Source organism: Lycium barbarum, chromosome 12 (assembly GCF_019175385.1).
Source record: "Lycium barbarum isolate Lr01 chromosome 12, ASM1917538v2, whole genome shotgun sequence".
NCBI classification, from domain to species: Eukaryota; Viridiplantae; Streptophyta; class Magnoliopsida; order Solanales; family Solanaceae; genus Lycium; species Lycium barbarum.
This window is the reverse complement of record NC_083348.1, coordinates 82,791,364-82,935,542: the sequence shown is the minus strand read 5'-3', so window position 1 is coordinate 82,935,542 and position 144,179 is coordinate 82,791,364. Positions and strand designations below refer to the sequence as shown.

The 144,179-nt window shown below is 35.5% G+C and overlaps 9 protein-coding genes, 3 long non-coding RNA genes and 1 other non-coding gene across 21 annotated transcripts; 6 read left to right on the top strand and 7 right to left on the bottom strand.

Moving 5' to 3' along the window:
* Positions 1-11,659: 11,659 nt before the first annotated feature.
* Positions 11,660-15,741, bottom strand: LOC132624924 (glutamate receptor 2.9-like). Its single transcript, XM_060339690.1, has 5 exons — positions 15,446-15,741; positions 13,508-14,808; positions 13,059-13,371; positions 12,483-12,874; positions 11,660-12,378 (listed from the first exon to the last, which is right to left on the bottom strand). The coding sequence occupies exons 1-5, from the start codon at positions 15,708-15,710 to the stop codon at positions 11,818-11,820; spliced, it is 2,832 nt and encodes a 943-aa protein (XP_060195673.1). The 5' UTR covers positions 15,711-15,741; the 3' UTR covers positions 11,660-11,817.
* A 3,459-nt stretch (positions 15,742-19,200) lies between these two features.
* Positions 19,201-29,165, top strand: LOC132621640 (GTPase ERA-like, chloroplastic). The gene is made up of 9 exons (XM_060335976.1): positions 19,201-19,592; positions 20,490-20,635; positions 22,109-22,249; positions 22,325-22,438; positions 22,881-23,006; positions 24,309-24,407; positions 24,527-24,628; positions 28,137-28,217; positions 28,455-29,165. Exons 1-9 carry the CDS (start codon positions 19,244-19,246, stop codon positions 28,539-28,541), a joined length of 1,245 nt encoding a protein of 414 aa, XP_060191959.1. The 5' UTR covers positions 19,201-19,243; the 3' UTR covers positions 28,542-29,165.
* A 445-nt stretch (positions 29,166-29,610) lies between these two features.
* On the top strand, positions 29,611-43,444 carry LOC132623654 (sodium/calcium exchanger NCL1-like). 7 transcript variants are annotated; one of them, XM_060338438.1, is made up of 11 exons: positions 29,612-29,672; positions 32,558-32,675; positions 32,750-32,882; positions 33,680-33,877; positions 33,984-34,165; positions 34,424-34,569; positions 34,657-34,909; positions 34,981-35,132; positions 35,288-35,549; positions 35,646-35,951; positions 36,390-36,789. In XM_060338438.1, exons 2-11 carry the CDS (start codon positions 32,619-32,621, stop codon positions 36,636-36,638), a joined length of 1,938 nt encoding a protein of 645 aa, XP_060194421.1. In that variant the 5' UTR covers positions 29,612-29,672; positions 32,558-32,618; the 3' UTR covers positions 36,639-36,789. The 7 variants fall into 7 exon arrangements, with proteins under 7 accessions (XP_060194416.1, XP_060194421.1, XP_060194419.1 ...); XM_060338436.1 differs by lacking the exon at positions 29,612-29,672 and adding an exon at positions 29,957-30,368; XM_060338439.1 differs by lacking the exon at positions 29,612-29,672 and adding an exon at positions 32,184-32,369.
* Positions 43,445-45,475: 2,031 nt separating this feature from the next.
* LOC132623234 (uncharacterized) lies at positions 45,476-48,122 on the bottom strand. Its single transcript, XR_009576160.1, has 3 exons — positions 47,727-48,122; positions 46,890-46,940; positions 45,476-45,956 (listed from the first exon to the last, which is right to left on the bottom strand). It is a non-coding gene; the product is annotated as an uncharacterized LOC132623234 (long non-coding RNA).
* Positions 48,123-49,038: 916 nt separating this feature from the next.
* Positions 49,039-52,029, bottom strand: LOC132624548 (uncharacterized). The gene is made up of 6 exons (XM_060339312.1): positions 51,972-52,029; positions 50,946-51,065; positions 50,237-50,839; positions 50,040-50,138; positions 49,787-49,953; positions 49,039-49,596 (listed from the first exon to the last, which is right to left on the bottom strand). The coding sequence occupies exons 1-6, from the start codon at positions 52,027-52,029 to the stop codon at positions 49,039-49,041; spliced, it is 1,605 nt and encodes a 534-aa protein (XP_060195295.1).
* A 44-nt stretch (positions 52,030-52,073) lies between these two features.
* On the bottom strand, positions 52,074-52,586 carry LOC132624547 (vicilin-like seed storage protein At2g18540). The gene has a single exon (XM_060339311.1). The coding sequence runs from the start codon at positions 52,584-52,586 to the stop codon at positions 52,074-52,076; it is 513 nt and encodes a 170-aa protein (XP_060195294.1).
* Positions 52,587-61,271: 8,685 nt separating this feature from the next.
* Positions 61,272-65,776, top strand: LOC132622660 (sodium/calcium exchanger NCL-like). Its single transcript, XM_060337310.1, has 9 exons — positions 61,272-61,970; positions 62,678-62,875; positions 62,981-63,162; positions 63,421-63,566; positions 63,654-63,912; positions 63,984-64,135; positions 64,299-64,557; positions 64,654-64,959; positions 65,358-65,776. The coding sequence occupies exons 1-9, from the start codon at positions 61,595-61,597 to the stop codon at positions 65,604-65,606; spliced, it is 2,127 nt and encodes a 708-aa protein (XP_060193293.1). The 5' UTR covers positions 61,272-61,594; the 3' UTR covers positions 65,607-65,776.
* LOC132622661 (uncharacterized) lies at positions 64,130-67,530 on the bottom strand. Its single transcript, XR_009575963.1, has 3 exons — positions 67,095-67,530; positions 65,844-65,915; positions 64,130-64,345 (listed from the first exon to the last, which is right to left on the bottom strand). It is a non-coding gene; the product is annotated as an uncharacterized LOC132622661 (long non-coding RNA).
* A 2,004-nt stretch (positions 67,531-69,534) lies between these two features.
* Positions 69,535-69,608, top strand: TRNAI-UAU (transfer RNA isoleucine (anticodon UAU)). Its single transcript has one exon. It is a non-coding gene; the product is annotated as a tRNA-Ile (tRNA).
* Positions 69,609-77,129: 7,521 nt separating this feature from the next.
* On the top strand, positions 77,130-83,205 carry LOC132623197 (protein IQ-DOMAIN 9-like). Of its 3 annotated transcripts, XM_060337927.1 has the most exons (7): positions 77,132-77,420; positions 77,581-77,640; positions 78,786-78,878; positions 79,279-79,446; positions 80,965-81,192; positions 82,353-82,466; positions 82,552-83,205. In XM_060337927.1, the coding sequence occupies exons 3-7, from the start codon at positions 78,804-78,806 to the stop codon at positions 82,891-82,893; spliced, it is 927 nt and encodes a 308-aa protein (XP_060193910.1). In that variant the 5' UTR covers positions 77,132-77,420; positions 77,581-77,640; positions 78,786-78,803; the 3' UTR covers positions 82,894-83,205. The 3 variants fall into 3 exon arrangements, with proteins under 3 accessions (XP_060193908.1, XP_060193910.1, XP_060193909.1); XM_060337925.1 differs by lacking the exon at positions 77,581-77,640 and having other exon boundaries at positions 77,130-77,420; XM_060337926.1 differs by lacking the exon at positions 77,132-77,420 and having other exon boundaries at positions 77,428-77,640.
* Positions 83,206-88,727: 5,522 nt separating this feature from the next.
* LOC132622698 (transcription factor TCP4-like) lies at positions 88,728-90,918 on the top strand. The gene has a single exon (XM_060337350.1). It carries the CDS (start codon positions 88,949-88,951, stop codon positions 90,011-90,013), a length of 1,065 nt encoding a protein of 354 aa, XP_060193333.1. The 5' UTR covers positions 88,728-88,948; the 3' UTR covers positions 90,014-90,918.
* Positions 90,919-93,857: 2,939 nt separating this feature from the next.
* On the bottom strand, positions 93,858-98,222 carry LOC132621555 (pyruvate decarboxylase 1). Its single transcript, XM_060335875.1, has 7 exons — positions 97,536-98,222; positions 96,731-96,894; positions 96,072-96,633; positions 95,543-95,631; positions 95,261-95,378; positions 94,316-94,504; positions 93,858-94,236 (listed from the first exon to the last, which is right to left on the bottom strand). Exons 1-7 carry the CDS (start codon positions 98,004-98,006, stop codon positions 94,066-94,068), a joined length of 1,764 nt encoding a protein of 587 aa, XP_060191858.1. The 5' UTR covers positions 98,007-98,222; the 3' UTR covers positions 93,858-94,065.
* Positions 98,223-107,592: 9,370 nt separating this feature from the next.
* LOC132623119 (uncharacterized) lies at positions 107,593-130,490 on the bottom strand. Its single transcript, XR_009576102.1, has 3 exons — positions 130,356-130,490; positions 129,522-129,592; positions 107,593-107,948 (listed from the first exon to the last, which is right to left on the bottom strand). It is a non-coding gene; the product is annotated as an uncharacterized LOC132623119 (long non-coding RNA).
* Positions 130,491-144,179: the final 13,689 nt, after the last annotated feature.

Genomic DNA, 144,179 nt, shown 5'->3' with positions numbered 1-144,179 from the left:
CATATCCATGCATGAGTCTTCTATCTCACAACAATAACAACCTCTGATACCCCCACACTATTGCGAAGCATGAGATATCCTAATTGTTATCCTAATCAATATTAGATTTTTACCTATTGGATAGAACACGTTACTCTATATGTTCCAAACTAGCATTTGCCGAATAGTAAAGAACAGTAAAGTAAAAACATAATCATTTCACGTGAAAACCACCTGGCTCACAAGGTGAAAAAACTACGACCTATATCTTTGTAGGATTTTTTTCAAACTCCACTACAACTGAGAGTCAGTGCAAATTCTAGTTACAAACTCTGTAACTTAGGAACTAACCTCTATTCCTATCTCACTAATCTGTCTAGACTAGTAAGCATCCTTCAAGTTATACAACTTGAAGTTGAATTTGACTAACTGTTTATACCTATGATTCATGCTTCTATGAAAGCGGATAAAGATACAACTCGATAAACAACCTAATACACAAATCTCACTACTAGAATAATGCAAATTACATGGGGATTTTTCTGGGGATTATACAGAAAAATCCGCAGCTGATTTAGCTTCATGGGGATTTTCCGGCAAAAAAAAAATCCGATAGAAAAATCTTTGTGGATAATTGTTACATGCATATTTTATTTCCCCAGGTAAATTACATCGGAATTTTTAGTCCCCGTGTAATTTACATGCAGATATTTTCGCAAGAAATTTTCGGTAAAAAATTGTGAAAAGGGGAATTTTCGTGGGTAATTCCTCATGAAAATCTGTAAGAACTTTCAGGCAAAAACAAAATTGTACTTGAAGTAATTTTCATTTATTCATGAGTGACTCCAATTTTCCAAATTTCTCATCACAATCCACATGATCGACCTATTATTACTATATTCATATTCATATTCATATTTCAACTCAAATTTACTTTAGCAATTAATGAACTATTACTATTAGTACTAATTATTATCATTATCATTATCAACACAACACAGTTGAAAATTAACAATTACTTCTACCAACTAGTTATTAGTTAACAATTAAATTGAATATTCCAAATGTAGAATTCAGACCCACACAAGCTCTACACCAGGTCCTTTTCGGCATATAAACTGGTCAATCAATTGCTCTGTAGTCTACTGGAGTTATTTCCATTAAGCCACTAACATCATTTTCTCTAAGGTTTTTCCATTCACTATTTATTTCTAATACTTTTCTTAAGGTATCTTTTAAACAAGTTTCATTTTTATTTATTTATTTATAAAAAAGACTTTATTATATGATATGAGTTTGGTCAATTGACCTACACATGATTATACTAATATAAAAAAATATTCTAAAACTATTGAGAGAATAAATCTCCCTTTAAGCAAAACTATCTAAAGGCTACATTGTGGATACTTTTTTGTGTAACAAGTTTCATTTGTATGCCTTGAATAACATATTAAAATTTTCTTTTATATGAGAAATGCCTTAATTAAATATATTCTATCTTGTTAAGTAATTGCTACTATCGTTTCCAATTCTAACAATTATGAATACAAGATCAAGTCGTTGTGATAATGTTTACGGTTAAAAATTAGTTATATCATTTTAATAATAAGTGAATTTTTTTTTTCTTGATTTGAAAATTAAACATAAAATGTTCAATTATACGCAATTTAGTATATTTTCTAATTATATTAGCCAAAAAATGCTAGATGTGATTGTTTCTTAGCTTTATTAAATCATTTTATATCAATCATATAAAATTATTAATTATTAAAAAATTATGACAATTATTTGTTTATTTAATTACTCCCTTCTTCCCAATTTACATGGCTATAAATCATTCATTAAGGATAAATGAGAAGTTTAAAACTAAGTAATTTCTAAATATAGAAATGTGACAGTAATTTCTAAAATATAGAAATGTGACAATTTTTTGAAACAGAAAAACAAAAATAAAAGTGTAACATATAAAATGAGACCGAAAAAGTAGTACTGAATGTCCAAAAAAATATTAGTACCAACTTTACCACGCCTAATGACATGTAATAGTCTATCCAAACAAATTCACATAATTGAGTTTTATGTGGAATCGACATTTTAACTAAATTTAGAATTAATCAATAAATATAAAATATAAAAAATCAATATTGAAGGACGTTGTTTGAATATTAACCTTTATTATTTGGAGGTTAATTCTAAATAATTAATTTGCATACAATCATTAATTTTTGTAACTTGTAAGAAATATAATTCTTGATATCTCAAATAAATAAGTTCCAACTAAATTCACTGTATAAAATCCCCAAATAATTTTCTAGATAATATAATTCTCATGTAAATTCCCAAGAAATAATTCCCAGCTAAATAAGCAGCAACAAAATCCCCAAGTAATTCTCTAGGTAATAAAATCCTCAGCTAAATCTCCAAGAAATAATCCCCAGCTAAATTCACAACAACAAAATCTCCAAATAATTCCCTAGGTAATAACATCCCCAGATAAATCTTCAGCTAAATTTGCAGGAACAAAATCCCTTTCCAAGGTGATAAAATCCTCAGGTAAATCCCCAAGAAATAATCTCCAGCTAAATTCGCAGTTATAAAATCTCCAAATGATACAATCCCTAGATAAATCCCCAAGAAATAATCCCCAGGTAAATCCTCAAGTACCATTACCTGGTGATTTTCCTACGAGTTCACAAAGGAAATAATTTTTAATATTTTTGATTGTTTACCTGCGGAATTACCTATGAAAATGATACCCGAGGATTACTTTTCCAAATAAATTCCTGTAATAATTTGGCGCTAAATGACGCCAAACTTACTTGCTAATTTACTTGGAGAAATCGTATTCACAGGTAAATATTCTATAAATGAGAAATTTTTAGATGTTCACATGAAAATATGCAGGAATTACCTGCAGAAACAATTCCTAGGTAAAATTCCCATGTAATTCGAGTTTTTCTAGTAGCTAGACTCAAGAACTGTAAAACATAAATTCTGTAGAACAACGTCTTCAATCTTCTTGAAGTATTAGGCGACACTTCTGGAATCAGAACACTCAATATTCCATCGACTGTATTAGCTCAATATTCCGATTTCTCTCTTTTAAATGGGCAAACCTTTTGTTGGTAAGACTTGGATATATATATATATATATATATATATATATATATATATATAGCATTGAGTAAGCAGCAAGTCGGCAAAACCCAAGCCCTACGTGAATCGGCCCGTTAGTTGTAATAGGGTTTGAGTTAACTTAGTATTAACTTAGTATTCTTGCCTTTCATGTGGTTTCACTATCCTTGTAAGAGTCTGAAGTATCTCGACAATTATGGCAAGCAATCCTGAAAATTTTGACCTCCAAGTCTTTACCATAAAACACAAATCCTACTCCAGTAGGACTGTGATCTGAAACATGTTCTTGAACCTGATTCTTTCTTCTCTGAATCTTCACTCTGTCTGAGATGGAACATATCCATACACTTGTTTCAGTCATCTTTGTTCTCAAGAGTCTCTGATCTATCTTTTTCTAGTTCATCCACTTATCTATGAGATAGAGCATGTTTTTGGACTTGGTTCAATCAACTCCATATTCATCAGGACAAGCTTAATCACACATTGTAACACCTCGTACTCTCATACTAAACCATATCGGTAACATCCCGTAAGTTCGAGTTAGGTCCTAATCGATAATATTGGTATTATAATGAAATGTTAGTTATATGAATCCCTTCGAGATGATTCGGGCGATAGATAGTCGTTTTGAAGTCAAACCAAAAAGTGCAATCCTTAAAGCCTTCTAAATCTGTCTAAATCTGAGACAATCTTCATTCATGGTCGGTTTTCGAGAACATGTGTTTGTAATTTGAGAAAACTTCCTTCATGAAAGTTGTAGATAATTGAAATATTTTTCCAACGGTATATTCTGGATATTAAACGGACATCCTTACAAAGAGTTATAGCCATTTTACTGAAGGATGACAGAGTTTTCACCGGAAATTTCACCCAATGTACGCCCAAGAAGTATTGGACGTACTTTCATGTACGGGCCCCACATTCTAAGACGTACATTGCCCTTTTTGGCAGAAACTCGTTTAGAATGGGTATGTTCTTATTTTGTTCCCATTTTTCATTCTCCCAAACCCTAAGGACGAAATTCTTCTCTCCTAAACTCAAGATACTCTAAGGTAAGCCATTCTAAGTCATTCCAAGTTAATTCTAACATGTACCCATGATTACTAATCAAGAATTCATCATTCCTAACCTAGGATTTTCAAGAAAACCCACGTAAAGATCAAGATTCTAGCTTTTGGAGTTCTTCTTCAAAATTCAAGTCTTTAATTCAAGTTTTGGAGCGATTAAGGTATGTAAAACTTCTATCGAGTCCGGAGCCTAAAGGGCATAAAAATATACGGTATAAACTAAAAGGGAGTTGCCTTTTAATTATATACCAAAATGGGTATAACCTGGAGGAGTCCACGTTATACCCCAATTTTTTTTTGCATTGTTAGAAAATCACAGCAAAAAAAATAAAAATTAATGGTATAACGTGGACTGATCCACGTTATACAAATACTTTTGTATAACATGGATCAGTCCACGTTATACCATTAATATATATTTTTCTGCCCAACGTTTTACAAAATAGGAGTCCAGAACCTAAATGCCCAAAAAAAAATCATTTTTTCCATACTTTGACCAATGATTAGTCGTGTGTCAAGACTCCGAAATGTCAATATTTTATATAGAACCTGATATTTTTTTTTCTACGTACAATAATGTAGGCCCAATACATCAAGGATACCCAACCCCGTAGGCCGTGACTAGTGCCCGATCTGGGCACCCGAACCCATCTATCAAATATTATCTCAAATTCTATCAACTCATTCTAGTATATGGCGGAAGCCGACAAGACTTTATTTCAAATTTAGGTAATTTCCAGAAAAATTTCGGCAGAGTTTCCTCTGTTTTACAGACTATCCAAAATAACCCTGTACACAGCAAACACCAACAAAGGCCACACAGGGCTAGCAAAGCAACGTATAAACATATGCGGACCGACCGCCTCGGCGTATGGGATCGCCCAAACAACATATACACCTATCCATACAGAAAGACCCTAACCCACAAACATGTCCACAGACCTCTAAACAGACCGACAGAATCATATGACGGGACAGGGCCCCGCCGTACCCATGAACGAATATATACAAATGCACTAATAAATATATATACCAAAAGTATAAGCTCCGGAAAGAGAGGAGCACACCGAATAGCAGAAAGGGTGACCTAAACAGGTGGATCACCAGGCTGTGCGTTCGTACCTGCGGGCATGAAACGCAGCCCCCGGAGAAGGGGATCAGTACGAAATATGTACTGAGTATGCAAAGCAGAAGGTACAGAAATAAATCTGAACAATAATCGAATCAGATATATAGAAAATAATACATATAAAAAAAAATATCAAAATGTTTATTTCCAAAGTATAAATTATGCATAGGGCACAGGAAAATGTGGTCGCCCGCCTGTCGATGGCGCCACAACACAGCATAACACCAGAAAGTTTCAAATCTCCGAATCCCCGTCACACATCACAACACAGCATAACGCCAAACACAGCATAACGCCAAACATAAGTGGAACCCGGCCCTCGAGCGAGGAGCACGGTGAACCATAATCACAGCATAACACCGGAATGTATCACAAAGCGCACGACAACAGAACCGGCCCGGGAACCGGTGAACGATATCACAGTAGGCACGAGCGGAGTAGTGAGGAATCATATGCATAAAATCATTATTATAAATCTGAAGGATAAGTAAAATAGTCATATTCGAAATCGGAATAATAATTATCACTTTTTGTTTCAAAGTTGTCGAATTTCAAAAAGGGCGTCGCGGGACCCACGGACGAGTATAGACCAGAACTGAGCCCGCCTATGAAAAACATACTCATTTTATATCATACAAACTCCTACGAAAATTTCAAAGCAATCCGAGCTTTTCTGAGGAAATTATGGGCGTTTGAAGTTTTGGAATCGCTAAAGAATGAACTTTAAAACAAAAATCAGCTTTCATGTAATCTTTACAAATTATGGATTCCAAGAACATAAGGATCAATGTTTTGCCATGACAAGGCAAGGATGTCAAAGAACAAATGTGATTCATAAACATGCTCGGATTGTGAGAATAGAGTTTCCTCGAGGCTTATATCATAGCCTATTTTAACTAAGGCATGCCGAAGAAGGAAGAATACTTTACATACCTCAAACGCTCTTCAATACGATCCAAACTCAAGCTAAATCCAACCTATGATTCGGGCTGCCCACGATCTATAAACAAGCCATAAAATGCCAAACATTAGCTAAAGACTCTTTGGGCATTAAATTCCAATTTCGCCCTTAATTCTACAGAAATTTGGGCAGCATTTCCCTTGTAAATAGGCTACCCCGAGAATTTAACTCGGCCGTATCAATCAACAACAACAACAACAACCAACCTAACAACATTAATAATCAATCCGAAAGGTAATACAACAATAATAGCTCTCTTTTCCATCATTCATCAACTTTCATAAATTCAATTCGACGACTTACCTTCAAGCCAAAATCGACGCTTATACGCTCACATACTAACCCGAACCCATACCAAAAACATTTCAAGACATTCTAAGCAATTTATACAAATTTTCCAACAATCCATAAATTTTCCCAAGCTACCCGAAACAGCCCCTAACCGAGACAGCCCCCCTAACTTTTTCTTCATTTCCAAATCATGGTTCGTATCTACAATTTACATTCTAACAATGCTATTTTCATCAATACACAATTTACATTAAATGTACAACAACTTCCAAATCAGTCCGCAATATTTACAACATCAATTTGAGTCAATAAACTTTCATTTCCAACATAGAATTCATGGCGACGACGGCTAAACAATAAGCGATACTAATTCAATTCTTGGCACATAAGGTGACCCATTTTCGGCTAACACTACACATATACATATATGGATGATTCTCAATTGTTCTTCACCTTACAATGATCATAATCAACTAACTAGGCATTAATTCATAATTTCAATCACAACACAACAACACCCATTTACACGGCTCAAGCTCCACATACACAACTCACCTCCAACATTTCATATTTCATGATTTTCCTCCATTATAACATACTACAAGATACAAACAACCTTTATAACACAAAAGCAAGATCAACTCTTACCTATCCTCTTCAATTCCACAAAATGCTAGGGTTTCCAATGGATGAAAAATAATGGGTTGATCGCTCCAACGACACTTCCACGTTACTTAGGAACCTCAATATAGTGGGTTTACATCAACGGAAAAATTTTGGAAGACAAGAAATGGGAGTTGATTTTCTCCCTTGTTGGCCGAGAGCCTCAAGGGGGTTTTTCAGCTTTGCCCTTTTTTTTTCAAGTGTGGGGAATGAAGTAAATGAAGTGGAAAGAAAATGTGGTCATCTTTTAATACTTAGGTGAATTGTACACTTGCCCCTTGGCCCACACTAATGTGTTGTCCCAATTAAAATTGAACACCATTTGTGTGGGCCAACCATGGAAATTGTGGATGATTTTTATCTTCCAATTTTTCTCACTTTTGGTCCCGAATTTTCCTAATTGTTTCATACCAATAAATTCATGCACAACTTATATCTCAAAATAAAATCGAAGGTTAAGAATCCCGACTTTGTATTCCAAAATAATTTTGTCCTTAGCTTATCATAAATAAATCCGGATTATTCCACTGTACAAAAATACGGGTTCTAACATTCAGATAGTCATTTTAGGGGTTGAAAAGGTGCCCGAAGTAAGTTTTGTTTGAAAAAACTTAATGTTTTTCCCATACTTTGATCAACGATAAGTCGTGTGTCAAGACTCCGAAACGGTAATATTTTATATAGAACCTGATATTTTTTCTGCATACAATAATGTAGGCTCAATACATCAAGGATATGTAGATGTTCGGATAGTCATTTTAGGGGTTGAAAAGGTACCCGAAGTAAGTTTTGTTTGGAAACTTTAGGGTGTTTTATTTTTTAAGATTTTGATTTAAGCGTGTTATTTTTTAATCAAGACATAACTTTATTTTGAATATAAATATAATTCTGAAAAATATAGGGAGAAAAACTAGTTGTAAAATGGTCAAACTTTAGATGGTCATAACTTTGTGCTCGGACGTCCAACTTACGCGATTTTGTTTTGATTTTGGGTATTTTTCCGAGATCTATGCGGACAAACAAGCCGGTTTGGCTGGGCCGATTTTTTGAAAAACACATTTATCCCATTCAATTTCAATTTTCCCCCAAATTACCGTGAAATTTTCAGTTTTATTTACTGATAATATGATGATACGCAATAGATTTCAACGTAAAAATCCCGGGGTAATGTAGTTGTGAATGTCAATTTCACTTTTGTGGTTTCAGTTTTTAAAAAGAAAGCTGACTAATTTTCTTGACATATAAAGTTGACTAAAATAACCTTACAGTCAAACACTAAGTTTTTTTTCAAAAAAACTTACTTCGGACACCTTTTCAACACCTTTTTATTTATGTTCGCATATATAACACATATTTAATTATTGCATGTGTTAAAATATTTATTTTCAAAAAATTATCTATATGCTTTAAAAATTAAAAAAATCAATAATTTTTTTTATTAAAAACACAGCCGAATATGATTTAAATATAGGCAACGTCTTACAAACTATTTTGTGAAACGTTGGGGAGAAAAATATATATTAATGGTATAACGTGGACTGATCCACGTTACACAAATAATTTTGTATAACGTTGATCAGTCCACGTTATACCATTAATTTTTTTTTTGCTGTGATTTTCTGACAATGCAAAAATAAAAATAAAATTTAGGGTATAACGTGGACTCCTCCACGTTATACCCGTTTTGGTATATAATTAAAAGGCAGCTCCCTTTTGGTTTATACCGTGTATTTTTATGCCCTTTAGGCTCCGGACTCAACTTCTATATACGTGTGGGAATCTCTACGTTCCATGAAGTTCAAATCCTAGGGCATTAAACCCAACATATTGGTAGCCCGTATATATGTATTTATGAACATGAATTTTGTATCTATATTCGTTATTGTATTCCTAATCTTCCATTATGGTTATTAGGAACCCTAGCTTAATCCATGAATCATGAATTCTTCCTCATGTGTTCTCATTATGTTTATATGAAGCTTCATGATTTTATCTAGCAAGTTACAAGCATGTTTTCAAGTTAATTATATAAGCATATATGATTATGATTATGATTATGATTATGATTATGATTATTCATGAATTAAGAACATGTTTGCAAGACTATGACAAGTATCTCATGAAACCATGATCTCATAAGCTATCATGATAATTCACATGTTTTGGGATTTGCTTAGTTAACCGAGAAGGCTCAGTAAAGCCCGAAACTACGTAGCCACCGTAAGATAAGGGTTGTCAGCAAGGAGGCAACACCTTCATTATGCAGTTTGGATCCTTACATGCTTATTATTATTTAAATCTCATATCCCTAGCAAGGTGTGAGTGTTCTGCTAGTAGGACGCAAGTACCAGATTATGTTGTCGATTATACTATAGCATTCCCCACATTACAAGCAGTTATATATACATGTATTTTCATTATTTTACTGTTTTCAAACTTTACTCATGCTCATGTCCAGGTTATATTCTGTTTCAGTTCATGTCCTATACCTATATTGTGCCATGTTCTTCATTTCAACAGGTTTTACATACTAGTACTATTCACCATGTACTAACGTCCCTTTTTGCTCGAGGGCAGTGCAGATACCGATTTTAAGAAGCATACACCTGCGCAGTAGTATCACCTCAGTTATCAGCTTATTGGTGAGCCCCAACTCTCTCGGGGTTCAACATGGAGTCTGCACTAGTATTCAGTTTATGGTAGTCCAGGGCCATGTCCTGGCAGTTAGTATTCAGATATGTTTTAGAGGTTTCATAGACAGATGTTAGTACACGGAGTCAATTGTGCTTTTATGTTTGCAGACTATTACGTTTTCATGATATGTCATGCTATGAGATTACTTCAAGACTTTATTCCGCAATTATGTTTTCATGATTCATTTAAATTGCATCATATAGATTATGTTGTTTTGATGCCCATGTTAACAAGCAAGCTATGAGGTTCGCTCGGACACATGGAAGCAAGGCCCAAGTGCCGTGTTATGCCCAGACCATGGTTCAGGGCGTGACACACATCCTGCTTTCCCCTGTTTTTACTGCATGTGGATCATTATGTTCTCAGACACTTCTCTCCCCTGTCCTTTGTATTTACACACCTCTGCGTATCTGAACTCCGAAGAACACATCTCATTCAACTCATTCACTGCGTATCTATATATGTCTTTGATCTATTCATTGCACTTATCTCTGTGTTGGAACACATTTGCAGACCCAGTTCATGTGTTCATGTGTTTTGTTTGTCTACAATTAGCAGATCATGTCCCCAGACCTAGTTCACCCACCTTGTTCAATAGCTTTGTCTATCATTTTTCGGTGTCTAGTCCATTCTCACTCGATTTACTCAACAGTCTCTAAAGCTGATTTACAATCTTTGTTCATTTATTTTGTCAATCATCAAAACTTGTATGCTTATGTCAACACTAATGTCATCAACATGTTTTTTTTTTTTTTTTTTTTTTTTTTTGCGTCAAAATATCATCCATTACATTCATTCCTAGTGTCTTTAAATTTGATTATGGAGTAATGCTTTATGTCACCTGACGGAACAAAAGTCAAAAGGGTTTCATTAACTGGACCGACCAATACGGACTTGATCCAAACTAGGCCATACCCTCAAGGGAGACAGAATGCCTTGGTTTTTCCCAGCGGCTCAATAGCAAAGCACATAAAACAATTGCTTTTGTTTAAATCCAACCTATACTTATAGTATTGATAGACCTTCATTGGTACCACTACATTATAAGTTAATGGCAGTTGCATTAGTGCCAAATTTTGGATAATTTTGTCAACAAAGTGCAACGTCTGATACACATTACGTATCCTCCTGTTGAGTCCAATCATTTTTGTCATGCTGGATAGGCTCCAAATGCGACTAATAGCTTATACAACCATGACTATGCCTCAACCCTAAGTTATTCGGGGTTACTGGTTAGCTATATATGTCCTCACAATCCATGTTGCTTCATTTAGACCTGTCTCATTTCAATGACAAAGAGATTGAAAGAATGAAAACAACAACAATCTAACTTGCATATATTTTATTGCAAAATCAACCGATACCACTAGACATACTGTTCGTCATAGTTTTCTCGAGCTACCAATAACTTCTATGGTCTACGAAATTGTGATTTGGACAATGATCTCTCAGGATTGGGGAAGACTTCTCAGAATGAATCAAAGATTACAAAGACTTCTCTGTTTGTCTGTGCTGTCAATGGTTTCAGAGATTGGACATCAATGTGATATAAGATTAGTAAGGTAATTAAGGCTTAGGCCCCCTTGCTTGTACTCTTCTCTTGAGTTCGCTTTTATTTTTTAATAAAAAACTAGCCCTAGGCACCACCCTTGCGGATTGCTTAAAAAAGGACTCTCGTTCAGTGCGTAAATGTTTGTAGTACAAGAAGTAGATAACCTTCCACCACTGCATAAAGTTAGCTTTCTGCTACTCTATTCTACAATTTATTATTATATCGAAACCTTTACATTGGATTGGTTCAGAGGAATCAATGGTTACCTACAAAAGTTAATGTAGAAAAGTGAAAACCTACACAGGCTACTATGTTTTGACATTTTGTTACTCTGAAAAATCCGACTTCACCCTGACCTTGAATTCCCCATTTCAATAGCAAGTTGAGTATCCTGGGAAGATCCATCAAAAATTTGTGAAGCATCTGAAGGACTCACCAAGTGCCACTTTCGTGAATGCCCCCTCGCGTCTACCCCGAGCCCTGCTGCCCGAGCAGATGATACTCTCCTTACTGATACTGAAGGCTTGTCATTTTGGTTATACCGTATAATTCCAGCTGTCTTTGTCCTGAAGCTTTGATCAGTTGATGGATGAACTATCTTGTCACGATATGTTCCACTCAGTTGCGGGGATTTTCTAAATAAATTATATACATAAAACAGCAAACAGACAGTAGATGTTGCACCAGAAACTAGATATAAGAGCCAGAAGCTCCCAAGGGTGAGGCTTTCTGTTTCATTAGCTGTCCCAAGGGTGAGGCTTTCTGTTTCATCAGCTGGATCAACATTGTCACAATTCCTTGATAAAGCAAACCAATGTTCTTCCAAGCGCTTAAGCGTACCATCTTGTGTAAGAGTCAGTATGGCTTCAGATACATCACGAGCTAGCGGAGAGCCTTTCTGGAATACCTATTAGCATTAGCCAAGTTATGCAAATGAGTCGAGATCCAAAGTATAGATTATGTAAAAGTAGCAAATGGCGTAGTTATTTTAAAGTTGTATTGTGTACTTACAAAGGCTAGTCCACCAAATCTGTAATTAGGACCAGCTACAACATACTGGTTGCAGTGCTCTCTAAGGAACACCTTCTGATATGGGATTTCAAGAAAGGCTGCTTTGATGTTTCCACTTTCAAGTTCCGTTGGATAATCTTCCTGGTTGCTAATATTCTTGATATTTTGAAGCTCCAGGACTTGCCTCAAATAATCCTTAACAAAGGATTCACCATCACATCCAACGGTTGCGTTTGTTCTCTTTATCCATTTTATATCTTTCACACTTGGTTCCAGTCTTGAAACAGTCAGCATTGAAGTCAGAGAAGCTGTATAACTCGAGGTCAACACGAAGACCAGGAAAAACCAAACTATGACTACAATCTTTGTGTAATTGCTCTTGATATTCTCCCCTGATTATCAGCCAAAGTAAGAAGTGTTAGTAGCTTCCTGCAAGTTTTACTGTTTAAACAAAGCTAATAAGCTTAATACATTATAACCTTATCGAAGAAACCAACATTTCACCGACACTTCATTTAGCCTTACAAATTACAAGTTGTTTGATTTCAAATCATTATGATGGATAGCAATACTTACGGTGAGCAAAAAACAGTGAAGAGAATGTAAACCACATTGCAGTTCCGAGTTGATCTTTCCACCGGCCTCTAAATTCAGGATTGGACTGATGCTCCATGAACCAAACTACAATCATTGTGTAAACTAAGACAGCACCTGTTGCTATCCACATGTTTGCAGTGAAAGGCTTCAAGAACATCAATGCCTTCTCGGATCTATCAAACTTCACTGGAACCACCATGCTCAACCCTGACTCTGCAAATGGCTGTGTGAATTCCACATATTTTGTTCTTTCAGCTAATATTGTCATGTCTCCAACGATGGCATCATAGCTCTGACAGAAGGATAAATATCAAAACATGAAAAAATTACACGAGTCCAAAGCAAAGCCTCAAGTACTAAATGGTAGAAAAGTAGGTGACAAGAAGAAAAACTGACGATGTTGAGGATATCAGAGAGAGAACGCTTACCCCATTAATCACTTGCTGAACCAAATCAGGATATGAGCCATTATATGGTTCAAATTCATAAGGTAGTGAATAATTTTGCTCCAAAATTTTAAGTACTTCTTTGAAAAGATCAATACAGAAACCACTATACTTCTTTTCATTTGTCTCAGCCACAGTTTCAACCTTCACAAATTTCTCAAAAGATGTTCTTCCCGGAACACCAATAATCAATGGTTTTGAATCAGTAGGCATCGCCCACCCTTTTGGGACACGTTTCAATTCTCCCGGCCATTTTACCATACTAGACTTCATGGTACGGGAACCATTAATCCCTATTCTCTCCCCATTTTCAGCTTCAAGAACTTCCGAGAATCCAAACTTTGATGACCAAAATCCAAGTCCTTTATACCTGTTCCCATCGACATTTACAATCCTAAATGTTGGAGGGTGTGGCAGCGCTCCATTGACAAAACTAACATGGCCACTCAAACCTGTGAAATTGCTGGAAAGAATTCTGTTTTTCAGCAACACTGAGTCATTGAAACTCTTTGGACCCAAAGTGTTCACAGCCTTAGTAAAAGCTGCGATACTGTCATATGCTTTTAGAGCATGAATTCCAGGCTCCGAGTGATCTTCCGTAGGATAATCAGACTGGAAAATCTTTTGGAATTGACCTTTAAAATCTTGAAAAGACTTAGTTTCTTCTGCATAGTGATTTTTGATTCCTAAAGCTCCTTGGATAGATGAAATAAAGGATGTGTCAGCAGAATCCAAGAGATCAGCAAGAGAATCAGCAAGTATCCAAGCTGAATCTCTTCCCATAAGTCCAATCTCCTTGGCTTGTTTAAACAGATGAATGGCAGTGGATATTGATGCACGAAGAACGATAAACACCCTTGATTGTTTCCTTAGTAACTTGACAACCTCTCGTCGAACAACCTCCCTTGGATCAGATAGAGAAGATAATTGTGGAAGAATTAGTTGATGCTCTATTTCTGTACCATGATTTCTAAGTGTTTCAGTTAAAACTGCAAGCATACTCGAATCATACATGTCATCTTCATAAATTACTATGACTTTCCTCCATTGGTAGGAACTAACTATTCTAGCTGTACAATTTATTTGGTCCAAGCTGCTTGAAGTCATTTGCACCAAGAAAGGCCATTTAAGCTGCACAAATTCTGGTGTGTAGGAAGCTATAACAGAAGAGATAACTGGAACATGACGCCTTTTCCCAATATCAGCAACTAAAGCTGTTTCTTCCCAAGTTTGCATGCCACTAACTATCATTTTTACATGGTTTTGTTCAACAAGCTCTTCAGCTGCACCACAGTTGTAATAACAATTATGAAATGAGTTTAAGTTCTATGCACTAACAGTTCAAAAAATATTTATAAATCATCTAAATCTCTATGGCAAACATTAATTAGTAACATGTTAAAAATCAAAGTATAAGCAAAAGCAATCGTGCTATAAAAATCTGTATTGTTCTATACAGCGAATGGTATGAAGTAGAAAACCCCACATTACCTGTTAATCTCCGTGCATCTTTATACGATGTATGGTTTCCCTATTAAATCCGCATAAGTATACGGATTTTATAACTGAAACCAAATGTTGCATAACTAATACAAGTATAAATTGTAACTAATACAGGTATAAATTATACAAGAATCAATGTATTATTTTAAACATGATAGAAGGCGGAATAAGTACTAATACGTGTATTAGCAATAGCACTAGAGTATCTAACGACAAAATGCCTTTATGATAGGTAATCCCTAAAAACAATCATTGTACTATTTATTCACCATATAACAATAATCCATGCATTATTTATTCTCCGAACCATATTTAGACCGTCAGTATATAAACTTAAATTCTTATGGAAATTATGCCTTAGACTTGATAGAGATACAGCAAGTTGATAAATGTCAAAAGAAAAGCCAATTATCAAACCTGTGAAAAAGACCTGAATTGTATCCTTGCTGGTGTTCCTAAAATGAACTGTTATAAGCTGCTTGTTCTTTCTTTTGTCATGGTTATAATTCTTTACTGCTATATCTATGGCAGTTTTCTGTTCCTTCCCAATACGGGAATTTATGTCAATAATTGCACCTATTTCTATTGTTTCATTTGCAGTTGCTTTGACAGTTACAAAGGAGATAAAAAGAAAGGCCTCGAGGATGAAGATTATCATGGGGAAGGGCTTAAAATTACTCATGTTTTTTTCTACTTAGCTAAAAAGATATCTTGCTGTGATAAATTAACCACTATATATAAGTATATTTTCTGTACTTGTCAAACGGTTTTTTCAGTTTACATGATGCAGTTGCCTTGACAATGTCTTTGGTCTGAATTGAAAAGTAGGAAGGATGGTCATATACTCGTATACTTTGGCACCCCGTTAACCGAACCGTGTGGACTTGTACAAGGATGAGAAATAGATTCATATATCAGTCTTGGGAATTTTTGTCAAAACTTCGCAAAAGAATAATGCAGTTTGAAATGTATAAGGCCTAGAATGTTGAAATGTATAAGGCCTAGAATGCTGAGGGCGGCTCAATGCACTAGGTGGTTTAAAGTCAAAATATATTAAAAGGCCTTTAAACTTTTTTCTTAAAATTTATAGAATAATGGGTAAAGTTTAGAAAATTATAACTAATGACCTTGAAAATGAGTGATCTTGAACTTTTGAATCCTTTTTGCTCTATACGTTTAACAAGTTTTACCCCATGAAAAGTTTATCTCTAAATATTCTTTGAATGATCTGATAATATAAATTCTCATACACTGATGTAAGGATGTAAATAACTTAAACTCAAACGGAAAATGCATAACACTTTATGCGCTTTATAACTTAAGAAATGCGCTTTATTTATTAATGATACTAATAAGTTTCTGATGTAAAGTATACTTTTAAGAGGTATATATAGTTGTAGAGACAATATAATCATGCTTTTACAAAACTAGTCTTTGGTAACGTGCGTTGCACGTTTATCCCAAAAACATTATGGTATAAAATTTGTATCGCAAATTGTAATTTCAATTCGTACACATATTTTTGAACTTTTTTTTTAGCTTTAAATTAAATATCAAAACATACAAAAAAGGTAATAACTTTTAGTTTGAAGCTAGAAAATATTGTTAACTTGATATTACCTTAGTGATATAGTACTTTAATTTAAACATAACTACACACTCGAACTTATATAAATATACATGCATATAACAAAAATATTTACCTCGTAAAAATTACTAACATTTACGCATGAAAAATAAAAACGAAATTAACACATAAATTTAATCCGATCATGATCGCCCCAACGTTGTCATAAGTCTTATGAATCTTCCATTGACTACACATGAATATTAGAAAGAATAAATAATAAATATATATATACTAGTGCTAATTGACAAAATAATTTCTCGGTGAAAGCATAAACTTAACTGTAGTGCAAGTCATTTAAATGAATTAGAGGTCAGAAAACAAAAGCATAATGCAAGAATTTAAATTTAATAATACAAATGATGTTACCTATTTTTCATGCATGCCTAATGTTTACCAGTGATGTTTGCTATGACATTAACTCATGATAAGTTCACTTCGGCTTTCTTCGAGATCTATGGCAATCCAAAACTCAAGAGAGGTACCACATGTAGCATTTTAAATTTGTCCTGGTGGACAACGTTAGACAAGTTCAAAGGCTTATGATCAAATATCAGGCACAAGCACAAATTAAAAGAATATGAAAATAGTATAGCAATAGAAAACTTATTAAAAAAACCGAAAAGGTCCATATATGCCCGCGGACTATGCGAAATTGCACGCATTTACCCGTCATTTAAAGGTCAGTCCGCCCATTCCCCTAACGTTACTTTTTGCGACACCCATGCCCTTGAGTTAACGAAACCTGACAAAAATATTGGAGGTCAAATTTGTGCAGTTCCACATAGTATAGGGTCATATTTGATCCACTGAAATTCCTAAATATTATGGCACAAAAGCAACAATATGGCACAAAATATCACTGCATTCCAAAACATAAAAAATATTTGCAATTACAATTCATGCATCCATCATTACATTACATCTAAATTATATAACTAAAAGATCAAATGCAATTACAACCATCTTTTAAAGATTGTTTTCACAAACAAGAGCAGTACCATTTTACCTTTTCAAAAGATTTGTTTTACTAATGATAATATCTTCTTCTTTTTTCAATTAGTTGGTGACCTGGATAGTTCTTTCTAGATATTTTTCGTCTTCCCAGTCCCAATATCTATACGATAATGCATGCAACAACTGCCGCACAAAACATAAACATAAAAAAACTTCATTACAGATCCGCCACAAAAAAATCACAAGGAAAAAGAGATAACTTACAGTAGACTTATGACACCTGAAAAAACGTCTTCTGCAGTGCTGAAATTTTGATAGCAATAATAGAGAGAGTATTATATTTTAGGGATTTATATGGTCTTACATAAAATTTAATGTGGTCTGGCCCTTTCGCGAATTCAACGCATAACATAAATTTAGTAGAATTATTTGGAGTCCATGATGTGAGATGGAGTGATGAACCCTTCCATAACTATTTGAAGAACTCGAAGCTTCCGACATTTCATAAACAAGTGAAAGAATAAGAGAGTAAAGTGTGGATTGCACGATAAATGTGGAGTTTCAAAATGCAGTACCAAAAAATCATTAGCTAGCATAAAGTGCACTACAAAAAAAATCTAAGAACTATTGGTACAATAAGAAGTTGTTGCATGCATTATCGTGTAGATATTGGGACTGGGAAGACAAAAAATATCTAGAAAGAATTATCCAGGTCATCAACAAATTGACAAAAAAAAAAGATATTATCATTACTAAAAAAAAAAAATCTTTTGAAAGGTAAAATGGTGCTCTTGTTTGTGAAAATAATCTTTAAAAGATGACTGTAATTGCATTTGATCTTTTACTTGTATAATTTAGATGTAATGTAATGGTGGATGCATGAATTGTAATTGCAAATATTTTTTATGTTTTGGAATGAAGTGATATCTTGTGCCATATTGTTGCTTTTGTGCCATAATATTTAAGAATTTCAGTGAATCAAATATGTCCCTATACTATGCGGAACTGCATAAATTTGCTCTCCAATATTTTTGTCAGGTTTCCGTAAACTCAAAGGGCATGGATGACGCAAAACGTAACGTTAGGGATATGGACGAACTGACCTTTAAACGACGGATAAATGCATGCAATTTCGCATAGTCCGCGGGCATATATGAATCTTTTCCGTTAAAAAAATGAAGAACAGTCATAGTGATTTATGCTTTTCCGTTTGGTGTTGGCTTTTGCATTTTTATAAAATGGTATAGTCCTCTTAGTATGGGAAGAGAACTTGCTCCTCTTTTAAAAGTGGCAAGGGAAGGAGTGTGCATTAAAATGTAACGGGTGTTAATTCTGAAACTGAGGCTGTAAATTGAGGTCTAGCAGAGAGTTTACTGAAGTACTTTAATGCTTTTATAATAGAAAAATGAACTGTTGAGTTTCTATTATTATACCTGTTTGCCAAATTAAGAGGTGCAAATTTGAATACAATAAGAGAAGTGTACCAACATTAAAGCATACAGTACAGCATCAGAAGGCACATATAAAAAATCGGAGAGAGAAAAGAAATGAGAAAAAGGTAGAAAGAAATATAAGGGCGGTTAAATAAATTAGTAGTAGGAGTAGAGGGGTTCAGTTTCAGTATCCAAAAAATGAGAGCGCTATGTTGGAACGTTTGTGTATTCACAGCAAGAAACACCAGTTGTCCTCTTATCCATTCATACTGTAACTCTTCCTTTCCCGGCGGCGATAATGGGCGTGTCCGGCTACGCGTCAGCACTAGAAACAGCAAGTCCGAGCTTTTTCTAGGCGAGGAAGAAGTTGAAAAGGCCTCTGGGACTATGAGAATGAGGAGGTCTAAAGGTGTTGTGGAAGAAGAAAATGAGGATTCGTCCACGTTGCTATCTCTAAGTATGAAACCAGACAGAACCATGGCTTTACTAGATGATTATGAAATGGAGGAGCTTGATTTTGTTCCCCAAAATCCTAATCATCGCAGTGGTTGGCTTGCTTTTCTCCTTTCTTCTTTTTTTATCATCCAGTTATACTATTCTTTCTACTAGTGTATTTGCCACTTTTCGCTTCAGGATACTACTCAGACTATGTGAATTTGAACGGGAACAGCATTTTAGATTACTCCCTCATGTCCATTTTACTTGTCGTCCTTGCGAAAAATAGTTGTCATTTTAGAAAACCAAGAAATGATTAATTACTCCCTCTGTCAAGTATGTTACTTTCCTTTCTGCCCTCTCCAAAAAAGAGTGTCTCTGTCTTTATTTAACAAGTTGTCAATGCAAATATGTTACATGCCAAGTTTGAAACCACAAGATTCAAAGGATATTTTAGTAAACTGCACACATAGTTAACTTTAGCACCGCAAGATTCAAAAGCCTCTTTTTTATTCCTTAAACTTTGTGTCCGGTCAAACTAAGACACTTAAATTGGGACGGGACGGAGGGAGTAATAGTTTTGCACCTTTACCTTGACTCAACAACTGTGGAGAGAGGTTAATGTTGTGAAAAAGAGATAGTAGTATTAAATTGAGATCAAATAATAAATAAGGATATATTAGTCAAATTACCTTTTTAGTTAATGTTTTCTTTAAGGGTGTGAAAAAAAAAAACATGACAAGTCAAATGGACCGGAGGTAGTACTACTCTATATCCAGGAATGTTTCTCACTATTCCCTTCCCTGGATTCAAAATAAATGATTTTTGACCAATATTTTAAAGTATATCTTCGTTTTATCATCTTCGAAATTAGGAGAATTGCAATGTTAAAGTGCTTTCTCATGTATTTACCGTCTTAATAGGAAAAGTGTATTGAAAAGTGTATGTGTGTGTAAATGTATGTGAAGAAATTGGAAAAATTTAAGGAGAAAGTGTGTGTAAAATGTAGGATATGTGGCTGTGCTTGGGAAGCCGAATGTTGGGAAAAGTACACTTTCCAATCAAATGGTTGGGCAGAAACTGTCGATTGTTACTGATAAACCTCAAACTACTCGTCATCGAGTTCTTGGTATATGTTCTGGTCCAGAGCATCAGGTTTGGAATGACTACCACTATGTTTCTGCTGAGCTGCAACATGTCTGAGTTTATTTTATGTCCACATTACTTCTTGGCTGACTCATTGATGTGAAAATATGGCTTACACATTGCTTTGTAGCTGCGGAGCTTCTTTTCTGAGGGAACTTCTTCTCTTATGCAGCAAGATATCTTAACTTTGTTTTCGAAATGCTAGTGTTAAGTAATGATTGCAACATAAATTTGTTTTTTGTATTGCAATGGAAATTTGTCTTTTTAGTTGTTCCTAGTTTTCTCAAAAAGATTTAAGAGTGATGGCTTGTTCACCTTATCTATCAACTGAGCTGTAAGTCTCCTTTGGATACTTTTTCTTTTTAGATCATTAGAGTAATTTCATTAATAAAGCAGCAGCCAGAAGGTGCTGTCAGCTGTCACCCTAAAGCTGAACTGACCCCCCTTTTTTTAAATCTGGAAGGAATCAATCAATCTAGAGTATCATCTACGCAGGATTCGTCCTACACTGAAAATGAAAATTTTGAAGATATTTGAACTCATCAAAAGATATATGATCCTATTTGCCATTATCGACAATGTCCAAAGTGTATACAGTGGAGGTTATCCAAACTAGTCTCTGTGCCTTCTCTATAATTTCTCCCTGCCAGCTATATGTTGTTTCTTTTGAGCTTCCAGGCATAATCCACACTCCATAAATGTTCAAAAACATACTCCATAGTTTCCACAGCTGGTTACAGTGTAGGAAAAGTTGATTTGCAGTCTGTGTTCATAAAAAACAAAGGTGATTCTGCCTCGGTTGATGACTTGCGGAAACAACATCTCTTACATAACCTAAATCCTCTTCTATGAAGGTTGTCCTTTTGATAATTATTATTCAAAAATATCAGCGATGAGCCCCACAAGTATATTCAGAATTATTTATGATTTGATACTTTTGTTTTGGCCATTGAACTGAAAAAAAAAAAGGAAAAGAACTGTGTCACAAGGAATACTTTCTAACAGAGTGCTTGGATATTGATAATTTTATGCAGAATGTATTGTCTAGCGAACCCATCTTTTAGTGCCTAACAGTATTTGTTTGAGCACAAAGTTATTGAGTACTCAATCTTCCAGCTCCTTTACGTTACTTTTGCTTGTAAGTGTAAGACGGGTGGCTAGCAGGTGTTTCTTTTTGGTAGAAATTTTTGTTTATTTAAATTTTACTATTGTCAGAAATCGGAAGAGTTCTCATTTTTGACCTTCTGTTTCTGCGTCACTCTGCCTGTGCATCTGTAATCCATTGTTGCGTTAATCATTGTTACTTGAGCATGCTTGGTTGTTTCATGCAGTCTGCAGCTTATCTTATGTTATCAATATGCAGTCCTTTTTCAGTCATTGCAATTTGCATCCTCTATCTGTTCCATAGACTTCAATTTTTTCTGCACATTTGTATTGCATTGTCTTGAGACTCATGAGCTTTGACTGGGTGTTCCTGTGCAGATGATTCTTTATGATACTCCCGGTGTCATAGAAAAGAAAATGCACAAGTTAGATTCAATGATGATGAAGAATGTCCGGAGTGCAGCTATTAATGCAGACTGTGTGCTTGTTGTTGTAGACGCTTGTAAGGTTCCTGGAAAGGTATGGTTCTCTATTGTAAAGAGCAATCTGGAAAATATGTTATTTTTCTAACTTTTTCTAGAGTTGCTGTTTCAGATAGATGAAGTGCTGGAAGAGGGCGTTGGAGACCTAAAGTACAAAGTACCGACATTGTTAGTCTTGAATAAGAAGGACCTGATCAAACCTGGTGAAATTGCAAAGAGACTTGAGGTAAGATATCTGTTGATTGTGAGATGATTTATTGCGTAGTTCTTGAAAAGACCCTCTACTTAATCTAGTCAGACAAAGTATAAGCTATTTCAGTCAACTTATGCAATTGCTCTGTAGAATCCATCAACTACTTGGCAGTGGCTATTGTCATTGGAATTGGACAAAAGAAATTGTTGTTTGATTTCCTTATCCGAAAGAAAAGAAGTTTTGCATTGTGTACCCGTTTTACATTAGTAATGTATTGGTGTTGAGGTGCTAGAGGTGGATGTATTCTTAGCTATAAGGTCACATAAAACATTGATCTAAGCTAGATGACAAAATTATGAATTTGAGACACATGGGAGGAGTTGTTGAACTTATTTAAATTGGATATTTTATTTCGAATCTAGACCAATTAGTCAAGTAGTTTAGACATTCTGATGTTATGTTTTCTTCCTTTCAGTGGTACGAGAAATTTACGGACGTTGATGAGGTCATACCCGTAAGTGCAAAGTATGGTCATGGAGTAGAAGATGTCAAAGACTGGATATTATCTAAACTTCCTCTTGGGCCTGCTTATTATCCAAAGGTGTAAATGTACTCTGTTTTGATGTTCGATTACCTCTTCTTATCGACTTCTTTCTTGAACATGAAGAAAAATTTCATGACTTTGGAGTCATCTTCAACTTTGATCTGTATGATTTTGGTGGCATTTAAGCTTGTTGAGATCTGTTGGTGTCAACCACTCAATCTGGACATTAGACAAATGACATCTATTTTTCACTAGATAACTGCTTTTCAAAATGAGGGTAGATTGCATCCCTAAGCTCTCCGTGCAACTATGTCACCAATACTTCAAGTAGCTTCTATATGTAACTTTGTTTTCATCTGGTGTTTTTATCTATTTCTATTTACCTCTCTGCCTTCAACTTAAAACTATGATATGTATGCAGTCTGCAAGTGGTGGCCGATTTCTAAAATGAAGTGCGTCTTGGTTTCAAAATCAACATTGATGCAACATAAATTACACCTTAAATTAATGTAATCAATGTGCATTTTCAAGTCTGTTGTCTATAACCACATCAAGGTGAATCATGTCTTTGAATAGGTTGAGGGTAGCATGAGGGAATCAGACTAGGGTAGCAGGGGGAGAAAGGATTATCTTATTCAGTTTGTAATGAAACCTGCACTAGTTGCGATAAAGTAGAAAAGAAGTTGATTGGTGTAATGTCTCCCAAAAAAAAAAAAAAAAAAAAAAAAAAAGAAGAAGAAGAAGAAGAAAAAGAAGAAAGAAATGATTGGTCTATACATTCTAGATGAATCTTCTCTTTGGAGTCTGGGATGTCAGAATGGTGTAGCACGAACATTGAGAAAGTTCGAGGATATATGTATGTCAAGCCAGCAGTTTCTAGTATATACTTAATATTGATCTTCGTCCGTATTAGTGGTCGTTGTCTTGGATTTGATTTTCCATAAAATATTCTCTCTCTGCATCTCTCTTCTTTTTCTATATTTTCCTTAGAGATATGGAAGGTGTGGAGCTTTTCTTTGTTGCCAGGGTAGGGTGGGGAGTTCAAGGTCTTTAACCTGGGAATAAGGTTACCTTTCTTCTTCATATGCATGATATTCACAAGTAACTGCATAGTTTTCGTTTTCCCATTATCTTGCACTCACAACGTTATATTAAGATGAGATTGCACGCACAACGTTATATTAAAATGAGATTGCTTGATGCATTAAAGTCCTGTAGCAATTTTAATCTTTATCCATGTGTAGCCTATAATATAATGTATAGTAGTGGTTAAGGTTCAAGGTATTGTTTCCTTATCAAAAAAAAAAAGTGTATTGTAGTTGCCAAGGTCAATTAACAAGCCCATCATCTTGCTTTCAGGACATTGCTAGCGAGCATCCTGAAAGATTTTTTGTGGCTGAAATTGTCAGAGAGAAGATATTTCTGCAATACCGAAATGAAGTTCCTTATGCATGCCAGGTAAAATTGTGTTTGAAAACTTCAAGTTGATTGGTGAATGCATTTTTTCTACCTTTCCTCTCTGTAGGAATTTACTTCATCATTTTCCAGTTTCTCTAAATAGGCCATACACTCTGCAGGTTAATGTAGTTAGTTACAAGACTAGACCAAATGCAAAAGACTTCATTCAAGTCGAAGTTATAGTGGAGAAAAACACTCAAAAGATCATCCTTATTGGGAAGGTAATAATCACCAGTTAGTTTTTGTGTCATCTGTGTTTGTTATTTGAGATATGCTTTATAACAAAAAAGATCGTCCTTTTTCTATAAGTTATATTAGATTCATCCTTCTTTTATAATGGCAGTTGGCATTGCAACTTTTATTACGACTGCTACCTTGGATAATACGATATAAATAAGCAGTGTCACACCCTCACCCTGTCCTCGGCCCTCCCCCCTGCCTATATCTATCAATATAGACTACAATTTAATCTTGAGTTTTCACTTATATATAGTATTGAGTTATATAGTGTCCCAAAAAGGTATAAAAGGTCATCCAAAAGGTTTATAAAGGTCTTATACTACTTAACCCATTGTCTTAATGTTTTAGATTAGACACCTAGTTCTTTCACATATTTAATAGAGCTAATTAAGTTTTGGCCCTTTTCCACACTTGTAAGTCCAGATTAAAGTCCAGGTATTAACCCCAACAAAAACTTATATTGCGGGAGAGTGTTTAGACATATAATGTCTTATATCGGGTATTAAAGGGCATTTAAAGGGGGTCATACAAGTCTAGGAGAACTCTATCGGTTGTCTTACCTTAAGGTTTTGAGTTAGATGCTCAAATTCTTTCACATATATATTCATAGATACAACAACAACATACCCAGTTGAATCCCACAGTGTGGGGTCTGGGGAGGGTTAAATGTATGCAGACCTTACCCCCACCTTGGTAGGGAGGCTGTTTCTGAAAGACCCTCGGCTCAAAAGAAAACAAGAAAACAAGGGGAGAAAAGTCAGATGCCGACAGGCAAATCAAAACAATGCGAAAATGAGAAAAAACAAGGGCAAAGAAGTCATGATAAAACAGCATAGAGAGACAAGACCCAACACATAAAAGCAGGAAACATAGGGCAATAAAAAGTAGAGCAAAGCTACGCCTACTAGTGCGACAGAAAAGCGAGACTACCTACTAGCCTTCTACCCTAATCTGAGCCCTCCACAACCTCTTATCTAAGGTCATGTCCTCGGTAATCTGAAATAGTGCCAAGTCCTGCCTAATCACCTCTCCTCAATATTTCTTTGGCCTGCCTCTTCCTCTCCTAAAACCGTCCAAAGCCAACCTCTCACACCTCCGCACTGGGGCATCTATGCCTCTTCTCTTCACATGTCCAAACCATCTCAACCTCGCTTCCCGCATCTTATCCTCCACCGATGCCACTCCCACCTTGTCCCTGATGTCCTCATTCCCGATCCTATCTCTCCTAGTGTGCCCACACATCCACCACAGCATTTTCATTTTCGCGACTTTCATCTTCTGCACGTGAGAGTTCTTGACTGACCAACACTCTGCCCTGTACAACAGAGTCGGTCTAACCACCACTTTGTAGAACTTGCCCTTAAGTTTTTGTGGCACTTTGTTGTCACACAGCACTCCGGAAGCGAGCCTCCATTTCAACCATCCTGCACCAATACGATGTGTGACATCATCGTCAATATCCCCATTTTCTTGTAAAATAGACCCAAGATACTTGAAACTTCCTTTCTTTTGAATGACCTGGGTACCAAGCTTCACTTCCACGTCAGCCTCCTGAGGTACACCACTGAACCTGCACTCCAAGTACTCTGTTTTGGTCCTACTCAACTTGAATCCTTTAGACTCTAACGTTTGTCTCCAATCCTCTAGCTTAGAGTTGACTCCGCTGCAGTCTCGTCTATCAAGACTATGTCATCCGCGAACAACATACACCATGGCACCTCACCTTGAATTTGTCGCGTCAATCCATCCATCACCAAGGCAAATAGAAATGGGCTAAGGGCTGATTCCTGATGCAAACCCATCAGAACTGGGAAGTGCTCCGAGTCTCCTCCTATAGTTCTCACTCTGGTCTTGGCTCCATGATACATGTCCTTGATTGCTCTAATGTACGTCACAGGTACATCTTTAGCCTCCATGCATCTCCACAGAACCTCTTTTGGCACTTTATCGTAAGCTTTCTCTAGGTCGATGAATACCATGTGCAAGTCCCTTTTCCGTTCCCTATACTGCTCCACCAATCTCCTAACAATATGAATGGCTTCAGTAGTAGAACGCCCCGGCATGAATCCGAACTGGTTCTCTGAAATAGACACGTCTCTCCTCACCCTCATCTCTACCACCCTTTCCCACACTTTCATAGTGTGGCTTAGCAGCTTGATACCTCTATAGTTGTTACAGCTTTGAATGTCGCCCTTGTTCTTGTACAAAGGGATCATTGTACTCCACCTTCATTCTTCGGGCATCTTCACCGTCTTGAAAATGACATTAAACAACCCAGTCAGCCACTCCAAGCCTGCGCTTCCTGCACTCTTCTGGATACTTGTGTACCTGCGCAGACCTGACCGGAAACCTACTGGGGGAGGATTTCTTGGTGCAGGGTAGAGGAGGAAGAGAAAGGAAAAAAAGAGAAGAGAGGAGAGGAAGCTCTAGCTGGCCGGAAAACGTACTGCCGGTGGTCGTCGGTGTCAGCGACAGAGGAGAGGACGGATAGAGTTGGGGGGGGTGGGGGGAGCAGATCTTACCTTTGGAGAGGGTGAGTAGAGGAGAGAGAGAAAACAAAGAAGATAAATATTTATGGGGTCAAACCTGAAAGACTAGCTAAAGGAAACATAGAGATCTAGGAGAAGCTGCTTTTAGATAGTGAACACCAAGATATATATTCATAGATATATACCTACAAATATACATGTGTATGACACATCTTTGTCTTGTTAAATCTGTTAAAGGCGACAGGTTACTAGGTTGATATTGTCTACAAGTTTCCATGACTCCCGGTATTAAGATACTCCCTCTATCCCAAACACTTTGTCCTCTTTGCTATCTTGTGTTATCCCAAAATTCCATCCACTTTTCAAAATAAAGACAACAATGGTGGCCTACACTTTTCTCCCATTTTAAGATATATTCGCTGCAAATGAAGAAAAGAAGTGAGAGAAAACAGCTCTTTCTATAGATAAAACAAACTTGCGATGAGTCTGTTTCTCACCTATCAATGTTGGGGCTCATCTTAAGTAATCATGTCAACTCATCTTAAGTAAAGAGTGCAATGTCTCGTTTGGGAGTGAAAAATCCTAAAATGGGCAAAAAGGAGTTATGAGGGAAAAATTTAATTTATAAACCCTCTGCATGTATCCAGATTTCCTTGTTTTCCATTTGAGAAATTTTAATAGCTGTGCCACTAATTCCTTTCATTAGGAGGTCTCACATTGTTTTATATTCATAATCTCTGATCTTGACCATTTCAGACATAGTTCACACTCTAGATGCTAAAGCAATCAGTACCCGCTGCAGGTTCCTTCTCTTATTCACTTTTGCCAAGGAGTCCTAGCTCAAGTGGCATGGAAAAGACCTGAGCATTTAGGTCCTGGGTTAGACCACCTAATTATGATCTGACATGACCAATAACCGAGCTCTTTAGGTCCTTGATTAGTCTTTCCCTTAACAAGCAATATATATTCTTGTGTTACATGGCTCTTGATTTGTTTTCAGGAAGGGAAGGCTTTAAAGCTTCTTGCCACAGCTGCAAGGCTTGACATAGAAGATTTCTTACAAAAGAAAATTTTTCTGGAGGTAATTATATTGTCATGATAATCTGTCTTTACAATGGATTGGCAGATTGCAGAGGATATTTGGGTACTCTTACATCGTGGTACTTCGAACTAACGTGCTACACTCTTATATTGTGATACTTCAAACTAATGTGCTGCAGCTGCTTCATCGTACTTCTTGCTGACACAATTTTGCCTAGGTACAACTTTTGAGATAGCTGGAAAAGCTGATTCTCAGGTTAATTTCTTGTTGAAACAGGTTGAGGTGAAGGTGAAAGAGAACTGGAGGCAAAATGAAGGTCTCCTGAAGGACTATGGATACGGGGGCCAAATTAAAGCTTTGTGATTTCAAAATTCTGCTTTGAACTACTATGCAAAGAATGTGAATGATGATCAGTAGATCTTGATGCTCCATGATGAACTAGCTATAATTTCTGTAAATGTTTCCCAAAGTACAACAGGCTAAGTAGGCAAACGGGATCTTGTGAAAATTCTTGATATCAGGATCAGATATCACAAATATCCTTGCGGAGAGGTCATGCTGTGAATGCATCAGATCTTATCTCAGCACTGCCAATCTGATTTCTAGTTAAATGTAGTTGTTGCTTGAGGATGCTGTTGAAGGGAGGAAGAATCTGACAGAAGATGCCCACTCAGCAAGTTAACCTTGGGCGTATGTCGTCTTCTGTCTTTACTGCTCAAATGTTTAACTAATATTGCAATGTTGGTGTTCGAGAGTAACATAATTGCTGATGTGAATGGGAAAAAGTTATAGAGTGTGTGGATTGCTTCATTTCCAGGCGGGAACTGATTGACATCACTGCAAAACATGTTTTTGTGCACAAAATGTTTTGTAAATTTTATTTTGCAGCAGAGATTTTTGTAGGAAATAGCCTTCAGCTGTCACAGGAATGATATATTGTTTTGACATTTCCAAAATTTTATACAGATGTATTTAGTTTTTGGTGTCGATGACGTATTCAAATGTTTATGCAACTGTATTTGGTTTCTCTGCGCTCGACTCTTGAGAGCCACTTTGAGTAGAGGCAAGAGTTTGGTGAAGTAGGTGTTCCGAAGTCAGGAATTTAAGGGTATTCACCATTTAATATATATTTATGAATTAAAAGTAATTTTGACCTAACTGATCACCTATCAGTCTATGTCTACAGTGGTTACTGCCTAAAGGAAGAAAACAATCATGCAAAGGGAAAGGGTAATCGAACAAGTTCTCGATGATTGTTCTTTCTGGAGTCAAAGTCCAGTCTCTATCATAATTAACAAATAAGAATCTCCAATCTCACATGCAAGATTGTTATGTTCCTTCTTTATCTTATGCTGTTGAAATCAAAGTGTTAAAGATTCCATAATCCACAGCTGACCGGTGCACGAAGGTATTTTAGTATTACGTTAAAAGAAATACATTCACTAGTTTGACTTTTTTCTGCAGGAGTGCATGCAGCAAGCTCCAATTCTGATGGTAACATCACTGACCAGCATTTAGTGTTAAGAGTAAAGTCCGACGTTTACTTCTTCCCAATTAAGTATGTTTTTTACAAAAAAAATCTAAAGAAAGACAGAAGTGGTATCAGTGAACACATATACCATAAGATATTTTAAGTTTTAGGCAGAAAAAGTAAAAAGCTTTTCTTCTGTAGCTATATGCATAAGCTATGGCATCTCCAGCTAGTAATCCCAAGCAAATTATCTGGATTTCAATAGAGTAGTATTTATTCCTAGATATTTCTAACTTACTATAGTAGTACTGATGATGACGTGAAAACCCAGCATTTACATTTATCTTTTTTCTTCTTTTTTTGACATTTTCCTTATTTTTTTATTACATTTTTTTGCTCCTACTAAACTATGGATTAATTAAAGGCTCATACAATAAATAGCACTCAAAGCTCAGATGAACTTTGCTTAGTCAGAGTCGGCCCACGATCGTTGCTTCCCTTTATGATACGTTTGAAACGTACAGATTCAAAACACTACTAACAGAGTACTCCTACTAATAACCATAAATGGGTGTTTAAAGTTTCAATTTTTTATTTTTTTTTTAGCTATGATTACAAATCATTATTACATCTCTTTAAAAGAGCCTTATCAATGACAAACAACACACATTTAATCACGACTTCTCTGTCAACTGATTGGGTCATTCTTTTAAGCCCAGGTGAGTTCCTTTGAACTCTTTGTTTCTGTTTTATTTCCAGCACATTCTATTGTTACTTTTTATACATGGCTGTGATTTTTTTGTAGATTGGAAATAGGAAAGTAATGGGTTTAAATGTTGATGCAATATTCCCCTATTTTATTTTTGGTGATTTTATGATACTATTGTTTTTTGTGGATTATTATAATTTCTATTTTTGTTATTCTCTTCTTTTTTCTATTTTGATCTCTAATGGGTATGAATTTTCTTGAATCGAAAACAGGTTTTTCCAAGTACTAAAGTTTTTTATAACAATTGTTTTCTATTTCTTTTAAAAAATTAGTACTTCTCATTCCTCCATTTTGTATTTTCATATGTAGTGTAAGCATGTATTTGATGCTTAGCTATTATTAACTGTTAACATTGAAAAAACATATCAACAATACTAGTGAAGATGTTATTTTACAATTAACTTTATAAATAAATTAACATCTTTTTAATGTAAAGAAATTAATAAATGATAGATTTCTCTCCTTTTTCGACGATATCGTGTGTTGAATCCATAAGAAAATATTTTTTTTAAAATGAGCATTTTTTAAAATTTTATGAAATTTTAGTATAGTTTTGATGATTTTGAGGATGGAAAAGAGTGATTTTAAAGTGAGTTGTTGGTTATAAAGAATGTGATGTGCCGCGAAAGAAGAAGAAGAAGAAGAAAAGGTAAATACTCTTTCTTAAAAGAATGGGCGAGGAAGCAAAAAAGAATGAAGAAGAGAAAAGAAAAGGAGAGAGAAAGGTGAAAGGAAGGAAAAAAATTAGGCAAAAATTAATCAGAAGATTTCGTTAGTGTGCTTTTCTCCCCTTTCCTTATTATTTTATAGTAGTAGGTTGTTGATGTATTTTCCTTTTTCAAGATTTTTAAAAAGCGAAAGAATTAAAATGTAACGCTTGAAACCTAGAGAAAGGAAGTTCGATAGATACTTAATATAATTAGATGAACAAAGGAAAATTATGTTTAAAATTTATACTCATATCAAAAAAATTGAGATTAAACCCGTAAAACAAAATGAACAAAGGAAAACCATGTTTAAACGATGTTCCACCATTATAAAGTATAATATTATAAAAAATCCCAGTATTTCTATAAGACTAAAATGCGTAATTGTTTAAAAAAAAAAAGAGTAAAATTAAGTGACAATAATAAAATGCTTTAGAACATAGAATCTAATCCATTTGCATTTGAGGACTAAAGGAGATTTAAAATTTGTACTATTTGGATATTAAAACAATATGTCATAATTATAGTTATAGGTGAAATAAGAGGATTTATCTCCATTTTCAGCTGGATCACCAAACTTGAAGCTTTGAGCTCTCCTAAAATTTTCTTTATTAAGTGGTGCTAATTAAAAAATTTGTTTCCTAGTTATTCTTTGTCAAACTAAATAACTGAAAAATAATGGGTACATAATATAATTAGTTGGATGAACTTTACACCCCCATAACAATCAATAGTCGTATCGAGTTGTGTAGATTAAACTTGCACAACTGTGAATATTAGAATTCCTCGACATGCAAGAGAAAAGGTTAATCGAACAAATTTTACAAGTTTTTTTTAAAGTTTAATTCTGGTGTCTAGTATCTAATTGAAAATTATCTTAAGTCTCTTCAAACTTCATTTTATGGTGTTTAAATTCCAAGAGTTGAAGAATAGGATTCCATAAGCCAATGCCATTGGATATTGACACATGCTTTATCAAACATCAGAATAAGACACTCAATCATATAGATGCCTGATTCAAAATGACAAGCTTGTTAAATAAGGATTAAAGAACCTATTTCCTGATCAACTAAAAACAAGGGAGAATTAGAATTCTTTCTTTATTGATATCTAGCTCTTACAAAACTCTCACTAAAAGAAAATCTTTTGTGCAGAATTTTCACTATTAAAAGCACCATTGTGCGCGCAAGACCGTCCATAAAAAAAATACCCTAATCTTTTGTGCAGCACTTTCACTATTAAAAGTACCCTCTGTCATTTTGGAAAAACTTCGTCATTATTGCAAAATTTCACCTATAAAAGTACCCATGTCTTAATGTGGAATTGATTTATTATATCCCCAAAACTCGTATAGTAGATTTATAACTTTTATTTGGTACTGATGTCAAGTCTTTCACAATGCTTAATCACATTTATTTTTCTACTTGGACAGGCGCAGGGCAGGCTTCTAAGGTTAAATTCTTCCAATAAGAACCAATTATTGAATATCTCAGATGGAGTTGATCCACTTATTAGCAATCAAGAATATGCACATTCTTCTGGAAAAATATGTGAGCAGGTTTATGGTGTTTTTCCATGTGCAAACAGCATTAGTGGTTACATTTTCTTGATAGGAGTGTACCAGTACTTGCTGATTACAGGGGAAAGACTTGTCTCAAGAGGAAGCAAGGCTCTCTTCAATATTCTTGGCCCTGGCACTTTTGGCGCCACTATTTTTCCAATCTTGAAGACTTTGCCCAGGATTGTCATGGTCATTGGTTAGTCATAATAACTTAACTGCTTAAGATATTAATAAACCTGGAATATAACTTGTTAAGATCAAGGGCTTACTATCATGCCAAAAGCTATAAGTAATAGCAATGGCGTAACTTTATTTGTTAACCAAGTCCATCAAGAAAGAGTCATAGACAGGATGTTGGGGTTATCTTATATAACTTTTGACTTAGTGGTCTAGTATCAAGCTTAGCATAGAGTTTAGCTTTCTTTCTCATGAACAAACTTTGACTTCGTACTTCTCTCGCCTCCTATTTGCATGAAAATACAATAGATGAATAGTCATTCATTATAAAATTATTTATTTGAATATCTTATTTCCTATCAGAATAAGTATAGATCAAATCAGCTATTTATTAAGACACAGAGGTATTCCACATAGAGTTCGTTAGTTCCCTCCCCTTCAAAGAGAGGAAAAGCTGTTAAAGTCGTTGACCATTAATTCAGTTTAAGGACAAATGGCCAGTGAATACAACAAAATTGAGTTGTTAATTTGCAAGATAAAGAATATTCTACAGTCAGGGCATCTTTAGTTCCCCTTATGCGAATCTTAACCAGTACAAGTCTAACTAAGAGTCATCTGTTATGCCAATGCTATGAGGCCAGCTTCCTCTGAGTAAGCCAATGCTATAAAAGAGGGTTAAAAAAAGCAACCCCTTCACATACGAAACCGAAAATCATTTGGAGAATCGTTTTTACATGGTAGACACGGTGAAGGTAAGATGTAAATAGAATGTAACATGAACAAAATGGACTGATTTTAATATTACTTTCTTTGTAGCATCTGGAGTTTCTGCTAGAAAAGAGAAAGCTCAGAATCAAATCTCTTCTGGAATTAGCACTACTGTTGGAGCCACAGTCTTCAATCTTACTTTAATGTGGGGAATATGTTTGATAAATGGCACTAAAGATATGACAAAAGAACCAGGTCTCCAACCTGCGGAATCTTCACCTTTCAAAAGATTGAAGGGCTTAAGTGGTATTTCATCCTTTCACATTCTTGAATTTAAGTTGCTGATATTTGTATTCATATAGTACTGTATATTTTATTGAATACTATGCTGAAATATCTGTATACATGACAGATACAGGCGTTACAATTGACAAGGAAACCAGTTACACTGCTGGAATCATGCTCATTTCCTTGATCCCATTTGTACTAGTTCAGCCAGTCACTGCTTTCAACTCATTCTTTGGAAGGCGTATTCTGATTTTCATCACACTTATAGTATCACTCATGCTTTTGCTCTCATACTTCCTTTATCAGGTAACTAAAATTTCCAATTTACAACACAAAGAATGTTTTGTACGCAGGTTTAGATTTGGTGTTAGTTACTATGTATATCTAGTTTTATTTCTTTTACCACACACTATATATATGGTTTGAGTTGGAGGGAAGGTCACACCTATTGCATAATGTTGGATCCACCTATGTCGTATTGAACAAATTTTGTACTCATGATTGTTCCTAGTTGAATGCCTTGGATTTGTGTACCGTTTCTTAGTTTCTGAATTTATTCATCAGATTTTGAACCCTTGGATGCAAAAGAGAAGTTTAGAATACTCCAAATATGAGAATTTGCTAGCAGGATTTCTGCATCATGTACAGAGGCATGCAAGAGGGAAGCTCATTAATGAAGAAGGGCAACCTGATATTGATGCCATTAAAAGGTAATGATACATCTTAGTCTTAGAATGAAAGATAGTCTCTTAGGAATGAAGCGAATAAGACTAATTAGTAACCTTTTTGGTTTTCAGATTTTTCCATGAGACTGATAGAGATGCTAACAAATGCCTAACACTTGCTGAATTGGAGAAACTTATACTTGAAATGGAATCAGGGAAGGTTCAGGTGGACAAAGATTTTGCTATTTCTAAGATATTGAATTCTTTTGACCAAAACAACGACAAAATAATCGAGGAGGAAGAGTTTGTTGAAGGATGCAAAAGATGGATCGAAGAAGCAAAGCAGATAGCTCAAAGTGATGAGTCAAATTTTAAAATACGCAAGGCAAGTGAACTCTTACTTAAAGTTAGTTCCAATTCATATTGAGTAATTCAAATACTTGTTGACTTCAACAGGTTGTTGAAAAATATACTAAGAAGCAAAAGGATGAAATTGTTGAAATTGAGCATATAATGGCAAGAATTTTGAAGCATGTTCAAACTCAAGCATTAGAAGCTGAACACCTTGTCAAAGACGATGGAAGCCCCAATGTTGAACGTATTAAAGAGTAAGTACGTTACTCCTATTAATTTAACAGTATATCATGTTAAATTATACTGATAGTGTAAGAATTCTTTATAGTATCAACATATATAAGTCAATCCAAGCATAAAAGGTTTTAAACCTTTCTATTTCTGATCGTCTTTGGTTACATCATGGCAGGATTTTCCATCAGTATGACTTTGACAGGAACAACGTCATGACAAAACCTGAATTAGAAGAACTAATAGGTTCAGTAAAATTTGGAGAAGTTGAAATCAATCGCGATGACTCCGTTAAGAAAGTGTTGAGGGACTTTGATAGAGATGGTAATGACAGGATCGACGAACATGAATTTGTCCATGGGATGACAAAATGGCTCAATGAGGCCATTAGCGCCACCAAATGCCCGGACAAGAAAAGGGCCATTGATGAATATGACACGGTAAATTAGCTAGCATTGCTCTCTCTAAAAATTTAAAGGCAAATGCTTATCACATTTGACATAACTCAGCACTGTATGTGTGGCTTTGTTTTGTAGATTAAGTGGAGTGAAGTTGACAAAATAGTTTATGAGGTGGAAAAAGATGGAGAAATCAACTATAAGTTGTTGACACGGGCGTTTAACAAATCTATGCTTCAAGTTTTGTTGGGGATTGCAATACTGACATTGTGTGCAAAACCTCTAGTGATTAGTATTAAAGATTTATCAGATGATATGGGAATGCCTTCTTTCCTTATCCCTTTTGTAATGGTACCTCTTGCTCTAAATGCAAGAATGGCAATTGCAGCAATATTTCCAGCAAGTCAGAAGAGTTTAAAAACTGCTTCTTTGACATTCTCAGAGGTTTAACTCTCTCTCTCTCTCTCTCTCTCTCTCTCTCTCTCTCTCTCTCTCTCTCTCTCTCTCTCTCTCTCAAGTACACACACACAAAATGATCAGTTCAAACATTTACTTCCTCTGTCCCAATTTTTGTGACATGCTTTCCTTTTTAGTTAGTGTAAAGAAGAATATCTTTTTATATTTAGTATCAATTTTAACTTCAAACTTCTTATTTTATCCTTATTGAAATGATTTATAACCGCTGAAAATTTTATAACTTATTTTAGATCCTATTTCAAAAATCTTTCTTTTTCTTTTAAATTTTATGCCAATCAAACACCTTTACATAAATCGAGACGGAGGGAGTACCTGTTAAAAGAATAAACGTGGTGACCTTTCTAGGAATTTTACAAACCTCCAAAAATAAAAATTGAAGTTTGATTTTTCTATTGTTACTCACAGATATATGGAGGAGTGATCATGAACAACATTATGGGCATGGCAACACTTTTGGCAGTGGTGTGTATGAGGGACCTAAGGTGGGATTATTCAGCTGAAGTGCTAATAATTTTGGTGGTTTGCTCTATAATTGGCCTTCTTGCATTTTTCCGCACCACATATCCACTTTGGACTTGTCTCTTAGCATTTTCTCTATACCCTTTTTCTGTGGTGCTCTTTTACCTTCTTGAATGTGTATTTGATTGGGCCTAATGATAATCATAATATCACCACACACAACCCTAACCCAAACCCATTCTCTCTGCTCAAAAAGAAAAAGGAAAATAAATCTTTTTTCTTTTCATGAAAACTTGTAAAAGCTTTTGAATTAAAAAGAAGAAATAATCATATATCACTTCCATGATTTTTTCTCTCATTTGGTGCATTTGATTAGATTTATGAGTTGTCATGATTGAAGCTAGATAAGACTTGGGGCTAGAGGGTTAGAGAGAGAATAAGAGGTGTTTGGCTACAACAGTCCAAAAGATACTCAATATGGTGTTGTATTTTTTGTTTTGGGTTAAACCGGTAATAATTTTCCTTAAAAGACCTCACACCACTTCCTTACATCTTATATGTAACTTTTTTTTTCAATTAGCAATGCAAAACTTTATTTGCACACCATAGGAGGCATCAAAAGTAACCCCGCCTATGACAATAATATCCAAATGAGTAAGTACGAGGGCTTTTTTACAAGACACCATATGTATTAGCACCACAAGTGTCACGACCCGACTTGGGGCCGCGACGAGCACCTGGTGCTAGCCCACCCGGGCACCCTCTTAACTTACTCTTATACTTACATCTAGGTGAGTCATATAATTAGACATACATTTCCTTTCATTCATCAACTAGTCCCATTGGACAACAACGCTTTTATATCATCATAGGCGTTTATGCCGCATCAATGTACATGGGCCCACATGGCCGACAAAACGATATACAAAATATAGGCCAACAGGGCCAGACGTATCTAATCATATACACGTGACTACGAGCCTCTAAGAATAGTATGACATATCACATGAGCGGTACAGGACCCCGCTATGCCCATAATTATATACACAAAAGAATGAGTACCCAAAAGCTAAGGCTCCGAAGGAAATGGAGCTCTGCTATGTAATCTCTAAATAAGCAATTATGGATAAAGTCTGTCTCCCTATGCACCTGCGGGTATGACGCAACATCCACAAACAAAAGGACGTCAGTACGAAGAATGTACTGAGTATGTAAAGCATGATCAACATCGATATAGGAGCATAATAACAACATATGAAGTAGCATAGGAGGGGAGACAATAATATCATCATCATTTCACTTACTTGCATTTCATAGGAACTTTCCATTTTCATACGTACTCGTATACATACATCATCATCCGTATTCCATAATAGTACTCGTACCATATTTGTGCTCGTATTCGTATTCATATACATAGTCTTATCACATTCATATTCATATTATATACATAGTCATATCGTATACATAACATTTACATAACATACCCGACCTCATAGGATCGGTGTTTCATACATACTTGGCCAACCAAGGCTCAAGGTTACTTATACCTGGCCCTACCAAGGCTTCAGGGTTATCCGTACCATCTGCAGTGTGCGCGCGTTTCGTAATCGTATACATACTCTATACATATATATATACATAAACATATACTCTACCCGGCACCATAGGATCAGGGTTTCATTATAGCCCTTCATAGGCACACATACATATAATAGCCCGTAGGCACCTTTAGCATCATTATTATTTTCATCATTACTATCATCATTCTTACCGCTACGTCTATATCATAGGCTTACTCGTCATGCGAGGAACGTGGTACAATCGTAGTACATATCAAGAATCGTGAGCTTACGAGCTCGGAATATCAATCATTGAAGATATCATACTCATATAGAGGAGTTAGGAATTTGGCCAAAGAACCATGCCTTATGAAAGAAGGGTTAGCCTTACATACCTTTTCGTCGAATTACTCTACACTTGTGCGTGCTCCTCCGATGCTCACGTGTCTACCTTCATTAAGGTTATACTATCATTAGGATCGATACTAGCACACATGGCTAAAGCTAGAGAAAATCGGACAACATTTCTTTTATTTATACGACATTCGTCCATATCGTAATTCAACTCTCATATGTCAACAATGCATCCTCAATATCATAACAATAGCCATTAATCATCCACATTATCTAGATTTCTCAATTTGCTTCTAATTCACCCATATTCATGGTCATAACACCCAACTTCGTCCATTCGTCTAAAGTGTCTAGTTCATGATCTTAACACCATTTATAACACATTCATATCACAACACAACAACATTCATGATTCAATTCAAACTATTCCTCAAATGTCACTATTCATCATTCATGACCTACTTTACCATATTTTCTACAATCCATGCATTTCAACTCTCCAATATCTTAAACATCATACAAATATCATGAATCTTACCTTAGATGTTGTAGGAACAAACTTTAGTTGATAATACTCCACTTTGAGCAAAACCCTAGTTTATCTCCATTTGGATTTCTTGACCTTGGATGATCTTTGATAGTTTTCTTACTCTTGATTCACTTGTTTTTATGTTGTTGATCCTCAAATATCCTTGAAAACTTATATAATAAATGTATAGAGAAGGGGTGTAATGTAGAAATGAAATAAAATGAATCTTGGTCCCCTTATTTAATGATTTGCAAATCTGTGTTGAAGTGAACAGTGGTCGTCCACCATGGTTTACGGCCCGTATTGCAGTTTACGGACCGTCCCTCGTGATCGTCTTTAACCATTTCAGAACCAAAAACTTTAGAATGCAACCATGGTGATTTACGACCATGGTTTACGGGCCGTAAATCACTTTACGGTCTGTATTCCAGGTCGTATTATACCATTTCCTCGACTGGCATAAAGTTAAAGTTCTTGCATGCCATTTACGACTTCCAGTTTACGGACCGTATACCATTTTACGGTCCGTATTTACACTTTACGACCACTGGGAAGTTTTGCAAACCTGCAACTTTTCACACTTCTATACTTTTCATTCTAATCCTCCATGTCCATGCACATGCATTACTCATCTCATTTTAGCCAACTTCCTCGTCTTACATCGGATACCTTTGAAATCTCGCCTAAGGTCACCAAACGTCGTTTCTTACTCATGGAACAACATGCACTCGCACTCATCACTAGTTCATTCGCTTGCGTACCAACGGCAAATTTTCCGAGGTGTAACAACAAGATGAGGGTTTTGTTGGAAAATATTATACCCAAAACACAGAAATTATATGAAGAAGAACACAAAGGTGAAGTTTGACAATATGAATAATAACACGGGATTGGAGGTTTGAAACACGTGCGAAACGCTTTCCTAAAAATGATATTTACTCCCTCTCCTCTGTGAGATTGCTATGGGATTGTACGCAAATAGTTTTAGTAGATATGACAAGCCTTCTGAAAATTTGCACTGAGCAAACAGTGAAAAAATCCGTCTTAGGAAAGCAAGAACTTTTCTAGTTTACAAGTGCAGGATTTTTGTAGAAGAAAAATGAAGAAAGAAAAAGTTACATTTGATTAAAAATAGTTGACTTTAAATAGAATTGATGGTAACCAAAGAATGAAAGGACACACCTTTTCTTTCAAAATGCTTTGGTATAAATTTATATTTAAATAAAATCCCAACAATCCCCCACTTATTTAAATATAAATCAAGACTTAAAAGTCAAATAATATTTATGCGTAGAGTAATGTATCTTTTGATTTGAACATTACCTTAGTATAACATCACAAGATGAAATCGAAATCCCATGTAGCATATAGCTTTGAATATGTTATTCCTTGTGATAAAATAGGTGACACTATGCACATAAATATTTCATTCTTGCTTTCCACTCAACATACTTAGCACTTTTATGGCCATGTACTATCCAAAATTCATGAACATTTATGAGAGTAACTCCATCTCTCAATTGAAGCGGCACCATTTCTATGTTCATATAGGAGAAGTTCTTTCATTGTCTTTGTCACATTTGAGACACTTGTTCCTTGAACTGAATCTCATTAAGAGTATAAGAACTCAACCTTCTAATTTGTGACAACAAGTACTAGTATATCTCTTACTTAAATATTAAAACATCCATGTATCAATAACTTGTTGTTATCCTTTGAAACCATAACTATTCATTTCATAGTGCTAGGTCGGGTTGCCATTATTGGTGGACCTAATTAACTCGAGGTTGGTTTTCACCAACTTCCTTATAAAAGTTTTAGCAATTTGATTACCGAAATTAACTTCTTCTTTTTTTAACTCCACAAATATGAGAGAAATAATTCCTTCTTGAATTAGCTTGCTCCCTTCTTGAATTAGTTTGCTCACATAATCATTGGTAAGCTCAAGTGCATTCGTGTTTTAATGATTGTCAAACTGATTCAGAACCAAATAGAGACGTGGTCTGTGATCTGCTCTCTGTGCATCTTGCACGGTAAGCAGAGACAATTGTAAAGTTGAGCTACTCACTTCACACAAGTATAGCAGTTGAGCCGGCCTATGCTTTAAGTCAAATATTGAATGAGTGGTCTCTATCCATCCTGCATGTTTTCCACTATATATACAACATGTTGCATATTATGCATCACTTGGAAAACCTAAAAAACACCCAAAAGGTGCAGCCGTCGCAAGACTCTCCAATTGTTCAACAAAGCCAAACACAAACTGAAGGACCTGATTCCAACACTGAAGATGCTTTAGTCTCCTATTTTATTTTAAGCTTTGTTGCATCTGCTTTTACTTGTAAACCTACTCTTCTCTTATAAGAAGCTGTTGTAGGTATTTCAAATTCTTAGTAGTTGTTAGGCAGTTTACCTTTCAATCTATTAAGTGGTACCCTTAGCTAGTTTAGTCTAAGGCGTATTAGTTGGGTTTGGCTAGAGATAGTCAACCTTAAGCTCCTTGGCTAGAGTTAGTCAAGTGGAAGTGTTTGCAATCGGTGTATTGCAAAGGTTGAGGGACTATGGGAGTTAGTTCCTAGGTTGCTACTATCGTAAGGGTTGAGGGATTATGGGAGTTAGTTCCTAGCTTACGATAGGTTTTAATCTAAAGTTGCTCGTGTAGTGGAGTTGAAATCCTACTGGGTAGGTCGTGGTTTTTTAGTCCTTGAGCAAAGAGTTTTCCATAGTAAAAGCAATGTCTTCTTTACTTATTGCATTGCATAAGAGAACTTGTACTCAACCAGGTCCCTCCATACATTATTTGGTGGACGCATAGCCTACATCATTCATGTTGAAGATTTATCTAATTGATTTCACATAATATATTTATATGCTCGATTTAAAGTGGCTTGACTGTCATAAAGTTGAGCTCACACTTTGCAAAATCAATGGATTTAAAAAAAAAAGTCCCTCAACCACTCAACTCCTTTCTTTGCTCTACTACTGCAAGTCTATTTCTTGATTTTAAAAGTTTTCACCTCCTCCCAAGGTAAACGCCCATCATGTGATAAATTTATTCTCACATACTCGATATTCAATTTACACTGATATATCCTTATAAAATAGTATGAAACTTAGAGTTTCTCAAATCTTTAATTTTTTAAACAAACCAAGAACTAGACTACTAGCCCTTCCAACACGCTTGCTTACACAAGTTAAGCTACGATTCTTCTATCATTGTTAGTTAACTTGATCTAGGATCAAATAGCATATTGACCTCTTTTATATTTAAGTGACCAAATTTATTTAGCACTTTAATTTCTCAATGTAATGAGATTAACTCAATCCATTACCCCCACTATTTTGTTTAATCTTGATACCCAACATAGTATCAATTTGTCTAAGATTCTTTATTTAGAATATGAAAATAGAAAACCTTGTCGTTTCTATTCTGCCATATAAACCTCTTTATTTTTATTATATCGTAGAAATCTCTCTATTTCTATTATGTCTTCGTATCATTGCTTGCTAAACATATCCACAAATTAACTAGCATAAAATAATACTTTTCATAAAAAGTCACAACTTGAAAAAACACAATTTTTAAATAACAACTTTTCATGAAAAAGCACAACATTTTCCCTTTGAAAGTACAAAAATAGTTGTCTAATGTAGATTTTTAATCATAAGCAAACACCCCCACATTTTGACTATTTCATGCACATATGAAACTTAAAGCTGACAAGAGACATTAAATTCATGAAAGGCCATTAACCGTTAAACAATACTCCCTCCATTCCATAATAAGTGGTGTTTTAGGCTTTTCATTTTATTTCAAAATAAGTGGTGTTTTAGGATTTCAAGAAGAAATTGATCTTATTCTTCCAAACTTACACTTATTTATAATCAAGAATCATTAAGTAGCTTTTCTTTTTCTAGGCATTAATTAGGGGTAAGTTAGTAAAAACACTCATAATTTTCTAGGAGTGAGCAATTTCTTAAGGGTGTGCATAAGCTAAAAGCACCACTTATTATGGAACAGAGGGAGTATTAAAATGTAAATACCATATATTCTCATGATCTCATAAAGATATAAATCAAATTTCAAGTACTGATATGATAATTATATTGTCAAGATAAACTGTCTTTACAGTGGATTGGCAGATTGCAGAGGATATTTGGGTACTCTTACATCGTGGTACTTCGAACTAACGTGTTGCACTCTTATATTGTGATACTTCAAACTAATGTGCTATAACTGCTTCATCGTACTTCTTGCTGACACAATTTTGCCTAGGTACAACTTTTGAGATACTTAGCTGGAAAAGCTGATTCTCATGTTAATTTCTTGTTGAAACAGGTTGAGGTGAAGGTGAAAGAGCACCGACGGCAAAATGAAGGTCTCCTGAAGGACTGTGTATACGGGGGCCAAATTAAAGCTTTGTGATTTCAAAACTCTGCTTTGAACTACTATGCATGGAATGTGAATAATAATCAGTAGATCTTGATGCTCCATGATGAACTAGATATAATTTCTGTAAATGTTTCCCAAAGTACAACAGGCTAAGTAGGCAAATGGGATCTTGTGAAAATTCTTGATATCAGGATGAGATAACACAAATATCCTTGCGGATAGGTCATGATGTGAATGCATCAGATCTCATCTCAGCACTTTCAATCTTTTTTTTTTAATAAGTTCATCCATCATATATTTATTCATAAAACATACACAGAGGAGGACTTAATGCCAATACTTCCTGTAAATTATGTGCTTTACATGATAGAAGCATGGAGGGGGTTTCCCTCCTCTAATCCGGTCATCTGACCAACAAAGGATTCTTCAAGTAGAATCCTTAGAAGCTCAAAAACCTTAGCCAATTCCTTTCTTATTAGTCCTGATCCTGAAGTTAACCAGTCCAGCTTTCTCCATAGAGTAGTTTCCCCTAGCGGAGGTAGGGAGTTGAGAAGAATGTACAAAAATTAGTGAAGAGTCTTTGATGGCCCCAAACTTAGCCAAGGAATCTCCCATGGTGTTAGCCTCTCTATAGCAGTGGATCACCTTAGCTTTGAAAGTCTTTACTTTATCCTGAATCTCGGCAATCCAGTGTTAAAGCTTCCAGGTTTGTTTGCTTGTACTATTAATCATATCCACCACTATTTTGGAGTCCATCTCAAGAATAAGCGGCTGAATATTGTTCTGTTGACACCATTTCAACCCACAATTAGCTGTTTGAGTTTCAGCCATATTGTTAGAGCAGAAATTCATAGAGGCAGTGAAGGCCATAATCAGATTCCCATGATGATCTCTGAGGATGCCCCTTCCACCTGCTTTGTTGGCTCTTCTCATTGAGCTACCGTCGGTATTAAGCTTGAAAAACATCAGCGGCGGTTTCATCCAGCAAACAGGGGTATATTGCAATTTGGGTTTATATCCATCCACTAGAATGCATAGTTCCCTCCAGCCCGCCTCCAGAGGGACAAAGCTAAATTCTTTACTTAGAGCAATCTTAAGATTAAATCTAATCTCATATATCACTCTAGTGAAAGAAGTTTTGACCTTTTCAAACCTGATTTTGCATCTTTTCTTCCACATCTCCCAGCAGGTAAGAGGAGGGATAAGCTTGTAAATAAGTTTGAGTGCCTGATTATCGGTTTGGATACTCCACCAGCTCCACATCAGTTCCTTCAGGTGCCTATAATCATGATGAGGGATTCCAAAAGAGTTTTCCAGGAAATTCCAAATCTGTTTGGCACTAACACTTTCCACAAAAAGGTGGTCGGCATTTTCTTGGCAAAGGATGGGGCAGCAAGTGCAGTTAGGCTCCTGCTGATTTTGTTGTGATCCAGTGCTGGTGTTGCCTTTCTTTTATTTCACAGTGTTATTATCGAGAGGAAGTCTCTTAGAGAAAATTCTCCAGTTAAAAAAAGAAATCTTAAAAGGCAGGTGTTTATGCCAAACTGCATTGAAGGTGTCATTCTTTTCTTTCTTGTATCTAGTTGTTTCCCTGGCTATAGCACAACTAAAAGAACCATCATGAGTTAAAATCCAAAAACATTGATCAGGCTTACCTCTATCAAATATCTGGATCTGATTAATATATTGATGCAGATTTTGAGGTACCATCTTCTACAATCTCTCGTTGTTCCATATGTTCTCTATGATAAGCTCCTTAACTTGAGTATTTCCAACAACAAATGTCTCTGTTAACGTACATGGATAATGGGCCAAGACTAGTCCAATTATCCCACCAAAACAAAACATTCCCTTTATTAATTTGCCACAGCATGTGAGGTTCTGAGTCTTGCTTGATCAGCATGAGTTCCTTCCAGATCTGTGATTGTCCTGATGTCCACTTTCTTACTACCAAGTTAACTCTTTTACAATATTTAGCATTCATGAACTTAGTCCACAAGTTTGTCTTCTGTTCTAAGTCTTCACCACCTTTTTATAGCGAAGGATGTCTGAATATCAACTAGGCTCTTGAAACCAGCACCACATTCATCCATTGGATAACAAAGATATTTCCAGGCTGCCCAATGATGTTTCTTCTTACCCTCTTTGTCACGACCCAACCCCGTAGGCCGTGACTGGCGCCCTACTTGGGCACCCTGACATACCTATCCATATCTGATCACATCCAAATAGCATATACGGCCATAAACACTATATGTCGTCTCAAACTATGTCAAACTGTATCGGACACATTTCAGCGCAAACATATACATATACTTATATCGAAAAGCCGGCAAGGCTATTAAATGTATCAAAAGCCGACAAGGCTAACAGATGGCGCAACGACCCAAAACATATACAAAGTGCACGCCGACAAGGCTGCCATAACGAACAGGGTCATACAAACACATCTGTACAGAAGTAGGCACACACACCCACAAATACGTCTACAGACCTCTAAATAGACCAAACGGATCATATGGCGAAACAGGGCCCCGCCGTACCCCTGAACAAATATATACATATGCATCAAACAAGTATATATACCAAAATGTAGGCTCCGGAATAAGAGGAGCACTCCAAACAGCAGAAGAGGGTGTCCTAAACTGGTGGATCACCAAACTGTGCGTCTGTACCTGCGGGCATGAAACGCAGCCCCCCGAAGAAAGGGAGTCAATACGAAATATGTACTGAGTATGCAAAGCAGAAAATACATAAACAAATCTGAGGCATAAACGAAATAGTAGTACAGAACATAAGTATAAATCCAACATATCAAAATTAGTTTACTTTCAAAAATATGTAAGTCATGCGTAGGGTACAGAAGAATATGGTCGCCCGCCCGTCGATGGCGCCATAACACAGCATAACACCAGAATGTTTCAAATCTTCGTATCCCCGTCACATATCACATCACAACATAACGCCATACACAGCATAACACCAAATATATGTGGAACTCGACCCTCTTTTGCGAGTAGCTCGGTGAACCATAAACACAGCATAACTCCGGAGTATATTAAAGCGCGCACGATAACAGAACCGGCCCGGGAACCGGCGAAAGATATAACAAAACGCACGAGCAGAGTCATGAGTAACCATATGCATAAAATCATTATCATAGACTCAAATATAAGTAAATGACCATACTTGAAATTCGAAATGATAATCATACCAAATTCTTTCAAAAGTCGTCCGAATTACATAAAGGAAAGTCGCGGGACCCACGGACGGGCATTTACCCTAGTCGGGCCCGCCTATGGAAAACATACATATCATATGTCATATAGACTCCTACAAAAATATTGAGGTAATCCGAGCATTTATGTGCAAGATATGGCATTCAAAAGTTATGGAATTCTCTAAACAAACTTTTTGTGCAACATTTGGAAAACGATTATTTCGAAGACATAATGGTTCATATTCTTATCAAATCATACATAAGAGTGCCAAGAATTATATAAGGATCATATCATGCTCGGATTTCGAATTTGGAATTCCCTTAAGGCTCTAATCTAGCCTATGTAAAACTAATGGCATGCCAAAAGAAGGAAGGTTGCTTTACATACCTTATTCGCTCCTTACGCCTCTCCAAATTCAAATCCCGTTTCGTCCAAAATCTACATTTGGTCACATTTACCAAATATTAATCATAAGGTTTAAAAGTTCAATCTTAACCAATACTTGTCTACAGAAATTTGGGCAGCATCTCCCCTATACATACAACATCCCCGAGATTTAACTCGGCTCAATTATCAACAACCATACCAACAACAATACCAATAATCATCAACAGTCGATTTGAAACGCATTCTAACATAAATTGCCTTCTTTTCTAAATAGTGCAACAACTTTCAATCCAACTTTGCACTTTCAAATCAATATTGATATTTTCATGTTTATATACCAATTTAAGATCATTCAAACATAGGCCAAGAATATTCCAAGCCATATATCCAATATTCAACCATTCCATATTCCACCCAAAATTCTTACGTATGCAACAAAACCATCACAACACATTTTCTACTTACAAATTCGTAACCAACAACAACAATCCACACTTTAACAACTTCATTTACATTATAAGGATCGCAACAACACAACTAACATATTAAACAAAATTAATCCATTTCCATTCTACTTCCATACACCACACGGCCACACCCTATATTTTCAACTTCCACCAAATTCATTCAGCTTTATATCATATATTTACAACAAGAAAAACAGCCCACAACAATTCTAACAACTCAACAACTTCTCTAAATCCATTTCAACCCGCGATTTCGTATAACATCAATTTTTTTTTGCATTTTCTTACTTCCAATTTTGTCCAAGCCAATTTTAATAACTCCATTACAACACTATTAACACGATTACACCATAAAACAAGAAAATCGTACCTTAATTTTCTCGAAGGAATTTCTACTCTTAATTGCTCTAATTTCACAATTTCTTCTTCAAGCATAACAACGTTGCCAGAAATATAATTCTGTTGGTGTGAACAAATTTGTTGATGCATAAATTTTCCTTTGAGAAATAAATTACTATCTAACAATCGTGACTTACTGATGTTGCCTCTTCTACGTTTGAGTGTGCTAGTAGCTACCCAAGGTGCGAAATTGTTGAAGCATATATGTAAAACAATAGGAGAATCCTCTCCTTAAAAGTGAACAAACGTGAAATAGAGTGATATTGAGTTCTGGCAGTAGAACAACACCAAGGTAATGTTGTTGTACTTTGGTTTTTGGTCTAATAAGACTTTTGTTATATCTATAGCAAATGGGGCAATAACCGGATCATGGTATGATTTGTGGGCTTTGCCACTTTAACGGCTCATATTAGATTAACACCATTTATTATGGGTCCCCACAATACAATACATATTATAATATATTCCTATCCAAAATATGACACCAAGAAAAAGAAGTCCTATCCGTGTAATGGCAACAATTACTCCTTGGTCACGTGGACATGCTGTCCACCTACACTTTTCCATTATGCTGCCTCATGCAATGTAATATATATTTTCTTATTCATTTGTTGTCTCCAAGGTGATGACTAAGATGGGCATGCAATGTAATATATATTTTTCTTATTCATTTGCTGCCTCCAAGATGATGACTAAGATGGGCCTTATTTATATGAATGTCAAATCACTTGCTGCATTATTAACAAGGCCACGTTGATCATGTCCACCAATCACTTGTCTCATTATTTTAATTAATACCATAATTAATTTTTTACTCTCCCACTTTATCCCAATGTTAAATAATCATCCACATAATTAACTTCGTGATATCAATTCACTTAAATAGTAATTATTTTTAATACACGACATATACTCATTATTATAATCATGTAGTATAACATAGTTCATAGCCTCCTTTGCCACACATAAAATATTATTTTCAATCATCGTCACACACTTTTTCGTCCTAAATAATTTTGGGACTTCATCCTTGTACACACCGAGCACTTGATTTTCATCCTTGGATATGATCGAATTCTCCGGGCTCGGGTAAATTTGCTCATGCTGGACGATTTAAATATTTTTATTTTATTTTTTTGTTCAGAAAAAAAATGCGGGATATTATAGCTTGGACCGTATTTTATTCAAATAAATTTTGAACCTCGACGAAATTTAATTTTCTTCGATTTGTTTATCTTCTAATATTTACAACCTGTCTGTACCATCACTCTAACCACCTAATGTCATTTAACTCGCACGCTTTCCAACGTATGAAAACACGACATGTAACACTCTTTTTCGCCCCAGAAGATATCTTGTAAATATTTCTCTATTTGAGTCAAAACATATTTAGGAGGAGATATAGCAGCAAGTAGGTGCATAGTCTGTGACTGTAGGAGTTGTTGGATAATGACAGCTTTCCCTCCAAATGACAATAGATTTCCTTGCCAAGCCCCAGCTTTCTTTAAAATCTTGGTGGTCATCTCTGTGAAATAACATATCTTTTTCCTTCCTGTAAAAATAGGGCAACCTAAGTAAGTAAAAGGAAAATTTTTATGATAGAAACCAGTAACTTTTTTAATCTTTTTCCTAATCTCCCTATCAGTATGAGTAGCTGTGATGAAGCAGCTTTTTTTTTTTGCATTGATCTTCCGTCCTGAGATCTGTTCATATCTTCTCAGCTGCCTCATAACCCTTCTCAGAGACTTTTCCTTCCATGAGGTAAAAGTAACCACATCATCTGCGTATGCAATATGGTTTATTTGTGGTCCCTTTGCTTCCATGGTGAAACCAGTGATTTCCTGTTGTCAAAAAGATTATTAAGCATTCTAGACAGAATTTCAGCAGAGATTACAAAGAGAGAAGGTGATAAGGGGTCTCCCTGTTTGAGTCCCCTAGACGAGTGAAAAAATCCCTTTCTATCTCTATTTATCAGAACAGAATACCATGCATTTTCAACAAGTCTTCTGATAATGAAGGTATCATTAAAACCCATTTTCTCAAGAACCACATATAGAAAAGCCAGGACACTCTGTCATAGGCTTTCTCCATGTCAAGCTTTATGATCATGTTCTCCTTTTTCTTGTTCTTGCTCATATTATGAACAATTTCCTGAGTAAGGATAACATTCTCTGTGATTAATCTACCACTAATGAAACCTGTTGATTTTCATAGATGAGGCTAGGGAGATAAATATTCAGCCTTGAAGCAACTATTTTTGAAAGGATCTTATTAGAGAAATTACTAAGGCTAATTGGTCTCATTTGGGAGAAACTATCAGGAGCCTCTACTTTAGGGATTAAAATGAGACAGGAATGAGTGTAAAACCTAGTCAGCTTCTTCCCTGCAAAGAAAGAGTGAACAAAGTTAGTAACATCCTGTTTAATAATATGCCAACATTTCTAGTAGAAAAAACCATTATAACCATCAGGTCCTGGGCACTTTCAGGGCTAAGATCTCTAATTACTACCAATATCTCCTCTTCTTCAGGCATTCTGGTGAGCATTTCGTTGTCCTCATGATTGATGATACTATGGAGTTGATTAAGATCACCAAAATCATATCCATTCTGTTGACTGTCATTGCTAAAGAGATTACTGTAAAACCGGACAGCAGCATTTCCTATGTCATTGGGATCTTCTATCCAATATCCATTTTCATCCTGGATTCTATGGATATAATTTCTTCTTCTCTTTTGTTTGATAACACTAAAAAAATATTTAGAGCAAGAGTCCTCTTCTTCTTTCCATTGAAGATTTGCCTTTTGTTGTAAAATGCTACTTTGAAGCCCTAAATATCTGGTGTATTCAGCAGCCATCTTATTCAAATCTTGCATGTTCTTCTCACTCGGGTCAGCATCCATGATGTTTTCTTTGTCTTCCACAATCTTTTCATAGAATTTGACCTTTTCATAAATATCCCCTATGGAAGTTTTGGAACAGTGGCTAAGTTCCCTGGAAAGATCTTTTAGTTTCTCTTGGAGTACTCTCATAGCATTTCCCAGATAACACATATTCCAAACTTGCTCAATGAGTTCCTCAAATCCTGGTTGTTCAACCCAAAAATTCAGGAATTTGAAGTAGGAGATATAGGGTTGATCTGAGTAGCTAGTCTTGATAAGGAGAGCCTTATGGTTAGATCCTTTCCTAGCCTAAAGTTTGCCCCATAATCTCAGCCCAATTCTCATTGATAATAAGTCTATCTAGCCTCTTATAAACCCTCTTATTTGCCTCCCTTCCATTAGTCCATGTGTAGATGTTTCCACTAAAACCTGCATAAAAAAATATTACAGTCATCCATACATTCTATAAAATCAATGTTGTGCTTAACTTTGTGAGGTGTGCCCCCTTTCTTTTCCCCTGGAGCAGTGATACAATTAAAGTCTCCGGTGACAGCCCATGGGCCTTTCACCAGGGAGCTAATATCCTTGAGATTTTTTCATAGTCTTTTCCTCCATCTAGCCTTATTCTTTGCATAGACTGCTATAAAACAACAACTAGTGTCAGTAGGAAGAAATTTCATATTAAGTGAGATTTGTTGCTTATGGTTAGACAAAATAGTAGCGTCTAAGAGTCATTCCAAAAGCACCATATTTTCCCATTTTTATTAGCAATGGCATTGGTGAAGCCTAGTTTTCTTTTGTAGAAATTCAACTTGTCAGCTTGAACCAAAGGCTCCTGGATAGTAATCAGATGAACTTTGTTCAAGTTGACAAGTTTAGTAAGTCTTTCAAAGATTTTTTGGATTTGACACCCCTAATGTTCCAGTTTATGACGTTAAACATAATAAAATTATTGGGGGTAGGATACTGTTCTTCCATCCTTCACTCTGCTGGCAAAGTGAGCTCGGGTAGTTTGTAGCTTCTTTTTCTTTATTTTGTTTTTGCCCCTTGGTGATAGTCCCTCTTTTTCAGTGATTTCATCCATCTACTTGCTCATTGCCTCTTTTGATACATACTGGTGAGATGTAAAAGTCTCAATGAGTTTTGAGGCTGTTTCGTCCTCTTGTCTTTCCAATTCCGAGCTAGAGTCTCCTTGTTTCTGCCCCCCGTTGTCTCCTCCTTCATTATGTTTATCCTTATCAATGTTTAGCATTATGGTTATTTTCCCTTCAGTAGGTTGTTGTTGTCCCTGTTTGAACTTATCCTTTCTTCCCATGTCTCATTCCATCTGTGTACTTTCTTCCTCTTTGCTTGGTTCTTTGTTCTGTTGCCGATCCTCATAACTATATCCCATGCTATCTTGCTTAGTCAGGCTGTTGCCAGAGATCGATCTCTTGTTTATTTCATATTTTTTTGCTTCTTCCGCTTTGCTCTCCTCATCTGGCTGGCCGTGCCCTTGTATTCCCTCATTATCCTGTTCTTGGAAGCTTCTTTCAGTTTGTTCTGTTCTGGCCAGGCTGTTGTCATTTCTCTTTTCTCATTCTGCTTTTCCATAGGTTCTTTGAAGCTAATAATATTTTTTATCTTCAAGTTTCTAGCTTCTTTCCTTTTCTTGTTCTTTTTCTTTTTCTTTTCCTGATCCTTTCTCTTTGCCTCAGTAGCAGCTTTCTTCTTGCTTTTTGTTTCTTTTTTTTCCTCTGTAGCCTTAGCTTTCCCAGTTTGTCCCTTGATGTTGTTATTTTCAGCAATCATAGGAACACTACTGGAAGCCTCTTCATGTACCACAGATATGTCCCCCTCATGATTTTCTTGGTGAATATTATCAGTAGTTGATTTCTCATGGTTGGAGATGTCCTCGTCAAGGTTCCGATCTTCCTCTTGTTGATTAGCTTTGGCTGCCCTTTCCTTCATTTTTAGCTTTTCCCATACTCGGCATTGCACTATGTTGTGTCCCAAAATCTTACAGTGTTTGCAAAATTTAGGGACTCTTTCATATTCGATTTTTTGGTAAAATCCCTTAAGGGAGTGTTGGGGCTTTCTAGTCCAATCCAAATCTGATTTAGTTGAGGTTTGGTTAAATCGACCCGACTCTAACCTTTGCCAAGCTTGGCCTTGCCCTATGCTCAGTGGCATTATCGAGTGAAAGATGAACCCCTACAGGTCTAAGAATCTGTTTGACATAATTCCATGAGTGACAATGGAATGGAAGATTGGGCAGCAGGACCCAGACCGGCACCACCGGAGAATCTTCGTGAGGAGAAATATCTGGTGTCCATTTCTGGAACCACATAACCATTTCGTCAACCTCCATAGATCGTTTGAACCATACACTTTGGAGGTCTTCCTCATTAAATACATCTATGAATACAGTACAATAATCATAAGCCCCAATTCTCACTTCTCCATTGACCTTAATTTTTTCATCGAAAACGGATCTTACTCTTTCAATTTGAGGTCGAGTTCGAAGGAACTTACCTATAATAGTGTATTTACACTCTTCAGCCATAAACCCATAGAAATCAGCAGCTTGGAAGACCACCGCCGGACCACCATTGTGCGAGATGACTTTGGTTTTCACGGTCGGGTCACCCATTTTTTTTCCAGTGGGTTTTGATTTTGGAGGGGCAATTAGTGCAGAAGCATAGCCTTTTGGGGTAATTGCTTCCCCTTGTATATTCGCAGGTGGTGTTGGAGCATTATTCTCCCCTAGAATGATGTTTAGTTAAATGTAGTTGTCGCTTGAGGATGTTGTTGAAGGGAGGAAGAATCTGACAGAAGATGCCCACTCAGCAAGTTAACCTTTGGGCGTATGTCGTCTTATGTCTTTATTGCTCAAATGTTTAACTAATATTGCAATGTTGGTGTTCTAGAGTAACATAATTGTTGATGTGAATGGGAAAAAGGTATAGAGAGTGTGGATTGCTTCATTTACAGGCGGGAACTGATTGACATCACTGCAAAACATGTTTTTGTGCACAAAATGTTTTGTAAATTTTATTTTGCAGCAGAGATTTTTGTAGGAACTAGCCTTTAGCTGTTACAGGAATGATATATTGTTTTGACATTTCCAAAATTTTATACAGATGTATTTGGTTTATGGTGTCGATGACGTATTCAAATGTTTATGCAACTGTATTTGGTTATTCTCTGCGCTCGACTCTTGAGAGCCACTTTGAGTAGAGGCAAGAGTTTGGTGAAGTAGGTGTTCCGAAGTCAGGAATTTAAGGGTATTCACCATTTAATATATATTTATGAACTAAAGTAATTTTGACCTAATTGATCACCTATCAGTCTATATCTACACTGGTTACTGCCTAAAGGAAGAAAACAATCAGTCAAAATGTATCTCGACAATCTTGACAAGCAAAGGGAAAGGTAATTGAACAGGTTCTCGATGGTTGTTCTTTCTGGAGTCAAAGTCGAGTCTCTTTATCATAATTGACAAATAAGAATCTCCAATTTCACATGCAAGACTGTTATGTTCCTTCTTTATCTTATGTTGTTGAAATCAAAGTGTTAAAGATTCCATAATCCACAGCTGACCGGTGCACGAGGGTCTTTTAGGATTACGTTAGTGTTGAGAGGAGAAAGCAAAGTAGATCCTGCGCTAAGAAAGGGGAGTGCACGTTGGTCATCTTATCTCTTGCGATGGGATAGAATTTGGACTATTTTCAGAAGATCAAGATCCCGCTGATGTGGCGCAACTAGAAAGTAGGAATTATATTTTTCCTTTTTCTCAAAATTTTTCCTTTTTCCATTATTAAAATGTTTAAAGAAAAAAAAGCTTTATTTTGGCCCCGAAACGTCGCTTTGCTTTAATCATCTTATTAGGTTTCCTCTGTTCCTCTTTCCCCATAACAGGAAGAAAACCGTCTCCTATTTTACTGCAGTGAATACTATTCAACTCGGATGAATTCCACAACCCAAGTCATAACGCTGGTGGGAGAATCTGTTCGCAGGTTTTCAACTCTAACAATTCTCATCAGCCGCATAGAAAATCAGGCCAATTACTCTGTCTTCTCCTTCTTTAGGGTCTGCTAATCTCATGTCTGCCATCGCTTACTTTGCAAAATTGCATAAACTTCAACACCCTCCAATTCCAGCAACGAAAACACAATATTTATTCAATTCAGCAAGGTATAACAATTCTTCCATTTGTATACCGGGTTTAATTTGGATTTGAGGCTCTAGCCTTTTGATAAAGGCTACACTACTTTCATTCCAATTTAATATTCACTTACTTAAATTTGTGTGCGTGTTCAAGGACGGTCTGTCTGTCACCCACAAAGACAGTACAGAATAAGAAAACCACACACGATATTCAGGCAAGTATTTTACCAAACTCCTAATCTTAAATAAACTTTAATCTTCGCTGGAATTGTTTTTTTTTGGTTTGTGTGTTACAAAATATGTTTTTAAATGTAACTATTATAGGGAAGAAAGATCAGCAAGCCGGGCAGGTAAATAATTACGAAAACACAATGCAACAAGCTGCCTTTAATACTATTCGAGAACATATTGATAATGTTTACGCCATCATCTAGACTCCAATGACCACAACCAATTGTAAATAATCTTTAATCGTCGCTGGACAAGGCCTAATTGACTTTAAATGAGATTTTATATAAAATCGGTAGTAGACTTTACTGTTACAGTAAAATTCATTAACCATACGTGAAATTGACTGTAGCAACAGCGTACAAAACTCCTTCACCTAACCAAAATTTTTGGTTGTTGCGTCCAAGAAAAATTATGAATTCATAATTTGCTTCAATTTATCTTTACTCTATATTTTGATGATGTTTTATCTTTATTTGTACTAAGGTTTAGACTTTAAGTTAATTATAGTAATATTCTTAGCGTCCTTCTTCACAGCTATCAGAATGTCGTTGAAGGCATTTAGTAAAAAAGAGGGTATAAAGGGCCTGATCCTCAGTTGGCATTTACTCTTGAAAAGGAAATCTTGGATACACTTAGTGCATTTAATTTCTCTGAATAATGATCATTTAGTACTCTATGAGTTTTCGTCTATGAACAAAGGACTTCTCTTTATTTTTATTAGATTTCAGCTTATCATAATGAAGTTCATTTTCCGGATATCATAGAAAGGTAAAAGGTTTTCCTGGTATCATTGTTATGTGACACTTCGAAATTGGTGTTGCTAGAGAAGTATAAACCACTGTCTGTATACCAGGCATTAATACTTTTAGATACTATTGGACAACATCAACATCATCTGCATATCTAAATAATTTTAGTCTCAATGTGCTAACCTATGTTGTTAATCCACGTGTAATTTTAATGATTCAATCTTTTAGTTATACATATTTTGATACCTTAAAACTTAATTAATATTTTTATTTATGATTTCTTAATGAAGTAGCAGTTGGATCTTAAATATTAACACCTTAACTTGGTCCAAATGCATACAAGTTTTCTTAAGACTACTAAATTGTGAAATTCATGAAATTCACCATCGGATGAGAAGCATGTGTGATAGTCTACATTATAGCTGTTTCTATCCCAAATGAGATTTGATTTCCTGCTTGTAGTAGGTAATAACAACATATCAATATGTGAGGGCCGATGGTTACTAAGGACATGTAAATTTTGCAGGTGACACTGAAGCTTATGCTCATGTTTATTCTAATGTAAGGATCGTAATTGAAGATGCGCATTGAGTTATCACAAATTTGTTTATGGTACAGATTTTAGTTGACAAAGAAAGTGCTGTTGGAGTGTACATTTGAGGCTCTATTCAATGAGATGTCGTTGAAATACTGGAGCGAATATATATTTGTAGCTTCATTGTATAGGGTAAGAGATTTTCTCCGGAGCATGTTGATGTCACTGTGAGAAATAGAGATATATCCTCTTAAGTAAAAAATGGCTCATGTTGTGCATGTAAGAATTTTTTAAATCCATTTTTTAGTCTTTATCATAGAGTAGAATCTCTCTTTCAGCCTTACCTATCCTTTGTAAATTTGTGCAATCTTAATTTATTTTTTTATTTTTTAAAATCTATTACTGTAGTGTATTCATGGGTTAAATAGTATACACGTATATAAATAGCTTTGATTTTAATCATTTCTTCTCCTTAGTATAAAGTGGTGGAGTCCTTTCATTTAGATTAAGCTAGAGAAGATATGGGTCACTTTCACTTTCACTTTTACTTTCAGGTGCTTAAATTGGAATATAATGTATAGCGACTAACTGCTTTTGTTTTATCAAAATTTAAAACATCAATTATTTAGTCACATTTTGGTTTCTTCTATAATCGCGCGAAGCGCAAGTAATTTCTCTAGTATATCTATAAAGCAGGGAAAAATAATGCCAAGTTGGCACCCCTCTAAAGCTAGGATTCATAATTATCTTTTTTCTCATTTTTTTTATATTCTTTCCTAATTTTCTGTGTTAAAAAATCTATAGAAAAAGGCAGGCAATACATATTCATTTCTTTCGTTATTACCTTAATTATCTTCCGTCATTATTACTACTAATTAATTTCTTCCCTTTAAACCTTGCTAATTTTTTCAAAACCCATTACCCATCTACATGTTGGTAACCGGTTACTCATCAATATAAAGCAGGGATAAATAATGCTGACTTGGCACCCCTCTAAAGCCAGGATTCATAATTATTATTTTTCTCATTTTTTTGACATTCTTTCCTAATTTTCTGTGTTAAAATATCTGTAGAAAAAGGCAGACAATACGTATTCGTTTCTCTCATTATTACCTTAATTATCTTCTGTAATTATTACTACTAATTAATTCCTTCCTTTTAAACCTTGCTAATTTTTTCAAAACCACCTACATGTTTGTAACCGGTTATTCATTTGTTACGACAATTGAATTGAAATTAAAAGGGGTATTGTTGAAATCTTTTCGATCTAAATTTTCAGTTACACTTCCATTCTAATTCCCTTTTTCGATTCAAGAATGTGGCATAAATTTTCAGTTACAAAATAGCTCCTCATCTTACCAGATGAATGGTTTTCCACTGCTAAGCATTAGATCAGTGCAGATTCATACATATAAGAAATATTGATGTGGAGCCAGAAAGTGGTACAAATAAAATGACGAAGCAAGAGAACCAAAGGGCGTCAGTAGAGTGAGTTGCAATATTACATAGAAGTTTGCAAAATTGTACGTCCTTATCTTATTGAATTGTTTGTTTCTTCTCTCACTTTTTGTTACCCATCTTGATCCATATAATTTCATTTTCTTATGCCAAATTGGTCAGAACTTAGTTGATTATTATTGTCAGTATTTCATAGTATTAGAAGGTTTGGTCTCAGTTTTTGAGAAATTGTGTCAATACTGTTAATTATATATGGCCTAGAAAGATTTAGTTGATTGAGGAGAAAAAAAATCAAACCATTAAATTGTCTTATTTTTTGGTATGAGATGAGATTTAGTTCCAGTAGATATGAGAGAGGAAGCGTTAGATAATTCAATTTTTTACTTACTTAAGTGTGTTCTAATTCTCTTTTCTTATCGTATCCAGTAGAATTTTAATTTGTTTGCAAATCTCTGTTTGGACATGATTTCTTTTAATGTATTTCGTGAACTATATTTGTGATCAATAATTACAGGTATTTGAATTATGACAAGAATAAAAACATTTCAAGATATCTTGATTTGTGAACCTCTTTGATAGTTCGACCCTTATCCCCGCATTGAGGATCTAGAAAAGCTTCCTGCTGGTGTGACTATTGCTGGTATTAAGGATGTGCACTCCTCCCTTAACAACGGTTTCGAGTCCTGAGTATGGCAAAATCCTTAGTAGGGAGCACTTTCCCATAATCTATTTTTAAAAAATATATATGTATATACAATGTTATTTATATATTTCTTATATATTGAACCCACTTGGTAAAAATCCTAGGTCTGCCACTGCGTAGCACGAATCCAAATATAATCAGGGTCTACTGCGGATACAGGACACCGGATATGAAAACAAAAGAAAAGACTATTGCTGGTGTGCTTTAAAATTTCAACTCCAATTTTATTGTCTATAGAAATCTTTCGTCGGTAAAGAAAATTTTTAAGTTCATTTATATAAAATTTTATCTTCTCAATTTTACAATTAATAATAATTTTAATATTTTAATTTGTATAGTAATTAGTAGTTGTGCGGTGATATTTGCAATTCTTAACTTTAATTTTACCTTTTCGTCTCTCTATACTCCTCAAAGTATTCTTAATTAGATAAAAAAAATTACATAAAATTTAGATATTATATTTCATTCTCTTTTCTTTGGTAGGAACAAATTAAATGCTTTTAAGCTGCATGCATGTACATCTATATCTTCATTTTACTCATCTATGATAACAAAGTGTTTTTTTTTTTTTTTTTTGGTTGGGGTATACTGTATTTATAATTTTGGAAAAGGGCCAAATATACCCATGTATTATCGAAAAAGGGTCAAATATACTCCTCCTTATACTTTGGATTCAAATATACTCCTACTGTTATACTTTGAGCATAAATATATTCCTCCACCGTTAAAGTTGACAAAGGTGAAACCCAATCCCACATATCATTAATATTTTAATGACATGAATACCATGTGACATGCCACTTCACTGAACAAAACCAATTTTACACCCCCCTTCCCTTCCATGTCATCTTTACCATAAGCACCACTGCTACACCACCATTATGCCCACCACCTTACTTTATTTGGTGGTTTCAATAAGAAGATTCAACTTTTGAAAACCCAAAACCCCCAAATCGAATTTCCAAACCAAAATTCTCACGAAAAGATTCAAAACCCATCTCTAAAATCCTTCAATCTTCAATACCCAAGTTATAGATTTTGTTAAATTTGAATATATTCTTCAACATTTCTTCTTTTTCCCACCATTTCCCTCTGTTTTTTCTTCTTTTTGGTCATCATCATGATAGGTGTCTTGCTAGAACCATCAATGTTCCTGTTTCTTATTTTAAGAATCTGTTCTTTTCCACGTGATTTGGTATTTCAAGATATATCCTCTTAATTATTTCATCCATATTAGTCATTGTATAGAGTTCTTGAATTCAAAAAAAAAAAAAAAAAGTAGACTTTATTGCTTGTTCTTAAAAATTCCCTTTTGATTGCTGTCCATTTTACTTCTTTGGTGATTTCAATAGGAATTATTTAGTTTGTCTAGCTTTCTGTTCACTGATATTTTTGCTTTTTCCCCTTCTAATTGATGAAGACGTGGTTGATTTGTTTCTCTGTGTTAACCAAGTGCTTTGTGACTTGAAGCTTTCCGTTTTCGTAGTTAATAATATTGCTGTACCGGATAAATCAGTGGTGGGCATGATGCTGGTGTAGCAGTGGTGCTAATGGTGAAAGATGATATGGAAGGAGGGGGGTGGGAGTAAAATTGGATTTGTTTAGTGATGCGGCGTGTCATATGGTACTATTTTCATTAAAATATTAATGTCATGCGGGATTAGGTCCCATTTTAGTCAACGTTAACAGTGGAGGGGTATATTTGTACTCAAAGTGTAAGGGTATAATTGGACCCAAAGTATAACGAGGGATATATTTGACCCTTTTTTAATAGTACTGGGGTATATTTGATCCTTTTCCGTTATAATTTTTATATTTGTAAGATAAAACAATTTCGCACAGTGAAATTTACTAGTACATTAATAAAAAGACAAATACACTCACTAGTTTGACTTTTTTCTGTAGGAGTGCTGCAAACTCCAATTCCGATGGTAACATCACTAACCAGCATTTAGTGTTGAGAGTAAAGTCCGACTTTTGCTCCTTCCCCATTAAGTATGTTTTTCAAAAAGAATCTAAAGAAAGACAGGTTTATAGCTTAGTGGTATCAGTGAGCACATATACTATAAGATATTTTAAATTTAACAGCAGAAAAAGTAAAAAGCTTTTCTTCCGTAGCTATATGCATAAGGTATGGCATCTCCAGCTAGCAATCCCAAAAAATTATCTGGATTTCAACAGAGTAGTATTTATTCTTAGATATTTCTAAGTTACTATAGTAGTACTGATGATGACGTGAAAAACTAAATAGTGATGATAGGTGAAATAAGAGGATTTATCTCCATTTTCTGTTGGCTCACCAAACTTGAAGCTTTGAGCTCTCCTAAAATTTTCTTTATTAAGTGGTGCTAATTATAAAATCTTTTAGAGTAACTTGTTTCCTAGCAATTTTTTGTCAAACTAAATAACTGAAAAATAATGTGTACGTAATATGATTAGTTGAATGAAATTTACACCCTGCAACAATCAACAGTCACATCGAGTTGTGTAGATTAAACTTGCACAACTGTGACGATTAGGATTCCTCGACATGCAAAAGAAAAGATTAATCGAACAAATTCTACAATTTACAAAAAAAAAAAAAAAAAAAAAAAAATCTGGTTTCTAGTATCTAATTGAAAATTATCTTAAGTCTCTTCAAACTTCATTTTATGGTGTTTAAATTCCAAGAGTTGAAGAATAGGATTCCATAAGCCAATGCCATTGGATATTGACACATGCTTTATCAAACATCAGAATAAGACACTCAATCATATAGATGCCTGATTCAAAATGACAAGCTTGTTAAATAAGGATTAAAGAACCTATTTCCTGATCAACTAAAAACAAGGGAGAATTCTTTCTTTATTGATATCTAGCTATTACAAAACTCTCACTAAAAGGAAATCTTTTGTGCAGAATTTTCACTATTAAAAGCACCCTTGTGTGCGCGCAAGACCGTCCATATAAAAAATACCGTAATCTTTTGTGCAGCACTTTCACTATTAAAAGTACCCTTTGTCTTTTTGGAAAAACTTTATCATCATTGCAAAGTTTCACCTATAAAAGGAAAAGTACCCTTGTCTTAGTGTGGAATTGATTTATTATATCCCCAAAACTCGTATAGTAGATTTATAACTTGTATTTGGTACTGATGTCAAGCCTTTCACAATGCTTTATCACATTTATTTTTCTACTTGGACAGGCGCAGGGCAGGGTTCTAACCCTAAATTCTTCCAATAATAACCAATTATTGAATATCTCAGATAGAATTCATCCACTTATTAGCAATCATGAATATGCACATTCTTCTGGCAAAATATGTGAGCAGGTGTATGGTTTTTTTCCATGTGCAAACAGCATCAGTGGCTACATTTTCTTGATAGGAGCATACCAGTACTTGCTGATTATAGGGGAAGGACTTGTCTCAAGAGGAAGCAATACTCTCTTCAATATTCTTGGCCCTGGCACTTTTGGCGCCACTATTTTACCAATCTTGAAGACATTGCCCAGGATTGTCATGGTCATTGGTTAGTCCTAATAACTTAACTGCTTAAGATATTAATAAACCTGGACTATTAGCTTGTTAAGATTAAGGGCTTACTCTCGTGACAAAAGCTATAACTAATAGCAAGGGCACAAGGCAGGATGTTGGGGTTACCCAATATTACTTTTGACTTAGTGGTCTAGTTTGACAGGCCCTATAGTATCAAGCTTAGCATAGAGTTTAGCTTGCTTTCTCATGAATAAACTTTGACATAGTACTTCTCTCGCCGCCTATTTGCATGAAAATACAATAGATGAATAGTCATTCATTATAAAATTATTTATTTATCTTATTTCCTATCAGAATAAGTATTCAAAACAGCTATCAATTAAGACACAGAGGTATTCCACACAAAATTCGTTTGTTCCCTCCCCTTCAAAGACAGGAAAAGCTTTTACGTCGTTGACCATTAACTCAGTCTAAGGACAAATGGCCAGTGAATCAACATAATTGAGTTGTTAATTTGCAAGATAACTAAGAGTCATCTGTTAGGCCATGTCATTAGGGCGGCTTCCTCTGAGTAATCCAATGCTAAAAAAGAGGGTTAAGAAAAAGCAAAACCTTCACGTCCGAAACTGAAAAATCATCAGTTGGAGAATCGTTTTTACGTGGTAGACACAGTGAACGTAAGATGGAAATAGAATGCAACATGAACAAAATAGACTGATTTTAATGTTACTTTCTTTGTAGCATCTGGAGTTTCAGTGAGTAAAGAGAAAGCTCAGAATCAAATCTCTTCTGGAATTAGCACTACAGTTGGAGCCACAGTCTTCAATCTTACTTTAATGTGGGGAATATGTTTGATATATGGCACTAAAGATATGACCAAAAAACCAGCTCTCCAACCTGCCGAATCTTCACCTTTCAAAAGATTGAAGGGCTTGAGTGGTATTCATCCTTTCACATTCTTGAATTTAAGTTGCTGATATTTTTATTCATATAGTACTGTATATTTTATTGAATACTATGCTGAAATATCTGTATACGTTACAGATAGAAGCGTTACAATTGACGAGAAAACCCGTTACACTGCTAGAATCATGCTCATTTCCTTGATCCCATTTGTACTAGTTCAGCCAGTCACTGCTTTCAACTCATTCTTTGGAAGGCGTATTCTGATTTTCATCACACTTATAGTATCACTCATGCTTTTGCTCTCATACTTCCTTTATCAGGTAACTAAAATTTCCAATTTACAACACAAAGAATGTTTTGTACGCAGGTTTAGATTTGGTGTTAGTTACTATGTATATCTAGTTTTATTTCTTTTACCACACACTATATATATGGTTTGAGTTGGAGGGAAGGTCACACCTATTGCATAATGTTGGATCCACCTATGTCGTATTGAACAAATTTTGTACTCATGATTGTTCCTAGTTGAATGCCATGGATTTGTGTACCGCTTCTTAGTTTCTGAATTTATTCATCAGATTTTGAACCCTTGGATGCAAATGAGAAGTTTAGAATACTCCAAATATGAGAATTTGCTAGCAGGATTTCTGCATCATGTACAGAGACATGCAAAAGGGAAACTCATTAATGAACAAGGGGATCCTGATATTGACGTCCTTAAAAGGTAATGTTACATCTTAGTCTGAGAACAAAAGATAGTCTCTTAGGAATGAAGCGAATAAGACTAAATAGTAACCTTTTTGGTTTTCAGATTATTCCATGAGACTGATAGAGATGCTAACAAATGCCTAACACTTGCTGAATTGGAGAATCTTATACTTGAAATGGAATCAGGGAAGGTTCAGATGGACAAAGATTATGCTATTTCTAAGATATTGAATTCTTTTGACCAAAACAACGATAAAAAAATCCAGGAGGAAGAGTTTGTTGATGGATGCAAAAGATGGATCGAAGAAGCAAAGCAGATAGCTCAAAGTGATGAGTCAAATTCTAGGAAAACTTTACGCAAGGCAAGTGAACTCTTACTTAAATTTGGTCCCAATTCATATTGAGCAATTCAAATACTTGTTGAATTCAACAGGTTCTTAAGAAACATACTAAGAAGCAAAAGGATGAAATTGCTGAAATTGAGCGTATAATGGCAAGAATTTTGAAGCATGTTCAAACTCAAGCATTAGAACCTGAACACCTTGTCAAAGATGATGGAAGCCCCAATGTTGAACGTATTAAAGAGTAAGTATGTTACTCTTATTAATTTAATAATACATCATGTTAAATTATACTGATAGAGTGATAGTGTAAGAATTCTTTATACTATCAACATATATAAGTCAATCCAAAGAATAAAAGGTTTAAACCTTTCTATTTCTGATCGTCTTTGGTTACATTGTGGCAGGATCTTCCATCAGTATGCCTTTGATGGGAATAACGTCATAACAAAACCTGAATTAGAAAAGCTAATAGGTTCAGTAAACTTTGGAGAAGAAATCAATCGTGATGACTCTGTTAAGAAAGTGTTGAGGGACTTTGATAGAGATGGTAATGACATGATCGACGAACATGAATTTGTCCATGGGATGACAAAATGGCTCAATGAAGCCATTAATGCCACTGAATGCCCCGACAAAAAAAGGGCCATTGATGAATATGACAGGGTAAAATAGCTAATACTAACCTCTTCAAATATTTAAACACAAATGCTTATTACAGTTGACAAATCTCAGCACTATATGTGTGGCTTTGTTTTGTAGATTAAGTGGAAGGAAGTTGAAAAAATAGTTTATGAGGAGGAAAAAGATGGAGGAATCAACGATAAGTTGTTCACATGGGCATTTAACAAATCTGTGCTTCAAGTTTTGTTGGGAATTGCAATACTGACATTGTCTGCAAAACCTCTAATGATTAGTACTAATGATTTATCAGATGATATGGGGATGCCTTCTTTCCTGATCCCTTTTGTAATGGTACCTCTTGCTCTAAATGCAAGAATGGCAATTGCAGCAATATTTCCAGCAAGTCAGAAGAGTTCAAAAACTGCTTCTTTGACATTCTCAGAGGTTAACTCTCTCTCTCACTCTCACACACACTCAATGATCAGTTCAAACATCTGCTTCCTGTCCCAATTTATGTGACACACTTTCTTTTTTAATTACTATAAAAAAGAATGACATCTTTTTATATTTAGTAACAATTTAACTTCAAACTTCTCATTTATCCTTAATGAAATGATTTATAGTCACTGAAATTTCTATGACTTATTTTAGATCATAAATTTCAAATTTTTTTTTTTTCTCTTAAATTCCGTACCCAATCAAATACCTTTACATAAATTGGGATGGAGTGAGTACCTGTTAAAAGAATAAATGTGTTGAACTTTAAAGTAATTTTACAACCCTCCTAAAATAAAATAAAAATTGAAGTTTGATTGTTCTAAATGTCTGGTTGTTACTGACAGATATATGGAGGAGTGATCATGAACAACATTATGGGCATGGCAGCACTTTTGGTAATAGTGTGTATAAAGGACCTAAGATGGAATTATTCAGCTGAAGTGCTAATAGTTTTGGTGGTTTGCTCTGTAATTGGCCTTCTTGCATTTTTCCGCACCACATATCCACTTTGGACTTGTCTCGTAGCATTTTCTCTATATCCTTTCTCAGTGGTGCTGTTTTACCTTCCTGAACGTGTATTTGGTTGGGCCTAATGATAATCATAATACCCTAACCCAAACAGTGGCGGAGGCAGGATTTCAGTTCAGGGGGTTCAAAAAATAAAATAAGCACGCTTGTGTTGGTAAATGAGCGGGTCGGATCAGCAATAACTTAAATACATAAAGTATGCTTAACGAAGCACATAGCAATAGAAAGTCAAAAAGCAACTAACTTGCATGAGAGAACCTTAATAGTCCAATAATATATAAAATTTGGAATATAAGTAATACCTTGCAGACTTTTATCTAAATCACGCAGTAAGGCATACTTCCTCCGTAAATGGTTCGGGAGAGCTTCTATATCTGAGACAATGTCATCAATGTAGCAAATTGTTAGAAATCAAAGTAGAACTACACATAGGAACTAATTCCTATATAATAAATCAAGCATCACTCTTGCACAGACAATACTAAAAATCATGCTCGAAGCAAGAATAGTGTTGTCAAAGGCCTGCTTGAGGCGTACATAAACCTCGAAGCTGGGTGAAGGCACCTCCGCTCATGATGAAGAAAAATATCACAATAAAATCCCACAATATAGGTAATAAACTAAGCAAAAGCTAATAAAGTAAGAAGTTTCCATTAAGAAAGGCAACTTGAAAGAAATAAACAATTCTGTAGACAATTTTACTCATTTAGTTCCTTCTTCCTAGAATAAATTGCTCTTCCTAAAATAAGTAATTTAAACACAACAAGACATTTTCAACTATCATATCTCCAAATACAAAAAATATGAGACAGTCTTTAATAAGATTTGGAGGGTGGACGTGATAGATTTGATTATCTGCTCATACTAAATGCATATTATGGACTAACTTTCTTTTATTAGCAATCATATATATATTGAGAGACAAAAGTACTGATAATGTGGAGACTCCAAAATATGAAGTACTACTTAATACTGACCAACTTGAGGAGGAAGTGAGAAGCTTTAGTAGGCGTTTGAGCATCTTTGATTTAAGTTATAAAAAAAAATATTTGAAGTTAAGAAAAGGTATTTGTAAGTTAATTTATGTCCTAATTTGTCTTTTTGCTGCGATTAGTGAGAACACTGAGATATATTCATTTATATTAAAATTACAACTGAAAAATTGCATCTGAAAGTTGACTATCATATCTCCAAGATTCCATGTGTATAATCTAAAAAGCAAGAGAGAAAATTTTGCAACTGACCAATTCTTAGTCACTCCGGACAAATTTGAAGCAATCGAGCTAAAATTTATAGCAAATATACAAAATAACAACAACAACATACCCAGTATTTTATTCTCGCAATAAAGCAAATATATTTTTTTCCCCTCCCATTTTTGGAGGATTTATAGTGTTTCTACACTTCCCCTCCAGTGTGACTCGAACCCAGGACCTACCGGTCGTGGGTGGAGGTGCTTAACCACTGAGTCATCCCTCACTTGTCATGAAGCAAATATATAGAATTTTAGAAAAGATAAAAAAAATGGAGAAAGGAGGGATCTAAGAACTTACCGAAGAAGCCATGAACGGAGACCAGAGAGCAGTGGCGGAGGCAAACAAATCAGCAAAAAAAAACTGAGCAAAAAAAAAAAAAAAAAAAAGAAAGGTGTTAGGTGAGGTGACAGAAGAGAAGAGAAAGAAAACATTTGGTTTGTTCAATATTTATCGTTTTGTCCATTTATTTTAAGTAATATAACGTTACTAAACTACGTCGTTTTGTTTAATGAAACAGCTGAAATAAAATGTTCAGGAAAATATTGCAAGCGCGGCTGCTGGGGTTCGAACCCGCGTGTAACGGGCAACTCTGAACCCCCTACGCCACTGAGCTGCGCCTTTCATTTGTTTTGAGGGGGTTCAATATTAAATATATACACATAAAATAAAAATTTGGCCTTATATAAACAGTGTAATTTTTTGACTGAGGGGGTTCGGATGAACACCCTGGGATATACGTAGATCCGCCCCTGAACCCAAACCCAAACCCATTCTCTCAGCTCACAAAGAAAAAGGAAAATGGATCTTTTTTCTTTTTTCATTTAGACTTGTAAAAGCTTTTGAATTAACAATAGGAAGTTGACATGTTATGTCATTTCCATGAATTTACCCCTCATTTGGTTTTGGTGTATGATTTTGTTTGAAAATAGTAAGACCTAGGGCTAGAGAGATGATAGAGAGAAGGGACCAACAAGAGGAACCGTCCCAATGAGAAAGCAATAATATCCAAATGAACAAGTGAGAGGGCCTTCTTACAAGACACCATATGTCTTAACAACACAAAATAAGGGGTTTGCTTCTTGTTAGACTTAATCAAACATCTCATAGACACTTGATGCAACTATGCAGCACCTATAGAATTTCCAACTAATAATCCTGAATACAAGACATTTGAACAACAAATAATGAACGGAAAATATCGCAATATTTGTATTCATATAAGAAATCCTGTAATTTACAAACTCTTCTTTACTATATTATCTTGATCTATCGCTCTGTTAGCTGGGCAAGAAGACATTGCAACTTGTAATTTGAGGCCTATCACTAGAGAATATGAAGAAAGTATTATAGTAGTCTATTTGCACGTGCCATTTAAGGCGCAACGAACTTTTAAAAACTGCGCGTCCGTAGCCAAATAAGAGATACATGTTAAGTTTCACCAATCAAATACCAACGAGATTACGAAAACAACCATCACATTAACAGAGCAAGAAACGCTAGATGTAATTATTCCAGAAGCCTTCATATTTCTTTCTGATTTATTTATGATACATAACAATGCTCTGTTGGTTAACTTAATCATCCTTTTTGCCTTTATATTCTACAGAAAAGGGCTAAATATACCCTATGAGAAAAGGTTTAAATATACCCTTCGTTATACTTTCGGTTCAAATATACCCTTGTCGTTATACTATTGATTCAAATATACCCTTGTACTATGATAAAAGGTTCAAATATACCCTTCCTCCATTAAGATTGTTCAAGGTGGACATATCCAATCCTACATGGCACTGACATTTGATGAGGTGGATGCCACGTGACATGCCACCTCAGCGCCGCTAACTCATTTTACCCATCTCCTCTATTTCTTTTCCCTCCACCACCATTAATTGTGGCTTTACCTTTTAAGTGTTAGTGCTTAGCTGAACTCGACACATAAAATGAAACTACTGACAGAGCAATTATTAATCAAGAAAAAAGATTTTTTTTGAGAAGATCCAAATTTTCTCCGGTAAGTAACATCTGAAAGTCACATATGTGTACTCCAAGTGGCTTTTCAAAAGAGTGTTAAATTAATTTAGTACCTAACTAATCTAGAGCATGAAATTTTAGAAAGATGGTTGTTTAATTGATTAAGGCCGAATCTACAGTGTATGTAAGTGTAGAGATTTGTCCTTCTTGTCCAATTCCACCATTAAATTAAGGACAAAAGTTCTGTTTTAATGCATTGACGATAGTTAATTTAGTGGTGGAGGGGAAAGAAATAGGGGAGATGGTTAAAATGAGTTAGCAGCGCTAAGGTGGCATACCACGTGGTATCCACCTCATCAAATGTCAGTGACACGTAGGATTGGATGTCCACTTTGGACAATCTTAACTGATTGGGTGTCCACCTTGGACAATCTTAACTAAGGAAGGATATATTTGAACCTTTTCTCATAGTACAGGGGTATATTTAAACCAATAGTATAACGGCAAGGGTATATTTGGATCGAAAATATAACGAGGGGTATATTTAAACTTTTTCTCATAGTACGGGGTTATATTTGGCCCTTTTCCTTATATTATAGCCTATATGTTCCATCTGTCCGCTTGGTTTTAATAATAATTGTGACCTATTAGTCTATGACAAGTGAAAAACTAAGCAAAAGTACAATCAATATTGCCCAAGCAGAGGTTTCATAATCGCCCAAGAACGGCTTACGTAGTAAATAGAAAAGTCTACTACAAGGAACATGGTCCCGTAGCTCAGTTGGTTAGAGCGTTGGTCTTATGAGCCGAAGGTCGCGGGTTCGAGCCCCGCCGGGACCATTTTCTTTTTTCTGTTCACATTTTGTAGGTCCCATCTTTGAGGTCCATTTTCTTTTTTCTGTTCACATTTTGTAGGTCCCATCTTTGAGGTCTAGGTTTAGGCCCATCTTTGCATAGCTTATGGCCCGTGTTTGGTTAAAGGTTTTGCAAATAATATTGGGAAAGCTATATAAATGACAAAGTTCTGGGCTTAACTCAAGCCACATAGCAAATGTTTCAATATTTACATTTAGTAGCAAGTACCCAGCTGCCAAACGGTTGTATACATTTTTTTCACTGTATTCGTTTTTTTATTTTCGCTGTACCATTTTCTTTTTTCTGTTCACATTTTGTAGGTCCCATCTTTGAGGTCTAGGTTTAGGCCCATCTTTGCATAGCTTATGGCCCGTGTTTGGTTAAAGGTTTTGCAAATAATATTGGGAAAACTATATAAATGACAAAGTTCTGGGCTTAACTCAAGCCACATAGCATATGTTTCAATATTTACATTTAGTAGCAAGTACCCAGCTGCCAAACGGTTGTATACATTTTTTTCACTGTATTCGTTTTTTTATTTTCGCTGTATTCATGAATATAACAAAAAAAAAAAATCCTTTTCTGTTCACATTTTGTAGGTCCCATCTTTGATGTCTAGGTTTAGGCCCATCTTTGTATAGCTCATGGCCCGTGTTTGGTTAAAGGTTTTGCAAATAATATTGGGAAAACTATATAAATGACAAAGTTCTGGGCTTAACTCAAGCCACATAGCAAATGTTTCAATATTTACATTTAGTAGCAAGTACCCAGCTGCCAAACGGTTGTATACATTTTTTTCACTGTATTCGCTTTTTATTTTCGCTGTATTCATGAATACAACAAAAAAAAAAAAACTCCTGTTTTTTCACTGTATTCATGAAAATGACACTCTGTATTCATAACTTGGCTTGCTGTATTCATAAATACAGCGAGTAAAAAGTGAATACATAAAAACATATATACACCAAAAAATTAACAAACACCATATTTTTCGGTATGTATACAACAAACACAGGCGTATACAACATAGATATACTAAAAAAAATTAACATAAACAGGCGAAAAACATTGTATACAACATATGTACACCAAAAAAATAACGAATAAACTCAAATATTGAAGATAAAAAATAAAATTGATTGTATTCATTTGTATACAGGCGTAAATTCACTCTATTCATTTGTATACAAAAATATTTCTTCGAAAAATGCAAAAAAATATTGTATACAGTGTATGTATACACAGATCTGAAAAAAGAACTTCCGATCAGATCTATGTACACCTTCTTCTCCTTCAACTTCTTTTCTCCGTCATCATCACCATCACCTTCAGATCTAAAAAATTCCGATCAGATCTGAAAATTTCGACTAGTTTCTAGGCACCGCCTGTCACCAACAGCGACAACGCCGCCGGTCACCAACAACACCGCCACACCACACCACATCTGTCACCAAACCACTGCCATCACCAACAACAACACCGCCGTCACTTGCCGGAGAAAAATGGAGAGGAGGACGAACTAGACGTTAGAGAGAGAGACAGTGATCGTGGTGAAGAGGCACGACATTTCTCCGGCAGTGGAGCAGTAGGGAAAAGAGAGGGAAGAGAGATAGGATGGTTGGGTTGGAAGTGAATAGTGTGATGGGTATTCTATTTTGCGTGTGTATATATATATAGTTACTAAATGTCATTAATACACAAATGTTTGTTACGAGAAGTAATTAAGTTAAACTATAGCTACTAAATGTCAATACCCACTATATATTTGTTATGTCACGTAGTTATCCCAATAATATTTTAGAAAGGGCAAAGGTGCAAATATATCCCTCAATTTTTGCAATTTAGAGTAGATATACTCCAGTTAAAAAAGTAGTGTATATATATACACCCTTGCCATTACAAAATGATGAAAATATACCCCTGCCCTCACACAAATAGTGCAAATATACCCTTTTCGCTAATGAATTTTTTTTTAAAATCATTTAGTTTATTTTTTAATTAAAAAAAATATCACATGGCTTTTTTAAAAAAAATAATCATCATAGTGATGGGAATTTATTAAACATAAAAAGGAGTCTGTATAGAAGAGCTACTCCAAAATAGGAGAGCAGGAAAATAAAGCAAACAAAAGCAAAATAAAGTTCAGAAAACTAAGCTAACATCAGGAAAATCAAATGCAAATTGATCTACAAGTCCTGGTGCCTTGACTTTCTTCCATCTATCACACCTCCAAGCTCTCATCATGTAGTATGGAACAAAGTTCAATTGAATTTCATTCAGGCCTACAGAACAGTTGTCAATTCACATTTCTAAAGCCACATGATAATTTTTTCTGGTGGGTCGGGTCTGGTTTGTTTTAAAAAATGGGTAGGCTTATTTTTTTTTTAAAGCCACAGAGATATTTTTTTAAACGAACCAGACCTGACCCGCCATTTTTTTTAACCTTTGCTCTAAATCGCAACAGGATTCTTGAAGTTGTATTTGAAATTTTCATGGCCAAACAATGTTTTTCAAATAAAGTGAAAAAAAAATTCGGAAAAAAGTGAAATTCTCACAACCAAAAGGGTAATACGTATTAGGCCCCTTACACTGCTACTATTTCTTTCTGGGCAATTTGCATGATTGCCCTTCATACGGATTGGTCTTTAATTTTTGCCCCTCAATTCGCTGGTCTTTAATTTTTGTCATTCGCTTAAAAAGGTGGCCGAAAATATCTCCAGGTTCTGGGTTTGAAACCCAGCAGAGTAAAAAATAATAATAATTTCGCAAGGCATGAAGTTACATAGAACCTATGCCGGAGACAACAGACTTTAGCTTATAAGACAAACTTTTAATTATGTCTTAAGGCAAAGTCTGCCGCATAAGACAGACCTTTTGCAAAAGCCTTGTCTTGCTAATTTTTTTTTTAATTGAGCGAGAGTTTGAATCTAAAATTTTGAGGTATTTTCGGTCACCTTTTTAAGCAAAAAAAAAAAATTAATGACTAGCCCAAATGTAGGCCAATCCGCGCAAAAAAATTCTTCTTTCTTACAGTTTCAGCTAGGCAAGCAATGGTCCACATACTGATTTCTATTAGGGCCTAGGGCACCTAACACCAATATTTTCCTTTTCCTCTATAACTTTTTGTACCTTACAATTACATTATTGCAAAACTCAATCATAATGATCACCTTAAAATATTCAGCAACTAATGTGCTTGGTTGATGATTAATTGATTGTGGTCATGCTATGGATTAGGTTATACACTTTAATGAAAATTGGGACCACCATAGTACATGCAAAGGAACATAACACACATCTGCGTTTTCCACAGATATTGTCCTATGTATTTGAGGGCCAAATATACCCTGTACTATTGAAAAAGGGCAAATATATCCCTTTTTATATTTTTGGTTCAAATATATCTTTACCGTTATACTATTGGTTTAAATAAATCCCTCCTCTGTTAAAATTGTCCACCTTGGACATTCTATCCTACGTGACAATAATAGTGACGAGGTGGATGTCACATGCCATTGCCACCTCATCACTCCTAACTCATTTTAGAGCCCGTTTAGATTGGCTTATAAGTTGCTTATAAGCTGTTTTCAGCTTTTTTGAGTGTTTGGTTAGCCAGCTTAAAGTCATTTTGTGCTTAAAATAAGCTCAAAAAAATAATTGGCCCATTTGACTTAACTTATCTAAAGCAGCTTATAAGCCAAAAAAAAATAAGTTGAGCTACCCTAATTTTTTGTTTTTTTAGCTTATAAGCTACAAACAACTCATAAGCTGTTTAAAATAAGCCCATCCAAACAGGCTCTTACTCCTCCCCTCTGCCACCACTAAAATTTACACCCCTCCACCACCATTGCCACTATTACCAATTAATTGTGGAATTGAACTGGTGGAATTGGTAAACCTTTTTTGCATTACCGCTAATTGTTTTGAGTTGGGCTGTCTTATTGAGTTTTTGGCATATGTAAGTTTCAACAATTATTTTAGGTGAAAAAAATTAGCGGTTGATATTGTTCGTGATTATACTGGTTCTGAGGATGGCTTGAAATCTCTTGGCAAGTACTCTAACGTTGTGCTTCGCTCTCCGTCTCGCCTTCTTGGTGAAAAAATGGTAGCAGTATGTTCTAAATTTTGTGTGGTTACTTCAACTAAAGTTTCACATTATACAGGTGCTACAGACAAGAAAAGCTAAACAAATTACTCACTTTTGTTCAGAATTATACGTGACACTTTAACTTGTTGGGATCAGAGATACAATTGAAGGATAATATGACGGTAATGGTGGTAACGGTGGTGGGAGGGATGGAAATTCTAGTGGTGGAAGAGGGGAGGAGTAACATGGGTTAGGGGTGATGAGGTGACAATGACTTGTGGCATCCACCTCATCAATATCATTGCCACGTAGGATAGAATGTCCAAGGTGGACAACTTTAATGGAGGAGGGGTATATTTGAACCAATAGTATAACGGCAAGGGTATATTTGGACCCAAAATATAACGAGGGGTATATTTGATCCTGCTCCAATAGTTCAAGGGTATATTTGACCCTTTTCCAATAGTTCAAGGGTACATTTGGCCCTTTTCCTTTTTACTTTAATAAAGAATTTCCATCTTCACTTTAAAAAATGTAGTAAAGGAGGGATAAGAAAATACTAGTTGATCACACTAGACCAGATTCAATAGAGGATTCTTAATTCTTAAGTTGGCATAATATTTCTTTGGATATTCTCAAATCTCAATCATTGTGCCATGAAAAAGTGGGTAGACAAACAAGAAAAACAATAACCTTGTTGTGAACTTGAAGTTCCCACATCGCTCGCACACGGAATTGTGTGCGTGCTTATAAGCAGGGCCTGAAGCCTTTACTTGTAGACGCGTTTTAAATCCGTGAGGGGCTCCAAAGCGAACAATATCTACAAGCTGTTTATAACACGTTATCAGCACGATGCTCGCGATGGGAGGGTGTGTTGTGAACATGAAGTTCCCACATCGCTCGCACACGGGATTGTGTGCGTGCTTATAAGTAGGGCCTGAAGCCTTTACTTGTAGACGCGTTTTGAAAACCGTGAGGGGCCTGAAGTTCCCAAAGCGGACAGTTTCTACAAGTGAGCTATGGTGCCTGGTGGGCCTTCCCTTGAAAGACGCGATTAAAAGTGTGCGGAGCTTGAAGTCTCCAAAGCGGACAATGTCTACAAGTAGTTGGCCTGAAGCCTGGTGGCCCGCCTTCCCTTGATAGACGCGTTTTAAAGCCGTGAGGTGCGCCAAAGCGGACAATATCTACAAGTTGTTTATAACACGTTATCAGCACGATGCTCGCGATGAGGGGGTGTGTTGTGAACTTAAAGTTCCCACATCGCTCGCACACGAGATTGTGTGCGTGCTTATAAGCTAGGCCTGAAGCCTTTACTTGTATACGCGTTGTGAAAACCGTGAGGGGCCTGAAGTTCCCAAAGCGGACAATGTCTACAAGTAGTTGGCCGGAAGCCTGGTGGCCCGCCTTCCCTTGATAGACGCATTTTAAAGCCGTGAGGTGCGCCAAAGCGGACAATATCTACAAGCTGTTTATAACACGTTATCAACACGATGCTCGCGATGGGAGGGTGTGTTGTGAACTTGAAGTTCCCATATCGCTCGCACACGGGATTGTGTGCGTGCTTATAAGCAGGGCCTGAAGCCTTTACTTGTAGACGCGTTTTAAATCCGTGAGGGGCTCCAAAGCGGACAATATCTACAAGTTGTTCCCACATCGCTCGCACACGAGATTGTGTGTGTGCTTATAAGCTGGGCCTGAAGCCTTTACTTGTATACGCGTTGTGAAAACCGTGAGGGGCCTGAAGTTCCCAAAGCGGACAGTTTCTACAAGTGAGCTATGGTGCCTGGTGGCCCTCCTCCTTCGTAGACGCGTTTTAAAGCCGTGAGGTGCGCCAAAGCGGACAATATGTACAAGCATTTTATAACATAATCTACAAGCTGTTTATAACACGTTATCAGCACGATGCTCGCGATGAGGGGGTGTGTTGTGAACTTGAAGTTCCCACATCGCTCGCACACGAGATTGTGTGCGTGCTTATAAGCTGGGCCTGAAGCCTTTACTTGTAGACGCGTTGTGAAAACCGTGAGGGGCCTGAAGTTCCCAAAGCGGACAGTTTCTACAAGTGAGCTATGGTGCCTGGTGGCCCTCCTCCTTCGTAGACGCGTTGTGAAAACCGTGCGGAGCCTGAAGTCTCCAAAGCGGACAATGTCTACAAGTAGTTGGTCGGAAGCCTGGTGGCCCGCCTTCCCTTGATAGACGCGTTTTAAAGCCGTGAGGTGCGCCAAAGCGGACAATAACTACAAGCTGTTTATAACACGTTATCAGCACGATGCTCGCGATGAGGGGGTGTGTTGTGAACTTGAAGTTCCCACATCGCTCGCACACGAGATTGTGTGCGTGCTTATAAGCTGGGCCTGAAGCCTTTACTTGTAGACGCGTTGTGAAAACCGTGAGGGGCCTGAAGTTCCCAAAGCGGACAGTTTCTACAAGCTGTTTATAATGCCTGGTGGCCCTCCTCCTTCGTAGACGCATTGTAAAAACCGTGAGGGGCCTGAAGTTCCCAAAGCGGACAGTTTATACAAGTGAGCTATGGTGCCTGGTGGCCCTCCTCCTTCGTATACGCGTTTTAAAGCCGTGAGGTACGCCAAAGCGGACAATATGTACAAGCAGTTTATAACAAACCTAAGCTTTTTGGTTCTTTTTAAATGCAGGTGGCATTTGAATTGTAAGATAATTTGCAAACTCAGTTATTGAGTTTTTACAAAAAGTTAGTTGTTTGAGCTAAATCTTTTGAAAAAAAGTTAATTATGTGTTTTTGTTAATTAAGATTTGGCTCAAAAAAACACTTCTTATAAAAAGACAATTTTAAAAATAACGAGCAATTGCCATAATAAGAGTTGTTTATAACGACAAAAGAACTATTGTATGGCAAAAGAACCAGGATTGAAGAGTATATGTGTTCCTGCAGCGACATCAAGTTAATACTATAATGCTTACTAGGTTCACATTAAAATGTTTATAAATATTTAGTGAATTTTTTTAATATATATGCAGTGTTTGGATAAAAACTATTGGATTCACGTGAACCCGTAACCAATCATGATTGTGATGGGTAAATATCTCTTCATCTTTAATTAGAGTTTTCAGGTCCTTTAGTATAGAGAGCTTTACCCAACGTTAGACTTATCGACATGAATTCAAATTGGTTCGACTCTGCAGATACCGAATATCGGATGAAAAACATAAACAGATATCAAAAGATATAAAAAAGCATAATAAGGAAAAAGGTTCTAGTTTATTATTATTATTATTATTAATTTTTTTTGCAAATGTATACGAGTACATTTTTCCATTGTTTTTTATAGATGGTTCTACAAAAACAGTTGGGAGTATTTTTCTCTTTAAATAAGGCCAGATAAATTATGCCATATACATTGCCTATATTTTAGTGCTAAGGATGAGGAGTTGAGGACCATCCTAATCAAATCCCAAAAATGCCATGGTTAACTGGTTGTTGTGCTGTGTCCCTACAATATCATTTTATTGACTAAAGAACAATAAAATCTTGATTGGGATTTGTTAAGCCCTCCTTTGATTGAGGACAAACAGACCCATTTTTCTACTCCAATTTTAACACATCAATACTTTTGCTCTTATTATTATCCATCTGATTCCTTTTTGGTTCAACTTCTTTAGAGAAACATGCTCAACTACTTTGTGTCATGGGGCCATTGCAAATATTCATATTCCACACAACCAACAATCAAAGAGTACCAACCTTTTGTTTTTTCTTTCTTTTTTATTCTTTTAATGTCATCTTTCTCAAGTATTTCTTCTCTTCTACTCATCCTGTTTTTTTTGTTCCACTGCCATCACTACTCTGGCACTTGATTTTTCCTCTTTTTATTCTGTTTTTTCTTTGCATTTTAGAAATACCCCATTTGCTAGAAAGGGCTATAGCTAAACCTCCAAGTGAAGGGTTTTTCTCTGGTATGGTTTCTTGTATAAAGTTTGCATTTTTATTTGTTTTTCTTAGTCTATGGTGGAATTATGTGTGTGGGTGCTATTCATTTTCTTGAAATATCTGAGAGAAATTAGAATCTTTCTATTAATGGGAAAAAAACCATCAAAAGATTGGCCCTTTATATTGTTTCTGTTAGTAAATGTGTTTAAAGGTTTCAGGATTTGGTAGTAGAAGTCAAATTAGGAGATGATTTTTTGCATTGAATGGACTTGTAGATTGAGAGTGCATATTCAAAATTAAAATGATTTTGGTAATTTGTTGAGCTTTGCTTTTGTACATTACCATAAACTAGATGGATGCTTTTAGATCAGTGGTATATTCCTAGGTCATGAATAGGTAATAAGCTATGTGTATTTGAATTGTTGCAACTTCTCTTTGTGACTTCCTGTTGCTTTTCATTCATAATTGATTATATGGAATGACTAATTTGAATGCGTATGTGAGCATATGGGAATAGTTTTTTTTTTTGGCCCACGACACCATTCTGTCATTCTCATTTACTGACTATCTATATTTAGTTATTCTACTTGTACTTTAATAGACAGTTGTAGTTCACCTAAAGATTTAAAGTAATGTATTCACAAATATATTGGCCTAATTTTAGGAAGAAATGATCACACATTTTCCTTCTAGAGTTGTAGTCAACCATAATTTCTCACCTCCCTGCAGACCCCCAATGAGAAATGCGAAGTAAACACCAAAGTCTACACGGGCAAATGATTAAGAATTTGATGCTGCTTTAAACTTTAAAGTAACTCAGATATATTTAAAAGACTATCATCAAGCCTTTAAAGGAAACAGAAATCCAATATGAACCTATTATGTTTTATTTCTGATCGAAATTAAGTCAAATCATCTATTAGGGAATCCAAATTTTCCAACGATTAGCGTTGTCCATAGGCTTTTGTATGGTAAAAGGGCTTCTTGTTGTCAATTTGATCAGTTGAATGAACATTTTCATGGATAATGCAACCATTTGAAATATCTACTTTCTATTTCACCTTCTGATGAAAGAGAATATTAGAGCGTGGCTTATGTAAAATAATAAACCCTCAATCTGGATATTTTCAAAACTAATACTATTTCATGTTTCATTTGTTATGATCTGCAGCTGAGTAAAACATCTCCAATGGGTTCTGCAGACTGGCTTAAGAATGTAATCGGTATGAGAAAAGCAAAGGATGGGAGATCGAAAAAATTAAAGGTAAGCATTCATAGCTGTCTCTTCTCGCTAATGAACTTGCCTTAGATGTCCATACTCATTAATAGAATTACATAATTTGATAGTAATGGTGGACAAGAAAGGGAAGGTGCTTGATTAACAGTGTATTTAGGAACTTAGAAAAAGCAGGCTGCTGTCTCTGATTACCGACGTCAAGACTTTGTTGTTTTCTCTCCTTTTTCTCTCTTTTTCCTTTTACCTTTGTTTTGGGCTGAATGGATCAAGGACTTCTGTATGGTGCTTCAGACAAAAATTTTACTCTTAGCTCTTAAGACCACAAATTAAGATGTCTGTATGGTGCTTCAAACAAAATTGTATTCTTTATTTAGAGTCACCAGTACTGTGTAAGATCAACTGGATTCATATTTTTACTTTGAGACAGGGAACAAAAGCGAGCAAAAAGTCTAATGGATGCAAAGGAGATGATCCCCTTCAGAAAGAGCCTTCTAAAATAACCAATGGTGACTTGATCAAGAATCAGAGAGAACTGGGAATGCCTATTGAGGACAGAGCAGCTATTAAGATTCAGACAGCATTCCGTGCTTATCTGGTAAAAACATACTATTTAATTATTATTTATAATCGGATATTAGATATAGATGCTCTTTTTTAATTATCCATCTTGAGACTAAATATTTCTTCAGTGACTTTTTCTTCTGATAACTTCACTTGAGACGCAATGTTGCAGTTACAGAGTGATATAAACCTTCCTTTCTGTCCACTGTCCTGATCGTCAGACATACACTTCCAGATTTAGGACACTAACCAATTAAGGAAGCATCCCATGATCCCAATTGTTCAATGCTCACATACAATTCATCTTTATGGTTTCTTTTGCATCTTTGATGAGTGGGGGCACTACAACAGCATACCCAGTGCGTCCCACAAGTGGGGTCTGGGGAGGGTGGGGGGTATGCAGACCTTACCCCTACCTTTGTGGGGTAGAGAAGCTGTTTCCTGTAGACCCTCGGCTATTCCAACATTGAATCATGGAAAAGATTCTATTTTTTTGAGTAAATTATGAATTTACTTTGGAACATGCTGGTAAATTTACTGGTATCTTATTTCATGGCATGGACTAAAGCTATCATTGAGTTATTGTTGTGACAGAAGATGATAAGTAACACATATCCCATCAAATCATTTGTATCATGCTATAAAGTGGGATTGCAGTCTCCAAAAAAAAAAAAAAAAGAAGAGATGTACCTTTCCAGCATAATGGTTTGGGTATCTTTTCTGTAATGCCACTGCACTTGTTTGATCACTCTGTTATCTAGTGAAATCCTATAATATTACTTGAATTAAAAAAAATCCTATATCGTGCCACTTATTGATTTATTTAGCACAAAGGGAACCATCGATGTCAGATGAGCGTTTCTATAACCTCAAAATATGCAGTGAGAGACCTCTTAGGTTGGGATTGCTATGTGAAGAACTGCTCTATATGTACTGTATTTTTTTCTCTAAATAAAGGGCTATAAAATTGTGCCCTTCACGGTGTCTCAGCTAGATGTTGGACTTTTGGACCAAAGATCCCTTTAGTTAGCTGATAAATTACACTCCCTCAGTTTCACTTTGTTTGGCCTAGTTTGACTTGGCACAAAGTTTAATAGATGAAGGAAGACTTTTAAAACTTGTGGTCTTAAATATGCCATAACATTTGTTGTGCCAATCTTTTCGGAATGAACTAATAAGGAAATAGTGTCAAACAAAGTGGAGCCCAGGGAGTAACAAATAAGCGTGGGAGTGTATCTTTCAAACTTTTGTAACAACAACTATTACTGCACCTCAATCCCAAATTAGTTGGGTCGGTTATGTAAATCCTCATTGAGGGTGTTACTCCATTTAAACTCATCTCAAGCCAATATTATCTTTCAAACCTTTGTAACCAAAAGAAACCAACTCTGATTAATCAGGGAAAACCTCTATTTTACTGCTGTGATGCGTAAAACTCCTGGACGATCACGGTAAGGCAGTTGTTTAAATATTGTTTTACTTTTGTCTGAACCAACCAAAAAAGTGCTTCAACTCTTCTCTTTAGGTTGAATAGAGTTTTCTCCGTTTGCAGGCTAGGAAAACTTTACGTCGACTGAAAGGAAATACAAGGTTACAGTCCCTGACACAACGTCCTTCAGTGAAAAAACAAGCTTCATCAGCTTTGAACTATATCCGTTCATGGAACACGATGCAAACTGAGATTAGAGCTCGCCGTGCCCATATGGTAATGGAAGGGCATCTTAAGCAGAAGAAGCAGGAGAATCAATTGAAGTTAGAGGCAAAGCTTCAAAATGTAGAGGTTAGTTAGTGACGTTTTTATGCCTGGTAATTGTTTATCCTACTAGTTTTTCTCCCCCGTCTTTGAAGCCTTCAAATCAGTATTTGCTTTCTCCTTCTGCTATCAAGAGATTTTCTTGCCTTGATCTTTCAACTGTTATCGTTTCTGTTAACCCTATGTAAATGATCTATTAGAGAAGATTATTCTTTGGTGGCAAGATAAATAAAAATAAACTTCTACTATTAGGAGGACTGCTTTTTGTCATGTTTTTTCTTGAGCCGCAGGTCTTTCGGAAACAGCCTCTCTACCTCTCAAGGTAGAGGTAAGGTCTGCGTACACTCTACCCTCCCCAGACCCACTTGTGGGATTACACTGGGTATGTTGTTGTAGAAGGACTGCGTGGAATTCCGTTAATAGAAGTCAGATATCCAAACTCACTGTGTCGAAATGAAAGCTCCAGTTTACAGCATTTTCATTCATATATGAGTATAATTCACGGTACTAAACTCTGATAATCTTATGCCTTTTCTTTTTTGTATTCTCGTCATGGGAGCTCATGACAGTTTCTATGTCTTATGATGCCTTCTCAATCATGCTGTGTTCTATGTACATACTGCAGTTCTTACACACACAAAAGCAAATGTTTTCAATGTCGTACTCATTTGGTGTACTTTACAATTTTGTAATCACTCTAATACTTAAGACAAGATGGAAAATCCTTTAGCCGATGCCTGGGGCCCAATTACAATTCTATATCATTTGAATTAGTTTATCAGAGATCTAAAGGTGCTAGAGTAAACAAAGTTGAAACATTTATGGATTTTCTCATTGTCCTTTGGATTTGGTTAGCACCTAGTGAAGTTTCTAACATATATGACAAACTACGATCTCAATTAAAGAGTAGTGATCATCTTATTCTTAAGTTGTGATAACAAATTTCTTAATGCCCTTTAGTAGCTCCAAGCCTCCAGGATGGCTGATAGTTGTAACTTGACAAAGATTATGAATGATGCTCTAATTTCTATTCTAATTTTTTCGACATTAATCTCAAGCAAAAAGTAGAAGCCAAGCTAAAAACTTGTAGAAATCCATATTTTGATCGTTTTCCACTTGTCGTTTGCCTAGTCTTGGCCATGGTGCAATTTAGTGTCCTACCGAGCTATATTGTTTTTCTCAAACAGATAGAATGGAGTGGTGGCCCCCAAACAATGGAAGTTATTGTAGCAAGGATTCACCAGAGAGAAGAAGCAGCTATGAAACGAGAGCGAGCTATGGCCTATGCATTTTCTCATCAGGTATATTAAATGGATGACAATCTTCAGCTTGTTTACAGTACTGCGATTTCAGAACAGGAATTCCTACTGAAATATTATGTCACAGTGGAGGGCCAATTCCAACCCAGTATTTGGATCTGGAAATAATGAAATGGGCAAAGCTAATTGGGGCTGGAGCTGGACAGATCGCTGGGTTGCTGCTCGACCATGGGAAAGCCGAGTTCCTGTCCACGCAAGTCCAAAGAAAGTCAACGATAAAGCAAGCAAGACCACTAAAAGTACTACTAGCCCGACAAAGAAAACACCAGTTTCTGTTAAATTAATTTCTCCCAATGCGAAAGGGACTGTAAAAGCTAAAAAGTCTAATGAAGTAGCTGCACAAAAAGTGAGAAGCAAAGTTAAGGAGGCTGGCAGTGAAAAGCAAGAGGTGGAAGTAGAAGCTAACTGAAAAGTATAAGACGTTGAAGCCAAGACACTTCAGTTTTTGTGTATTGCTGATGATGGGGGTGAAAGAAAAACTTGTAAATTTAATCACCGGGCCTGCGTTGATGTATGTAGAGTGCTTTGTCTGATCATTTTCTTTATTTTTCCAAATTCCTCTTACCATATGTTTATATGAGATGTTAAGTTATTCATAGGTTAAAATATGTTTAGATGCCATATCTCATTCAAGAGCATTTTATGTTATAGCTTTGAGTGCCCAGAATGTTCTGTTCCTGTGTCTATTTATCAATTGGCATGAATTCCTTTGCCCAGAAAATATGTGTTGTACATAATATAAATTTTCAACCTTACTGCGGAGTGCAATTTTTAATTGTATAGATTGATTTTCTTCCCTGCCATTTAGATGGCAAGTCAACAGCTTTACTAGAATTACGTATTTGCGGTAGTAGCAGTTTGAATTCTTTCAACGCTATATGTTTCTCCATTCCTAAGAGTCCGTTTGGATTGGCTTATAAGTTGTTGAAGCTTTTTTGAGTGTTTGACTGGTCAGTTTAAAGTCATTTTGTGCTTAAAATAAGCCTAAAAAATAATTTGGCCCGTTTGGCTTAGCTTATCTAAAGCAACTTTTAAGTTGAAAACAGCTTATAAGTTGTTTTTTTTTAAGCTCACTCAAACAGGCTCTAAGTCATCTAGTGACTTCGACAAAATGCATACCTAAAAAGATAAAATGAAGCAACTTAAATATACGAATTATTTCCCTTGTTTCCTTTTATTTTCTTTATTATCTTTTTGTAAGCCACCTAGTTATTGAGAAAGCAAAAATCTTGCCCTAATAAAGAAGACAAGAAGCCAATTTTTGTATGACACTACTATGATGAGGAATGGATTTTTGAGACTCTGTTTGGGAAATTTCCACTGTTTCATCCTATTTCTAATTCAAGTAAAGATATCGTAATCCAAAACTTATTTCCACTATATGAATATAGTTTGACTTAAATATTTACCTGATTATTACACTGAATGAAACAATTTAATTTTAACTGTTAAAAATTAAAGTGAAGAATATATACTTTTCTTTTTCATAACCGAGGTTAAGTGTAAGTATAAATAAATACATGAAAGGCAAATATCTCATATTTATTGATTCGATATAAATATTAAGATAAGTTATTACTTATCATTTTGAGCCATATAGATGATAGTGATCACGTGGTGCAGTGGAAAAAGTAGATAAAAGATAAGTAAATGTTTAAAAAGAATAGGAGTAATACACGTAACAGCTTTTCTTTGATATCCTTTTCAGCTTTTAGGTTGACTAGAGTTATTGGCCGTAACAAAGGAAGTTTTTGGAATAATGGATTAGATTAGAAAAACCAAATCTGTAGAAGCATAACTTGTGACTAACTTATCAGCATATTCATGAAGTTTTAATCTGGAGAATCATTTTCCATATGATGATTACTGATTAAATGAATGTTAAAAGGCTACGCTTTGGCTTCGTACGTACTAATTATTTAGATATTTTTTCTTCTTTCTTCTCATAGGGATATTTTCAGATATGACGTTACAACTTATTAGTTACTTTGTTCACCTAGCTATTAATAACTTCCTTCAACCAAAATGAGAAAACAAAAATCATTTCTCGATATTTTAGTATTCTCTTTCACGTTTGCAAGTGATATTGCAAACCTCCAAATGAGTACTCTTTTTGTGCTCTTATGGAACATCAATGTAAGTACTGTAGTATACCTACTGAAAATTTTGAGAAATGTCCAAAACCTCCGGCTCAATACAAGCATCTCCGTGATAATTGGAAGAAATTAAATTTAAACATATTACAAATAAATTTCTTCCCTCACCGGGAAGGCGGTGGCCTTTTTCAAAAATATTTTTTTATATAATGAACACATAATCATATCAAGTTACGTATCAAGGGGTTTGTGGTACCCTGTCAATTTAAAATGTATTTTACGAAAATACATTGATTATCGTTATACATACAACACTATGGGATTAAAGAGCCGTTTGGACATGATTTGAAATCATGACATGAAATCAGCGATTTGAAATCATGATGATTTGAAGTTGAAGTTTTGTTTGGACATGCAATTTGAATTTTTTAAGTTGTATTTTTTTTTCATAGACATAAAAACCCACAAGTTGTGAAAACCATTAAAACTTTCTCAATTCTTATACAATCTTACCAAATGAGCTAATCATAATTCATAACAAAATTAATGCGCTACTAGAAGACCTTTCTAAAATATATAACATCAATTGATCGAACTTTAGTTCAATAAAAAGAAAAATTGAACATGTGTTGTAGTGTAACTATTCCTTAATATAATCCTCCCATATGGTATGGACAATATCTTAATATACTAGTAACTTGCAGATCTTTTAATATTTGACATAAATGATTAGTAAATATATCTATCAACTTATGGATCTATTTTTTACAAAATATAAATTTATGGGTCAAGTTTTACATCTAAATTTTTTGAAATCATGATTTGAAATCCCAAATCAAACCTTTTTGGGATTTGAAATCATGTATATATGAAGTCGGAATTTTGTGCCAATTGGCAAACTCCAAACTTCCAACCACTAGTGCAAGTGTTTGGAAGTGCTGTAAAACCTTAAAAAGCATACCGGGCTAACGATTTATACCATAGTCGGTCTGAAATGTGAAATCATGATTTCATATAGCATGGTCAAATACCTACCAAGTGTCAACTTAAAATGGGAAAAACCAAAAAAAAAAAAAAAAAAAAAAAAAAGAGGTATTCACATGCTAGAGTACTGAATGATAAAAGACCATGAAAAGGGAGTAATGGATTCACGTGATATACAGACATATAGTAGGTTATAAAACACCATGCACATGCACGCATGCAATTGTTCTTGTTCCTTGAGCCCAGGAGGGCCCTCTCCTCTCAACCAAGTGGGTCGACAACGCATGAAAAATTGATGGGTCTATACTGCTTGTGTATAAACTAAGCTACTGGTACGAAAGCAAGTTCAGGATTGAATTTCTTCTTCTTCTTCTTTTTTCTTCTTTTTTAAATTACATTGTGTATATAGATTAAAAAAAAATTACTCCATCCGTCCAAATTTAAGTGTCTTAGTTTGATTGGATACAAAATTTAAGAAATAAAAAGAGACTTTTAAATCTTGTGATTCTAAATTAAAGATGCATACAATGTACTAAAATAACCTTTGAATCTTGTGATTTTAAACTTGTCATGTAGGATGTTTGAATTGTTAACTTTCTAAATATAGAAAGAGACCATTTTGAGAAAGACCAAAAAGGAAAGTAAAACATTTAAATTGGGACAGAGGGAGTATGTATCTGCCTACATAAGATGCTGAATCCTCTTGCAGAAACTTTTAAGTATAGCAGTAATGGACACACAAAAATTGCTTTAGATTGTATAGGTTTTATTCCTATCTGTGACATTCTCTGACATTTTTTCTTGTATTAGTACTTAGTTAAAATTTCTGACTTTGTCACTGCACATAAAGTTTCAAGAAATGAAGTGGCCGTAGAGGGTCTCTTTCATTTTCAGTAACCTACTCATGAATTTACTACTGTAAACAAGGGATGCTTTAATCTTTGGTGATTGATTTCAGGCAAGTGTTTCTGGCGAGCAGGTTAAAGTAACTGAAACACAATAGTACTAATAACTATTTGTACTGAGGGGCTGTATGGTGAACACTCAATGGATGTAATAAAAAGTGAAATTTGAATCCCAAAGAGTAAAACGAGTTGGCTCTTTTCCTTGTTGGGACACTGGACAATCAATGATTTAGGTGGTGAGAGGGTTGGGGGTGGCAGAAGACAAGAAATTAAAGAACAGGTATAGTTGTGTTTTATTATTTGGATAACGCAGAAAGAGATTCAAGGTTAACTTTAAAGTGATAAGAGGAGATATGCTAAGATTTAGAAGGATTCCTTCAATTCTTTTTATCCCAACATAAAGAAAAAGCTTCAAGATATTAGAGAATGTCACATTCAAAATTTAGATAATGTGAGTTCTGAGTTTAAGAGTATGATTTTTGTAATACATGCATGCTTAACTCTGATCTATTTATACTTGTGTTTCACATACACAAGTAAGATATGAAAAGAAAGTTGTGAGCTCTGTTGAACTTGCACGTTAGACCAGTAATCATATCGAAAATGATGGTATTTCGCACAAAAATAAAAAGGGGATCTTGTGAATGGTGAAGGGTGACAATAGAGAACGTTTTTACCAAAAAGTGTAACCTTATATACAAAAAGTAATGCAACTGGGCTTCAGAACTTATTCAGAACCAGTCTTCCCTTATGCAATGCACATTATACTATAATTCGTTTACACTTAGAAAATTATGTACCCTCTGTTATAATGCTTTGACTACTAACATAAATTTACAAAGATACGAATTACCCAAGGTCCCAAACAAGAAGATAAACATTACTTATTGGTGTGCCCAATTCCAAACTCTTTTACTAATCTTTAATCTCCTGTTTCTGTGTGAGGGATGTACCTAATATACTACCGTTATCTTTGTCCCTCTTGGGCCTACATGCATACGTGTAAAATGGTGTCTCTTCATTTTCACATGCTCAATATTTGTTTTTATGTATGCTTTATCTGTATATATGATAAGGACATATTTAAGCAAACTAGGATACACACCTGAAAGTCCTATGCTCTTCTATACTTGTATATTTGTACTTGCTTTTGCTCATTCTTTTACAATTTTCTTGTTTTCCACCCCTTATCCGATACCCGTTTGGGACTTCGACTAATTTGGATTAGCGGTGAAAAGTTTTACTTTGGAGGTCAAGTAAAAACGGTCACTATCAAAGGTAGGGGTGTACATGGACCGGGTTGGTTCGAAACACCAAATCAAACCAAGTGCGTCGGGTTTTTAAATATATACACCAAATCAAACCAATAAAATTCGGGTTTTTCAACCTCGGGTTTTCTCGGGTTATTCGGGTTTTTTTTTCGGAATAATCTTGATACAAAACATATAACTTTTACGTCAAATATTTCTTTAGTCCTAGTAAGATACAACTATGTAATTAAGGTGTTTCAAAAGAAAATAACACAAAATGTGAGAAGAGTGATGACATTGTATTAAAATATTCAACAAAAGATAATAAAATCGGTTAAAATAAATATTGCTAATTAATAAGCCATAAAGAAAATGACCATAATCTAAAAATACTAAGTCATGCTAAAATAAGTACGGCTAATAAGTATTAATTACATGACAAGAAAAAAAAAACTTAAGTTCTGTATTTTCACTCTCTAAATCAATTATGCAAAACTAAAGAATAGATATCCAACATTATTGTCATTTCTATGGGTAAATTGAAATTCTTTTGTTAGTATTAGTGTTGAGTTGGTTTTGGTTTGGACTTTATATGAGTTACTAACATTCATAAGATATAAAACTTATTCACATTCAAAATCCTAAGTTCAAGCTTGAATAATATGATAATAGATGAAAAACTATGAAAAAAATTAAGAAATATTTATAAATTACATTACAAATAAATATTTTTATGTATAAAATATTTTAAAAATTGAATACATGTAATGTCTGGTTCGGTTTGACTTTTTTTTAGCTAAAACCAAACCAAACCAATTATGGTCGTTTTTTTTTTCCAACACCAAACCAAGTCAAACCAAACCACTAGTCGGGTTTTTTTCTCGGTTTAACTCGATTTATCGGTTTGGTGCGATTTATCGATTTACTTTGTACACCCCTAATCAAAGGCGACTCAATTATTTACAATTGTTTTACTGCTCCTTATTCTTTTAACCTTTAAAATATACAAACTGATCCCACACAAATTTCCATGATACTTTACATCCATCTTTTCATCTTTTACTACTTATTACAGCCTTCCAATTAGCTTATGCAAAGCCAATCTTTTAAAGGCTCACCCAAAGTCACAGTGGATTTATTATTAAAGCAGTTTCCAAGTGCCAACACTGAAAAAAGTTTTAAAAGAAGTCCGAAGGTGGAGATAGATCACTTTGAATCTGGATCCTCCGATGAATCATCAGCTTCAAGTATCAGATAAAGAAGATGGATCATCAGAAGAAGAGGAGGATGAAAATGAAGTTCTTCAAGAAAATGGCCTTGAAAACCTTCAAAGTCATTACCAAAACCAGCACTTACAGCAGCCGCCACAGCCACTCTGCCAAAAACCAGCAAAATGGACTAATTTCACTGCACACAAAGATGAACTCAGTAAAGTAACAAAAAGAATGATGCCAAAGAAAGCCAAAACAGATGTGATGGAACTCCATGGAGGCCGAATTATTAGATCCGTAGGAAGAAAAGACAGGCACAGCAAGGTTTCAACTGCAAAGGGTCCGAAGGACCGACGTGTTAGGCTTTCACCAAACACTGCAATTCAGTTCTATGATGTGCAAGATAGGCTTGGCTATGACCGTCCAAGTAAGGCCATTGATTGGCTGATTAAAGAAGCTAAAGCTGCAATTGATGCTCTTGGTGAGTTTCCTAATTGCCATTGTGCTGAACTCAATGCTAAAATGCGGTATTCAGTTGATCAAGAACAAAGTCCAAGATTTAGTCAAGAAAACAGTGGATTTTCCAGTTCTGAATATGGAATTCCAGAGGTGAATTATGACATCCCAATTCAGAATGTAAACTTGTTTTCATCACCTGATGGTGCCAAGATTCCATTTTTCAATGAGTTGCAGAGTTACCCACATGACCATTTTCTCAATTTCCAGTCTTTACAAGATGACACAATCATTTCCTCTAGTGATCATCATCAAGGCAGCTTCTTAACGACCACTTCAATTAATCCTTTAAATTCAAATTCCAACTTGGAAATGACTAGATTTATAAGAAGTGTGAATGGGAATATTGCCAGTTCAAATTCAGGATATGGAGAGGCCCATAATTTCCCATCAGTTTTAAGTCAAAACCAAGTCTTTTGTCATAGGGAACCCCTTCAGTCCAGCTTTTTTCCTCTAACAAGTGATCCATTGAGCACACAACTTCAGACCCTTTCTTATGGATTTGCCAATGATGGTTTGTCAGGAGTAATTTCAAGTGCACCAAGAATTCAAGGGGAAGAGGAGTAGGGTACATTATTTTCTGCTTCCTGGCCCAATGCATCTGCTCTTATGCATTATTAAGACTAGCACTTCTTCACCAGAATATAGATAGTCTTACTATTTTCTATTACTATTTCCTTTTCAGAATCTTTGACTTTTTTTTTTTCAGGAGCTGAAAACTTTGTTGACTGGATGTAATGCAGAATTTCTTAGTATTATTTTTGGTATGAGATGTTTATGCAAATTATATCACCTTCTGTAAAATTATTACTCTTACTATGCTTGTAATTTTGCCTACATTGGATTATCAGCATCTCATCAAAAGATTCATAATCTCAAGTTGCAGGGGGCCGAGTGAAGAAGAGAAAAAAGTAAAATGGCAAGACATAGATTAAAATCATGAATAGTTTAGACAGACCTAAGCAGGGGCAGGGCCAGTAAGGCCCAAGGGGGTTCTTCGGTGAAAAAATTATACTGTATATACAAGGTGAAAATTATTTTTTATGTATATATAGTAGATGTTGAACCCTCTTGGCTTTTTCGTTTGTCTACTTCTTTATATTTTTGAACTCCCTTATTTAAAATTCTGGCTTCGCCACTTCACCTAAGGTAAGAGAAATTAAGAAGATTCCTTGATTTAATGAAAGAAAGACCAAGATGCGAAAAGGGTGTCTTCTTGTATTTGTTCTTGTAGCTATCAAACAATCAAATCAAAAGGGATAAAAGTAAGTTGGGATTTTCAAGATTTGGCCATTTTCATTTAGTATACACAAGAATGGGTATCACCATTCTATCAGTAGTGATTGTAACTTTGGTACATCATATTCATACAAAGCCTAGCTTGTTAATGCAACACTGATAATTGTCAGTTGTATTGGCAAAGCATTCAATTTAAAAGCAGCACACTGGCATCTCCTACTTGATTAATTTCAATGGCGTTTTACCATTGCATGCATTCAACTATTCAAGTCCCAACTGCCAGCCTCATTTAGATACATATGAATTCTTATGCAATTCCATTTCACCTGGAGTTGTTACTTCTTAAGTAGTAGCAGTAAAACTAAAGCTTTTACTCATTAGTTAGTACATTCAGTTGTTCCAATTTTGCTGCTCTTTGTTCTTTCTCTCTCTCTCTTTGTTTTTTTTTTTTTTTTTTTTTTTGTTTTTTGTGTGTGTGTGTGTTGTGAGCAGCTTTGCACACAAAGTGGGTCTTTACCTATAAAAGGCCACGTGAGAAATGGAAAGTGATCCACATTCCACTATAAAGAGGAGGAAAAACAGGTGCAATTACTGAACCCATTTACGCCAATGTCACGCTTGAAACAGAAAAATGGAGAATTAAGGTTTAAAACCATGTTCATTGTAACTATTAGAGAATTAAGACTCGAGAGAAACTAAAGAATAATGCTCAATTCAGTAACAAAAACAGGCGAGTAAATGTATACATTTATACACAACAAAAATAAGAAATAATAAAAAAAAAAGTTCACAATTAAGCTAATTCTTAGTTATATTTACAACCAAAATCCCAATAATGCAAACTAAACATAATCTCACGAAATCGTACTGAATATATCTTATCATCCACCTTTAAACTCAATATGATTTAGAAGAATTCAGATTGAGCTTGTCTCTGAGAGCTTGGAATCATCTAGGAAGATGAACCAAAAATATGATAACAACAAAGATATTTTTGTTGCCACTACCTAACGAAGCTAGGCATAGACAAGATAATGAGACACTTCTCTATAACCTCCATTCCTATTTAGCTTTTTTCTCCTTTTTAAACATTTTTTCCATCATTCTTTTCATTAATTATATTTAAAAGCTCATGTGGAGGCAATAAGTACTTGTAGTAATTAAATTAAAGTAAAATAATGAAGAGTCATTTCATGAGCAGCGTTACCTATGAAATGAAAAGTTTATGCAGGAAATAAAGAATTGTAATAAATGATAATGAAGAGTTACAACATGGAGTAAACACTAATACTAGTATTTCTTTTAATGGAATAACCCCATCTTTCCTTCTATCTTCTGTTATTTTCCAAATTCCAGCTTTCTTAGTCAGCTCTTTCTTTTCTTCTGTCTTATTTTCTTGATTTTAGGTAAATTTTGTGTTTTACATATGTATCTCAGACCTTTTCCAACTAGAAATGCTTAAAAGTACGATATAGATTGTTACTACTCTTCTCTGTGTTTTTCCTATTTCATTAATTGTAGTTGGATATGTTATGTTGTTGATCTTTCTTTGAGGGTTTTTCCAATTGAATTACTGAAAATTGAAATAGTAAAGTGCTTAGAGTGTTGTTTTGTGGTATTTCTTTCTTCCCCTTTTGGTTTATAATTTTTCATATTTATTGACTTTAGGTTTGTTGTGTTTTGTAGGTTGATCGGTTCGTGAATTTGTTCGATTTGATCAGTTATTTTATTTTTGAAGATATTGTCATGTTTCACAAGTGAATTTTTCAAGTCTAGAGGAGCGGTAATTGTTACATCGCTCATTACCTTTTATTACAATTCCGGTTTGGATATATAGTTGTAAGCCATAGTTAAATTTCCAATTTACAATTGAATGAAGGATGTATATATATGTCATTAAAAATCTTGATGCATTCTAACTGACAGTATATGTACAATTTATTAAATTTTCGTTGTGCTTGGCAACTTTTTATTTTTTTATTATTCTTTTATGTATAATGTTGCTATTAATTTTTATATTTTCATGTAGTTATATAATTAAAAAATGGGTCTGATTATGTGCTTCCATATTTAAATATAGAAAAAGTGAAGTGTAATTTTGAGAATTCAATTATATAATGAAAGAATTGTTAGTGTTACAGTTTAGGAATATTAAAAAAAAAAAGATAAATTGATTAAATAATAAATAATTATTTGGTTATAATTAATTTTCTTTAACGATCGCGCGAGCAAAGTCAGTTAATAAATAAATTGAGATTTTCCCCATACTATGTGATACTATCCACAAATTGCCTCCTCTACGTTACTTCGTCCAACAAAAGTAAGCAGAAATCCTAATAAGAGTCGGACGTCTAACTTTTAAAATGAATTCTAACACCGGTTCTTATACTTTTTCAAACGAAATGTATCTATTCAAGATACAGTACCCATATCTCACATTTGTTTAAAGATGTATATTCCAAAGATGTTTGAAATATACTAGGCAAAGAGAAAACATTTGACTTTCCATTTACTGTTATTCTTTTCAGAGAGTAGTACGTAGTTTCCTAGAGCAGCAGCCATATCTCTGGTGGGTGACAGGCTGAATACAAATTTCTCCTGCATTATTATTGGCTGACTAATAAGTGTCCGATGTAAAGAAATCATTCTTTTTTCGGAAAAGGCTCATATATGCCATTGAACTTTTTTCGGAAAAGGCTCATATATGCCATTGAACTATCGAAAATGACTCATTTATGCCACTCGTCAATAGTTTAGCTCATTTATGCCATCACCGTTACCAAAATGGCTCATCTATGCCACCATTGTTACCAAAATGGCTCATTCATGCCATTTTTCATTAACATCGATTTTACAATACCAGATATGACACGTGGACTCCAATTAGAGATTTATGTTGTTTAATTAAACCAACTCAATTTTAAATCCTAAATTAATAAAAAATCCGACCCAAATTAATGAAAAGTGGCATGAATGAGCATTTTGGTAACATGATGGCACAGATGAGCCAAACTATTGACGAGTGGCATAGATGAGTCATTTCTGATAGTTCGATGGCATATTTAAGCCCTTTCCGTTCTTTTTTCCTTCTAAATTATGATGTTATGATAAAATTTTACCCCAAGATTGCCTATACCAGAATATGAAGGGCAATCCCTAGAAATTCATAGAGTTGAGAAGTTAAAAGGCTGGTTTTGCTTATTTTATACAACCAGGAAACGACATGTGGTACATTTTATGGACGATGACAATCCTTAGTCAGAAAATACAAAAACAGGACATAACTAAGGGAAAACATTCAATAAGCCTTTTCCTGGACTACCTGCTGACTGAAATCCATGTTATTCATCTGGTATTTTATTTTGGACAGCAGTAAGTTGCTACTGAGGATTAGGAGGACGGCTATTAGCTGCAGCAACACGCGATCCCCATTCCAGAAGCTCCTTGCTAGTATCATCCTTGTGCACAAAGACTTCTATGAAACACAAGGAGTCCTTGTGTGTGGTTGTTGCTGTTGATATTGCCTCAATAAGGTCCTCTTCCGTCTTTACCTGCAATCCCTTATCCCATCAATTTCTGTATTTGAATTGCAATAGTGGAAGATGTTATAATGTGTTCATAAAAACTGACCTTTGCAGTCCAGCATTTGCCTTCACCATTGTGGATAGCATTCACGAGACCAGTGTAGTCCCAATTCTTGATCACATTGTATGGCCCATCATGAATCTCGACTTCAATTGTATAACCACCGTTGTTGATGAGAAATATAATGTTCTTTTGTGCACATCTTATCATGGTCGAAATATCTTGAGCAGTAACCTATGAGGCAATAAAGAGTTTTTGCTTTCTCAATTATGTTTCTCATAATTCACTTTTAAAAAAATAGTCAATGGTTATTATACATAAAAACATTAACTACATTCTTCCCTATGAAGTTATTTTGGAGAAAATGAATAAAACTTATGTCCTTCATCATTTGAAAAGTCAAGGAAAAAAATATGTGATAGAATCCTAATGCGTCTTCAGCAGCACAAAAAGTGGACAGTTGAGAGCAGAGGCGGATTTACCTTGCCTTGAGGGGTGTCACTGACACCCCTTCGTCAATTTTTTTACTAGATATACGTATATAAAAAGTAAATAAAAGGAAAATAGAACGTAGATATACATAAAGGGACACCCCTCAGAAACGAAGGTTGCCACTGGCCTGGTGGTTGAGTGCTCCACCTTTCGTGTTGGATGTCGTGCGTTCAAACTCTCGCAGTCTTATTTTTTCCATCAATATAATTATTTTATTAAGTGCTTCAAGTTTTATTTTTATATGTTCATCACTTTAAATTTATTTCATTCTACTCTTTGTTATATTTATATTTATAATTCAGCCTAAATTTCAATGGAGCGATATTATCATAAGGGTTTTATTAATATGATTTGAGTTGTCTTTTTATAATATGATATCATTATATTGATTTATTCATTTGCTCACTCCTTTTAATGGTGACACCCCTAATGAAAAATCATGCGTACGCCACTGGTTGAGAGTTTGATCGTAAGTTCAAAACCAATGTGAATACTGACCTGGAAGCTACCATCACCGATGCAGGCAATGATGCGTTTATCTTTAGCAGCCTGAGCATAACCGAGAGTGGCACCTACTGACCAGCCAATGGATCCATACTGCATTTGGAATTCAAACCTGCAAGAATTTAAATACAACTTATCTTAATATAGCTACAATCAGACTTCACAAAGGGTTATTGAGATTGATATGATGTCAATTTCTCCTAGTTTTTCCATTAATACTTTTCAATTCTGCTCCTCCTAAGAAGGATTAAGAATAAAGTTAAGAGTCAAGCTTACCCGCAATTTTCTGGAAGATGAAGCTTCAGACAATTAAACCACGAGTCCCCTGTCTCTGCAATCACTGCAGTGTTGCCACTCAGCATTTCCTGTGAATGGAAAAACAGAAGGTCAGTGAAACAATCAGAACTTCTGGGGAACATGAGGATTCTATTGTATTTAGAGCCCGTTTGGATTGGCTTATAAGTTGCTTATAAGCTGTTTTCAGCTTTTTTGAGTGTTTGGCTGGTCAGCTTAAAGTCATTTTATGCTTAAAATAAGCTCAAAAAAATAATTGCGCCTATTTGACTTAGCTTATCTAAAGCAGTTATAAGCTGTTTATAAGCCAAAAAAAAAAAAAAAAAAAAAAAACTGGGCTACCCCAACTTATTTTTTTGCAGCTTATAAGTTGTTTGCGGCTTATAAGCTGCTTAAAATAAGCCCATCCAAACAGGCTCTTAGTGTCGTGTAATCTCTTATACTGTAGATTATAATGTAACTTTCAGTTAAGCTCTAAAAGTGCTCTTTGTTTATCACAATTCATATTTACCTGAATGTACTTGAAGAGTATATTGACTCGAAGAGGCTCATCATGCTCTCGTTTTAAGGCAACACCTGGAGGGACATAAATCCGATGATGATTCTCCAAAGCAGTGGTATTCCTCTTAAGCTTTTTCGCCAAAGCACTCAAGAAATCAGTCATGAAAACCCAACCGAAGGAGGGGCCATTTCCAATAGTCACGCGATTAGGTTCAACAACAATCAACTTCTCCTTTTTAATGAGCAACGAGTATCCAACAGAGCTGTAGTCATTGAAGATGGGGCCAACAAAGACATAAGCATCCGCAGATTCAACAATCTCCCCACAGAAACTAGAGCTCACTGCTCCCCAGTAAGTACCAATGAAATTAGGGTGGTGCTCTGGGACCAGTCCCTTGCCAGATGGCATTGCTGCGAACGGATAGCCACAAGCATCAGCAAGTTCCACAAAGGCCTTCTGTGCTTTTGCCACTCTTACTTTGGGACCTCCCACAATAACTGGTTTTACAGACTTGTTCAAGAACTCTGCTGCTGCTTCAACTGCTGCTTCTAATACTAGTTGATTGCTGACCCTGCAAATGCATTTTCCTCTTAATACAACAGCCTAATAGATCGTTGAATCGGGGAAATGGAAAGTATATGTAGATTAAGGAACAGGAAAGAACATACTTTGGAGCAAGAAAGAATGGAACAGGATCTCTAGCAAATGTGGGGTGAGGAATTCCAGGCAAATTGCAGCCTATGCTAATGTAAGCTGGCTTGCTCTCCTTCAAAGCAGTTGAAATCGCAGTATCAATCAATTCATGTGCATCATCCAAGTTATTCACCACTGCCTGTTACATTACACCAACTTGATCACTTTCAACACATCAAATTGCAAGAATTAAAACTTTGTTCCAAAAAGCAAATCCATTCGTTGCGCATCTCCAAACACCATTACTAGCCATCATCACCTCGAACTATCATATAATTCTTAATTTTTTTTTATTGATATAGTATTAGATTAATTTAGTATTCTATTTAAATTATAGTTATTAATTTTAAATAAAGACAAGTTTTATATATTCAGATGTTAAGAAAACAAACAGTCTTAATTATATAGCGTTCAAATCTTAAAACAATAACTTAATATTTAGATGTGTATTCAGATTGAGATATGTAAATCTTAATGCATATCTGGATATTCATGTCTTAATCTTAATGAAAATCTTAATGAAAAGAAATGAGGCCTTAGTGATGCAAGTACAACTATTATAGGCAAGTACAATTACCTAAACCAATGTAGAAGAACTAAACTAGTAGTAATTCTTAGCTGGAACCGTGAAACGGATGTCTCTACTCAAGAATTAAGCACAATAATATATGTGATCAATCAAATCAGAGCAAATATCATCAATTTGTAAGAGAAAAGCACAAGATTTGCAACACAAGGTACAACAGTAAAATGATCATATGGAGGGAAATATGAACTTACCTGAGTGCAAGTGACAGTTTGGAAACACCTAAGTTCCTGGCTAAAATCAGGCAAGCCAATAGTATGATGCAAAATTCTGTTAGTCCCATAATCATTGGAATTAGGCCCACCAACAATACAAATAACAGGCAAATTCTCACTGTTTGCACCAGCAATAGCATTAAGCACACTTAATCCTCCCACAGTAAACGTCACCACACAAGCTCCCACCCCTTTCACACGTGCGTACCCATCAGCTGCGTAGCCAGCATTCAGCTCGTTACAACAGCCGACCAAATTCAGCTCCGGCTCGGCTACTAAATGATCCAATAAAGTCAAGTTGAAGTCACCAGGAACTGAAAACACGTCGTTTACGCCGATTTGTACTAGACGCCGAGCTAAGTGTCGACCCAGTGTTCCAACTCCACAAGGTGAGCTTGCTGGAACTGAAGCTGAATGATCTGTCGAGCCAATTATTTTGGTACCCTCCATTTCTGAATCTTTTTCAATTTCTTTTGTGGTGATTTGTAGTAAAAAATGATTTGGGTTTATGGGTTTTGAAGATGGTATTATGGCAGTTTATATAGAGTTGCTTGTGATCATCAGGGTGATGGTTTTGAAGACCATGGGCAAGAAAAAACTGCTAATGTACACTTGTATACCATAGAGTGGGCACTGCAATGAAAATAATACTAATATATAATAAGGTGTTTTGGAGAATGATTGATGGATTATTCAAATGATTTTTTTTTTTTTTCGAAAAGAGAATCGGTTTACGTGTTTTGGTTGAATTTAATAGTCTATTTGTGTACCTGGGCTGGTTTGATAGAGGAGAATAAAATAAGACCGCATTAGGAAAAGACAAACAGTTTTTGGGAAGAAAAGCAGGCGGTGGGTCGGGTCTAGGTTTTATTAATGGTTTTCATAATAAAACAAGTGCTTAAGTTTCAACTTGGACGACTTGTTGAAATGTTAGGTACTTGGTTTTGACCAATGCTTTTAATTACAACAGGTAATAGGTATAGATTAGCCGCACGGGCTGAATATGTTTATTCACTTTAATTAGCCTATTTTTAAGGTTTGTATTTTATAAATAAGTTTTAAAAATTAGTCATAGTCATGGCATGAAAGTTGTTCATTAATGTGGAAAAAAAAATTAGTAAGAAGGTGAGGGAAAAATAATATTTTGATTTTAGATTTTTTTTTCTTTTAAATTGTTTAATATCTTATATGTATACTGACAAGTTGATATACATCTCAATCAATTAACTGTTCAGATCCAAACATAAGAACCATTGTTGTATATATTGGATTTTTTAAAAGCAAAACTAATAAAATATTTTTATTAAATTAATTAAAAAATATGAGGAAATAAATGTGTCGGATAATTAAAATTAAAGTGCATACGTCTATGGAATAAATATTATATGACATATTAGAAATGTAATATGTTATATCGTAAATCACCAAATTTTAATTCCGAAATGAAAATTTAAAGTAATACACTTTATAAATGTAAAGAAACAATAATCAAAAAATGCAAAGGAGAGTAAGATAAGTAAAATATTGACAAAAAAGGAAAACGGGTTTTCCTTCAATCTTAATACTTTAAACGTGAAAAGAGGACGAACAATAGCAATACAAATTTGTACCAAAAGTTATATAAAGTGTACACTTTAACCAACTACTTTTTTATCCCACTTAGACATTTGTCATAGTCTCTCTCGAATAAACTATTTTCAAGAATATTTATTAGGAAGGGTTAATTTTATTTTGGTTTTATAAATGAACAAGTAATTTGGACATTCACTCAGTCCTTGAGGGTCTCTCTCTTCTCTCTCCTCTCCTCTACAATGGTAAGTTTCTCCCCCCCCCCCCCCAACCCCCAAACCAGCCACCCCAAGCGGCCACCGGCTGGCCAGTTCTCTCTCTCTCCTCTCTCTCTCTCTCTCTCTCTCTTCTCTTTCCTTCTCCTTTTTTTGTTTTTTTTTCCTCTTTTCCTCTCTCTTCTACCCTGCGACTGGAAATCCTCCACCAATAGGTTTCCGGGCAGTTTCTGCACAGGTAGGTGAACAGTGATTCCGGTCGTGAACAGTAACTCCGGCCGTGAACAATGATTCCGGCCAGTGAACAGTATTTTCCGGCAGAGAACAGCATTTCCGGCGGCGAACAGAGGTTTCTCGGTGGTGAACAGGTTCTATTTACTTGGAGTTGGTACCTCCAATAGCCCATTTCCGGTCTTTTAGCCTTATAAATTTTGCCTGCTCCGCATATTTCACTGCTTATAGACTATTGCTAACTTGTGATTTAGTATTGACCCTTCATTTGTCTTAGATTAACCTTTCACTAACATATATTTATTTTACTGGCTTTGGTGAGAGATGGTAGACTAGGGTCATGTTCTCGGTTGGGATCGGGGGCCAGGGTTGGGGAGGCTAAGGGGGTTGAGGGAGCTTCTAGGTTGAGAGTAGGGTCTTAGAATATTGGGACTCTATTGGGAAAGTCCATAGAGTTAGTTAAGATTCTTAAGAAGAGGAGGATTAATATAGCTTGCATCCAAGAGACTAAATGGGTAGGACCTAAAGCTAAGGAGGTGGACGGGTACAAGCTTTGGTTCTCGGGCAAGTCGAGGTATAGGAATGGGGTAGGGATCTTAGTAGATAGTGAGCTTAGAGATCAGGTGGTAGAGGTTAGGAGGATCAATAACAGGATGATGGCGATTAAGTTAGTCGTTGGAGGGTTCATCTTGAACATTATTAGTGCCTACGCGCCACAAGTGGGTTTGGACGAGGAGGTAAAAAGGTGCTTTTGGGAGGACTTGGACGAAGTTGTGGTAAGTATACCGCCTACTGAGAAGTTATTCATAGGAGGAGATTTCAATGGGCACATTGGGTCTGTTTCGAGGGGTTATGACGAGGTGCATGGAGGATTTGGCTTCGGAGATAGGAATGGTGGAGGAGTCTCACTCCTGGATTTCACAAAAGCTTTTGGATTGGTGGTAGCCAACTCGAGTTTTCCGAAGAAGGAGGAGCACTTGGTAACCTTCCGTAGCTTAGTGGCTGTGACGCAAATAGACTTTCTGCTTCTTAGAAAAGATGATAAAGGCCTCTGTAAGGACTGCAAGGTCATACCGAGTGAGAATCTTACGACCCAACATAAGCTATTGGTGATGGATTTAGAGATAAGAAAGAAGAAGAAGAAGAAGAAGAAGAAGAGGGTCGTGGATGACCGACCGAGGATTAGGTGGGGAAGTTTGACTCCGTCTAGTGCCCTAGAGATGGGGGAGAAGTTGATGGCTATGGGAGCGTGGGATAGCAGGGGGGATGCGAGCAGTATGTGAGATAGAACGTCCAGTTGCATTAGGGAAGCAGCTAGATAGGTATTGGGGGTCTCACGAGGCGGTCGTGGTGGGCACCGAGGGGATTGGTGGTGGAATGGAGAAGTCCAATGGAAGGTAGAAGAAAAGAAGCAGGCATATGTGAAGTTGGTAGATAGCAAGGATGATGAAGAGAAGCGGAAGAACAGGGAAAAGTATAAGATGGCGAGAAAGGAGGCGAAGTTGGCAGTTTCGGCGGCTAAAACGGCTGCCTTTGAACGCCTTTATGCAGAACTAGAGGACAGAGGTGGGGATAAGTGTTATATCCCGTGTTTTTGCGCATTTGAAAATTTTGAAACAATCTTGCCTTGTAAGAAATAAGGCCATAATTTGATTTTTATTTTATATATGTGTGTTGACTATGAAATGTTGATGTGGAAATATCGAGGAAGGCTAAGGGAAAAAATTGGAATTTCGGAAATTAGTTTTGCGGATTACAAAATAAGACCTATGTTCAATTGGACTCAAAAAAATATAGAGAACAAGAGGCCCAAACCAAGGGGTGGCCAACCAACTACATAGGCCCAAGCCCATGGGACATTAACCCAAGTCATAAAATAGATAAGGGACATAATTGTTCATTCTAGAACAACCTAGATCAAAAAAAAAAAAAAAAAAAGAGCAAGTGAGAGAAAGGGCCTCTCGGCCGAATTAAAGAAAGAAAAAAAAATTGTGGAGCTCAAATCTTTGGTTCAAACTCATTTCTTTTGAATCCCTATTAAGTTGGAAACCCTCTTCAATGTGATACAAATTTGGAGGCAAGAAAGTACTTTTTTTTATCAAGTGGAAATTCTTGAAAAAGGTAAGAATTCTACTCTTTTTATCTTGGAAGAATTATATATATATATGTTGTAGTATATGGGAGTGAATGGAAAGTATGGGAATTTTGTGTTATGGGTATGTGGGTGTGTGACCGAAAATGGGTGTTGATGGAGAGGAAGGATCAAATTTTATTTATTATGTCAATTGTGTTGTAATGGCCTTTTTATGCAAATGGAAGAATTCTAGTTCAAGTTGGCATGAAAATTGTTGTTAAGTTGTTGTAGGAAACTTTGTGATTTTATTGTAGATTTATGTAATTATGGAAATGGAATTGTTAAGATGTAACTTGTGGTTGTTGTTGATGAAATGGGAAAATGAAAAATGTGTTGTGAATGTTGTGTCGAAGGTTGGAGATTTCGGATGAATTCTAGTCTTGGTGGATTTTTTGTATACTTTGTAAAATAGTATGAAATGCGTTTGAATTGCACTTGAATGATCTTGAATTGGTAGTGGATGTATAAGAATCGATATCGGCTTGAAAATTCGTGATTGAATTGAATGTTGATGAATTATGTTGGGAAGGAAGGTTACTAATGTGGAATGCGTTTTAAATTGGTTTTTGATGTTATTGGTTTGGTTGTTGATATTGTTGGTATGGTTGTTGATGAATTTGGCCGAGTTTAATTCTCGGGGATGTTGAATTTACAGGGGAGATGCTGCCGAAATTTCGGTAGACAAATACTAATTAAAATCAAAATTCTAAGTACTTGTAGCTAATTTTTGGAAATTGATAATATTATTGTAGATATTGGAGAGCCCGAGATTTGAGTCGGGATTTGTTGGCGAGTGATCGAAATTTGGTAGTGAGCGATCGAGGTATGTAAAGCTTACCGTTCTTTCTTTTTGGGATGACCTTTATGCAATAAATGAATGACATATATGTATGCTCCAAAGAAAAATTCTACTCTTAGAGCCACTAGGATGCCCTATGTCTTTGATTTCCATGAACTATTCCATATGACTTGTCACATACTTATGATGTTTGAAATATTAGTCGGTACGTTTCCGGATATGGTTTGAAAGATATTTGATATGGCCTAAGTTTGGATATGTATATTTTGGATATGTGTATATGATTTTAAGGCTCCGTTTGAAGTACTCTATAATGTCATTTGAAAGCTCCTTAAAAATGAATGATACTTAATTTTCAAGAAAATGACCTATGAAGTGTTTTTCGAAAGTTTTGTAATTTAAAAGCTCGCAACTTTTGTATAATAATTCCGATGGACTCTATACTTACTTTGAGCTTTCTGCTATCAGTGTATATATTCATTCGTCGAGTCTTGGAATTTATTTATTTGTATGCATACGGTTTCCGCACTACTCCGCTCGTGTCTATGATAAGTTGGTATTTTACCAACTTATCTCTTCTTTAATCTTATATTTTTTCTATGTTTGCTTGAGAAAATAGTGCATTTAATATCATTTACATCTATTTTACAGGTTTATGTGATTTAGAAGTGATCGGAAGAAACCAAGTGAAAATAAAGTCAAAAAGAGGTCAAATTGGACAAAACTGCACAGTTTTGCAAAACTGTCAAAAGTGGACAGTTTTGCAAAAACGGGACAGATTTGCAAAAAACGGGCAGAACTGCAAAAACGAAAATCTGGGGCAAATTTTGTCATTTTTTGGACTTGGAAAAATTGGGAAACATAAAAGGAAGACTAGGGGGCAAAACATTTTCATCTTTGGCACAACACAAGATTTTGGAGGCTAGGGTTTCATCACCAACACCTTGGAAGAGAAGATTTGGAGGCACCCAATGAGAAGTTCTTTACCCATTTCTTCATCTCTTGCTATTTATTGAACATTTATGTGTGTAGTATTTCATTTCAATACTTGAATCTTGTTTATGAAAATATTCTTGATTAAAGTTTGGATTGAATCTCTTGTTTTGCTTATGTGTTGAATGATTTTATTCCTAATGAAGTGAGTTATTGTTTCTTTAATTAATCTCATTTTGAATGATTCTTAAGGGAGTAGCTAACCCTAAGACTTGCCCATTTATTTCGGTTTAAACTTGGAAGAGGCAAACTTGAGATTGAGAAAGATTAATTAACAAGAATTTGGGGCGTTAACCCTCATCTAATGGAAATCGACCTAGGGATAGGCGACACCACTTGTAGCCATATTCGGGTATTCTTAATGCTCCTAATTGTTTTAGGGATATTCAATTAGGTAGTCTAGTTAGTCTTCGGAAGAAGCTAATTTAGAGTCATTATCCGAGGCTAAGTAATATAAACTCACCATTATTTGTAAATCATGAAGTGCATTGGATCGTTACTTGAGCGTAGTTTCCCTTGTATCCATGCTTGTGGCCATTGATCATTTTACTTGCTTTCTAGGTTAGTTTACATTTTTGCATTAGTTATAATTTTCTCCAAAAACCAAAATATTATCCATCGTTTGACTTTAGCGTAGTTGGTGAAAATTCCTACTTTTCCTAATCGCCTACATATTGTTCTCTGTGGGATTCGACCCCGACTCATAGTTGGGTAAAATATATTTGCATACGACCGTGCCCATTCTAATTAATAGGGTGGATTTGGACGTTATCAAAAATGGCGCCGCTGGCATGTGGTAGCACGTTATATTTTGGTTATGCTTGATTGTGTGCCCTTGTCGGGTTTATTTTGTGACTGTTGGTGTGGCTGTGGATAAACGTTACAAATGGAACTTGCTCAAATTCTTAAAAAATTCGTTCTTTTTGCATGTTGTGGATTAGTCACTTTTGTTATTTTATTTCCGTTCTAAGTTAGGTAGTTTAGGAGTAAAAACTTTTGTTATTTTATTTTCGTTCTTAGTTAGGTAGTTTAGGAGTAAAAATGGTGTTGGGATGTGATTTTTTACCCCTTGGCTAATTTTTGGCTTGCTTGGTACCAACTTATTTAAACCTTAACATATGAACTCTTGATTTTTGAAAAAGAAAAATGATTGAAGTAAGGTTTCTTGTTGTGACTTTTAGATTTAATTTTTGGCTCTTACTTTCACTAATTAGTCTCTTTAGGCTATGAGTGACTTTTTAAGTTCATTTGTTTCAATTGGTTCTTGGATACATATACTACTTGAGTTTTCATGTGCCATGTGTGATGAGGTTTATTTGTGAGTTCTTTTGCATTATTTGTGGTCTAGAACTTGCCCGGAATGAGTTTCAAGGCGAAATCCTAGACTACACTTGGTTTGAAAAATGATGTTAGGTCTTCCTTGGCCCGTTTTTGCGCCTTAAATATCCTACCTTTGCATGTTTTCCCTAGTTAACCCCTTTTGAGCCTTTAACCTTTTCTTTGACAACCATGTTACAAGCTTTACCTTGTTCTTCATTGATCCATCTTTTGGTACTCTACCTCCTTAAGTGCGTTGAAAGTGCAAACATAGGCTAAAAGCATAAGTTTGGGGGTGATGGTTGGAAAAGTTGTTATGTGGGAGTTACTTTAAAGGTGAAAAGGTTAAAAAAAAAATTGAAAACTTCCTTGTTATTTTAAAAAAATAAAAAAAAATGAAGGAAGAATAAAGAGTTGTGATTAATGGGAAGACTAAGTGGTGAAATGAAAAAAATGAAGAAAGGGGTGGAAAAGTTTCAAAGGAAGTGTGCGTTGAATGTTGAAAATCGTAGTGCTTAGGAAGGTTTTGAGTCACTTTTACCCAAATTGTGCCCTACCTTAACCAAAAGCCTAAGTTACAACCCTTTAAGTCCTAATTGATTCTGAACCAAGTGTGTCTACATTAGTGGAGAAATACATGAAGGGCAAGCTTATGGTACTACTTGTGTGCATTTGAACATCTTTGTGAGAGAGAGAGAGAGAGTTAATTCTTTCTATTTGATATCTCATTTGAATTACAATTTCTAAGTGTGGGATTCTCTCTTGAGTGTGAGGGCACATGAGAATTTAAGTTGTGAATTTGTTCCATTTTCCAATTGAGATGAATGAATAAAAGAAAGTTGTTTTGTGATAATGAGGCAAATTTTGAAGCTTTAGTGTCATGACGTGATTGCTCTTTGATTAACGTGGTGTTTGAACACTTGAAATGAAAAAGAAGAGTTTTTAAGAAGTTGGTGATTCATATGTTTTGAATTAATTGTTGGTACCAATCAAAGTGAAGTTTTTGTGCTTAAAGTAGACTTTTTAACTTGGTATGATGTTGGTGCACTATTGAGTCGATTTCTTCGAAAGAGATTGTATGTTTTGAATTGCTTGAGGACAGTTTTGCAAAAACGGGACAGATTTGCAAAAAACGGGCAGAACTGCAAAAACGAAAATCTGGGGCATATTTTGTCATTTTTTGGACTTGGAAAAATTGGGAAACATAAAAGGAAGACTAGGGGGCAAAACATTTTCATCTTTGGCACAACACAAGATTTTGGAGGCTAGGGTTTCATCACCAACACCTTGGAAGAGAAGATTTGGAGGCACCCAATGAGAAGTTCTTTACCCATTTCTTCATCTCTTGCTATTTATTGAACATTTATGTGTGTAGTATTTCATTTCAATACTTGAATCTTGTTTATGAAAATATTCTTGATTAAAGTTTGGATTGAATCTCTTGTTTTGCTTATGTGTTGAATGATTTTATTCCTAATGAAGTGAGTTATTGTTTCTTTAATTAATCTCATTTTGAATGATTCTTAAGGGAGTAGCTAACCCTAAGACTTGCCCATTTATTTCGGTTTAAACTTGGAAGAGGCAAACTCGAGATTGGGAAAGATTAATTAACAAGAATTTGGGGCGTTAACCTTCATCTAATGGAAATCGACCTAGGGATAGGCGACACCACTTGTAGCCATATTCGGGTATTCTTAATGCTCCTAATTGTTTTAGGGATATTCAATTAGGTAGTCTAGTTAGTCTTCGGAAGAAGCTAATTTAGAGTCATTATCCGAGGCTAAGTAATATAAACTCACCATTATTTGTAAATCATGAAGTGCATTGGATCGTTACTTGAGCGTAGTTTCCCTTGTATCCATGCTTGTGGTCATTGATCATTTTACTTGCTTTCTAGGTTAGTTTACATTTTTGCATTAGTTATAATTTTCTCCAAAAACCAAAATATTATCCATCGTTTGACTTTAGCGTAGTTGGTGAAAATTCCTACTTTTCCTAATCACCTACATATTGTTCTCTGTGGGATTCGACCCCGACTCATAGTTGGGTAAAATATATTTGCATACGACCGTGCCCATTCTAATTAATAGGGTGGATTTGGACGTTATCAGTCTACTACTATGATATCGTTCGCCGAATCCCGGGCCGGTTTTGTGGTCGTGCGCACTATGTTATATTCGGGAGTATGATGTGTTACGGTTCCCGAGGCCTCGCCATAGGGTCGGGTTCCGCTTATATACGGCGTTATGATGTTATATGATATATGACATGTTCTGATATTGTGATGTGATATGATGATACGATATGTTCGGAGATTGTACGGAGATTTGAAACCTTCTGGAGTATGATGTGTTGTGGCGCCAGCGTCGGAGTGGTAACCACGTTCCTAAGCCTTATGCATGATTTTCATTTGCATCATATATACAGAGTGTGTAACAGAAGATATGTACCAAAAATATGAGCTCCGAATCAAAAGGAGTAATCCAAGTGGCAGAATATGTATCCTATACTGGAGGGTCACCAAAGAGAACGTCTGCACCTGCGGGCATGAAACGCAGCCCCCCGAGAAAAGGGGGGTCAGTACGAAGTATGTACTGAGTATGCAAAGCATGAAATACACTTCTGTCACGACCCAGCCCCGTGGGCCGCGACTGGTGCCCTATTTGGACACCCAAACGGACTTACGTACCAGATCAACATATCAAAATTCATTCAAACTTAACACATGTCATTTTAAGCAAATACTGAAAACAAATATCATCTTAAGCGGTCGCCCGTACAGAAACATCATATCCAAATCCAAAAGATTGGCGGAATACACATCGCCAGATATATACACGTATACAGACAAATGGGCCGTTTTGGCCATAATAGTAAACGGGGCCGCATTAAGACGCAAATCATAATCACAAACGAACAAACATGACCCATGACCCACATAGATGACTACATGCCTCTACAAAACATAACAGAACATATGACGGGACAGGACCCCGCCGTACCCAAATAGTCATATATACAGAGTGTGTAACAGAAGATATGTACCAAAAATATGAGCTCCGAATCAAAAGGAGTAATCCAAGTGGCAGAATATGTATCCTATACTGGAGGGTCACCAAAGCGAACGTCTGCACCTGCGGGCATGAAACGCAGCCCCCCGAGGAAAGGGGGGTCAGTACGAAATATGTACTGAGTATGCAAAGCATGAAATACAGAAATCCGAATCATAACCGAAGTGAGGAGTACAGAATATGGATACAGAATGGGTATATCAAAATCTGTACAGAAAGTATATGTATATATCATACAAATGAAAATCATACATAAGGCTCAGGAACGTGGTCGCTACTCCGACGCTGGCGCCATAACACATCATACTCCAGAAGGTTTCAAATCTCCGTACAATCTCCGAACATATCATATCATCATATCACATCACAATATCAGAACATGTCATATATCATATCACATCATAACGCCGTATATAAGCGGAACCCGACCCTATGGCGAGGCCTCGGGAACCGTAACACATCATACTCCCGAATATAACATAGTGCGCGCGACCACAAAACCGTCCCGGGATCCGGCGAACGATATCATAGTAGTAGGCACGAGCGGAGTAGTGCGGAAACCGTATGCATACAAATAAATAAATTCCAAGACTCGACGAATGAATATATACACTGATAGCAGAAGGCTCAAAGTAAGTATAGAGTCCATCGGAATTATTATACAAAAGTTGCGAGCTTTTAAATTACAAAACTTTCGAAAAACACTTCATAGGTCATTTTCTTGAAAATTAAGTATCATTCATTTTTAAGTAGCTTTCAAATGACATTATAGAGTACTTCAAACAGAGCCTTAAAATCATATACACATATCCAAAATATACATATCCAAACTTAGGCCATATCAAATATCTTTCAAACCATATCCGGAAATGTACCGACTAATATTTCAAACATCATAAGTATGTGACAAGTCATATGGAATAGTTCATGGAAATCAAAGACATAGGCCATCCTAGTGGCTCTAAGAGTAGAATTTTTCTTTGGAGCATACTGTCACACCCCATTTTTACCCGGAGGTTAAAATTAGAAGTACGACATATTGGAGATTCCTGTTTTATTGTTTATTTGTTTTAAGGAGTCGCCACCTAATTATTTATGGTGAATTAGGACACCTAAAGTTTAATTAAAGTTATGTTTAAAGTTAACTCTATTTAAGGTCTGCGAAACTTGAGATTCTAGGTAAGGGTTCAATTAGTCTAAAAGGAAGGTATTAGGCACCCTTTAAGACCCATTAGCAATGGTTAACCGACCGGACTTATGATTAGTTAGGCTAAGTGTAAATATAGTATTATAGGAAAAGAAAATAGCTTTGTAAGTATGGCTAAAGTTATAGATAAGCATGTAAACATGCTATTTGTAAAAATAGAACTTATAAATAATAATTTGTATAAAAGAATACTCATCATGTTATTTTAAAATACAACTCATAAATGTTGTTGAAATTTTAAATGAAAGTGTAATAGTATTGTTTAAAATAATACTTGTAGAAAACACAATAATTTGTATAAAGAGTTTAGTTAAAATAAACTAAAAGAAACAAAATATGTAATGTTTATATGTATTCGGAGAAAAGTGAGCTATGCCGACTCACAAATTCAAAGAGTTATCGTAAGATTAATGTAAAATAAATATTAAAGGCTTCATATGAAGACTAGCAGTTTAATATATATATATTGTGCTAAGGTTATTTCAAACAATTATGTATTTCAAGTGTTAGAAAAGAATTAAAGTGGGAAAGTTATCCGTTGAAACTAATTTGCCTTTTATTTTTAGAATAAGCTAAGTTAGTGTAAAATTTGGGGCGTTTTAAAACTTCTAAAATAGTAAGTATAATTTATGGTTACTTTAGTCAAAAATATATAGTCATGATACTTTGAAAATCAATTATTCTAAAAATGATAAATATTGTGGATAATAGATAATTTCGATATAAACTAATGAAGCTTAATTGTTAGTCTTCTCTTTGAATTAACTACCCACAACTAAACTAAAATCTCTAATGTTACTAAAGTTTATCTAAATTAGCAAACACAATGTTAATCATACAATATACGTTAAATGCACATAAAAGAATAGGAATGAGGCAAATGGGCTCAGCCCATTAAAGAATGCTACTGTCCGCTACTGTTGCTGTTCACACCGATTGGGCTTTGGCCCAAATTTTATTTCCTTGCTTGGCCGTAAGTTGGCTGACTTGAAAGAGAAATTGCGTTGGCTCTGGCCCAATACCGAATGCAGGAGATGACGAGTCCCTTGGACTCGTGTGTGATAGTCATGCATAAAAAGACAAATGAAGGAAAGGATGATTAGTGTATGTATGATCAATAAATAAAGTTGCATGATGCAAAATCCCAGACGAGCAAATCAACAACTTCCTTGTTTAAAACACTTAATAAATGATTAGGACTAGACCAACCCTTTACTCAACATCAAAACAGCCAACGTGACTTAAACTACCCTTTGCCAAACAAGTAAAGGGACAAAGACCCAAGCAAGCGAAAGGCAAACCAGTTCAGTAACATTTTTCCATTGAAACAAATATGCATTCTTCTACAGCCAGGTAAAGCACCATCATCAAGAGGCTGTCGTATATGATTTTAAAACAAGGTGACTTCCTATATTCATGTTCTCTATCATAAGTGTAAAGTACATCGCAAACAGGCATGTGATGATATTTAGCTTGATTAGGTCCCTGGCTCAACCGATCATACAGATCTTGGTACCCAGATCTTAAAGAAACCCAATATGTTCAAATTCAAGAAATTAGATAGCCTTAGAGTCACAGCCTCAGGAATTCGAATCTGGTCATAAATAATATAAAGCTTTAACAGTGCTTATCTGGATGAGAACAGCCAGTAAGTTTAAAACATAGAATTGGCTTCTTCTTTTAACCAATCTTTAGCTCTTCATTAACAAACAAAGACCAAGAAACTTGAACAAAAGATCTTACAATCTCCGTTTATAAGTAGGAAACAAAATCTGATTAGCAAATACAAATTCGAATCGCTCTATCGAACTGAACCCATACGACAAACATTAAGATTGTTCAGGGGAATCAGTTAAACACAAAGAAGGTAATGTTCAAGATATCTTGATACTCTAATCTTAAAAGATGTTATCGGGACTAACAGATGCAAAATTCAAAATAATCATATAGCGACACGACCTATTAATAAATCTGATTCGAATTAGAATTTTCTCACAAATCCAAAAAAAAACGATAGGAAGGTAATATCCTCCTCATCTGAACTCAAGCCAAACAGAGCCCAGGCCAATTATATCATAACCTAAACTCTTTCATATGTGTAGACATTTTATCATTAAATTTTAAACTGTAAGGCTATGTAAGGAAGATTTGCAGTATTGATCTCTATTCGGAGACACATAATGCCAGTTTTAATTCATTTAACGAACTGCTTGTGCACCCTTTTTTTATTTTTATTTTTTAAAAAGATACCAGCACAGTCGAGCAAATGATGGTATTGAATTCACAATAAAGTAGCACATTATAACGATAAGCTCAGACTCCTCCTAGGCTCACAGAATTGGAACATATACCTTGAATGCAAAAGAGGTTAGGCTCAGGATAAGATTGTGGAAGAAATAAGCAAGTCAATCATGTATGATGGTTGTTATACCCCATTTTAACCGGGTTGAAGCGGAGTACAACATATTGGTGATTCCTATATTATTTTGTTTTAAGGAGTCGCCACCTAATTGATTTAACGGTGAATTAGGACACCTAGATATTAACTAAGGTAAAGCTAAAACTAAACCTCTGTTAATGGTCTGCTTAACTAGTGTGATTCTAGGTAAGGGTTCTATATTATCCTAAAGGGAAGGGGTTAGGCATCCTTTAGAATCCGTTAACTTACGGTTATCCGACCAACTTAAGTTAATTAATTAAAGCTAAAGATGCAAATATAGGGTTTAAATTTTAAGAAAAACGGCTAAGAGATATGGCTAAAATTTCTGAAGGAAAATGTAATAATATTGTTTGGAAATAAGATTTATAGAAAATAATGACTTGCGTAAAATATGATTTTTAATGCTATTTAAAATAATGCTTATAAATGTCATTAAGATTTAAACATTTTTATATGATAATGCTATATATAAAATAGGACTTGTGATTACTTGTATATAAAAAGAGGAAACTTTAAAATGTTATTAAAATAAAGCTTATAAGTGTTACTATTGCTTTAAATGAAAGTGCAATAACCCTATTCAAAAAATAAGATTTGTGAGATATGATAATGTGCATATAAGCAAAAGAAAAATGCAAATTTATGCTGTGTTTTGATAAATATTTACAACGACTAAATGAGGAGGTACTAATTGACTTTGCATTTTTTAGAATAAACAAAATTAGGTTTTATTAACTACATTCGACTAAAAAGTATGCATAATTGATTTAACCCCGAAGAGTTATTTATAAAAAAATGTACTTGGATTTAGACTTGTATATTAGTGAAATCCTAAAAATTTCTAAAAAAAAGTGGTAAGAAACAAAGATGATTTTTAAACCCAAAATATATGGGTATGTTATTTTGCAAATCGATTATTCCAATAAAATGAACATTATGCATGTTTATAAATAGCTCAAACGTGGAAAGAAGCTTACGGGACTAACAGCGAGTTTCTTTCTTACATTCTACCCATTATATTAAGGCTAACTCACTAAATTTTACTAGAATTCATCCAAGTTAGGAAAATAAAAAAAACAAAGTAAAGGTTAGTCGAATAATACAAATTAAATGCATAAATAAAAATAAAGGCTGAAGTAAAATAAAATGGGTTCAGCCCATTTTAAGGCCTGCTACTGCTGCTGTTCTGTTTTGCTATATGGGCTTTGACCCGGAATTTTTCATTTTTTGACGCGGATATGGGCTGGCGGGGAATGACTCGAGATGATCACGTTGGGCTTTTAGCCCAACACCGAATGCGGAACAAGATGAGTCCCTCAGACTCATATTCGACGGTCATGCATAAAATAGAAGAAAAGAAATTAGTATCTAATCAATGGATAAGGTCAGACATGAAGAAAAATAAATTCAGAACATATCAGTAAATCGTGTCTTAGTCAAATAACAAACTGCCTAACCCAGACCAAAGCATATTCTTTATGAATGTAAGATTCTGATTTAGAATTATTTCACTACTGTTTTAAAATCTACGAGCAACAGCGGACTAGAAAAAGAAGAGGACCTCGACAAGTCATTTCCAGCTTAAACTATGTTCACAGTTTCAACAACCAAATCAAATGATGTATATCTTTTTTATTAAACTGATCAGTAGTACTTTTTCAGACAATGCGACGATGAATCCGCGCTGGCATAGCAGCTAGTCGCCGCTAATCAGATGAACAATCGGTGAGGAATAAGAACCAACCGAACCAACATACTTAATTTATTTATTTTTTCATACAACCGTTAAAAGATGGACCTTTCAGATGAGAAGTATTCTGTCTAAACAAATGGAAGCAGGTCCTATATCTATCCAAAAGCGAAATATACCTCTTTGTATGCATTTCAAGATATGAGAGTTATGTCTACTTAGTATACGACATAAATACATAGAACTTAACATACAATTTTTACACAAAGATCCAAACGAGAACAAGTTTAGAATTTCCAGAGAAGGAAGGAAACTAATCAACTATCCTTTTAGTTATGACTAATTTACCTAAATCCTTTCAACATGACAAAATTTCTAATTCCTTTAAGTTGAGGGCTGTGCATATTAGATGACTTATTCCCTAAGTAGCAAAATAGTGATTTAGTAACACCAAGCGGGATTTAACAATACCAAATATTCATGCATGTACAAAACAGGACCAAATCTCTTTTAAAATCTGCGTAAAGCAATATTAGTGTACACACAGTTCATGAGGACAAACAGGATTCCTCAAATGAGATTAAGAACCTGAATTTTCTCTTATAATCAAACAGTAGAACCAAGCTCCTTAGTTAAAACCAATATAATCCTTCTAGCAATGTCCTAACAACGAATGACAAGTGAGATGGATCATGGGCTAAAGTCTGAATCTCTACTCAGTTGAAATCCTTTTAAATAGAAATTCAAGCTCAAACAGCTTAGGTGAACCACATACTACTATCTGTGATAATGAGACTAACATCAAGTTAATTGCACGGGCTTCATAGTTTGAAAAGAGTCATTAGGGGGGAAACAACAGATGGTCTTGCTCACTTAAGGAATCAGATAAAATGTCATTCCAGTTTCAGTGAAGGCAGTTTCAGCTTAGACCAATCCAAATGACCTTAATGCAGGTATAGACAGAACCAAACAAACTTTATGCGAGTAAACATCAGGTTTGACAATAGGGACATACAGACAACATTTAATCCATCTCAAGTTGACATCATTTTTTTTATAGTTGAATCTATTATCATGGAATCAGTACTAGCACACGCTTAAACCTATCCCTCAATCATCATCTGAGGGTTAAACATGCTAACAGATATCAACAGGGGTCTAACCTCTCGCATAGACATAGTTAACATTTCGGTAAGGAAGCCAACTTAATTAACATACCAAAGATTTTTGTCCATTCCTTGTAACATTAATCACAGACCATATTACCATATTTTCAGTCCAACCATATTCACACCATCTCAGAACAAACCTAACGCGTTAGATATCCACAACTCAATCATGCTTACTGCTGTTAACAAATAATCAATCTACAAAGACCATTAAACCATACCAAACTCTATCAAGGAACAACCACAGTAAATGCACAAAGCTCGCTAAGCTATATTCGCACTACTAATAGCAATAACCATATGCTAAATTGAACATGAGTGACGCAAAATAACAACGAAAGCAAACAAACATAGATTAAATGGAGCCAGACAGGAAAAGGGAAAAGTGTTCACCTTCTTCGAGTGCAGCGAAGTGGGTACGGGTTCTTCGATTCACCTCGAAACACTTGAATTTACGTTGAAACAGACCCGAATCAAACTTGGGTGTTCTTAGATTCGATGCAATACGAAAAAAAACAGAAGATCGATTTCGTCTCTTCAATCGATGTAGAACGTTGTGACGGCTGCGATCTTAATGCTTTCTCAGGGGTTCTGGTGATAAAGATGAGAGTTTGCCGATTTCTTTTTTTTTTTGGGTGTCCCCTCTTCAAGCTTATTCGCCACTCCTATTTATCCCCATTTTGCTTTGCATTGTCGAAATAAAAGGTGATACGCGTGGGGAACAGGGGAATGGAGGCGTGGGTGTAACGTGGGAGAGGAGAGAGGCGATGGGGAACACGAGAAAATGGGGGTGTCAGAGGCGTGGGGTGGAGACAGAGGTCTGAAACGGTGGCATGGGGGTGGTGTTAGGAGTGTAGTGGGGCGTGGGGTGTGTCAGAGGAGAACATGGGTGTGACGAAGGTAGTGGAGGTGTCAGAGATGAAGTGGAAGTCACGTGGGGGTATAGGTGCGGTGGAGATGGTGGAAGGTGGATGGAGTTAGGGCGATGGCGACAGAGGTGGGTGATGACGGAGGTGGGTGGCGACGGAGAGATGGATGGAGACGGCGGAGATGGGAGGCGGAGGAAGGTGCGATGGTGGTGAGCGATGAGGATGATGACGGGGAAAAGGAGAGGGAGGCGATGTGAGCTGCGGCGGAAGAGAGAAAAAAAATGAAGGGAACTTATTTTGACGAAAAATTGGATCGGACCCGGTCCGTTTGTGGACCGGGTCGATTTTAGACCGGGTATTAAAAGAATAGGCTAATAAATTAAAACACTGATTATTCTAAAAATTGAGATAAGGGATATGGACTAGTCCAAAATTATCAGGAGTCAATCGGGCTTTAATTTGGAGTCCGGTAAGTCAAAGTGCGGACCGAGTGCAAGAAATAGTTTGACTTCTAAATTTGAATAAGAGACCGATTTTGATTAACGATGTACTAAGGGTGCCAGAATATCACCTAATACGAAAATATGTAATTATAAAAAGACCCGAGTAAAAATTATATGATGTCGTAAATGACCGTGCAATAATATTTAATAACAAACGTTATCATTTAAATGTGCGAAATAAAATGCGATGTTTGTGCGGAAGTTGGTAGAAACGTCGAGAAAATGCAAGTTTCAATAACACTAAATAATAGCGGCAAATAAATAGCGGTAGTGATACTGCTAATAATAATGACAATAATGATATTGGTAAAAATGATAATGTTGATGATAATGGTGATAAAAAAAATAATAATAGATATAATAATAACAGAAAATAAAAAATATTGATAATTAAAAAAAATGATACTAATTAATAACAATAATAAGGATGATAGTAATTAATAATAAAACTAATAACAATAAATAACAATTATTGATAATAACAAAATGATAATAAATTAATAATAATAACAATAATAGGGGCAATAATAAAATAATAATGATAATAATAAGAAATAATAATGGTGATAATAATAATAATAATAAATAATAATGCTTGATAAAATAATGATAATAAATAACGCTGATAACAATGATTAGTAATTAATAATAATAATGACAATGATTATAATGGAAATAACAAGAAATAATAATTAATGACAAATAGTAATGAAATGATAATTTAAGAATAATAATAAAGATAATAATAATAATAATAATAATAATAATAATAATAATAACAATAATAATAACTGCAGCGGAATAATAAAACGTGGGTGCTAATAAAAGACTAATAATTATAGTAAAATTTAAATGCATATTTTCAATTTCTCAAAATACCAGAAGTATCAATAGGTATTTCGGGGGAGAGGCGGGACAAAATTGGGTGTCAACAATGGTCACAACAAAATTAAGCAAAAATGAAACTAAATTGTATTCACATGTGATAGGACCAGGGAGTTGGTTGGTTTCGAGCAGCTTCAATCATATATCGCAGGACACTCAAACTAGACTACAATTTTCTGATTTAAAACAGAGACAATTACTTAGCACATAAGATTCAAGCTAGGCAATAGGGAAAAACATAGGAGAATTTGCAGAGAAAACACAAACAAGACTGCCTAAGGGTGAAAGCAAAAGAAATGCATATTGATCCCAAAGTGGCAATGCTAGCATGATCAGAGTGAAATGGGCAGCTTTACACAGTTCAAGATAAGTCATGATCAACTGAAGTACACAGGAAAGTGCAAGACTACAAGGGTCATGACTAAAAGATTTCGTCAACAGATGGCTTTAAACAACATTATGAGATTCATCAGAACACTGATACAATACCTAAGATATATACACCATGGTGTGTATACCAGGCATATATCGAGTGTATACCCACTGTAAGTCCTATATGTATTCGGCTTTAAATAGATTCTAAATCCTGGAAATTCAGCCTAAGCATTCAAATTTACAGTATACCTCTTTCAAATTCATTTGGCAATCAATAATCTATCCTAACAGCTCCCAAACATCAAATACAAAAAAAAAAAAAAAAAAAAAAAACATGACGACAGAGAAACTACATAGCTACTGAAAATATAGCAGAATAAGCTGAAATCTAAACAAAACAGAAGCTACAGACTGTAAATAATGTGTGTATCGAGTTTACCTTTTTTGTGCGCAATGAACTGAGGTCGTCGAGGCCTCGAATCTACGCTCGAACGCGACAAACTCGAAATCGATTAAGGAAAACTAAAGTTTCAACAGAGAATGAAAGTAAAATAGAGTAGTTGTTCGTTGTCTTTGTTGACTAAAATTGGTGTTTGATAGGGGATTTTTGGTTCCAGATCTCTGTTCGATCTCTAGGGAATTTTTTCCCGTTCCCTTGATCTTGTTCATTTCCGATTTTTATAGGAAAATATGAGGAGAAAGAGGAGCGTATGAGAGAGACGAAGGAGCGGGGAACAGGGAAGTGGAGAGGAACGTGAGGAGACAGGCGTGTGGGGGACAAGGGTGAGTGGGAGGAGGCGGCTGAAGAGGGAAAGAAAGAGAGAGGAAAGGGAAGGGGGAGCGGCGAAGTGGAGAGAGGAGGCGGCTGAAGAGGGAAAGGGTTGGAGTGAAGGGAATAAGAAAAGGGGAAATGGGTTGGGCCGGTTCAGGTAAGGTAATGGGCTGAGGGAATTAAAATGGTAGTGGGCTGAAAAAATATGGGTTGTTTATTTGGGTAAAAAATAATATTGTGTTTGTATTTTTGGCTATTAATTTGGCTAAAAAATATTGATCCTTCCTCCGCTATTTAATTATTTTTTGGGCTTCTAATTTAATAACATATACTATGTAAAGACAATAAATAATTAATATATATATAAAAAAAATATTTTACAAAGTGTTGTCTTGTAATTAATTTAACGAGTCCAAACCAGAAAAAATAGAATGATGACGAATCATCTAAAATTTGTAGTAAAGTAATACTTGTAATGTCGAAAATAAAAGTAATGATATTAGTAGTAGTAGCCATAAAATATTGTAAAAAATAAAGTATTTAGCTCGTCAGTAAATTTAGAAACCCGAGTAAATTAAATAAAAGAGGGACAAAATTGGGTGTCAACAGATGCCCCTCTTCGACCGGAGACGATGTAAGAATCTTCGGGCGAAGAAGTTGACGTGGTAGCCAATTTTGTTTGGACCGACGAATATGAGTTTGTAATAAAGTACGGTGTAGGAAAATTGATTGAAAATATTATGAGGACCGAAGGAATTATGGAAAATTATGGCCGAATCTCAGTTTCGAGTTGCCTACATATCTCGGGTTGCACGAGAATCAAGCCATGTGTAGTTCGAAAGTTTTTGTGGATTCATAATCTTGCAGGGCGTTGTAGACAAGTGACGAGACGTTCAAGAATGGAATACGTGTTTATAGCCTCCTAATTATAAATGTGATGCACAACACACCCATAAGTAGGACTCTACTAGACACGGTGTAAATTCTTCAAAGATGCCCCAGTGTTGAGTTATGGAGACACTGGGGGTGTAGAAAGGAATATGAGATTGTAGAAAGAGTTGATTGAAATACAGTTTTGGTGGGGAATATGAAAGAGAAATTGACCTATGTATCACGTGTTTGTGGACATAGGCGGAATTGAGTTCGAGAGTAGATTCGTGACCTTTGCTTGTGAGTTTGGTAATCCTCTTCAGCAAATTTGCCCCAGTTCACTGCGTAAGATAAAGTTCCACGTTATGCTGTGTCCCTGCAGGTTGTATTTTCTGCCAAAACTGAAATTCATGTCAAAATTAGTAATAAAGTTGAAAGTGTAAAATCATAAAGAGTGTAAATGATCGTAAATATGATATGGGCGAATGAAAAATGAAGCCGTGTGGCCAATGTTTCTCTGGTTGTCTTCAGGGACTTGAATGAATGTGTGATGCGTATGCTGAGGATGTGATAATATCTCTAGTTGCATTTGAAGATGATAGTGATAAGGTCTCCGGCTGTCTTCCGGGACTCGACGATAAATGATATCTGCGAAATTTAAGGTAAATTCGTTAAAGTAGGTAAAGTAGATGATGAAATAAAGAAATGAAGTAAGGAGTAAAGTAGGTGTGTAGCCGCTTGGCTTATGCAGGTGAGGCCGCGTAGCCATGTGATGTCTCCGATGGTTGTCGGGACTCAATGATATGATATCTCCGGTTGTCTTCGGAGATTTGATGAAAGTTCCTGTAAAGTCCGGGGCAAAGTCGTCGAGTGGATGATGTCTCCGGTTGTCTTCGGAGGCTTCAATGATAATTCCATGGGGTGTCTCTGGTTGTCTTCAGAGATTTGATGATGATTCCCGTAAAGTCCAGGATAAAGTTGTAAAGTGGATGATGTGTCCGGTTGTCTTCGGAGGCTCCAATGATAATTCCTGTAAAGTTCAGGGTAAAGTCGTTAAAGTTGGTAAAGTGAATGATAAAGTAGAGAGTAAAGTCATAGTGTAGCCGTCTGGCTTATGCATATGAGGCTGTATAGCCGAATGATGCCCCCGGTTGTCTTCGGAGACTTGATGATATGACATCTCCAGTTGTCTTCGGAGATTTGATAATGATTCCCGTAAAGTCCAGGGTAAAGTTGTTAAAGTTGATGATGTCTCCGGTTGTCTTCAGAGACTCGAATGAACATCTCCGGTTGTCTTCAGAGATTTGATGATGTGTCTCCGGTTGTCTTCGGAGATTTGATGATGTGTCTCCGGTTGTCTTCGGGGACTTGACAATAATTCCTGCAAAAAAATGATTAAAGCTGGTAAAGTATATGATAAAATAATTGATAAAGTACGGAGTAAAGTGATGGAATAGCCGTCTGGCTCATGATGTTGATGGTATCGCGACAGGCCAAATTCAGGACCCGTAATCCTGATTTAATTCGCCTTCAACCTCGTCAACCTACAAAACAGGTGTATAAAGTTATAAAATTATTTTGATAAAAATAAATTAAAAGATAAGGTTGGAAGTAAATCTGGATGGCTCTTGAGGTGAGGCACAATGGCCCTGATTGATAGACTTGACTGTTGATCTTGTGATTTTAAGTTCCTGCACTCAAAGAAAAATTCTTAGTTTGGGAGGGGGAAGTTCATTCGTGTTGACTCGAAGCTTGGCTTTGTTGGCGCTCCATTCATCCTGTTTGTTTGGATCTTGTGACCTCTGTTTAAGCCTCGGTAGATGAACAGTAGTGAAAGTATTGAAAGAAAGTTTTCCATTTGCAAAATATATACGTGAGTGTAAGCATGCAAGTTGTAAAATATTCTGCCAACTTCGGATTGTGACACTTCTATAGTAATTGGTTCATAATACTTATTGTCTGGTAGCCTTAATCTTGTCGATGCACAACTGTTCTTTCGTCTATATTTTTCCAAAATATGCCCCAGTTTTGGGTTCAGAAAAGCATGCTAAATTTATGATGCGGTGCGACCGAACCTTGTATAGGTTGCCTACGTATCCCTCCAAGGAATCAGGTCAGAACGTAGTTCGTAAAATACATAAAGTGGTCTGAAGTTTTCTAATAAAGGGACCGAACCCGACGTGGATTGCCTACGTATCCCACCAAGGGAATCAGGTCAGCGTAGTTCTGTTATATAAATGGTAAAAGATTTGTTGGATTTTATCTAGGTGTGACGGATCTATATGTTGATAGTGTACGAATCCCGCCGAGGGAATCAGGCCCTGTGTGGTTTTCTTTGATTTTTCTGTTATAGCGTAACCGAACCTTATGTGGGCTGCCTACGTATCCCCCATGGGAATCAGGTCAGCGTAGTTCGTACGGATAAGATATTTTTTGGTTTTTTTTTTTTTTTTTTTGTTGTAAAGCAACCGAACCCTTTGTGGGCTGCCTACGTATCCCACCAAAGGAATCAGGTCAGCGTAGTTCGTATGCATGTCAATGGGAAAAATTCTAACCTAGTATGACTGAGTCCCTATGTGGGCTGCCTACGTATCCACCGAGGAATCAGGTCAAGCGTAGTTCGCACCTAAAGGAAAGGTTGCAAACTAGGTTGTCTAACCTAATGTCGTACTTTGATTTCTTCTTGAATTGCTAGCTTTTAGGCTTATGTTATCACCTATCGGCTATTTCAATTCTTGTGAGTGGAATCTTGTCTTGTCCCCCTAGTTTCTTTGTTACTCTCTCGGAATGTGTGTTGTCTATTCGTACATTTCATGTCACAATCGTAGAGTTGACAGTTTTGATAAATAAAGTAGAAAATAGATGATTAAGAAAAATCAGAAATGCATTCATAGTTTTGCAATTCAAGCTTCCACAAGGTGAAGCAAAACAAACAAAATTTTGAGTACGGTTCAAGCATCAATAAAAGAAAACAAGTTCACTACATGTTCATGCTACCAAGGCTCCCGACGGATCGTGGACGGAGTACAAGTCCAATTCTTCAGAGTCTTTCCTGGTTCGGCGCCCCATATTGTCAGTGCCTTGGTGTTGCGAGTAGTTGTATTGGATTGTTCCCACTAGAGCGACAAAGTTGTTGATCTGACTCTTTCCGCACTGGACTCCTCTAAATCTTGGCATTTCCGTGAGCAGGCAAAGGATTGTTGACCACATTGGGCTTAGCTTCAGCGAGCGGAATTACTCCTTCCTTAATCAGGGCTTCGATTTTGTTTTTAAGCCCATAGCAATCTTCAGTGGCGTGCCCAACAACTCCAGAGTGGTATGCGCAGCTTTTGGAACCATCAAACCATTTTGGGATAGGCTCGAGAATTTTTCCTTCAATCGGTTGTATTATGCCTGCTGCTTTCATTCTTTCGAACAATTGAGCCAAGGGTTCAGCGATCTGAGTGTAATTACGGGTGTTTTTGGTGTCAGGGTTTGGACGGGCTCTAGGTATAGTATGTGGTCGATTTTGGTAAGTTGGAGCTTGGTTGGGTTGATACGGGCGTGGGTTTTGATGCGGAGGCGCTCGGGGTTGGTAGTAGTTTGCTTGGGTGTTGTAAACGGGGTAAGGAGGTAGTGGAGCTTGGTAGGGTTCAGGGTAGTGGTAAGGGTGGAAAGTTTGTTGTGGGTGGTTAAAGTATGGAATGGCTTGGCTCGGCTCATGTCCTTGAGCGTTCATGACTGCAGCGACATCTTCCTTCTTCTTTTTAATCCCGTTGATAGAACCAGATTGTATAGCTTTGTTCATTGCTTGTAAAGCAATAAGATCCTGAATTTTCCCCGATTTGATTCCTTCTTCCAGTGCTTCTCCCATTCGAACAACTTCTGTGAATTTTTGTCCCATCATACCTATCATTTTCTCGTAAAATATGCCAGCCTGGCATTCAATGAAGGTAGCAGTCATTTCCCTATCATTCATCGGAGGTTGAACCCTGGCTGCTTCTGACCTCCAACGTAACGCATATTCGCGGAACGTCTCAGTTGACTTCCTGGTTAACTTAGTCATGTAAACTCTATCTGGTGTGATATCGGTGTTAAAACTGAACCTGTCCATAAAGTCTTGCGCCATGTCACTCCAACCACGCCATTTACGGACATCCTGTTGTGTATACCAAGTAAGGGCTTCGCCAGATAAGCTTCTTATGAAGAGCTTCATCCTTATGCTCTGGTCTCTGCCCACTCCAACCAGTTTGTCACAATAAGCCCTTAAGTGTGTATGAGGGTCGCCTGTTCCATTGAATGTATCAAATTTTGGCGGTTTGTAGCCTACGGGTAAATCGACGTCAGGTTGGACACAGAGATCCTCATATTCTATACTCTTAGTTCCTCTAGCAACTTGATGGTTCCTCATTGCTTCTTTGAGACTGTGGATTTCTTTTAGCAGTATGTTATCTGCCCCTGCCTTTGCATCCCTTTCCATTTCTTCGTATTGATCTACCTCGGGTTGGAACCTGACCGTTACTGGGTTGGTAAATGTTTGTGTTTCTGTGGCATATACCGGAGGAACATATTGTGCATTTGGGGTGACAAAGTGTGCCCCGTGCATATGCTGGGTTGGATAAGTCTGGACGATGGGGGTGTTTTGGACAAGAGGTGGTGTGTTATAATTGGTGTTTATAGGTGGTTGATTTGGTGGGTTTAGAGGAGTGGTCGTGGGTAGTGGATTAGTGTTGGTGGGTAAAGGAACATAGGGAGTATGAACTAGTGATTGACTTGGTGGGTTGACGGGTGGTGGATTATGAGTAGCATAGGTAGTGTAGGTGGGTGGTTGATTTTGTGGAGGAGTATAGCTAGTGTAAGTGGTTGGTTGACTTTGTGGGGAAGTATAGACGGATGTTGGATTTGGTGGATTTGCGGGGGTGATCGGAGGCAAGTTGTTGTTAGTAGGTGCATTGTTTTGGGGAGGAAAATGCTCAGGAACTGGGGATTCGAGTGATGGGAAACGAGGTGGTTCTGGTACAGTATTGCTAGGTTCAGAAGGTGAATTTTGGAGTGTGATGGATAAATTGGTCAAGTCCCTAACCCGATTTAGTTCTCCACGTAGATTCTCAATTTCTTGAGTCAGGCGGGCGATATGTTCATCCCGTTGAATAGCAGTTCCATGTTCGGAAGTTTCAGGCGGATCGCTAGCGATCACGAGGTTTTCTACACCAGTTGGAACAGATGCGGCCGGATCAGACATAGTAATTTCATTTCCTTGGACAGCCCAACTACGTTCAGGTAACAATGACGTCTTTGACCTCGTGATGTAAGGATGGTCGGCCATCGAGCGTCAACACGAATCAACTCTCTGTTTGGGAATAAGATAAAATAGACATACAGTATAAACGATGTTAATCTCATGAACATATCTAGGTAAAGTCATGGTCACGTAAAGTCGAGTAAGGCATGTAGCGAATAATTTATCAAGTAGAGTCAAACAAGTTGTCAAACAAATGTAAACGATTATATCGAAACAACTAGCACGTCCTAATATGCATGTGACCTCTTTGCGCCAGAGGTGGGCCTAACGTTGTTTAAAGGATAAAATGTGCCATAATATGTCATCCCGTTGCTTTGATTATTTAAACAAATTCTATTTCCCCAACAATAAAGTACAAAAGTAATGTAACGTTTATTACATGTCAAATGAATACAACATAAAGTGTTTCCTAATCTAAATGAAGTGAATACAATTTCCTATGTCTAAATCTCAGCCTCGTTTTTGTGATGTCATTGATCTTCGTCATTCATTGTACTCCAATGCAAATCCATACCTGTCATAGAAACGTTAATCATCCTTCCCTCCTAAAGTTTAATTAATTAAAGCAAATAGTCAATATTTAGGCACAGTTATCCTTCAAACATGCACATAAAGTATGATTGGTGTCACTTGGGGTCGTGAACCCGCTTGGACGTTTGGGTAAAGTCATCTAATGGATTTAATGCACCAAGGGTATTAAACCTCCTAGGTCATGAAATGTATGCTCTTAATAAAGGGTGTTGGTTTAACTCTATCTTAGGCTGACTAAGAGTTGACTTCCTATGACACAAGGTTCTCCCAAGCGGACAACTTGGGAGTGGAAAGTCTGTGGCCGTCGACTGCACCGCTGATCGACTAAATCCACAAGATCAATCCAACTAAAGGGGTAATTTAGTAGTGAACGGGCGCGAACCGCGAAGCCGTTTTAAGTGTGTGAATATGTGTGAGTTTTCCAGAAGTGGAGGAAATATGAACGGAATGACAGTTTATCAAAGCAGTAACACATAAACAGTTTATATCAAACAAACAATTTATATCAAGCAAACAATTAATAGCATGTAAAAACAGTTAACAAACAAATAAAGTAATCAAAATAAGCACACAAAACCTATTTAAACTAAGTCCGTTATGGTTAGAACCTAAGTGATTCCCCAGCGGAGTCGCCAAGCTGTCACACCCCATTTTTACCCGGAGGTTAAAATTAGAAGTACGACATATTGGAGATTCCTGTTTTATTGTTTATTTGTTTTAAGGAGTCGCCACCTAATTATTTATGGTGAATTAGGACACCTAAAGTTTAATTAAAGTTATGTTTAAAGTTAACTCTATTTAAGGTCTGCGAAACTTGAGATTCTAGGTAAGGGTTCAATTAGTCTAAAAGGAAGGTATTAGGCACCCTTTAAGACCCATTAGCAATGATTAACCGACCGGACTTATGATTAGTTAGGCTAAGTGTAAATATAGTATTATAGGAAAAGAAAATAGCTTTGTAAGTATGGCTAAAGTTATAGATAAGCATGTAAACATGCTATTTGTAAAAATAGAACTTATAAATAATAATTTGTATAAAAGAATACTCATCATGTTATTTTAAAATACAACTCATAAATGTTGTTGAAATTTTAAATGAAAGTGTAATAGTATTGTTTAAAATAATACTTGTAGAAAACACAATAATTTGTATAAAGAGTTTAGTTAAAATAAACTAAAAGAAACAGAATATGTAATGTTTATATGTATTCGGAGAAAAGTGAGCTATGCCGACTCACAAATTCAAAGAGTTATCGTAAGATTAATGTAAAATAAATATTAAAGGCTTCATATGAAGACTAGCAGTTTAATATATATATATTGTGCTAAGGTTATTTCAAACAATTATGTATTTCAAGTGTTAGAAAAGAATTAAAGTGGGAAAGTTATCCGTTGAAACTAATTTGCCTTTTATTTTTAGAATAAGCTAAGTTAGTGTAAAATTTGGGGCGTTTTAAAACTTCTAAAATAGTAAGTATAATTTATGGTTACTTTAGTCAAAAATATATAGTCATGATACTTTGAAAATCAATTATTCTAAAAATGATAAATATTGTGGATAATAGATAATTTCGATATAAACTAATGAAGCTTAATTGTTAGTCTTCTCTTTGAATTAACTACCCACAACTAAACTAAAATCTCTAATGTTACTAAAGTTTATCTAAATTAGCAAACACAATGTTAATCATACAATATACGTTAAATGCACATAAAAGAATAGGAATGAGGCAAATGGGCTCAGCCCATTAAAGAATGCTACTGTCCGCTACTGTTGCTGTTCACACCGATTGGGCTTTGGCCCAAATTTTATTTCCTTGCTTGGCCGTAAGTTGGCTGACTTGAAAGAGAAATTGCGTTGGCTCTGGCCCAATACCGAATGCAGGAGATGACGAGTCCCTTGGACTCGTGTGTGATAGTCATGCATAAAAAGACAAATGAAGGAAAGGATGATTAGTGTATGTATGATCAATAAATAAAGCTGCATGATGCAAAATCCCAGACGAGCAAATCAACAACTTCCTTGTTTAAAACACTTAATAAATGATTAGGACTAGACCAACCCTTTACTCAACATCAAAACAGCCAACGTGACTTAAACTACCCTTTGCCAAACAAGTAAAGGGACAAAGACCCAAGCAAGCGAAAGCCAAACCAGTTCAGTAACATTTTTCCATTGAAACAAATATGCATTCTTCTACAGCCAGGTAAAGCACCATCATCAAGAGGCTGTCGTATATGATTTTAAAACAAGGTGACTTCCTATATTCATGTTCTCTATCATAAGTGTAAAGTACATCGCAAACAGGCATGTGATGATATTTAGCTTGATTAGGTCCCTGGCTCAACCGATCATACAGATCTTGGTACCCAGATCTTAAAGAAACCCAATATGTTCAAATTCAAGAAATTAGATAGCCTTAGAGTCACAGCCTCAGGAATTCGAATCTGGTCTTAAATAATATAAAGCTTTAACAGTGCTTATCTGGATGAGAACAACCAGTAAGTTTAAAACATAGAATTGGCTTCTTCTTTTAACCAATCTTTAGCTCTTCATTAACAAACAAAGACCAAGAAACTTGAACAAAAGATCTTACAATCTCCGTTTATAAGTAGGAAACAAAATCTGATTAGCAAATACAAATTCGAATCGCTCTATCGAACTGAACCCATACGACAAACATTAAGATTGTTCAGGGGAATCAGTTAAACACAAAGAAGGTAATGTTCAAGATATCTTGATACTCTAATCTTAAAAGATGTTATCGGGACTAACAGATGCAAAATTCAAAATAATCATATAGCGACACGACCTATTAATAAATCTGATTCGAATTAGAATTTTCTCACAAATCCAAAAAAAACGATAGGAAGGTAATATCCTCCTCATCTGAACTCAAGCCAAACAGAGCCCAGGCCAATTATATCATAACCTAAACTCTTTCATATGTGTAGACATTTTATCATTAAATTTTAAACTGTAAGGCTATGTAAGGAAGATTTGCAGTATTGATCTCTATTCGGAGACACATAATGCCAGTTTTAATTCATTTAACGAACTGCTTGTGCACCCTTTTTTTATTTTTATTTTTTAAAAAGATACCAGCACAGTCGAGCAAATGATGGTATTGAATTCACAATAAAGTAGCACATTATAACGATAAGCTCAGACTCCTCCTAGGCTCACAGAATTGGAACATATACCTTGAATGCAAAAGAGGTTAGGCTCAGGATAAGATTGTGGAAGAAATAAGCAAGTCAATCATGTATGATGGTCACAACAAAATTAAGCAAAAATGAAACTAAATTGTATTCACATGTGATAGGACCAGGGAGTTGGTTGGTTTCGAGCAGCTTCAATCATATATCGCAGGACACTCAAACTAGACTACAATTTTCTGATTTAAAACAGAGACAATTACTTAGCACATAAGATTCAAGCTAGGCAATAGGGAAAAACATAGGAGAATTTGCAGAGAAAACACAAACAAGACTGCCTAAGGGTGAAAGCAAAAGAAATGCATATTGATCCCAAAGTGGCAATGCTAGCATGATCAGAGTGAAATGGGCAGCTTTACACAGTTCAAGATAAGTCATGATCAACTGAAGTACACAGGAAAGTGCAAGACTACAAGGGTCATGACTAAAAGATTTCGTCAACAGATGGCTTTAAACAACATTATGAGATTCATCAGAACACTGATACAATACCTAAGATATATACACCATGGTGTGTATACCAGGCATATATCGAGTGTATACCCACTGTAAGTCCTATATGTATTCGGCTTTAAATAGATTCTAAATCCTGGAAATTCAGCCTAAGCATTCAAATTTACAGTATACCTCTTTCAAATTCATTTGGAAATCAATAATCTATCCTAACAGCTCCCAAACATCAAATACAAAAAAAAAAAAAAAAAAACATGACGACAGAGAAACTACATAGCTACTGAAAATATAGCAGAATAAGCTGAAATCTAAACAAAACAGAAGCTACAGACTGTAAATAATGTGTGTATCGAGTTTACCTTTTTTGTGCGCAATGAACTGAGGTCGTCGAGGCCTCGAATCTACGCTCGAACGCGACAAACTCGAAATCGATTAAGGAAAACTAAAGTTTCAACAGAGAATGAAAGTAAAATAGAGTAGTTGTTCGTTGTCTTTGTTGACTAAAATTGGTGTTTGATAGGGAATTTTTGGTTCCAGATCTCTGTTCGATCTCTAGGGAATTTTTTCCCGTTCCCTTGATCTTGTTCATTTCCGATTTTTATAGGAAAATATGAGGAGAAAGAGGAGCGTATGAGAGAGACGAAGGAGCGGGGAACAGGGAAGTGGAGAGGAACGTGAGGAGACAGAGGCGTGTGGGGGACAAGGGTGAGTGGGAGGAGGCGGCTGAAGAGGGAAAGAAAGAGAGAGGAAAGGGAAGGGGGAGCGGCGAAGTGGAGAGAGGAGGCGGCTGAAGAGGGAAAGGGTTGGAGTGAAGGGAATAAGAAAAGGGGAAATGGGTTGGGCCGGTTCAGGTAAGGTAATGGGCTGAGGGAATTAAAATGGTAGTGGGCTGAAAAAATATGGGTTGTTTATTTGGGTAAAAAATAATATTGTGTTTGTATTTTTGGCTATTAATTTGGCTAAAAAATATTGATCCTTCCTCCGCTATTTAATTATTTTTTGGGCTTCTAATTTAATAACATATACTATGTAAAGACAATAAATAATTAATATATATATAAAAAAAATATTTTACAAAGTGTTGTCTTGTAATTAATTTAACGAGTCCAAACCAGAAAAAATAGAATGATGACGAATCATCTAAAATTTGTAGTAAAGTAATACTTGTAATGTCGAAAATAAAAGTAATGATATTAGTAGTAGTAGTCATAAAATATTGTAAAAAATAAAGTATTTAGCTCGTCAGTAAATTTAGAAACCCGAGTAAATTAAATAAAAGAGGGACAAAATTGGGTGTCAACACATACATATATATCATTCATTTATTGCATAAAGGTCATGCCAAAAAGAAAGAACGGTAAGCTTTACATACCTCGATCGCTCACTACCAAATTTCGATCACTCGCCAACAAATCCCGACTCAAATCTCGGGCTCTCCAATATCTACAATAATATTATCAATTTCCAAAAATTAGCTACAAGTACTTAGAATTTTGATTCTAATTAGTATTTGTCTACTGAAATTTCGGCAGCATCTCCCCTGTAAATTCAACATCCTCGAGAATTAAACTCGGTCAAATTCATCAACAACCATACCAACAATACCAACAACCAAACCAATAACATCAAAAACCAATTTAAAACGCATTCCACGTTAGTAACCTTCCTTCCCAACATAATTCATCAACATTCAATTCAATATCGAATTTTCAAGCCGATATCGATTCTCATACATCCACTACCAATTCAAGATCATTCAAGTGCAATTCAAACGCATTTCATACTATTTTACAAAGTATACAAAAAATTCACCAAGACTAGAATTCATCCGAAATCTCCAACCTTCGACACAACATCCACAACACATTTTTCATTTTCCCATTTCATCAACAACAACCACAAGTTACACCTTAACAATTCCATTTCCATAATTACATAAATCTACAATAAAACCACAAAGTTTCCTACAACAACTTAACAACAATTTTCATGCCAACTTGAACTAGAATTCTTCCATTTGCATAAAAAGGCCATTACAACACAATTGACATAATAAATAAAATTTGATCCTTCCTCTCCATCAACACCCATTTTCGTCCACACACCCACATACCCATAATACAAAATTCTCATACTTTCCATTCACTCCCATATACTACAACATATATATAAAATTCTTCCAAGATAAAAAGAGTAGAATTCTTACCTTTTTCAAGAATTTCCACTTGATAAAAAAAAGTACTTTCTTGCCTCCAAATTTGTATCACATTGAAGAGGGTTTCCAACTTAATAGGGATTCAAAAGAAATGAGTTTGAACCAAAGATTTGAGCTCCACAATTTTTTTTTCTTTCTTCAATTCGGCCAAGAGGCCCTTTCTCTCACTTGCTCTTTTTTTGTTATTTTTATCTAGGTTGTTCTAGAATGAAAAATTATGTCCCTTATCTATTTTATGACTTGGGTTAATGTCCCATGGGCTTGGGCCTATGTAGTTGGTTGGCCACCCCTTGGTTTGGGCCTCTTGTTCTCTATATTTTATTGAGTCCAATTGAACATAGGTCTTATTTTGTAATCCGCAAAACTAATTTTCGAAATTCCAATTTTTTCCCTTAGCCTTCCTTGATATTTCCACATCAACATTTCATAGTCAACACACATATATTAAATAAAAATCAAATTATGACAAGATTGTTTCAAATTTTTCAAATGGGCAAAAACACGGGATATAACAATAAGAAGCTATTCAAGCTCGCCAAGGCGAGAGAGAGGAAGGCACACGACTTGGATCAAGTGAAGTGCATCAAGGACGAGGATGGCCAAGTGTTGGTACAGGAATCTCACATTAGACAGAGATGGCAGTCATACTTTCATGAACTCTTGAATGAAGGAGGGGACAGAGACATTGTGTTGGGAGACTTAGAGCACTCGGATAGGCGTCACAACTTTGGATATTGTAGGAGTATAAAGGTCGAGGAGGTTAAGAGAGTTGTTCGTAGGATGCGCAGGGGAAGAGCGACCAGACCTGATGAGATTCCTGGGGAATTTCGGAAGAATGCAGGCAGGGTATGCTTGGAGTGGCTGACTGGGTTGTTTAATGTCATTTTCAAGACAGCGAAGATGCCGGAAGAATGGAGGTGTAGTACAATGATTCCCGTGTACAAGAACAAGGGTGACATTCAAAGTTGCAACAACTATAGAGGTATCAAGCTGCTAAGTCACACTATGAAAGTGTGGGAAAGGGTGGTGAAAATGAGGGTGAGGAGAGGTGTGTCTATTTCAGAGAACCAGTTTGGATTCATGTCGGGGCGCTCGACTACAGAAGCCATTCATATTGTACGAAGATTGGTGGAGCAGTATAGGAAGCGGAAGAGGGACTTGCACATGGTATTCGTTGACCTAGAAAAGGCCTACGACAAAGTGCCAAGAAAGGTCATATGAAGATGCTTGGAGGCTAAAGGTGTACCTGTGGTGTACATTAGAGCGATAAAGGACATGTATGATAGAGCTAAGACTAGGGTAAGGACGGCAGGAGGAGACTCGGAGCACTTCCCTGTTATGATGGGGTTGTATCAGAGATCAGCTCTTAGCCCGTTTCTATTCGCCCTAGTGATGGATGAATTGACGCGACAAATACAAGGTGAGGTGCCTTGGTGTATGTTGTTCGCGGATGACATAGTCCTGATTGACGAGACTCGCAACGGAGTTAACGATAAGCTGGAGGGCTGGAGACAGACGTTGGAGTCTAAAGGATTTAGATTGAGTAGGACCAAGACAGAATACTTGGAGTGAAAGTTCAGTGGCCTACCGCGTGAGGCTGACCAGGAAGTGAGGCTTGGTACCCAGGCCATTCAAAAGAAAGGAAGTTTCAAGTATCTTGGGTCTATTATACAGGGAAATGTGGATATCGACGACGATGTTTCACATCGTATTGGTGCAGGGTGGATGAAATGGAGGCTCGCCTCCGGAGTGTTGTGTGATAAGAAAGTGTCACCAAAACTTAAAGGCAAGTTCTGCAAAGTGGTGGTTAGACCGACCTTACTGTACGGGACGGAGTGTTGGCCAGTCAAGAAATGTCACGTTCAGAAGATGAAAGTCGCGGAAATGCGAATGCTGCAGTGGATGTGTGGGCACACTGAGAGGGATAGAATTAGGAATGAAGATATCCGAGACAACGTGGGAGTGGCATCGGTGGAAGACAAGATGCGGGAAGCGAGGCTGAGATGGTTTGGGCATGTGAAGAGGAGAGACACATATGCCCCAGTGCGGAGGTGTGAGAGGTTGGCTATAGACGGTTTCAGGAGAGGCAAAGGGAGGCCGAAGAAGTATTGGGGAGAGGTGATTAGACAGGATATGGCACAGTTTCAGCTCACCGAGGACATGACCTTAGATAGGAGGTTGTGGAGGACTCAGATTAGGATAGAAGGCTAGGTGGCTAATCCTTTCACCATAGTAGTTGCAGTTTTGCTCATTTGTTTATTGCCATTTGATTTTTGCATTGGATTGCTGCTTATATTTGTTGGGCTATTGTACTTTGGTTATCTTAGTTATCTATAGTAGTTAATGCTTCTTTCTTTCTGAACTGTTCTACCATGACTTTCTCGCTTTTGTTATTCCTTGCTTTCTTATTGTTTTCGATATGCTTGGTCCTATCTAACCTTTTGTCTTGTTTTTCCTCTCTTGTTCCCCTCTCTGGAGCTGAGGGTCTTTCGGAAACAACCGCCCTACCTTTCAAGGTGGGGGTTAGGTCTGCGTACACTCTACCCTCCCCAGACCTCACATGGTGGGATTATACTGGGCTTGTTGTTGTTGTTGTAATTTGGACACACACATATTATATTTTTCAAAAACGCGAAAAGTCAAGAGTGAGCAAGTAAAAGTGCACGGAGGAAATAAATGTATCGGAGAATTAAAATTGAAGTGCATATGTGTATACATGAGAAGAGAATACCTATTCAGTACTATGACATATGTCCACGTGGGATAAAGAAGTAATTGATTAAAGTGTACAATTTATGCAACTTTTGGTACAAGTATTCATTGTTGTGTTAAAGTGTACAATTTGTAATGCTTATAGTACAATTTTTGTATACATGAGAAGAGAATACATATTCAGTATTATGACATATGTCCACGTGAGATAAAGAAGTAAAATTGAAGTGCATACATCTATGGAATAAATATTAAGTACTATGACATATTAGAAATGTCCACGTGAGATAGGAAAATAGTTGGGTAAAGTGTACAAGTTATATAGCTTATGGTATAAGCATTCAATGTGGGTACAATTTGTGAAGCTTTTGGTACAGCTGTTTAAAGCTGTGTTCGTCCCTTTAAAATTGAAGTGCATATTTCTATCTATAATAAGTGTCAAGGAGAGACGAACACAGCAGTCCATCCTTGTACCCACCGCTTTTCAAATTGTACCCGCAGTGAATATTTGTACCAAAAGCTATATAACTTGTACACTTTATTCAACTATTTTTATATCACACGTAGACATATGTCATAATACTTCATATTTATTCCCTTCTCATGTATAGACATATGCACTTCAAATTTAATTCTTCGTCATATTTATTTCCTCAGTGCACTTTTACTTGTTCACTTTTGACTTTTCGTGTTCTATCTGAATATTTATTCTCTTCTCATATATAGACATATGTAGTTCAATTTTAATTCTCCTACACAAATTAATTTCCTCCATGTACTTTTACTTGTTCACTCTTGGCTTTTTACATTCTTATAGAAAAAGTACCACAAGCTATATAACTTATACACTTTATTCAATTATTTTTATATCCCACGTAGACATATGTCATACTACTTAATATTTAATCCCTTCTCATGTATAGACGTGTGCACTTCAAATTTAATTCTTCGACATATTTATTTCCTCCGTGCACTTTTACTTGTTCACTTTTAACTTTTCATGTTCTAGCCGAATATTTATTCTCTTCTCATATATAGACATATGCAGTTCAATTTTAATTCACCTACACAAATTTATTTCCTCCATGCACTTTTACTTGTTCACTTTTGGCTTTTTACATTTTTCTTATTATTATATATAAGTCCCTTAAAGGGACAAACACAGCTTTAAACAGCTGTACCAAAAGTTTCACAGATTGTACACGCAATGAATGTTTACACCATAAGCTATATAACTTGTACACTTTACCCAACTATTTTCCTATCTCACGTGGACATTTCTAATATGTCATAGTACTTAATATTTATTCATTTTTCAAGTATAAAAGCATGCACTTTAATTTGAATTCTCCGACACATTTATTTTCTCCGTGTACTTTTACTTGTTCACTTTTGACTTTTCACGTTCTTGCCGAGTATTTATTCTCTTCTCATGTATACGCATATGCAGTTCAATTTTAATTCTCTTACACAAATTTATTTCCTCCGTGCACTTTTACTTGTTCACTTTTGACTTTTTACGTTCTTTAAGAATTAGTAAATCCCATGTGGATATATGCCATAATACTAAATATTTATTTTCTTCTCATGTATACACGCATGCACTTCAATTGTAATTCTCCGACACATATTTATTTCCTCCGTGAGTTATATAGCTTATGGTATAAGCATTCAATGTGGGTACAATCTGTGAAGCTTTTGGTACAACTATTTAAAGCTGTGTTCGTCCCTTTAAAATTGAAGTGCATATATGTATACATGAGAAGAAAATAAATATTTAGCAAGAACGTGAAAAGTCAAAAGTGAATAAGTAAAAGTGCACGGAGGAAATAAATATGTGTCGGAGAATTAAAATTGAAGTGCATGCGTGTATACATGAGAAGAAAATAAATATTCAGTACTATGGCATACATCCACGTGGGATTTACTAATTCTTAAAGAACGTAAAAAGTCAAAAGTGAACAAGTAAAAGTGCACGGAGGAAATAAATTTGTGTAAGAGAATTAAAATTAAACTGCATATGTGTATACATGAGAAGAGAATAAATACTCGGCAAGAACGTGAAAAGTCAAAAGTGAACAAGTAAAAGTACACGGAGAAAATAAATGTGTCGGAGAATTCAAATTGAAGTGCATACTTCTATACTTGAGAAATGAATAAATATTAAGTACTATGACATATTAGAAATGTCCACGTGAGATAGGAAAATAGTTGGGTAAAGTGTACAAGTTATATAGCTTATGGTATAAGCATTCATTGCGGGTACAATCTGTGAAACTTTTGGTACAGCTGTTTAAAGCTGTGTTTGTCCCTTTAAGGGACTTATATATAATAGAAAAATGTAAAAAGCCAAAAGTGAACAAGTAAAAGTGCATGGAGGAAATAAATTTGTGTAGGTGAATTAAAATTGAACTGCATATGTCTATATATGAGAAGAGAATAAATATTCGGCTAGAACATGAAAAATTAAAAGTGAATAAGTAAAAGTGCACGGAGGAAATAAATTTGTTGAAGAATTAAATTTGAAGTGCATACGTCTATACATGAGAAGGGAATAAATATTAAGCATTATGACATATGTCTACGTGGGATATAAAAATAATTGAATAAAGTGTACAAGTTATACAACTTTTGGTACATTTTCTATAAGAATGTAAAAAGCCAAGAGTGAACAAGTAAAAGTGCATAGAGGAAATAAATTTGTGTAGGAGAATTAAAATTGAACTGCATATGTCTATACATGAGAAGAGAATAAATATTCAGCTAGAACACGAAAATTCAAAAGTGAACAAGTAAAAGTGCACGGAGGAAATAAATATGATGGAGAATTAAATTTGAATTGCATATGTCTATACATAAGAAGGAAATAAATATTAAATATTATGATATATGTCTACGTGAGATATAAAAATAGTTGAATAAAATGTACAAATTATATAACTTTTAGTACAAATATTCACTGCTGGTACAATTTGAAAAGCGGTGGATACAAGGAGGGGCTGTTGTGTTGGTCCCTCCTTGGCACTTATTATAGATAGAAATATTTCACAAAATACAACTGTTGTTTTGCATAAAATATTTACTCGAACCTAATATGCATCAAAACAGTAAATTCTACTACTACAATTTATTATCTCAATTTATCACTTCTATCACTTAACTATAAAACTAATTTGCTGAATGAATCGGATCAATATTACTGTAATTCTTTCTGTTGTTTTGCCATGCCTTGAGCTTTGTTTGCTGCAGCGTGCCACATGTGTTAGGATTTTGCTCTGATTTTCTTATCATTACTTTTCTCTTAAAGGAAAGTCAAAGCATAATTATAATTGTTTTACTTTTTCTGGAGGAAAAATATAATTCTTTTTTGTATTTGGCTAGTCCTTTTTTTTTTGGAGGAAAAGGTTTTGAACATCAATAAATTAAAGAATCTCTCTCATACAACAAAACACTATAGCATCCACAATGTAATCATTAAAGAGTCTTGTTTAGGGGGAGATTATTCTCTCCATAGTTTTTAATGCTTTCTTTTTAAATTAGTTTTTGAATATGTAGGTCACTTGACCAAATCATATTAAATATTATATTTCTTTTAGTATGTTTTTCCATTATCATCTGATTTATCGCCGTTTAAGATTTGTAATTATGCTTCCGCGTGACTCCCTGATTATTTCGATTCCAACAACACGTGCCCAGCTTCTCTTTAGAGTAGTGACGCGTGTGATTAGGACATCAATTCTGTTCCAGTATTTTGTCATATTCTCTTTTTAAATTAAATTTGGATGTGTTTTGTATTGGAAAAAAAAACTTTATATATATGTATCGTGTGCACAGCTCCATATTATGCACTCAAATTAATGGATTTATGTTTGTTTAACGATAATAGTAATTATTGGATCATGAATTTAATCTATTGTCATCTCAACTTCTACCACGTTCATCTCTACACAAGTAATTATAAAATGAAGAAAAATTATTGATCTACCGAAGAAACAACAAAAGGAAACTTCATCGCCTTCTCTAGTGGTTTATTTTTAATTCCTTCTTAGCTTTGCAACATATATCATTGTGTAACATTTAAAAATATGACAAAATCAACATCATAGGCATAAGAAACATCATAAAATTAACTGTATATGATGGAGCAAAATTCAAATTATACATGACCTAGCTAGGCCAATGCTAAGTCACTTAGCTATGGTAGGTCCCAAATATCCCTTGCTTCTTAATCTTGAGAAAGCTTCTTTCTTACTCTTTTTGAGAAGTCTTTGAAGTTGTAAAATATATTCTGGTCCCCCAGATAGGTATGATGGCAGAATAGTCAAATATCCTGAACAAATCTTGAACTGGTATAGGGCGTCATCAATCCGATTGATGACTTCTTTATATTTACCTTCATGTCTTCATGATACTTTTTAATTGCCAATTCAATATTTTGAGCCACTTCATACAATAAGTGTGTGCCGCATTCTACATAATCCTCAGGTAATAAAGACTTATGAGCTATATTATCGGCTAATCGAAGAGCTTTTTCAATATCATCATCAGCCAAAGATATTTGAGGAATTAATGTAAATATTATTAGGAAAAATGCATATGAGCAGAGATTTAGTGGTACGTGCCATTATTTTAGCTTCTCTTTTTTGCTTTCTCTTCTTAGATTTGCTATATCAAGAGCTTTTTCCGTTCTTTTATATCAGTTCAAGAGCTTTTTGCTTTCTTTTATATCAGTTCTGTAGTCATAATTAATTGCATGCATTGATTAATTATGGTGTTATATTTAATTCTCATCTTTATTTATTGACGATCTTGAATAAATGCGACATTTAATAATACAACTTCATCTAACCGTTGTTTATAGAAGCTCCATAATATATAAATGTAGGAACAAATATAATTTTGTTGGTATACTATACAGAAAAAATTGCTTAATAACCACCGGAACAATGGGGTTCACACTGTTGCTCGGTGGGCATGTGGTGGATCAGTCCATACAGAGAACCTTAAGGCCCTAACACAAGTCCAATATCTTGCTGAGTAGACTCAAACTTTGGAGCAAACAACCTCAGTCATAAGCGTTTAATATTTTATTTTATTACTATTTGTTTAATAAACTTTTGATAGAATAAAACAGAGATCCGAAATATGATATTTGTTCAATCAAATTGGTTAGCAAAGTTTTCCGTGAAATATATTGGCAACTTTATAAATGGCTTGAGAATCCAACACTTTACAAATGAATAATTATTTAGTTTCTAATCGAATATGAGAGTTGTTAGCGAAGTTTTATAATGAAACAAAAGTCTGTTGGCATATTTACCGATTTATGTTTGGGAAATCTTACTAGTTCAGTTGGTTGACTACCTAAACTTTCATCTTGTTAGTGAGGGAAATCTTACTAGTTCAGTTGGTTGACTACCTAAACTTTCATCTTGTTAGTGAGGGCTCGATTCCTCACCTTTTAGTCCTTTCTCCCCATTTCCCGTTCCCCCTACCCCCATTTTTTTAATAATAGATAGATTGTAGATATGTTCATTATAACCATTGCACTTTTAAATAAATAATAGATGATAATTTCATTTAAAATGTTAGGTTGGGATCATGGCTGGTCCTAATTCCTGACTTGTTAATCTTAATAAAGCTTGTTTCTTTATTTTTTCTAGAATTAACACAAGTTCAGAGTTTCTTTGATCATACTCAACATTGATGAAGATTGCGTTAGACAATACTTGATCTGGTATAGGCCTTCATCAATTTGTCTCGCGAGATCTCAAACTGACCTTCATGGTATTTTGCAATTGTAATGAAAACATCCTTAATCAAATCAAGCATCAAGAAAGATTCATAATGTGTCTTCCGGAAATAAAGGCATCTGAACTATATATAATCCGCAGAGCCAAGAGACTCTTTAAGTCAAAATCATCATGATAAGCCAAACATATTTGAGTAAATATTGTGAATATTATTATGAAAATGCATATGAAATTGATATATACCTAGCTAAGGGACTCACCGTTTTTCTAGCTTCACTATTTTTTCTACTTTTGGTGTTGCTCTTTCTTATATTTGATTAGGAGGTTTTCTTTTATATCATTTCCGTAGTCATAGTTAATTGCATCAATTAGAAAGTTGTATTTAATTTCATCTTTGTTTATTGACAAGATTTGAATAAAATGTGGCATTGGATAATACAAATACATCAAACACGAGCTTATAAATTACTTTTCTTTGAAATATGAGGGAAAACTTTTATTTTTGTTACAAATAAATCAAGGGGTGAAAATTAAATCAATAATGAGCTACTTGGGGGTCAAATTTGGTCCCACTATCTTACTACTTGAGAAAGCTAATTATTTCTTATTTTTTTTTTGATAAGTAATACAAGATTGAGAATATCTTGTAATTTATTGGGCGCCATATACGTTGCATCATTTGAACTCTTGATTTTCTTTAGAGCTTCATCAATTTGTTTGATAACATCTTTGAATTGACCTTCATAGTATTTCTTTATTGCCAAATCAAGATCCCTTCTGGCATGTTCCATGCTAAATTCACAAGACATTATCTCCTCAATACCCAAATATGAAATATTGTGCTATGGCGGAGGCACCACCTCTCGCTTTTCGAAGAGAGGTATCAATATCATCGCCAGCCAAAGATAATTGAGGAATGAATGTAAATATTTATAGGGATATGCATGTGAACGTAGGATTTATGCTAAAAAGAGATACTGCCATTTTTAGCTTCTCTTTAATTTGGTTTTTTGTCTTTCTATGATAAAAAGGTTTACGTTTATATGCTTTTGGTTTTTACCGTTTAATTTAAATTTACGATGTTATGTTTATGTCTCACCTTTATTAGTTGAGCGTTTCAATAAGTGCGTCATTTAGTGATACAAATACATCTTAATAATCCGAACTTACAAATCACATTTTACTGGTACAAATTAATGTTGAATATATTGGTTGCATTCAACATATTCAATAATGGGGTTCAAAGTTCAAACTGTTGCTCAGTGGGCTTGTCGTGGGCCAGCCCGTATAGAGACCATTCAGGTCCTAACACAAGTCCAATATGTTGCTGATTAGACTCGGGCAAATTGCACGATTTGGACTTATTCGGTGGTGGTCTTAAATTTTGTCCCTCAAAATGGTGGTCCCTTTTTTTTTTTTTTTTTTGGCCTTCGCTAAAATTCTTTGGTTCCGGGTTCGAACCCCTACTAATTAATCCCTTGATTCCAGACTCGAACCCCTTCTCAGTCAAAATAAAATAAAATATCGCAAGATAGAATTTTGTAGCAAAGCTAGGCCTATTCGGGCCATTGTTAGGCCTTCAAGCAGAGTTTCACTATCCGAGTAGAGTTTGCAGTCAAACACTACCTGATCAGGCAGAGTTTGACTCATAACGAAACTCTGCCTTAAGTAGAGTTTGACTACAAGCCCTACCTTAACGTACATGTTTGTATTAAGGCAATTTTTTTTTTACTCATTTAGAATTTTGAAAACTCTGCCTTAAGGCCTAACTTTGCAATGAAACTCTGCCTTACAATTTTTTTTTACTGAGCCGGGGTTCGAACTCCAAACCTCATGATATTAGGCGAAGGGCAAAAATTAAAGACCACCAATTTGAGGGGCAAAAATTAAACACTAGTGCACTTGAAAGGCAATCCGCACAAAAAAAATGATTAGACCCAACCTCTTGAGCAAACAACCTCAACCCATAAGCGTTTAATATTAGGAAAAGCACACAAAATACTCCTAAAATATAAAATACTTACCCTCCCGTGCCGCTTCCTAAATAAAATTTCGCCCAAAACCTAGCCGGCCGAAAATATTTACTTGAGTACCCCTTCACCCAAATCCCTTCCTCCATGATGTCATCGTAGTAAATTTATATACAATGATGGTATTATAGAGGACAAAGAAAGTGTCTCATTAAAGGACTGGAGCAATCTTCCATGATAGCATCTCAGTATATGATATATATTATGATGGTATCATGGAAGACTAACGAGTGTCTCGTCAAAAGATTTGAAACAATCATCTATTATACCATCTTATTATATGTATATAGGATTACACCACCATAGAGATAAGGATTGCGTGTTTTTTGAATAACTGAACATAATCCTCAATGATACCATGTCAGTATATTATATATACCATACGGGTTTCATTGAGGATTGATGAGTGTCTTTGAAGAATGAAAAAAGTCCTTTGTGATACCATTATGGTATATAAGAGACAGGGTGATATCGTGTTGGAATCAAAATTTTGGGGGCATTTTGGATAAATAGTTTGAGGACATGAAAGTAAGGGGATAAGGACAGGTAATTACTTTGTTTTTAGGGGCAGCGACGTTCTTTCCCCTTTAATATTTTACTACTATTTGCTTGATAAACATTTGATAGAGTAAAATAGAGATCCGAAATATGACCTTTTTTAAATCAATTTGTTAGCAAATTTATCGAAAAATATGTTGGCAACTTTATAAATGACTTGAGAATTCAACACTTTACAATTGAATAATTATTTAGTTTCAAGATGAATATGAGATTTGTTAGCGATTTATAATGGAACAGAAATCTGGTTGGTATATTTACCGATAGATTTCAGATTGTTGATTATAGATATTCACTTATAAATAAATAATAGATAATAATTTCATTCAAAATCTTAGGCTGAGCTCAAGGCTGGTCCTAATTCCTGACTTGTTAATCTTAATAAAGCTTGGTCTTTCTTATTTTCTCTAGAATTAAAATATGTTCGGGAATTTCTTTGGTCATACTCAACATTGGTGAGGTTGCCTTAGATTATACTTGATCTGGTATAGGGTGTCATCAATTTATGTGACGAAATCCTCAAATTGACTTTCATGGTACTTCGCAGTTGTAGCGTAAACATCCTAGCGAAATCAAGCATCAAGAAAGATTCACAATTTGTGTAATCTTCCGAAAATAACGGCATGTGAGCTACCAGATCCATTGACTCGAGAGACTCTTCAAGATCATCATGATGAGACAAACATATTTGAGGAATCATTGTTAATATTATAATGAAAATGCATATGAAAGCGGTATATACCTAAGGACTCACCATTTGTTAGCTTCTTTATTTTTTCTCTTTCTGGTTGCTCTTTCTTAGATTTGCTCTAGGAGTTTTCTTTTACATGATTTCCATAGTCATAATTAATAGCATAGATTTGAAAGTTGTATTAGAAAGTCATAATTTTCATCTTTATTTATTGATGAGATCTTGAATAAATGTGGCACTTCATAATACAAATACATCGAACCCGAGCTCATAAATAACTTTTCTTGTTACGAAATGTGTCTCCTAATTGAAACATGAGGGAAAACATTTATTTTGGTTACAAATAAATCAAGGGGTGAAAATTTAATCAATAATGAGCTATCTGGGGGTCAAAGCTGGTCCCAATACCTTACTACTTGAGAAAGCTAATTGTTTCTTAATTTTCTCGATAAATAATACAAGATTGACAATATCTTGTAATTTATCGGGCGCCATATACGTTGCATCATTTGATTTTTGACAACTCTTGATATTCTTTAGGGCTTCATCAATTTGTTTGATAACATCGTTGAATCGACCTTCGCCGTATTTCTTTATTGCCAAATCAAGATCCCTTCCGGCATGGTCCATGCTAAATTCACAAGACATTATCTCCTCAATACTCAAATATTGTGCTATGAAGGAGGCACCACCTCTCGCTTTTCGAAGAGAGGTATCAATATCATCGCCAGCCAAAGATAATTGAGGAATGGATGTAAATATTAACAGGGATATGCATGTGAACATAGAAATTGTGCTCAAGAGAGATATTGCCATTTTTAGCTCCTCTTTAATTTGGTTTTTTGTCTTTTTTTGATAAAAAAAGTTTACGTTTATATGCTTTTGTTTTTTACCGTTTAATTTGAATTTAAGATGTCATGTTTATGTCTCATCTTTATTAGTTGAGCGTTTCAATAAGTGCGTCATTTAGTGATACAAATACATCTTAATAATCCGAGCTTACAAATAACTTTTTACTGTTACAAATTAATGTTAAATATATTGGTTGCATTCAATTTAAATGCAATATTGTCTTTGGCCAATGAACGATACATTCATTTATGACCTACTTTTTGTTGCTGCAATAAGCTAGCGTCTTAATAGTGTCTAAATCCAAGCTGTTCATATTTGTTGTGGTAATAAATGAAATAAATGGATTGCGTCGTAAAGCACGTATGGTGAGAACACCAAAAAATACTCCATACGTCCCATATTACTTTTCAACTTTTTTTCTTTACATGCCCCTTAAAATATCATAAATAAAAGTATATTTATACTATATTCTTCTTATCTCTCTTCAATAAACAGTCCTCTAATAAAATTTAAACCATTTTAAGGTTTGTTAGTAATATTTACAAATGAAGTTGAATTCTTTCGTAAAATTACCAACTATAAATTGGTTGGAAAATAGCAAAAACAGAATTGGCGATATGTATAATTAATTACCTATGAAATTTTTTCCTTGTTCGGTTACTATTTCGTTGGTGAATTTTCTAACAAATATAAAAACATTGGTTGCCTGTGTTTTCCAAATTGGTCGGTAATATCGATAAATAATAATGGAATACAATTACCTAGTAAATTTGGTAGTCTTTTGAAAATTAATTGTTAGTAATTGATTTGAAAATTTAGGAACAAATATAATTTTGTTGGTATATATTATGCAAGAAAAAATTGCTTAATAGCCACCAGAACAATGGGGTTCAAAGTTAAAACTGTTGCTCAGTGGGCTTGTCGTGGGCCAGCCCGTATAGAGACCCTTCAGGCCCTAACACAAGTCCAATATCTTGCTGATTAGAATCGGGCAATTTGCACGATTGGCCTTATTCGGGCCAGTCTTTAATTTTTGGCCCTCAAATTGGTGGTCTTTTTTTTTTTTGGCCTCCGTTAAAATTTCTTGGTTCCGGGTTCGAACCCGGTTCAGTCAATTTTTTTTAAAAAAATCACAAGGTAGAGTTTCGTAGCAAAGTTAGGCCTATTCGGGACATTGTTAACTTAGGCCTTCAGGCAGAGTTTCAAACTCTGTCTACGG

Coding starts and splice junctions, on each gene's coding strand:
- LOC132622698 (XM_060337350.1), top strand. CDS start 88,949: ATGAATCATCAGCTTCAAGTATCAGATAAAGAAGATGGATCATCAGAA.
- LOC132622660 (XM_060337310.1), top strand. CDS start 61,595: ATGTCAAGCCTTTCACAATGCTTTATCACATTTATTTTTCTACTTGGA. Junction 62,876..62,980: donor AAGATTGAAGGGCTTGAGTG/GTATTCATCCTT, acceptor TATACGTTACAG/ATAGAAGCGTTACAATTGAC. Junction 63,163..63,420: donor TCTCATACTTCCTTTATCAG/GTAACTAAAATT, acceptor TTTATTCATCAG/ATTTTGAACCCTTGGATGCA.
- LOC132623197 (XM_060337925.1), top strand. CDS start 77,373: ATGGGGCCATTGCAAATATTCATATTCCACACAACCAACAATCAAAGA. Junction 78,879..79,278: donor GGAGATCGAAAAAATTAAAG/GTAAGCATTCAT, acceptor ACTTTGAGACAG/GGAACAAAAGCGAGCAAAAA. Junction 81,193..82,352: donor CAAAGCTTCAAAATGTAGAG/GTTAGTTAGTGA, acceptor TTTCTCAAACAG/ATAGAATGGAGTGGTGGCCC.
- LOC132621555 (XM_060335875.1), bottom strand. CDS start 98,006: ATGGAGGGTACCAAAATAATTGGCTCGACAGATCATTCAGCTTCAGTT. Junction 96,634..96,730: donor CCATTCTTTCTTGCTCCAAA/GTATGTTCTTTC, acceptor ATGCATTTGCAG/GGTCAGCAATCAACTAGTAT. Junction 94,505..95,260: donor TCGGTGATGGTAGCTTCCAG/GTCAGTATTCAC, acceptor ATTGCCTCATAG/GTTACTGCTCAAGATATTTC.
- LOC132624547 (XM_060339311.1), bottom strand. CDS start 52,586: ATGAAGGAAAGGGCAGCCAAAGCTAATCAACAAGAGGAAGATCGGAAC.
- LOC132624548 (XM_060339312.1), bottom strand. CDS start 52,029: ATGGGATATAGTTATGAGGATCGGCAACAGAACAAAGAACCAAGCAAA. Junction 51,066..51,971: donor ACCAAGCAAAGAGGAAGAAA/GTACACAGATGG, acceptor TTTTTTATGCAG/GTTTTAGTGGAAACATCTAC. Junction 49,597..49,786: donor TGTGGTTCTTGAGAAAATGG/GTTTTAATGATA, acceptor TTTTGACAACAG/GAAATCACTGGTTTCACCAT.
- LOC132621640 (XM_060335976.1), top strand. CDS start 19,244: ATGAGAGCGCTATGTTGGAACGTTTGTGTATTCACAGCAAGAAACACC. Junction 24,408..24,526: donor AAGTTCCTTATGCATGCCAG/GTAAAATTGTGT, acceptor TACACTCTGCAG/GTTAATGTAGTTAGTTACAA. Junction 28,218..28,454: donor AAAAGAAAATTTTTCTGGAG/GTAATTATATTG, acceptor TTGTTGAAACAG/GTTGAGGTGAAGGTGAAAGA.
- LOC132624924 (XM_060339690.1), bottom strand. CDS start 15,710: ATGAGTAATTTTAAGCCCTTCCCCATGATAATCTTCATCCTCGAGGCC. Junction 14,809..15,445: donor AATTCAGGTCTTTTTCACAG/GTTTGATAATTG, acceptor ACTGTGGTGCAG/CTGAAGAGCTTGTTGAACAA. Junction 12,379..12,482: donor GATTTGGTGGACTAGCCTTT/GTAAGTACACAA, acceptor TAATGCTAATAG/GTATTCCAGAAAGGCTCTCC.
- LOC132623654 (XM_060338432.1), top strand. CDS start 32,507: ATGTCAAGTCTTTCACAATGCTTAATCACATTTATTTTTCTACTTGGA. Junction 32,883..33,679: donor CAGGATTGTCATGGTCATTG/GTTAGTCATAAT, acceptor CTTTCTTTGTAG/CATCTGGAGTTTCTGCTAGA. Junction 35,550..35,645: donor CCATTGATGAATATGACACG/GTAAATTAGCTA, acceptor TTTGTTTTGTAG/ATTAAGTGGAGTGAAGTTGA.